Source organism: Brassica napus, chromosome C8 (assembly GCF_020379485.1).
Source record: "Brassica napus cultivar Da-Ae chromosome C8, Da-Ae, whole genome shotgun sequence".
Classification (NCBI taxonomy): Eukaryota; Viridiplantae; Streptophyta; class Magnoliopsida; order Brassicales; family Brassicaceae; genus Brassica; species Brassica napus.
The window spans coordinates 32,245,759-32,368,830 of NC_063451.1; the positions used below are offsets into that span (position 1 = coordinate 32,245,759).

The 123,072-nt window shown below is 33.8% G+C and overlaps 10 protein-coding genes, 2 long non-coding RNA genes and 1 pseudogene across 15 annotated transcripts; 8 read left to right on the plus strand and 5 right to left on the minus strand.

Moving 5' to 3' along the window:
• The first annotated feature begins 13,795 nt into the window (after positions 1-13,795).
• On the plus strand, positions 13,796-14,832 carry LOC111201282. Its single transcript, XR_002654521.2, has 3 exons — positions 13,796-14,367; positions 14,498-14,553; positions 14,646-14,832. It is a non-coding gene; the product is annotated as an uncharacterized LOC111201282 (long non-coding RNA).
• A 3,941-nt stretch (positions 14,833-18,773) lies between these two features.
• LOC125591972 lies at positions 18,774-19,175 on the plus strand. Its single transcript, XM_048766922.1, has one exon. The coding sequence runs from the start codon at positions 18,774-18,776 to the stop codon at positions 19,173-19,175; it is 402 nt and encodes a 133-aa protein (XP_048622879.1).
• A 7,893-nt stretch (positions 19,176-27,068) lies between these two features.
• LOC111198512 (serine/threonine-protein kinase ATM) lies at positions 27,069-30,527 on the plus strand. 3 transcript variants are annotated; one of them, XM_048764512.1, is made up of 2 exons: positions 27,069-27,522; positions 27,678-30,527. In XM_048764512.1, the coding sequence occupies exon 2, from the start codon at positions 27,693-27,695 to the stop codon at positions 30,285-30,287; it is 2,595 nt and encodes an 864-aa protein (XP_048620469.1). In that variant the 5' UTR covers positions 27,069-27,522; positions 27,678-27,692; the 3' UTR covers positions 30,288-30,527. The 3 variants fall into 3 exon arrangements, with proteins under 3 accessions (XP_048620469.1, XP_022566014.1, XP_022566013.1); XM_022710293.2 differs by having other exon boundaries at positions 27,070-27,522; positions 27,674-30,527; XM_022710292.2 differs by having other exon boundaries at positions 27,072-27,522; positions 27,693-30,527.
• Positions 30,528-30,588: 61 nt separating this feature from the next.
• On the minus strand, positions 30,589-35,510 carry LOC111201385. 2 transcript variants are annotated; one of them, XM_022693127.2, is made up of 13 exons: positions 35,058-35,510; positions 34,664-34,799; positions 34,356-34,492; positions 34,058-34,259; positions 33,751-33,989; positions 33,551-33,662; positions 33,316-33,460; positions 33,075-33,217; positions 32,827-32,996; positions 32,442-32,732; positions 32,305-32,360; positions 31,992-32,206; positions 30,589-31,914 (listed from the first exon to the last, which is right to left on the minus strand). In XM_022693127.2, the coding sequence occupies exons 1-13, from the start codon at positions 35,268-35,270 to the stop codon at positions 30,692-30,694; spliced, it is 3,282 nt and encodes a 1,093-aa protein (XP_022548848.1). In that variant the 5' UTR covers positions 35,271-35,510; the 3' UTR covers positions 30,589-30,691. The 2 variants fall into 2 exon arrangements, with proteins under 2 accessions (XP_022548848.1, XP_048620467.1); XM_048764510.1 differs by lacking the exon at positions 35,058-35,510 and having other exon boundaries at positions 34,352-34,492; positions 34,664-34,681.
• Positions 35,511-41,007: 5,497 nt separating this feature from the next.
• Positions 41,008-42,719, plus strand: LOC111209524 (annotated as a pseudogene).
• An 18,602-nt stretch (positions 42,720-61,321) lies between these two features.
• LOC111201386 (flavonol synthase/flavanone 3-hydroxylase) lies at positions 61,322-62,895 on the minus strand. Its single transcript, XM_022693129.2, has 3 exons — positions 62,276-62,895; positions 61,870-62,188; positions 61,322-61,777 (listed from the first exon to the last, which is right to left on the minus strand). The coding sequence occupies exons 1-3, from the start codon at positions 62,647-62,649 to the stop codon at positions 61,553-61,555; spliced, it is 918 nt and encodes a 305-aa protein (XP_022548850.1). The 5' UTR covers positions 62,650-62,895; the 3' UTR covers positions 61,322-61,552.
• A 15,650-nt stretch (positions 62,896-78,545) lies between these two features.
• Positions 78,546-79,395, plus strand: LOC106440586. Its single transcript, XR_001287728.2, has 2 exons — positions 78,546-78,725; positions 78,796-79,395. It is a non-coding gene; the product is annotated as an uncharacterized LOC106440586 (long non-coding RNA).
• Positions 79,396-82,023: 2,628 nt separating this feature from the next.
• Positions 82,024-83,149, plus strand: LOC111209522 (kinesin-like protein KIN-12F). The gene is made up of 2 exons (XM_022709470.2): positions 82,024-82,620; positions 82,720-83,149. The coding sequence occupies exons 1-2, from the start codon at positions 82,090-82,092 to the stop codon at positions 82,972-82,974; spliced, it is 786 nt and encodes a 261-aa protein (XP_022565191.2). The 5' UTR covers positions 82,024-82,089; the 3' UTR covers positions 82,975-83,149.
• A 661-nt stretch (positions 83,150-83,810) lies between these two features.
• LOC111209877 (histone deacetylase 7-like) lies at positions 83,811-86,772 on the minus strand. Its single transcript, XM_022709907.2, has 5 exons — positions 85,898-86,772; positions 85,298-85,732; positions 85,053-85,195; positions 84,862-84,952; positions 83,811-84,774 (listed from the first exon to the last, which is right to left on the minus strand). Exons 1-5 carry the CDS (start codon positions 86,429-86,431, stop codon positions 84,748-84,750), a joined length of 1,230 nt encoding a protein of 409 aa, XP_022565628.1. The 5' UTR covers positions 86,432-86,772; the 3' UTR covers positions 83,811-84,747.
• Positions 86,773-87,593: 821 nt separating this feature from the next.
• BNACNNG09400D lies at positions 87,594-88,500 on the plus strand. Its single transcript, XM_048765486.1, has 2 exons — positions 87,594-87,817; positions 87,902-88,500. The coding sequence occupies exons 1-2, from the start codon at positions 87,670-87,672 to the stop codon at positions 88,303-88,305; spliced, it is 552 nt and encodes a 183-aa protein (XP_048621443.1). The 5' UTR covers positions 87,594-87,669; the 3' UTR covers positions 88,306-88,500.
• A 2,539-nt stretch (positions 88,501-91,039) lies between these two features.
• Positions 91,040-93,196, minus strand: LOC111210106 (pentatricopeptide repeat-containing protein At3g48250, chloroplastic-like). The gene has a single exon (XM_022710463.2). The coding sequence runs from the start codon at positions 93,044-93,046 to the stop codon at positions 91,265-91,267; it is 1,782 nt and encodes a 593-aa protein (XP_022566184.1). The 5' UTR covers positions 93,047-93,196; the 3' UTR covers positions 91,040-91,264.
• A 12,651-nt stretch (positions 93,197-105,847) lies between these two features.
• On the plus strand, positions 105,848-106,565 carry LOC125591558. The gene has a single exon (XM_048765964.1). It carries the CDS (start codon positions 106,048-106,050, stop codon positions 106,432-106,434), a length of 387 nt encoding a protein of 128 aa, XP_048621921.1. The 5' UTR covers positions 105,848-106,047; the 3' UTR covers positions 106,435-106,565.
• A 2,775-nt stretch (positions 106,566-109,340) lies between these two features.
• On the minus strand, positions 109,341-110,106 carry LOC125591973 (uncharacterized mitochondrial protein AtMg00810-like). The gene is made up of 2 exons (XM_048766923.1): positions 110,001-110,106; positions 109,341-109,879 (listed from the first exon to the last, which is right to left on the minus strand). Exons 1-2 carry the CDS (start codon positions 110,104-110,106, stop codon positions 109,341-109,343), a joined length of 645 nt encoding a protein of 214 aa, XP_048622880.1.
• Positions 110,107-123,072: the final 12,966 nt, after the last annotated feature.

Consider the following 123,072-nt stretch of genomic DNA (forward strand, 5'->3'; position numbering starts at 1 on the left):
AGAGATGACGAGCCTGTGATGAGATAGCCTTCATTGCCAAGATCAATATGAAGACTTTACGAAGAAATTTTCGAACTTTGGAATCGATGGTCCATCCCTTCAACCACCAGGAGACTCGTCTCTCCTCGTCGACGCTATATCGCAAAGCCTTTCGCCGTCTATAGCTTGTTTGAACCGCGCTAACATCACTACAAGAAAACACATGCTTAACGAGGAAATTTAACGAGGAAAAACAATCATCGTAAATTTACGTCGATTTTATGAAGAACTTACGTGGAAAACTAAAATCATCGTTATTTCCTCGTAACGTAACGACAAAAGTGTTTCGTCGTAAAGTGGATGTAATTTGACGAGTATTTTACGAGGAAAAACTATTTCCTCGTAAATACGACGTAAACTTTGCGTGTTATTTACGAGGAAATAGTTTACGTGTATTTAGCGAGGAAATTTTGAATCCACCATCTTTGTAGGTGTTACACGTTTTTTTTTTGCCACCTAATTAATTTTCGTCGTAAATTCATAGGAAAATTACAACTACCAGATTTGAAATTTCCTATAAATATGGATGTTTGAACATCATTTTAAACACACCAACAACAAAAAACGTGAAAGAAAAAAAATGGCTGGCTCCGAGACTATTTACGAGTTGCGGAAGTGGATGTATATGCATAAAGATGTTAACGGGAGAGTGACGAAAGAATACCTTGCGGGTCTGGAGACATTTATGCATCAAGCAGATTCAACACCGCTCGCCCAAGAAAGTGGTAAGATGTTCTGTCCTTCTCGGAAATGAAACAATTCGAAACTGGCAAACCGTGAAAATGTTTGGAAGCATTTAATAAATAGAGGTTTCACGCCAAATTACTATATTTGGTTTCAACATGGAGAATGTTTTAATTATGATCAGAATGAAGCTAGTAGTAGTAATAGCAATTTTCAGGAAAAAGAACCAGTTGATCATCATTTGCATAATGAACATAGTTACCATCAGGAGGAGATGGTAGATTATGATAGGGTTCATGATATGGTAGTTGATGCATTCGTAGCTCATGATGAAGATGAAGAACCTAATATAGATGCAAAAAAGTTTTACGAAATGTTAAACGCGGCGAATCAACCACTTTACAGTGGTTGTAGAGAAGGTTTCTCTAAATTGTCTCTAGCTGCTAGAATGATGAATATTAAAACTGATCACAATCTACCTGAAAGTTGCATGAACGAATGGGCGGACTTGTTTAAAGAGTATTTGCCGGAAGACAATGTGTCTGCTGATTCTTATTATGAGATTCAGAAACTGGTTTATAGTCTTGGGTTGCCTTCGGAGATGATAGATGTTTGCATCGACAACTGCATGATCTATTGGGGAGATGATGAGAAGCTAGAAGAATGTCGATTCTGCAAGAAGCCACGATTCAAGCCGCAAGGACGGGGACGTAATAGGGTACCGTACCAAAGGATGTGGTACCTACCAATTACAGACAGATTGAAAAGATTGTATCAATCAGAGCAGACTGCTGGAAAGATGAGATGGCATGCCGAGCATACTCAGACGGATGGTGAGATGACTCATCCATCAGATGCAAGAGCCTGGAAACATTTCAACAAAGTACATCCGGATTTCGCTAGCAATATCCGGAATGTGTATCTCGGACTATGCACAGATGGATTTAGTCCGTTCGGAATGTCAGGGAGACAATATTCATTGTGGCCAGTCTTTCTTACACCATACAACCTGCCACCGGAGATGTGCATGCAACGGGAGTTGCTATTCTTGACCATATTAATACCTGGTCCGAACCATCCAAAAAGGTCCCTGGATGTTTTCCTACAACCACTGATAAAAGAGTTGAAGGATTTGTGGTCAACAGGGGTGAGGACGTATGACTGTTCAACGAAGACGAATTTTACGATGCGAGCGATGCTTTTGTGGACCATAAGTGATTTTCCTGCCTATGGGATGTTGTCTGGATGGACTACACATGGGAGATTAGCTTGTCCATATTGTAATGGAACGACAGATGCGTTTCAACTGAAGAATGGTAGGAAGACAAGTTGGTTTGATTGTCACAGTCAATTTCTTCCCATTGGCCATCCTTACCGAAGAAACAAGAATTGGTTTAGGCACAAAAGGGTTGTGAGAGACACTCCTCCTCCATATCTAACTGGAGAACAAATTGAAGCGCAAATCGACTACTACGGAGCTAACGAAACAGTTCGTTGGGGTGGTAATTGGCATGTCCCTCGTAATATGCCTGATTCTTACGGTGTTCATCACAACTGGCACAAGAAGAGTATATTTTGGGAGTTGCCATATTGGAAGGATCTTCTTCTGCGCCACAACCTTGATGTGATACATATAGAGAAGAATTTCTTTGAGAACATCATGAATACAATATTGAGTGTCCCAGGGAAGACAAAAGACAACATAAAATCGAGGTTGGACTTGCCGGATATTTGCTCAAGAAGCGAGTTACATATTAAAAGCAATGGACAAGTTCCCGTTCCGATATTCAGATTATCTTCAGAAAAAAAGTCGGTGTTGTTCAACTGGGTGGCATCAGAAGTGAAGTTCCCTGATGGGTATGTTTCGAATCTCTCTAGATGTGTTGAAAAGGGTCAAAAGTTTTCCGGGATGAAGAGTCATGATTGTCATGTCTTTATGCAACGACTACTGCCCTTTGCATTTGCGGAGCTACTTCCAACAAACGTACATGAAGCACTTGCATGTACGTAGTGTATTATATCACAATAATTTACAAAATAATATATGACTAACAATGTGTTTAATTTTTTTTGGAATATAAAAGGCATTGGAGCATTTTTCAGGCATCTGAGCACACGCACTCTTAAAGAGGAAGTTGTGGAACAGTTTCAGGAGAACATTTTCATCTTATTGTGCAACTTGGAGAAGATATTTCCTCCCGAATTTTTTGACGTCATGGAGCATCTAGCTGTCCACCTCCCATATGAGGCATTGCTTCGTGGACATGTACATTACGGATTGATACAATACAGATGGATGTATCAGTATGAGCGAGCCATGAAATATTTGAAGGGAAAAGCAAAGAATCTCGCCAAAGTTGAAGGTTCTATAATTGATGGAAGTTTGACGGAAGAAGTTTCTCACTTCACATCGTACTACTTTGCGTCAAAAGTATGTACCTGGAGAAGAGCTCCAAGAAGATATGATGATGGTGGTGTTGCGCCAACATATGCAGTTGCTGGTGTTCCAGACATCTTTAGCCAGATTGGGCGACTCGGTGGGAAGTCTAAAGAGGTTTGGTGGTCGAGTGAACAAGACGCTCATAGTGCACACACCTATATTCTACTCGATTGCAAAGATCCAGTGATGCGTTATTTTGAAAGGTAACATATATTGACACTTCGAAACACATATAAGTATAATTAATTGTATAATTGCGAGAGATTCATTCCTATAAAATGTGATTTTACAGCCTATTTGTTTCTCAAGTCGAAGAAACATTTCCTGGTATATCCACAAGTGACGTAGACAAAAGGAAAGATCAACACTTTATTAAGTGGTTGCGGAATCAGGTATTAACTCAAACTCTTTTTTCATACATGATCTGTATTTCATTAACATTCTCTTTATTTTTGCAGGTTGATTATGACGACGATGCAGATTATCCTAAGTGGTTACACGAAGTAATTCAATCTCCACTTGTAAAGGTCACCACATCATAGATGTATTTCACACGAGGCTATACTTTTCACACATATGAGTATGGTAGACAGCGGGCGACCAGTAAGTATGGAATATGTGTGAAAGGGGAAACAGATTTCTACGGGATCTTGACGGAGATTATTGAAGTCGAATTTCTAGGGATACTGAAGCTGAAATGCGTCCTCTTCAAATGTGAATGGTTCGACCCCGTCGTCAACAGAGTTGTTCGGTCTAACAAATTCGGTGTAGTTGATGTCAACGGTGGACGAATGTACAACAAATTCGAGCCTTTCATCTTAGCTTCATAAGCAGACTAAGTTAGCTTCCTTCCATACCCTCGGATGAGAGATCAGGTATAAATTGGTTAGCGGTGATCAAAGTTACACCTCAAGGACGAATCATCAGTGGAGAAGAACCGCCATTGCAAGAAAAACAGATAAATGAAGTCGAGGAACCTGAACAAGAAATTGATGACATCCTTCTCATTGATCCGCATAATCACGAGTACGAAGATCTTACCGATGATGCCAAAGACGAAGCTGTAGAAGACGAGTTTAATGAAAATGATGATGTTTCTAGTGATGACGAGAATGTCGATGTATCCGATTGATGTATTTGTTTTATGAATAAGATGAGGGAGTTTGTTTTATGAATAAGATAATGTGGGGTTTGTTTTATGAATAAGGTAATGTGGGAGTTTGTTTTATGAATAAGCAAATGTGGGAATTGTGGTTTGGAATGGAAATAAAGATGGGGTTTGGAATATATGAAGTAGAAAATAAGGAATATGGGGTTTGGGGTTTGGGGTTTCGGATTCTAGGGATTTAAACATAACACTCGTTAATTCCACGTAAGCACAAATCATCGTTAATGACTCGTAAGCCAACGAGGAAATAACGACGAAATATTAAAATAAAGAACGCGGGGCTCGTTAATTCCACGTAAGCACAAATCGTCGTAAAGACCACATATAAGAAATCATCGTAAACACTACGTAAGCAGAAATCGTCGTAAATACCTCGTAAGCCAACGAGGAAATAACGACGAAATTTAAAAATAAATATGGAGTTTGGAATATATGAAAATAAGGAATATGGAGTTTGGGGTTTGGGGTTTGGAATATGGGGTTTGGGGTTTGGGGTTTGGGGTTTGGGGTTTGGGGTTTGGGGTTTGGGGTTTGGGGTTTGGGGTTTGGGGTTTGGGGTTTAGAGGTTTCGGGGTTTGAGGTTTGGGGTTTGGGGTTTGGGGTTTGGGGTTTGGGGTTTGGGGTTTGGGGTTTAGAGGTTTCGGATTTTAGGGATTTAAACATAATACTCGTTAATTCCACGTAAGCAGAAATCGTCGTAAACACCACGTAAAAGGATTTAAACAGAACACTCGTTAATTCCACGTAAGCCCATATCGTCGTAAAGACCACGTTGGATGAAATCGTCGTAAATACCACGTAAGCATAAATCGTCGTAAATACCTCGTAGTGTAAAAACTAGAAAAAAAGGAAAATGAAAAAAATACCAGATTAACATGTGGCAAGATTTCCAGCAATTATAATACGTAAGTCTCGCCCACATGAATTCTAATATCTTCTCATTTTCCTATTTTTTTCAAATATTTATAATTTGAAACGGATTTTGCTGAGGAATGTGATTTGAGATAGGGTGTGATTTGAGAGTTTGTGTGTGGTTTCAGAATGAGAGTTGTGGGTATATTTATAGGAAAGCAAGACTCGTTAATTCCACGTAAGCAAAATCGTCGTTAATACCTCGTATATAAAAACACAGGCCTTTGTGATTCCTCGCAATTTCCTCGTATTGAAAAACACGGGCCTTTGTAACTGCTCGCTATTTCGTCGTAACCTTACGAAGAATTTGCGACGATATGTAATCTTATATATACCCCCGAGCGCTCACTCTTTCTTTCCTCTCTACTTCCTCTCCACTTCCTCTCCATTTCATAGCAATGGTAAGCCTCTCTAATTCCTCTCTAATTTGGTTAGTTTAGGATAGATTAGGTGGTTAGTATAGAGAATTTAGATAGGTTTACGGATTTTATGTTATTTAGTGTTCATTAGGTGGATAATGTTGGGAAATATACTGTTGATGTTAATTTTAAAAATTTAATTTTTTTCTCAGGTTCGAAAAGGAATAGTTACTGCCCATTACAGAGAGATCTTCGGTGAGCCGGGTAGTCGTTTAGACCCGGCCTCTTCTTCAGCCCCCGGTTCTTCGGGTCAGGAGAACTGTCCCCGAGACTCAGTACACTCAGAGAGTCTCTGGGTCTACTTCTTCTAGTGCACCATCGGCTCCTCATGTGCCTTCCCCGATGGCTCATCCGACGATGCCTCCTCCTGTGCCTCCTCCGATGGCACCTCCAATGGCCGCCGATATTCATCCCGATTTGATGGTGCCTCCGAGTGCTCCTTACTCGCAGTACACTGTAGAGGACATTCTCCGTCTGCCAGGCAGAGAAGGTTTACCAGTCATCGACCCCGACCGACCGGACGGAACTTTGTGGTATGTTGCATTAATTTTTTTTTTAATTCGTTTAAAATTCTTTTATAACATTAAAAAATAATTTATATTTTAAATTTGTATTTTCCAAGTGGGGGGTTGACGGATGTCTTGCATCGGACGTAACCGACACGATCAAAGGTTACTTCTCCATGGCACATCCGAACTGGAGTAAGACGCCTCACTACGTCAGAAAGACGTGGTTCAAAATTTACGCTGTAAGTTTCTATTAATTAATTATATATACTTTAATTTTTCATAATTTATATATATACTTTTTAAAAAACTAATTGTTAATTTATTTTTTCTAACAGCAAAAATATAATTGGGCCTTGGGGATCACTGAGAGGGTGAAGAAGAAGTTTAACGCGAAGGCGAAAGTTCACTTGTTGGACACGGTCTCCAACTGGAAGGGTGACTGGATCGTGAAGGGGTATGAGCGTGGCAAACCAGCTGAGCTCACCACGGATGTGTGGATGGTCTCATCCGTTATTGGCGCCTTCCTTATTTCATTAGAATCGCCCAGGCTTGCTATAACTCCCGTAACACGGTCGATGAGCACGGAAACGGGCCGATGGTTCACACTACGGGCCAAAAATCCCACGCCGGTGTCCGTTTGGAAATGGTAATTAAATATTTTATTAAATAAATTTTTTAATATATATATTTTATTCTAACTTTCTTAAATGTTTTTTAGGCCAAAGAGATGGGAGGACCCACAAGAACAAGGCGGGCGTATTTGTAGATGGCAAGTCCGAGCAAATCTACAACGACGTGGTTGCTCGGGTTGAAGACCGCCAGACTCAGCTGACCCAGCAGTCTACCGACGGATTACCCGTCACCTTATCCACACTTGAAGTGGATAAGATTTACGAGGAGGTAAATTTTCAAAAATTTTAATTTTTTATTATTCAATTAATATAACTTTAAATTTTTACTAACAATATTTATTTTTTGTTTTTAAGGTTGTCCCTAAAAAAATGGGACGGACGTTGGGGATTGGTTCCATCAACGATGTTCCGAGAGCGACATCGTCTTATGGTCAGCGACGGGATGATGAAGTCACTGAGCTGCGTAGAGAGTCCGCTCAGCTGCGTAACGAGTTGGCCGAGACAAAATCTCGTATGGGTGGAGTCGAGGGCTTCTTGGACGTTATAGCGGCCACAAATCCGGAATGGGAGTCCATGTTGAGGAACATGCGACAACAACATCCCATTCGAGGCGAGTTATCCGACGTACATAACGAGACGGATGTTACGTGGAGGAGTGATGAATTCTACCAGGCGATGAACGACCCTTAGTTTTTTTTTTCCGGTTGTTGTATTATAAATTCAAAACTTATTTATATATAAAATATTTTCATATTGATTTATTTTTATTTTAAATTTTAATTTTATTAATAAATTAAATAATTTTAATTATTTTTTAATTATATTTTTAAATTCTGTAAAAATAATAAAAATGAAGTAAATTCGTAGCTAATATACGACCTATTTACATGGAAACCTTACGAGGAAATGACGAGAAATAATAAACGAGTATTTTACGAGAAAACATTTACGAGGAAATAACGAGGAAAGATAAACGAGTATTTTACGAGGAAATCCTTTCGTGGTCGTTACGTGTATTTTGCGAGGAAACACTTTCAAGGTATTTACGTGTAGTTTACGAGAGACTCGTTTCGAGGTATTTACGAGAGACTCGTTTCGAGGTATTTACGAGGAAATATAGCTACCTCCTTACGTGAAATATTGACGTGGTCTTTATGACGAAATGATCTACTTCGTCTTTACGACGAAATATATTCCTCGCTAAGTTACGACGAATTAGCGAGGAAATATGTGTTATGACAGATGAGTAACGAGCAAACGTGGTTCCTCGCTAATTCGTCGTAAAGCCTCTTTTACGACGAACTCACGAGGAAAACCGCTCTCATTAAAATTATTTTTTCTTGTAGTGCATCGATCTTCTATGATGGGATTCTAGTCGCCGGACTGAAAGCTTGAGGTGAAGATGGATCTAGGATTCTCCCAAGTTTGATATGCTTTGAAGATAGTTCTCCATGCCTCCTTCTCCTAGCGCCAAATGTTTCACCAAAAAACGGTTCGTTTGCTGGTGGTGTTTATTGGAATCATACAATAAATTTCTATGGAGGTTTAGGAGAAATCATCATTAAGATCAAATGAGAAAAAGATCATCCAAGAGATTTTATTGATCTAACATTGCATTACAAATGATTCGAATAGTAAAGTGAATCCAAAAATCTATAAAATCCTTATAGGATATGTTCTAGATCTAAGAATGGAAAAAAAAATCATTTGCTAAGGAGAAGTATCTCTTTATCTAAACAAGAATAAAGTCTAGAGTTTCCTAGTAGAAATGCATAATTCATTGTTTCATGGGCCTAGATGAAGGATCAAGATCCATCCCCAGCATTAATGGGCTCATATTTTCATGTTTAGAATAATTGAATAATCCACATAATATTTATCAGTTATCTTCTTGATAAATTTCTTTTTATTAATTGAATCTATATTTTAACCCGCACATCCGTGCAGATATTTTTCATTTTAAAAATGATTTGATATTATTATAAATGTTTTAAATATATAAATTCCATTTTAGTGTTATTATTGTGTAACTCTATGATATTATTGTTTATATTTCTTATTTGGCATTATTAATATATAGTGTTTTACTTAATATATTTTACTTTGTTATTAATTTTTATTACTCACTAATATATTTTCAAATTAGGTACAGTAAAAAAACAATCTGAAATAATCAAACAAAAAACATCCTTCAAAATATGTTTTTCTTTAATTTATACATTTAGCATATAATACATTTTAAAAATTTATTTATTTATATTATAGAAAATAAATATGTTTAACATAATTTATATTTACAAGTTGTGTTTAAAAAAATATACTTTAACATATATCGTTTTAGTATTTACGGGATTTATTAGTGAACACACTGTTTTGTTTAAAAAATACAGCCCTATTATTTTAGTAAATTTTATACATGGTATCATGTATCATATTATTTTATTAAATTTTATTGATATAGGGTATTTTTGGATGTTAAGATATTATGTTTTATTTTTTAATAAATAATTCAAAATATTAGATTGCTTTTAATTTTTACAACATATATTTTTTTTGGTGTATTTCAAAAAGTTGTTATTTATTATCTATGATTTCGTACTTTGTAAACATTTTGAGTTTGAATATTTATTTTCAAAAAAATTATATTTTGTCAAGAAAACTTTGGAAAATTACACAACTATTTTTGGGTTTGGAAGAAGATTACATGAATTTTGATTTTTTTTGTTACTACATTAATATATTATTTTATAAAAAAATAATTAAAATTTCGGTAATATTTTTAAATTTTTCTAAACAGCTTTTGTTATAATTAAAATAAAATTCCTAAATTTATAATTAAAATTTGATTTGTCAATAATATTTTAAATGAATTACTAAAATTACATAATTTTCTAATAACATTTTTTTTGAATTGTATATGAAATAAAGGTCATTATATACTATTATATTTTTGTATATTAAACTTTGTAAACAATATATTGTTGAGAGTTTCAAAACAAATAAAAAGATAATATATAGTTGTAGATATAAAAGTTTAACCTATGTTAATAAATTTATTATTTTATAAAAATATTATATAGTTTAAGAATTTTAATCCATTTTAATGATGAGTGATAATATATTTAAATGAAACAATTTAAAAATATTAAATTTGTTAATTTGCCTATTTAATAAAATTTTGTCATATTTAATTCATATACCACTTCTATTGTCTGTATAATACAGAGTATATTTATAGAATTTATAAAAAATAGTATATAATTTTTATTTCGTTTTATAAAAAAATTCTAGTTAATATTGATTTATAATTATATTTTATTACTAGTCACGAAATTAATTAATGTGTTTTTTATAAAAATATTTATGGGAAATTTTATGTTTACCACTTTTATAGTATCACTTTTCATCTTTACTATCACGAAATGGACATTTTCAAAAAACATTCTCTATTAAGTGGCAAAAGACTATTATAGCTTTGGTATCTATATATATAATAAATCATTATTTAAATAAAAATAATATTTTTTTTTATGTTTTCAAATTATAATTTTTCAAATTCGAACTTTTTTATAATTTTTTTTTTGAATTTGTTTCGATTTTTTTTTTCAAAATTTCTTTTTGAAAATCAAAAATTAAGCTTAAAACTATTTTTTTAATTTTTTATATATATTTTAAGTATTTATTTATATATTTATTAGAATCCTAAATTTCACATTCCAAAAACCCTACCACACCCTTCAACTCTAAACCCAAAGTCTAGATTAGTTAACCCTAGGGGTATATGTGTATTTTACCCTTCATTAAAAGTGATAGTAAAAATGATTAGTGTAAACATGAAAAGTGGTATTATGAATGAAGTATTTGTGGCAATTTCTCATAATATAATTGTGATGTATAAACTTTTCTAATAAGAAAATGTTTTTTGCCACAACTTTTTAAATATGATAATTGTTAATACATCCTATAACACCATTAAGAGTAATTTTTCTATATAAATATTTATTTTGGAAAAACTTTTAAAATATATTAATAACTAATAACTTATATATTACCATTAAAATAAAAATAATATATATAACTTTAATAAAAATTAAACTAAATATAAATACATTCTAATTTTATTTATATATATATTATTAAAATTAATGTCCTTTTTTATATTTTTCTTTTTTCACATCAAAACTAATTATGACATGTATAATTTCCTTTATACAGATTTAAATTTCTGGCAAGATTTTTAAAGGAAATAAGAACTATTAATTCCTATATCACCATAATATATATATATATATATATATATTAAAAATGATATAATTTATATATCACCATTAAAGTAAAATTTATATAGAAAAAGTAATTTTTGAAATATGATATATATTAATAACTTATATATCATCAACAAAATAATATATAATGTTGATGTTAAAAGCACATCAAACTCATATATTTACAAAAAACTTTTAAAATGCTAATTTTGAAATTTAAGTTACTAACTTTTAGATAATATTATAAAATTTTGATTTTTTTTTGAATTTATTATTTTTAATGTTAAAACCCCTCAACTATGTTTTACATAATATAGAAACTCCTAATCTAAAGATTTACCGGTAGTAATGGTAATTATGACATGCTAGAGTTTAATTCATTAAATAAAATAAGTTTGAAGATTTTTTCGTTAAATACTTAGTTTGACGATTTTATCTAAAAAAACTTAGTTAAGGGGTTTTAACGTTAAAAATCCATAAATTTTTGTATAAAAAAGGATAATTTTTTCAAATCAATATACCCCTAAACAAACGGTTATATAATTAGAATGACTGGAAAATATAATATAGTTAGGTAATAGTTAATTTTTACCATTGATATAGTTTTGTTTAGAAACATGTAATTATGATTCAAAGTAATTTTAGTTATTAAACTAAGCAAGTAAATCTGTAACTAAGATAAAGTTGTAGATGTTTACTCATTTGACCATTATCTCTATTTTTTCAGTTTTTTTTCAACGTTGAAAGAACAAAATTATATTCTAAAAGTTCAATCATTTTTTTTCTATCAAACTCGAAACAAAAACCACAAATAGTTATATATGAACCAATGACTACAATTTGGATGAATACTAAATTCTATTAAATCTAGGTAAGCATATATTTAGAAAAAATATAATTTTCAGAGATCACTTTTGGTGATTAGTAACAAGCACAATGGAATTTTTAGAATTGGTTTAAACTATTTAGACGATTGACAGAAGACATTAAAGAAAAAAATATTTTATGGATTTTGTTAATTGGGCTGGACCTTTCGAATATATTATATCTTTTTCGGTTATAAATAGGGGGTTTAGTGATAAAAATTTCCAACTATTTTTAAATTGTAGAAAAAAGCCTCATTATTTTTTAGTGTTTTAATCCCTCAAGTTACAAACCGTTAACGTCTGTTACCCCCCTGTCTATATAATTCTGTAACCGAAAGTGATAGACATTAGCGGTTTGCAAGTTGACGGGTTGAACATTAAAAAATTCACTAAGGGGGTTTTTTCGATTGAAAAATAGTTAAAGATTTTAATCACTGAAACACATTTTTAAATGAATTGGTTAAATAAAGAATAAAGAAGTAGAATTTTCTCTAACCATCAAATGTTTACGGAAACACATTTTAAAATGAATTGGTTAAATAAAAAATAAAGAAGTAGAATTTTCTCTAACTATCAAATGTTTCTTGTTAATTAAGGGGGTGATATTCAATTCAGGAATTTGAAAGAATTCATAAGGAAATTTTTTTGCAGTATTTTCAAAGATTTGATGAGATTTTAATGCATTTATCTAATTCTTATGCTTACTTCTATTATTTATTTTAAAAGAATATACATAAATTTGATAGAATACTAATTCCTCTAAATTCTATGAAATTTCGAATCCTTTATATTTAAAAAGGTAACAAAAAATATTTTATTCTTAAAACTGAAAGAAAAATAGTAATTAGTACTACATAGTTTATGGATTGTAGCAATATTATTAAAATCATAATACTAATAAATAAAATATATGGATCATCTAAACCCATAGAATCCCTCCACATATCTTCTAAGTTCTGCCACAGTTTTTTTTCAAGTATGTGCATTTTCTTTATCTTGCTCTTGTGTTCATAATGCGAAAGTACACAATCGAAAGTTTCAGAAGGCATCTTGATTTGGTTAACAGACACTGGGTTTCTTCAGCAACAAGACAACATTGACTTTATATTTGTTAATTGTTGTTCTTTATATTTGCCGGTAACTCATTAATTATCATCCACAAAGGTCTCTTCATTCTTCATGTACTTCAAGAAAAATGAGAAGTAGAGAAATGCTATTGTTTGTGTTCCTATGATTCATTACAAATCTCTGCATAAGAGCAAAAAATTGACCTTTTACATTTATATATGACATTTTCCATTAAATTCTTATCAAATACCATTACTACAAAATCTATCAAATATTGAATAACAACAGAATTTAAACTAATTAAAAGAATGATTCCAAATGCTTAATCCAATAACAAAAAAAATTAAAAGAATTGGTGAAATCCACGATTGAATAACAGTGGAATTTAATGGAAAGTATAATTCCTTCTAATTCTATCAAATTTCTGAATCCAATACCCCAGAATACTTTGGCGTAGACAAAATGATTGTAAGCTCAGAGTGCGACGATTGTAGCCTAAGTACAGAAAAACGTGACTACAAAGTCAATAAAAGAAAGTTCATTTATCAGATAATGTGTGTTTTAAATAAGAAAAGTATCTTAATTGGCTTTGTTGTCACATTTAAAAGATAAGATCGGGTCTTCGGGAATCAATTAAGAAAAATATTATAGAGAATGATTTAAGCCCATTTGATGGTGATCTTTTGATTAAGACAAATAAGGAAATCTTCATTAATCCGGCTTAGTGAAAAAACTTAAAAAATCTTTATATATAAAGAAGACCCCTGAATCACTCCTATAGTGTCCGGCTCGGATGCCACATCATCAATTCGAGCCCTGAAGAACTAACACGTGTCACTCAGTAATGAAACTCACCGTTTCATTAAACAAAAAAAGGAGATTTGTGGGATTTTGTTCAGTTATTGGTCCGTAAAGTGTCTCTTCTTTGTAGTTGTGAAGCCGACCCTCATGTCTAGGGTTCATCGCCTACTGCGTTTTCCATCAACGGAGGTCCTGAGTCTTTAATGGAGGTTTATCACTTTCGTCAGTAATCGTTGCGTTTATGTTGGTTCGCGTCGTTTCGTTATCTATTCTTCTCCTCACATGAGTTACAAGTTGCATTGATTCAACTTCATTAACGAGATCTTAACTCTTACCACCATCTGCAACCAAGATCATTCATTCAATGATTCGTATCCCTCTTCCAATCGGTGGATATCCACCTATAATTTGAAATCCGGCCATTAATTGTTTCTTCCAACATGGGGGTGACGTTGCTCAGATTCTGGGAAACTAGGAACTTCAAACGATGTGGCTCTTTTCAGCTAGCATTACTCGCCTCAACAGCTTAAACAAGAGAACCCGTGATGTGATCGCTTCAAGTTTGTATGTTTACTATTCTTTGAGATATGAGATGACTGGTGATCTTGATGATATTCTCACTGGCGATTTGTTTTCAGTCTATTATATTTGACTCAACATCTAATTAACCGATGGCTTTTACTTCTACTTGCAGCATTCAAGCTACCCTTGCACCATTCTGCAACACTTTGTCATGATGCGTTGGGTCAGGTTCGTTTTGTGAAAAATGTTATAAAACCTCGAAACTCTCTGTTCAGCTTTTGTTTTGGCTATATATTCAATGTCTCATTTTGTGAATGCAGTAAACACTTCTGAATCTCTTGCTTCGCAATACAACCTTTATGACCAAGCAGAGAAGTTGAGATCAAAAGTACCAAGATTTGAAGCACGTTCTAACCAACATGTTTATCTTTTAGTAGTTATTTTTTCATACCAATTGGTTATTGTAGCTTTCTAGATTATAGTTTATATTATTTCTCTGATCTCTCACTTATGCAAGCCTTTCCACAGTCAATTGGTAAGTAAATAATATTGGAAACACAACTCCGTTCCGTTAGTCTCTCGATCAAGGCCATGAAGTCTTTAAAAAAAACGTTTTTAAAGCTTATAAGATGATATATTCCTCTGTACAAAGACTTTGATGGTGAAGCTTAAAGTGAAAAGAAAAGAAGGATAAGAAAAAAAATGGTTGTTACAGAGAGAGAAATACATAATCTTCATTGTTTTTTAGTGAGAGATGTGGAAATGGGTGAATTTAATATTTTAGTTCTACCATTAAAAAGGAAAGAGGAATTGGAAGTTCTAAGAGATACAGATTACAGAAAATCGAGAGCAAGCAACAGAAGCCTACGAAGATGGAAAAGTATTTATTAAATGGAACAGAAATACAAGTCACAAGCTGGCACTGGCTTGCCATGTTTTAATATTCTTCTGATTTTTGTTGTTATTATCAAAAAATTTAACTTTGTTATAATTTGTGGATGTCCATAACAGATCCGTCCATGAGAGGCCCATCCGCAGGAGAGAGAGATAGGTGGCCAGCTCTTTGTTTCCATTTATCTTATGTGTTTATGATTTGTACTCTTTCCTTTTTATCTATCTTATAATTCCCATATATAAGGGTACTTTATGTTATGATTAATAATACAGAAACATAAATTCCACTTTCTAGTTTCACAATACGTTATCATCACGATAGAATCTAAGAACCCTAAGCTAAAAAGCCAAATCGAGAAACCCTAAAACCCTAGCCGGCTTGAACCCTAATCTTCTCGGCGAACACACTTACCGATTACGAACCTTCCTGATCCAAGCTTCAACTTGTTCATCCTGATCTAAAAACGATCTCAGCTAGCTCGCGTTCCCAAAAGACAGATCACGTCCCCGACAGCAAGCAATCCGTTCGTGATCAGCTCGCGACAACATCAGCTCGCGTCCCGTTCAGTTCCAGCTCGCGGTTCATCTCTTTGGTGGTCCATTCAACTCATCTGAGGTTGAGGTAAAATCGAAACCTTAAAGAGAACCCATAATCGAATTTGATTGTTTGATAAAGAATTGAAACCATAAAACTATAAACCCTAATCGTATATGTGTTGAAATCAAAACCATATGGTAATATATCAAAACCCCAATGAGTAAATCGAAGCTCATAATCATAAGCTCGATACCCCAAATTCCTTTATCCTTAGCCGCATACATGCATAATGCATACTATGCAAGAAATCGATCAAACCCTAAAATCCTAAAACATGATCGATTTTGAACAAACCCTAAACTAATCGATTGATTGTTGGATTGCTTGAACCGATTATATGTTTTGATTGATTGAATATAATTACATAGGAATCGTTTGCTATAATGTGTGTAGCTTGTTCACAAGGGAAACTCATCGTTAGGCCATCACCAGCTAAAGTGACTAAGGAAACGATAAACTTTCTAGAAAGAATACTAGGAGACATATGTGGACCAATACACCCACCTTGTGGGACGTTTAGGTATTACATGGTCTTGATTGATGCGTCCACGAGATGGTCGCACGTCTGTCTCCTGTCGACCCGCAACTTGGCATTTGCAAGGTTGCTTGCTCAAATAATTCGATTACGAGCTCATTTTTCAGATTTTCCTTTAAAGACTATACGTCTTGATAATGCTGGTGAGTTCACGTCCCAAGCGTTTAATGATTACTGTATGTCCATGGGGGTAACTGTGGAATACTCTGTGGCACATGTACATACACAGAACGGCTTAGCCGAATCATTTATAAAATGCATACAGCTCATTGCTAGACCGTTGCTTATGAAATCAAAGCTGCCGGTTTCTGCCTGGGGACACGCCGTCCTTCACGCAGCCGAGCTCATACACATCAGATCATCTAGTGAACATAAATATTCCCCATTACAATTGCTTACGGGTCATGAGCCAGACATATCCAATCTTAAGACATTTGGTCGTGCCGTTTATGTTCCAATTGCTCCACCACATAGAACAAAGATGAGACCTCAAAGGAGGATGGGGATATATGTTGGATTTGATTCTCCCACGATTTTATAGTATCTTGAGCCAACTACGGGTGATTTATTTAAGGCCAGATACGCGGATTGTCATTTAGATGAATCCGAACATCCAACATTAGGGGGAGATAATAATAAGCTGGTAAAAGAAATTTCATGGAATCAAACATCCTTATCTTGGCAAGATCCTCGGACTCAAGAATGTGATTTAGAAATCCAAAAGATAATACATTTGCAAAAGCTAGCTAATCAATTGCCAGATTCCTTTGCTGACCCGAAAAGAGTGACTAAGTCATATATACCAGCTGCTAATGCACCAATAAGAATTGATGTTCAAGAGGGACACAATCAAGTTGCTACAGAGTCTAGACAACGTTTGAAACGTGGTAGACCAATAGGTTACAAAGATAAGAACCCTCGGAAAACAAAGAAAGGTGCTGAATCCGAGGTTGGAACCCCAGACATGGTCGCGACCGATCCTACCTGAGATGTGGCCGCGTCCGACCCTAAGGCTTTAGACATGGCCGACGGTCCTGATGTACCTAATACTGAGGCTTGGGATGCCAAGCTTCATGGTACTGAAGTTCCTGATAATAATGAGATCTCAATAAACTATGTCTTGTCTGGGATACAATAGAATAGAAAGAATGTCGACATTGATGATATATTTGCATACAAGGTAGCACTTGAACTTATGGATCTAAACGAGGATCAAGAATCCACTTCCATTTATGAGTGCACTCAACGATCAGATTGGTTCAAATGGAAAGAAGCTATAAACGTGGAGTTAAACTCTTTAAAGAAAAGATGTGGTTTCGGCCCTATAATCCGAACACCATATGATGTAAAACCAGTTGGATACAAATGGGTCTCTGTGAGGAAAATAAATGAACACGGCGAGTTCGTGAGATATAAAGCACGGCTTTTTGCACAAGAACTCACACAGAGACCAGAAATTGATTATGAGGAAACATATTCCCCTGTGGTGGATGCTACTACTTTTAGATTCCTGATAAGTCTGGCTATAAGAGAAAACTTAGACTTGCGGTTAATGGATGTAGTACCTGCATACTTATATGGTCCACTGGATAATAAAATTTATATGAAAGTCCCAGAGGGTATTGAATTGAAAAACAAAGAGAGTTCTCGAGAACAACATTGCATAAATTTAAATAAGTCACTTTATGTACTGAAACAATCAGGTCGAATGTGGTACAATAGATTAAGTGAGTACCTCGTGAAAGAGGGCTATAGAAACGACCCGATCAGTCCATGTAGTTTCATAAAGAAATTCGAAAATAAAGGATTTGTGATCATAGCAGTATATGTTGATAATCTGAATATCCTAGGAACCTCTGGAGAGATTTCCCAAACAGTTGAATATCTTAAGAAAGAATTCGAGATGAAAGATCTTCTAAAAACAAAGTTCTGGTTGGGATTACAGCTTGAGTACATTAATGATGGAATCCTTGTGCATCAAATGACATATACAGAAAAAGTACTCAAGAAATTTAATATGGCCGAGTCTCACCCACTGTCGAGCCCCATGGTCGTGAGGTCCCTCGGCCTGGCCACTGATCTGTTCCGTCCCAAGATGGACGATGAAGATGTCCTTGGTCCCGAAGTGCCATATCTCAGTGCCATATGAGCTTTAATGTATTTGGCAAGTCACACATGGCCTGATATATGCTTTGCCGTGAATTTATTGTCTAGATTTAGCTCTAGTCCGACCCAAAGGCACTGGAACGGGATTAAACATGTTCTTTGTTACCTGTAAGGAACGAAAGACTTGGGTCTATTTTATACTAACCATAACAAAGATGGTTTAGTTGGCTTTGCTGATGCAAGTTATCTATCAGATCCACACAATGCTCGATCACAGACATGTTATGTCTTTACACATGGAGGTACGACCATATCATGGCGTTCCATGAAACAGACGATCGCAGCTACATCATCCAACCACTCGGAAATATTGGCCATACACGAAGCCAGTCGCGATGTGTGTGGTTACAGTCCATGACCAACCACATACGAGTTGATTGTGGGATGACCGGGGGCGCAGACGCTCCGACCGTGATGTATGAGGAAAATGCTGCGTGCATTGATCAGCTCAAAGACGGCTACATCAAAGGAGACAGGACGAAGCACATATTGCCTAAGTTCTTCTTCACACACGATCTACAGAAAGCTGGTGAGGTCCAAGCGGTCCAAGTATGTTCCAGCGACAACTCAGCCGACCTGTTCACCAAATCACTTCCGACTTGCACATTCAGAAAGCTCACGCATCAGATTGGGATGCGTCGACTTAAATACCTTTAGTGAGGTTCACATCAGGGGGAGTAATACGTGTTGTACTCTTTTTCCTTGATCATGGTTTTGTCCCATTGGGTTTTCCTGATAAGGTTTTAATGAGGCAACATCCAAAGCGTATTACAAACTCTGAATGGTTATGACATCCAAGGGGGAGTGTTATAAATCATATTGTGGATGTCCATAAAAGGCCCGTCCATGAGAGGCCCATCCGCAGGAGAGAGAGAGAGAGAGAGATAGGCGGCCAGTTCCTTGTTTCCTTTTATCTTATGTGTTTATGATTTGTACTCTTTTCTTTTTATCTATCTTGTAATTTCCATATATAAGCGCACTTTATGTTGTGATTAATAATACAGAAACATAGATTCCACTTTTTAGTCTCACAATAAACTTCAATTTCTATAAGAGATACAAACAAATACAAAGAGATAGAAATTAATAAAATAATGACATCACAAAATTTTAAATCTGTAAACTTTTCTAATGAAATTTTAAAATAATAAGGTATTTGTCAAAACAGGAAAAATTTTGATACGTGAGATTAGGGATAGGGAATAATATGATCAAATCTTTCACAAGCTCATATTTCCCTTATTATTCCCATCATAAATTGATTTAAATGATTTTAACTATTATATTCAGTTACTTAGCTTGGTTCAAACTTAAGAAAAAACAAGTCCAATCTAATTTTTGATTTGGTGTTGGTTTCAGGATTTTAATATAAAATTATAAATACAAATTTTCACTTAAAATAATTATTTTAGACAAAATATATAAGAACAAATTAAACATATTGAAATATTTTTAAATCCAAAATAAATCACATCATATAGACATTAATAATCTGATTTTAACTACCAAATAAACAAAAAAATGAGATTCACATGAGAATGAAATTGTATTTTATTAAATAAACAACCACAATAAAAATGATAATAATTAAATTAAACAATGACCTAAAACATATTCCACAAAAAATTAAAAAAATCAAGACACATTAAAGATAAACATATCAGTTATTAATGTTTGAGAACAATAATTTGAAAATGTATTACGTTCAAGTCTGTCAACTGTCGACCAACCCAAGATTAATACTTTAAATTTTTATGTAAATGCTTAAATGCTTTTTAAAACTTTTATCTTCTTGAAATAAATTATATATTATTACACTTTCTGAATTATTTTTGCTAATTTTGTATTCTCTAACATAAAAAATAACGAAAGCTACTGTTATTTTAATTCAAACAAAAAATATTTATTAAATATAAAAATATGATCTCAATTTTTTTTGTCATTATTTATTTGTTTATAATATCGTTTCAATCTATAATGATTTAAAATATTTTATAAAATTAACATAAATTCATATAAAATAGTTCTTACTATAACTTCCCGCCCGTAGGACGGGCCGACCCTAGTCTTATATAAAGACTCCTTGAGCATGTTCAATGGTCTAACTCATTCTCTACAAGAAATTCTTTAACTAGTTCTCAGACATTGTCTTCTGTTACGGTTGCTAGTCGAACTTTCCTTACTTGGAATCCACATTATCCGATAACCAAACCTTTTTAATTGGATCTACAGTCCTACTATTTATGTACTTATGCTACTACTGCCTCATTCTCAGTTTATAATCATTTTGTCTAAGTTAAAATTTTCTTAGTTAACAAGAAACATTTGATACTCAGAGAAAAAATCAATTTCATTATTCGTTTTTCAAACCAATTTCTTTAAAAATGTGTGTTAGTGATTAAACCCGGCAACTATTTTTCAATTGGAAGAAAACCCATTAATTATTTTTAATGTTTTAATCCCTGAACTTACAAACCGTTAACTCATGTTATCTTCCGTTACAGAATTATAGACGGAGTGATACACCCTAAATTAGGGAAGGATCACTCAGCCGGACTTAAGGATATGAACTCGCCAAAAGGGAGAACTGATGGATTGAATGGTGACACAAGAGGGGCGGAAAGTCTCTTGATACTACCATACTTCAATTGTTGCTTGATATGACGCACAAGTCCAACAAAAGAAGGGTTTCTATCCGTTGCTTGATATGACACACAAGTCCAACGAAATAGAGAAGTTTGCTTGGAACTAACCACACCAAGAAACAAGAAGTGTTCTACAAAGAACAAAGGAGATAAACTCAATAAAAAGGAAAAAAGGTTGTTCTATTTCGTGGCTCATAAGCCCTATTTATATGATTACAAGTTATAGAAATCCAAAGAAGAATGTGCTAAAAACAATGCATTGAAAATAGAAACAAAGACTTGACTAAATAAAGTCTTTGACTGAAACTTGGACTGCGTCTTGATATAGCCAGGACTTTGAAAAGTAAGGAATATGCTCCTTATATGGGCCAAGACATGTTCCTTTGAGGCCTGGTCGAAATCTATCTTTTTTCCTTAGCCAATTTTTATCGGTTTCTCCATTTGGCCCAAACAAGTCTTTCTTTGAATCTTTTTGCAAACCATCAAGCCCAAGGCTTTCTTGGACATTTAGAACATGAATAATCACCTTCGGCATGATTGAATTGGTCGTTGGTTCATCAGAAAGAAGGTTAGCCATTTCCAGCTTCTCGGGTGGTCTGAATTCGCGAGAACTGACGATCACCTTATTTGTAAATGGCATAACTGTCACATATGAACTCCGTTTGATCTGATTCTTCTTCTAGGAGCTCCGTAACTTGGTTGAGAACATTCTCCAAGTGATTTCATGTATAGAAGCCTCGTGCTTTGGAAGATATGAATCAAACAATGAACATATATCTTTCCTGCTTCCCATGATCAAGCCATGCATGTCAGTTTTGCCTGGTGCACTACCCAAGGGTGCATCATTCCCTCCCTCTTGAAAAGGATTGGACCTCAAATCCATTTTACATGTATTAAAAGGAAATGAATCAGGTAAAAAGAATCTAAAGAACGTGTAAAATTTAGTGAAGGAAAATTTTGGAAAGAAACTTCCTTGGAGTTTTGAAGTTGTTTTCCTCAAGTACTTCCGTCTCCAAATCTTAGGCTGATAAGCACGGTTTTTGCTTTCACTTTTCTGAGGAACCTGTTTATCCTGGACACTCAAAACAAACATTAAAATACCAGGATCATATGTGCAAGATGTGTACTTATTCAAATCAGAAATTAAAGTCTCTTTCCCAAGAACATGTAGCACACGTTTCAGCCTTTCAAAATTCACATCAAATAAGTATTAATGACGAGAAGTTTTCAAGGCACGTGTTTGCATAGTTCCTAAAGAATAATTTCAAACATGCACGAGTTCCTCAGATTCATAATACAAAAGTTTTAGTTCAAGATCAGATTCAGAATAAGAATGGATAGGTTTCAAAACAGAATCACCACAAAAATCGGTTTCAGCTCTATATGGTCTCTGTCCCAGCAATGTGCTAACCATAAAATCGTCCAAAGCATATGTGGATGCAAACAAAATTCCAGTGAACAGTTCATGTCCATAAGAACTCAGACTAAAGCTATTTTCTTTGAAGACAAATGAATCAAACGATTTTCTAGCATAGAAAACAGGCTGTTGCAAATCAAGCTCAAACGACTTTTCAAGATGATCTAAACCTTTGCTATGTTCCAAAAACTGATCAGAACTCAAAACAAGATCAGAATGGATGTTATTGCCATTTTGAAAAAGTTTTTGATCAGAATGTTTATCAGGTTCAAACACTTGAAAATAGTTAATCATGTTTTCAAAAATAGAGTTTGAAACACAAAATTCTTTAACTTTGTCAAAACCAAAACGTTTCACATCTTCAGAACTGATCTTAACAAACATTTCAGGCAGAGAATCAATCAAATCAAGTTTCTCACAGAGCTCTTGAATGTCTGTGGACAAAGGCGTAAGAGTTGTGCCTGGATCAAAGAAAAGTTGATTCTCCATGATGATGGACGTGATGCTTAGTGCTTTCTCATCAAAGGTTGGACCAAGATCGTCGTCCAAGTGATCATCTTCCTCATCAAAGATGGGACATAGATCAGCGTCCATGGGTCTTCTGGTGCCAAGAAGCGGTCCTTGATGTGGGTAGTCAAATGGATCTTCTTCAAAATCCTGTGAAGACAAAACAAAACTACTCGGATGCTCCAGTTCAAAACAGGCTAGTCCATTAGTTTCTTCATCATCAAACATAAGATCAGATTCTGAAAAAGGAAGTTCACAATTATCCTCACAAGTCATCAAATTTTCTGTCAGCTCCTCATCATATTCATCAAAAATTGGCAAAGAATCTGAAAAATCTTTTTGATCTTCAAAGTTGTTTTCAGACTTACCTTTGGGCTTTTCACTGATGAATAAGGATGGTTCAGCTACATGTGCACGTGTGGTTGTGCTCTTTTTTTGGATCTTGCTGACGTCCTTGAGGGCTTTCACCACTCCCTCCACAAGGTTGTCACAAAACTCCCGGACTTCAAACAGACTGAAAAGCCTTCTTTGATCAGCTTCAAACATCTTAACCTGAAAATTCTCAAAACAAAAGGTTAACAGATAAAAATAATCCTCACACTTTCAAGTGTTTATCCTCAGCCAAACACGTGTTTCTCTCGGATTTTAGTGGTCACACAAGAGTTTCCTCTCAAAGTTCTAAGAGAAAAAATCAAAGTAACCCAATGAAATCTCCAAGCAAACAAGAGATGAGCACAAGATAAGAAGATAAGAGAATTGGTTTTGAAATCCGTATTAACCACTCCAAGGCTGGATTTCTCCTCAGTCAGCAGGATTTCTCTTCCACCACCTAGCCAAAATCAAACTTTGTTTCTTTTTTTTTTAGAAGAATGGCGATAGGTAAGGTAGTGGCCCGAATTTGAGATAGAAAGAAGAAGAAGTGTTTAGAAAATGAAAGATGAGAAGATGGATAGATAGTACCGGTTGAGTGGCTCTGATACCACTTGATACGCCCTAAATTAGGGAAGGATCACTCAGCCGGACTTAAGGATATGAACTCGCCAAAAGGGAGAACTGATGGATAGAATGATGACACAAGAGGGGCGGAAAGTCTCTTGATACTACCAGACTTCAATTGTTGCTTGATATGACGCACAAGTTCAACAAAAGAAGGATTTTTATTGTACATATTAAAACATGGACCTTCTTCTACACATAACATAATTTGATGTTTTCAAAACTTGTATTTTTATAGATTTTATACTAAATTACATAAACTCGTTTTTAAATATATACTAGACTCGAACCCGCACATCCGTGCGGGTGTTGTATCAATTTAGTAATAAATTAAATTTTTATGAAAATAAATAGCTGTCCTATCTAAACTAAAATTAATATTTAGATTTGAGTAACATAGAACCAAAAATTACTTTTCGAGCATTTTTATTTTAGCTTTATATTTGCATAAAATTTTATAAATATTTTCATGTTTTGTGATATATACTTATTAGTTGATATTAATATCAATTAAATATTATAATATTTAATATTGATATATATTTACAATGAAGTAAACATAGGGGTACAAAATATATGAAGTTAATGAGACTAAATAAAGTTTTAGAGATATTTATATTTCACTTTTATACATTTTAGTTTAAATAAATTTTAAAAATGTAGTATATGAATAAGTATATGAATCATATATGTATATATATATATATATGTATATATATATATATGTATAATAAATCAATTATCAAATCTGATTATCCTATTTTGAGTGTGTCTACAGGTAACAAATATAAAATCTTATCCTTTTTATATGTATTATATGATTTTAGGATAGTATTGGTTTAGCTTATATAAATTCAAAACAATAAATTTAAAATACAATAATTTTGGAAAATAATGATGATTCTTCTGATAAACCAGTAAAGTATCAATATTTTTTCATTCCGGACTCAGTGTAAATATTTAAACAGTCATATTTTATGTATATTAGTTTAGGATCATTATTTGGAAGAGAATGTTAAAGTTAGGATCTCTGAAAATATTTAAAATGCTTTAGTATATTCTGTAATATACCGTACCTTCTATTTAAATTTAAACAAAATGTGTTAACAATTTGAATAAATCTTTTTAATGAAAAATTTTGAATTTATATATACGAAAGTAGTTAAGATTATTAATGTATGTTGTTTAGTAGGTTATGTATACGAAGAATTGCACTTGGTTATGGTCTAAGAAAATGTGTTAAATCAATTGTGTTGTTCATGGATTTTTATTCTTTTTGTGATGAACATGGTGGCTACGAAGAGGATAAATATTTGTAATGATCAGTTTTTGAATTTTCTTATGTTTTGTAATCTCTCCTTTTGATGCCATGTAGATACTGTATTTCAATATGAGATGAAACCTAAAGGATATAATATATTATGTTCAAGAAACTTTCAAATTTTGCCTTATGTTTGATGAAATCAATCAAAATTACATGTTGTAGTTAATAACATAAAGAAGTTTCAAATGGTTATCACCATCGAAATTATATGTAGTAGTTAATACGTAAAGAGGTGTCTCTTTTTGTAAAATTTCAATAGTAAAAGTAATTTGATTACGTAGCCAAGAGTTTGATCCATAAGTAAAATAGATATATATGATTTTTAATATGTTATGTTAGTAAATGAAATGGTTAGTAAATAAAAGGGTTCTCTTATAGTTTAATTAGATGGACTTAGTAGACTTCTAAATAGTAGATAAAAATGGTACTTCTGTTTTAATAGAGAAGATTGTCTTGCACATGTATATAGTATAGTTTGATTTTTTTTCAAATGAGACAATATTTTGTTATGTTTTATTCTATTTAGAAACATATAATATAAACATCTCCCTCCCTCCCTCCCTCCCTCCCTCCATCTCTTTAATTTTTTTTATTATTTTATATAAGTACTTATTCGATACTATTTGTTAGTCAATATAGTATAGAAACCCGATGGATACTTTACAGAAAACAGAAACAGTATAATAACTATATGGAATGAGACTCAATTGACAAAGGTTATTTCAATAATTCAAGCAACAGTCACACAAGGTGGAACTGATGAGCCAACTATGTGGGGGATGGGGGAGGGGGCGTTGGTCTTTTACGGACAGATAATGGAAGGTAAAATGGAAGAATAAAGAGATATAGCACTCTCGAGGGTTTTGAAGGTTTAATGAGGATAAGAAATATAAGATGATGCCTTTCAGCATTATATTCGGAAATAGAAGCTCTCATTTGATAATGGAAAAAATGAAATTTCTGAGACAATTCCATGTCACTTTTGCAACTAGAAATTTTTTATAATTCAAGCAACAGTCACACAAGGTGGAACCGATGAGTCAACTCTGCGGGGGGGGGGGGGGGGGGGGGGGTGTTGGTCTTTTATGGATGAATCATAGAAGGTAAAATGGAAGAATAAAGAGATATAGCACTTTGGAGGATTTTGAAGGTTTAATGAGAATAAAAAATATAAGAGGATGTCTTTCAACATTACATTCAGAAATAGAAGCTCTCATTTGATAATGGAAAATCTGAAATTTCTCAGGCAATTCCATGTCACTTTTGCAACAGATAATTTTCAGAACTGGAAGAATGACATGCGTTTACACCATATTTAGAGGAAATACAAAAGATTGACGAAGAGTTTTAGTTCTATAGAGATCAAGTACGTCTCCAAAACTCAAAATGTAAATGCAGATAATTTAGCACGAGGTGCAAAGAATCAACCATCTTCTTTTATCTACATGAATACATAGTTTCCAGTTTAGCTACCAAAATCTAGATAATCTATTTATGCTGATAACAGAAAAAAAAAATAGTATCATTTGTTATATCTACACATTACATTGTCACGCGGAAAGAAGAAAGTAGTCACTTTGGTGTGAAATTGTCACATTTTTTCTTTACGAAACAGCACATGGGTTAGTTTCTTAAATTGTTTCTTCTCAAAATATATTTATGACAAATTCTCCCACTTTAAAACTCCTATTCTCTTTCTTTTAATTTGTTTAAAAGTTCAAAAGAAGAGGTAACTGAGGAAAGAAACATAAAAACAGATTCGAAGTCTTAAATGGAGAATCGAATCCCGAGCCAAAGGAAGGCCTCGTGCTTATCGGTAATTCCATTCCGGTTTACTGTTAGCACGGTTTTAGTAATAATTCCCGGTTTGATTCAGAAACCCCGATGGGACAAGAGTAGAGAGCAATTACGTAGAATTAGAAAAGAATCTCTCACAGACGACGACGAAGCCGAAGCCGAAGCCGAAGCCGAAGCCGAAGACAGTACAGTAGTTTTCTCTCTCTCTGTCTGTCTCATCTCAACGCTAGCTTTCACTCACACACATTCTCTGTTGCGGAATCACATTGCTTGACGTCACTCTGAGCCAAGTCAGGATTTTTCTGTTTCTCCTCGCAGGTAACTAACTTTCAATAGAAAAGTTTGATCTTTTCTTTTCTGGGATTTCAATCAAGAGTTTCCTTTTCCTACATTCGATTTCTCAATAGATTGTTTTTCTTTTTCTATTTTGGGATCAAATGTGAGAAATAATACAGTGTGGTTGATGCAGAAAGGTTGTTTCTTTGCAGATGAAGGCATCGATGGAAGAAGATGATGAGTGTTTAACCTTAGGAGGTGGTGGTGGTGGTGATAAAGTGAGGAAGATTGAAGTCTCTGGTGGGAATATATCACTTGTTGTTGACTTTAGCGGCTCTTTGACTGGGGCTAGTTCCCACAACGCCCTTGAATCTAATGGGAGTTGTCTGAAGGAGAACCAAACTCAGGAGTCTCTGGTTGGGAATCTTGTATGGGCGATGACCAAATCCAAGAAATGGTGGCCAGGGGAAGTCGTTGGTTACAAAGCTGACGCAAAGGAGAGTTCTTTCATGGTTAGGTATCTTGGCGAGGGGCAGCTTGAATCGTGGTGCGCACCTTCGAAGCTGAGGCCTTTCAAGGAGAGCTTTGAGAGATTGGCCAGTCAAAGAAACGATGTGGGGTTTTTCGTCGCGGTGGAGGAAGCTATGACCTTGTTGAGGAACTCGTTGAGACTTGAGATGACTTGTTCTTGCATGTCTGAAAGGAACGGGAAAAAGCCAGCTCGGAAGACAAAGCCTTTGATCCTGCGTGACTTCTCTCTAGATCGTTTGGAGCCGAAAGAGTTTGTGACTCGGCTGAAGAATCTGGCGGAATGTGTTTCGAGCGGTGGGATACTCGAGGCCACAGTCATGCAGAGTAGGCTATCAGCGTTTTATAGTTTCTGTGGGCATAAGCAGATACCGATGGATCAGCTAAACCAAAACGAGGCTAGGAGAAGTTTCAATGGATCTAAGATGGAAGAGAGTGAGTTCGTTGGTTCTCCATCGGTTGTTGCAGGTAGTCGCAGGAGGAAGTTTCGGAAAGAGTGGTTTAGAAAATTCGTTAGTGAGGTTGACAACGTGTCTGCGAGAGAGGATCTTGTTGACACGTCTCCTTCTGATTTGGTATCTAAACTCAAGCTGCTTGCTGTGGACTCCTCCACGTGTTCAGAGGAGGCTGAGAATGTCGGCCTCTTTGAGTGGTTCTTCTCCAAGTTCAGAATCTCCGTGTTTCACGATGAAAATTCTTACAGAATGCAGTTGGCTAACATGGCTGGTTTCAACGATTTGATGGTAGCTAAAGCTGCAAATCCAGGTACTGAGCTGAGAACCTCCAAGTCAAAAAATGTAGGCAAGTCAAAGATTGGGCCTTTCTGTGGGGTTTCAGTTGCTGGAGCCGAGCAGAAGACATTTGAGTCGCAGAAGATCCCAGAGAAGTCAAAGATTGAGGTTACTGGTGGTGTTTCAGTTGCTAACATTGAGCAGAAGAACTCAGAGAAGTCAAAAATCGAGCTTATTGGTTGTGTTTCAGTTTCTGATACTGAGCAGAAGATCTCTGAGTCGCACGAGAACTCAGAGAGGTCAAAGATGGAGGTTATTGGTGGTGTTTCAGTGGCTAATACTGAGCAGAAGACCTTTGAGTTGCAGAAGAACTCAGAGAAGTCGAAGATCGAGGTTGTTGGTGGTGTTTCAGTTGCTGATGCAGATCAGAAGGCAAATATCAGAGCTGAAAAGTACCGAACATATCATAGGGCCTCTAAGCCAAAGATGCCAGGGCTGAAAACGATCAAAGATACCATTAGTCGCTCAGATTTTTCTAGTTCTGTTGCAAATGAGCCGTCTCTACAAGGGAAAGCTTGTATGGCAGATACACTCAGCAGACCTGCTGCTACCCTTGTACCGGACTTAAACAGTGGAGGCAATGCTTTAGCTTCTGCAGAATCTGACCATTTACAAAAACCGGAGACTTTAGTTCCTCCCAGTCCCCTCCCACAAAAGGAGGAGAGACCATTTTCTGTGATGTTAAACTTTCAGGCGGCGGCAGCAGTAGCAGCAGCAGCTCCACGTTCAATCTACGGAGCCTCGGGAACGGGTTATGTTTCCAGCCTGACAGATTTGGAAAGAAGGTTCACGAGCGCAGATCTTTGCGCTAAAGTCACTGGTACAGAGAAGAAGAAGAGAGGAAGGAAGAGGAAGAATCCAGAAGCTGCACATGCCACTAATGGTATACCTGACTTAAACGGAACAACTAAAGAGCCAGCTTCGGTTCCGCCTCAAGCTGAGCCTACGCAGCGCAGGAAACGTAGGAAGAAAGAGGAGATGCCCAACAGATCAACCAGAGGAATCACAGTTCTCGTCTTGAAGTTTTCCTCAAAAGAGTCGATGCCTTCAAAGGACGACTTAACCTCCATATTCTCCGCGTTTGGCCCTTTGGATGCTTCTGAAATACATGTCTATGAAGAACTTAGTGGAGCAGAGGTTGCCTTTGTGAGTAGTGGCGACGCTGTAGAAGCTGTTAAAAGCTTAGACAAAGCTAACCCATTTGGTGAGAACTTGGTGAGTTTCAGATTACAGCCGAAACTGATAAACGTATACAGAAACATAGCCCCAAGTATGCCGGCAATCTCGCACGTTAGTCCATTACAGAAACCGAAGAATCCACCGATTAGCGTGGAATCCATGAAGCAGAATCTGTTGATGATGACTGCAATGCTGGATAAATCCGGGGATCATTTATCAAGAGAGACAAAGGCAAAACTGAAAAGCGATATCTCTGCTCTTCTGGAGAAGATAAGTTCTATGCCTAGCTCTTCTTCTTCATCTTCCTGAGCAGCCATTGACATATATATCAATGTGAGCTTCTCAGATTTTCCAATGTACCATGCGTTGTAACTGTTTGGACACTATCCGTTCTTGTGTTTCCTGTCTTTAGTTTGGGACCGTAGTTGTAGAATAAGGTTAGGTATTAGAAGATGTTGGTGCTGTTATTAAACAATTTTCACCTTTTTTTTACCATAGAGCTTGAAGCTCTGCAGTTAATTATCTAAACCCTTCAGGGGCAGTTTTCTATAAGTGATGTGAAAACTGTTTTGATGTCGGCTTCATTCTTGGTAATATCAACACCTACTAATAACACACAAAAATACAGTGAAACCTTAAATGTATCCAAGTAATACTCAATAGTACAATACAAATTATTTAAAACCAGAGAATATGACATTTAATATTTTTATTCACTTGGAAGCAAAAATGGCCTCTAAATCTTTGTAAAGTCCTTTAGGTCTTGATTTGTAGTCTGAAGATGAGTCTTTAGAAGAGCTTCCACTTGTCTTTGTTCCCCATATACTGCTGCTCCAACCACTCTTGCTCCCTGAAGGATCACTAGGAACCTTACTACTGCTCCTGTCTCTCGTGAAGCTAGCCTTTGCCATTTCTCTTATCTGTCTCAACCATGGCTTGTCCAAGCTACCCGAGCTTCGGCTTCCAGAAGAGTTTATATACCTGTTCTCTGGTGTTGAGAATGCAATCCCTCCATTGCTGCTGCTGCTTCTCCCTTCTAGTTGAGCCGCGGGTATCTTGCTCTTCATCAGTTTCTGAGGTAAGATTAACGCGGCAAGCCCAATGACAAACATCTTGAGACCGCTCAAGAATGATCTGTTGATCTGGTCTAACCTCTTTGTCTGTTTGTACAGTGAGTACCATTCGTTGCACATCTGTGTAATAAACCCAATCAAGAACAGTACGACCATGTATATCCCAAGCTTCTGTCCGCTTGCCTCTGGAAAGTCTTCGGCCAAGAGCACTAGGCATGAGGCGAATACACCGACTTGACATGCTATTGAAATGATCTCAACAAGCTGTACTTTTTTCTTGATGAAAGGCTTTTTCAGAACAAGGAAGAACAGCTGAAAGGAAGTGATGCACAACAAAACCACTACCGGAGTTTTCGAAGTCTCGTTGTCCAAGAAAGCACCAGCAATGATCCCTAAACACACCCTCTTCACGGTTTCGAGAAAGGTGTAGTAAATCCTAAGGATTCCAAAAAGTTTCTGTATGCAAGGAGCTTCAGCGTCTTCTGTTTCATCATCTGATGCAATGATGCGGTCATCACGTTGCTTGAGTGAGTTGCTCCCTGAAATCTGTGTTAGCATGTACTTTGGTGGACCCCTTAGATCTTCGAAGACCGGACCTAACCTGGTTAGATAGATAGATTTGTCTTCTTTTTTCCATGTCCATTGGCCTCTTTTACCAGGACCAAGTGTCACTCTGATGAGTTCTTGGTACCAATGGAAATTTTGGCCTTCTTGATGAATCTCTTTATACTGTAACAGCTTCCCGAAGGTTATCCCAACAGAGAGGAAGAGAAACAAAGCCAAGAGAAGAATAGCTACTATGCATAGCACAAGGATACCAACAATGACATTGGCTTCTGCAGCTCCATGCTGTTTAAAATAGCCTGAGAAAGATAAAATTTAGTGGTAAGTGTTAACAATGATTCTCCAAACTGAAAAGAGATTTGGTATCAACAAGTACCTTGTATGAGGCTCCTTGCAGCTTTGCAGATTGAAGGTAAAGAAAGAATGAGAAGAAAGAGTTCGAATCTTGGGAAGACAAACGCACCGAAGCTCCTCTTCTTCTCAGTGTGTGCTTTCTTGAACTTCAGTATCAGAGATAGGATTATATGAAGTAGAACTAAACTGCCTCCGATTATGGCTACCCAAAACATGATCCTATTAAAATCTCTCCACCTATAAGAAAGAAGAACAACGAAAATTCAAATATTAAATGGCTTCTTCTTAAAGCAAACGTAAAAGATCAATGCTGACTTGAAACGTGCATGACTTACACTGTTGGATGCGGTAGACCCAAAACGTGTTCTGCCTCTGGCTTAAGATTAGGGGTCTGTAATCACAAATACACGAACAAAAAGAGCTTCAAACACAAGAAGAAACTATGGGAGATAAGAGTGGATCCTTCTTTTACCTCAAAGAATAATCTATACTCCATTGCGGTAAGTGGCAATCCGAATACTGGCTCAGCCTTGGTTGATGTCTCAAGATTCATGTTGTTGTGATAAGTTTTAGAAATGAAGGAATGTGGACCAATGAAAGGGCTTGAGGCCACCATGATCTGTTCACTGTGCTTAGTTTCCCATGGGAGAGGAAAGTAAGGGATTATCCACTGAATGCGTCTCACAAACTCATAGTAATCAACAGGCAATGTCACCGGTAGCCATCTCGTGAGTGCGAAAAACTGAATGTAACATGCAGTTCTCTGCATTGGAAACCACCAAAGCACACAATACTACTGCTTAGTCGGTGTAATTTGGTTGAAACAAAAATGAAGTATAAAGTGATAAAACACATACAAAAAGATTCCTTGTGGGATCTGATATCAGATAAGGAGATGGTCTTGGAAATGCTCCAAGAGAATAGAGGCTTGTCGTTGAAAGAGTGAGGAGTCCCGCAACGAAACATGTCACCAAGAATATGTAAGTTGATATCCAAGAGATCACAGAAGACATCACAGACACAGAATCTGCAATTAAGTACAGACATTTGTAAGAGAAGCAGGAAAACAAACTACGTACAGATTCAAACTGGTTAACATGCTTACAATGTGTCACTTGTAGAATGTTGGATTCAAGATTTTTGTTTCCTGCTACATCCTGAGTAACATTTTCAGGAACCTTAACAGAGATTGTACTGGTGTTGGCTTTTACATATACAATGTATATGCTTCCACTCAGTTCCTCAAAGCTGACAGACATTTAAAGGAAAACAACAAAATTCACTTAGCATCAAATCTGAAGGAAGAAAAATAAAACAAGTTAGAAGAAAAAAAAAAGACCACTAACCTATCAAGATATCCACCGGAGATTGATACAAGTGAGGAGTTAAAACCAAACACTGGCTTCATGAACTTTATCCAGACAGGGATGGTGTGCTTTCTTGTCCTCATACCAGATGTTGTGTTCAGTACAACTTGGGGTCTCTCCGTATCTAAGATCATCATCATGAGCATGCATGTTTCTTTCAGTGAGAGAAGCAAAAACAAGATTCTAGAAACACAAATGTATCACTATCACTTACCGTAAAGAAAAGTCAGTGGTGCAGCTGGAGATGCAGGTGTTCCGTGTCTGCTTCTTATTGAATTTGAGTCAAGAGTCACCGTGACTATAGCACGCCTTGATGTATTTGTGACCTGAAAGAAAAAAAGAGTGTGAACGTTAAATAAAGAGATATGTCACACGAGTTAATTAACCTTGAGAAGAAGCAGTAGAAGCACAAACCATAAACGCAAAACGGCGATTGCCGTTTGTTTTTCCACCAATAGGAAGCAAATCACCATGGTTTGTGCTTAGTAGCTTAAGAATCTCAGCTGAAGAGTTCAGTACCGGTTCGGAGAAATACAAGTAGACATTAAGCTTGCAGTTATCATTGGTTGCCTGCACTGTTCTGGTTTGGTTGTTTAGTTTCAGTAACTTCTCCGGTACATGAGTTCGCAGGTTGACAAACACGTTTCTCCTATCTAGATCCCAAGAAAGTTCAACATCAGTATCCCTTATATCTCTTACTAAACAATACAAGATTGGTTACCGAAATGGACGAAGAAGCGCGACCCCAAAGCTCTTTTAAAACTGTTACCGGCTGTGTCAGAACAGACACTCTTGTCCATCACCAACACAAGCCTTCCATATTGAGCATCAGGTGATAATCCCACAAGAAGTGAGTATCTGAGATAGTTTTCAAGAACGGTGAGTGAAGATGGTATAACTTGGCCAGCACCGTAGACAAGAAGCTGTTTTACATCATTTAATAGAATGTTAGGAGTTTAGAACAAGAAGATGGAAGGTCAACATGTTAGTGATGAATGTAAACAAGGTTACGTACTCACGTCACAAGCATTCGCAGATGAACATCTGAAACCTCCTCCACCAACACATGGCTCAGTAAATGTAATATTAACAGACACGTTTTGTGCACTTGTGAATGGCATTGATGCAGTCACCGAGGCTGTAGGAGAAACCGTATCTGCATACATAATGTTACAGCTTAATAAAATAAGGGAAGACAAGTCTATAATCCTACACATTCAAGGACTCATAACTGGATCTGATACAAGAAACTGTGTACTCTGCAACAAAGAGAAGCTAAACAAATCAAACAACTCTGATCAGAGAGGTGCGAGGAGAGTTTCTTTACCGACAGTCCAGTTATAGACATTGCAGCCAAATCTAGGCATCCTATTTGCGCAGACCTCAAGTGTATGATTCCCATCCAGTAACTTCGAGTAGAAAACTCTTCTTCGATGGCAATCCACACTGAACTGGTCATCTAGCTGCAGAGAACACATTCATTTTTCAATCAACATGTGTGGCATGTTCATAAAAAATTACAACTCCAAATCTCTTACACAGAAACAATGTAATTGGCCATTCACAAAGCTAAACAGGTAGTAAAGCCAAACTACAAATAAGTTATTACAAGTATTGTTTGCAGGCTCAACACTCAGATCTCATCCAAAACATAGAATCTAGACTAACAGTCAAATTCAGAACTTGGGAAACCTTAAAAGAAAAGAAAAATTAAACTCAACCTTGCATTGGAATTTGCAGCTTGAACAAGTTCTGTTTCCATTCTCAAAAGCTTGAAAGGAAAATTTGGCAGAGTGAAATCTAGAAACAGTAGGAGGTGTTTTCAAGAACTTAACAGAGAGCTCTGAACCATAGCAGTAATGAAACCTGAAACAAAAGGAGGAAAAGACAAGCAAGAAAAGCAAAAGAATCCATGCACTTTTAAGCAGACCCATTTCTCCTTAAAGGAAAAAGATGCAGCTGTAAAATCTCAAGCCTGAAACTTCTTACGAAGCAATCATTTAAGACAGAGAAGAAATTTATGAGGGATATTAGAGGCTTCACTGGAATTATTCTGGACAAAGTAGAAGAAGACACTATAGAGATAATGTGTTGGTGAAGAGAAAAAGAGAGTGAGAGGCAGAGGATTAAAACAAAAATGGTTACATACTTCTGTGGTCGATGATGGCCGTAACGGATAGTGTATGCATGAGAGCGATAGGAGATACACTGATTGGAAGAGAAAGAGAGAGAAGACTAACTCCCAGAAACAGACAAACTCTTGAAGAATTTAATTTTATTGGAGGACTTGTCTATTACATATAATATACTATTTGTCTATTACACATATTTACAATTACTTCAAAAGTTTTGGAAGAAGGAGGTTTGTAATCTAATCTTCTCTTAATCTTTTTGTCACGTACACAGAAAAAAATAATAAGTTTCTTCAGCTAAGCTAAGAGTACACAAAGTCACAAACACACAACTACAAATAGCTGCTGCTAAAAATGGTAGAAGACACCAAACAAGAAGCATTAATTCCTACTTAAACATTCAATACACATGGGACCATGGTTTTTTCAGCTCAATGATGATGGGACTTTCAAATGAAAGAAGGAGAAATTCTGGGAGATTGCAATAGCTATTAAACAAATTCCATCTGATTCTACAGAATAGTGACAATATTACTTCAAAATCTTCAATGTTGTCGACTGCTTTTGCTTCTCTTTGAGTCTCCTACGTTTTAACCCAAAATGAAATTTTATGTCACTTTCAGCCAAGTTATCAATGAGGATGTTAGCTATAGCGACATAATTAATTATGGAGTTCCCTTGATTTGCAATGTTGGGTACTGTCATAGAAGATATGTTAAATAATATCTTGAATCATTAGAACTGAAGCAAATCACTCAAAGGTCATTTCACATCCATGAGAAGCTGGTCGTGACTCTTGCTTATCCAAACAAGACGAATGTAAAAGCAAAATGAATTATCTTCATAAGGGAAGTCCCCTACTCTATCACCAGTGAAAGACTGTGCGAGTCATTTGGATTATATATATATGCCACGATACGAATTTCTTTATGAGCTAAGAGATTGTATCTTATATTACGCTAAGACATCCAACCTAAGAGACCTGCAATAAACATGTTCTTAACTAAGGTGATGAGAATTATGCACTATGGAGCCGATTTGCACAAAAAGGAATTTAGCCAGGCAAGTCTAAGGCAAAGAAAATCACACATCTAGAAGTGATGTATATACATAAAGTTCTAGTTTAGTTGATTTTTGGCATGGATTATATCTTTTAGATTATATTTCATCCTTTGCAGTCTTAAACACAGAATCACAATTGTTGTAAAAATGTTTTTTAGCTAAATAAATAAAAAATATATTTTAAATAGATATGTTTGATCCTTATGGACCCATTTATCGAAAATCATGAGATGGTTAACCTTGCATATCTTCTATATAGAAGAATGGTTGATGTGAAACAAGATTTCACAAAAGAACTATAAGGATCACAAAGATGGTAAATGATTTCGAGGAACGATAGATTGTGGAGTTTAATTATATGAAGAAGAACTATTAATTTTTTACGTGAACAAGTTAGATCTTCAGACACTTAAAAAGTTGTTTCTTGGAGGATCGATTGAGGACTCGAAGCCACCTAACGGAGGAAAGAGTAGTATGTTCTTCTCCAAACAACTAGCTTCCAGCTTTAAGTGAAGGCAACACTTCTTTTGATCCTCCTAGACATAAGCTATTTAAGAGATGTCCTAGTGATTTATATGTTAGAGTTAGTCAATACTATATGAAGATGACACACCAAGAAAATCAAGAAAAGGTCACTGCACAGGTCCACCAAGTTTTTGTCCTCCCTTGATCCTATCCAAGAATTTGTGCATCAAGTCTACGAAGGATGAATGGTTACTCTACACAATTTCCAGTTATTGTGGAGAAATATTACAACTTTAAGAGAAAGTGCACAAGAAAAAAAGTGATTTAAAAGCTAGCCAAAGTAGTGAAGAAGCTGGTACCAAATTCTTCAAAAGATCTTCTCCAATCAGACATTATAGAAGCCACAATGTTGGCAGATTTTCACTTGTATTTGGTTTTGATAATGAGAACGTCCATGACCAGCATAATAACGTGACCAGCCAGACTCACCAGAAACATAGCCGTGCCAGCTCAGGATCACCCATCAGCAGAGATCTTAGGAGATTCAAATGACACAAAGATAATATGTATCTAATGATGCAGATTATGCACCTTCCATAAAATTTTGATCCAGGTCTTTTCACTATAATTTGTTCATCCATTTACTTTTGTTTTTGAGTCTTTTCACTCCTATTTCAGATTACTGTTGAAACAAGACGGTTCATGGTAATTTTGGGAGGATTTTCATCGTTTTTAACGCTAAATAATTTATTCTGATATAACTTTAGGTCGTACATATATAGTCCTAGGAAAATACGTACAGCAGTTGGTACTATTTAAAAATGAGAAAGTAATAGACCACAATCATTCCTAATTGACAGGATCTTAGTTGAGGTAAAAAACAACTGAACTGGAACCACTAGGGTGTTATCCTTGAAGCTTTTCCCATTCAGAACCCTACTTTATTAGGATTAACAATACAACCTTGACTCTTTATATTTTTATGAAGAACTAAGAAGCCAACGAGATCAAAAACTTAAAAATCAACCCATGAAAACGAAAAGAAAACAATTCAACCTTGCGAGTTAACATGATTTAAGTAAATATATATTTTATTTAAATTTTAACAATATTTTTTATTCAATTTTTAGTAGTTAGATTAAAATAAAATTAAAGAAAATTAATAAATAATTTATAATAAAATATTATGTATGTAATATAATTTAATAATGAATATTTAAAATTATGAGAAAAATTGATCTTTTTATTTGACTTAATTTCGAAAACCAGTTGTAAATTTTTAAAAGATTAATTTAATTTTTTTATAAAATTATAATATAAATTATTTTGTTATATTTTATTAATATTTAAATATTACTCCATGTTAAATTATTTTCTAAATTTGCGTGTGACCCCGGTTATTCATAAAATTCACGACCAAAAACACTATATTAGGTCTTTATTGGTTTTGATTACTAAGAGTTTTCAAAGAAGAAATCTCATTGTATCCAAGATTGGAAGATTTCTCAAACATATGTATCTTGTTATAAAATTTTCGTTTTGGTTTCTCAAACATATGTCACTTTTACCAAAACATTTGAATATGTCACTTTATTAGGTTGAAGTAAATTGATGGTTGCATAATAAATATTTGGTTTATGATTGTTTAATATAATGGCTTATCATATGATCTTCATTTTTTCTTATTATTATTGCATGAGTTATGTAGGCATGGATATTGGTTCTTTTGTTCGGTATGGTTCTTTTTGGTTGAAGATGTTTCAGGTATTCTTAAAATGTTTAAATTTTTCCAAAATCTAGAAACACATTAAACATTACAGACCTCTGAATCCGATTTAATTAATAGAAAATATCATCAGTTCATCACGGTCCAACAGTTCAACAAAGTCAAAATTGAAAAAGTTCAAATCTGTAAGAAAAAAATCTTATTTCATTAAATACTGTCAGATTTCAGCCATGTAAATTGCCCCCCCCCCCCCCCCCCCCCCAATTCGCACTTTTATGTTCTCTTTAATTTCATCCTCGCAAAAAAATGTATTAAAATATTATTCAAACGAATTACAAGACTTTCGCATTAATCTAGCATAAAAATGTTAAAACTAGATTCATGACAGTTCAAATTCTAAAAATAACAAAAATGAATAATATAAAAATGTTTAAACTAAACGATTTTTTTAAGAAAATGCGATTGATTGAAGAAATTATTTTTTTCGCCAGTTGAACGGATTTTTCTCGAAGAAAGTAGATAACTTCATGTAAAACATAAAAGGATTTCATAAACTAATATGGAAATTAGTTTAATAGATGCCCATACACAAAATTATCTAAAAATATGATAACTTATTGTTTCACTAAACTAATTTACTATTCTTTGATTAAAATGAATAAATAAGCATTGTGTATAAAATAAAATCGTATATTTTGTAACTTTTAGATAGATATTTCAATCAGAAATAACTGATTTAACTGTCTTAAATAAAAAATAATAAATCATATAAAATTGACTAAAATAAAATTTGATATTTTTTTGGAAAAGCTGATCCGAAGTTTCTTTCTAAAGTCTATTCTCTAATTTTTGCAAAATTAATTTTTTGAGATACGCAGAAAAGTATTTAAGATCAGATCTTGATTTTAAAGAAAATTTAAATAAGAACAGTGGACAAATGCCTTAATCTAACCAAAAATACTCTTTCTGTCAACAAAAAAAACATATTCAAAGCAACCCGAACATCATATGTTCTCCGTTGGTTACAACCCGATAGAAGAAAGAGTTGCAGATTCGAAGAAGTTACTCCAAATAGCGATGAAGGAGTACTTGTGAATGAAGACCATCAGAGCAACGATGGGGAGAACGAAGATGATGATCATCTTGACCAAGATCAGCCTGCATTGCAACGATCAACAAGAAATATCAGTAAGCCTGCGTACATTGACGACTACATTCTTGTTGCAGAGATTGAATGTGAACGACTTCTCTTGATAATCAATGACGAGCCATGGGATTTTAATGAAGCTAAAGAATTTAAGGTTTGGGCCAATGCCTGCAAAGAAGAGATTGGTGTTATTGAATTAGTGAATTCAACATAATTAATGGAATTTAAATATTAAATGAAATCCAATGTTATTGAATTGAGTATTTGTCAAATAGAATTAGAATTACCTGTTATTCAATATTTATTAGAATCTAATTTAAGTGAAATTTGTACCCCTTTTTTTTTGTATGAGAAATAAGCGTAAACAAAATGTAACACTTATTGCTTTGATTTTGAATTTCATCAAATATTTTTCTTTTCTTTACGATTCTCCTCCAACATTCGAAAGTGAATCTTCTTGAGTTAGGTTTTAATTCCAGCCCAGATAAAAGAAGACGTAGACAATTATAGTGGAATCATCGAATTCCATCGAAGTACAATCAAACTCTAACTCCATTACGTAATTCTATAATTCTCTATTCAATAACACCTACCTCCTAATAAGTGTCTAAATTTAAAACTATATGCAATTTATATTTTATATAAGGCTACGATAAAATTAAAATAATCAATCAAAATTCATATGCTCCTTATGGAACCTTACCAAACATAGATGTAAATTTGGAAACTTTGTCCTCATTCCTTTTCAGAAATAAGGAATGAGAGCGGGTATTACATAATAATTTTTATTTGAAGTTTCTTTTCGCTGTTGTTTATTAGAGTTATTGGAGAAGTTAGAGGCAGAGCCCAATAGATGTAGCAAGAAAGCCCAAACGTAGTATCAGAAAAGCCCAATAGATGTCCAAACGTTGTATCCGACGGCGAGGAGAGAGAAACGCCGGCCAATGATTTCGTCATATGATCGATCTTGTCTCTCTCGTCTAAGATCGTTCGTCCGTACTCCACTGGTAGGTTTTGTTTTTTCTTCTTCGATGCTGGACTTAGGAGAGATTGGTAGCTGTGATTCGGTCAGAAATGTGAAGTGGAACCTCAGTTGACTCTCGGTAAATGAATGGACTATTTGGTTTTAGAACAATTGATTATCATGGGGGTTAGGTACTGGTGGAGAAGAGGCTTCTTTGTTTGCTTCCGACATTTTCAGAATGTAAGTTCTTCCCTATACTACTGGAGGCAAAAGCTAGTTAGTATCTTTCCTTCCTACTTGAACTTTAGTTTGAAATGTTGATAGGTACGAAAGGTATTCACAGATAGAAGGGTTGCAAGTTTTGATAATTGTAGATTGAAATGTTTTTCTTCTCGCTCTTCCTTGTGTGGGTATATTATTAGTATTCCTCTATTGCTCTGTCATTATTGCCAGTGCTGCAATTTGTGTCAATGGAAAACTTAAATTCGAGAGTGGAATTCACAGGGTTCAGGTATCTTACATCCTGATATATTTCTTTACTCTCCATGGCATAGATGTTCATAGTTTTTAACTCTCATAACATCTTTCCACAGCGTATTCCTATCACTGAGAAATCTGGACGTATGCGCTGTATCTGTTGCCATCCTTCCCCAGGCTGATGAGGTGTACCAAAGTTTCTCCAATCTTACAAATATTACATTTTTCTTTTTTTATTATCTCTTCTTATCGATTCGTATTACATTCTTTGATTATTGTTGGCTGCGTACAGGTAGATGTTCAGCTAAGGAATGAAGATTTGAGGATTGATACATACAGGTCTGGTGGCTGCGGTGGTCAACATGCCAACACAACCAACAGCGCAGTCCGAATAATCAATCCATCATCCAACTGGGATCATGGTCTCCATCCAAGACGAAAGAACACAACATATGGTATAGTTAAACACTTCAAATTCCTCCTCAAACCCTCTACGTCCTACTTAATAAATATATTGCCACTCTTTTTATTTATAACAGAACAAAGCCAAAGCACTTAAAGTACTCTGCGCTAAACTTTATGAGATTGAAAGGTTGAGATTACAGAGCAGCCGGTCAAAGCTACGGTCAGAACAGGTGCATGTGGATTAACAATCTTTTTTTATCTTATATATTCAGTCAATTTTTACATCATTTTCTTTCTTAGCTGATCAATGTGTAACCCTGTTAACAGATTGGCAGTGGAGACCGATCTGGACGAATCCGTACGTACAATTTTCCATTGAAGATATGATGGAGGGAGAGAATCTGGACACCTTCATCGACGCCCTGCTCTTGCACCAAGAGATGGATGCCATAGCTTCTTTCAGCTCCACTTCATGAACTCAGAGGTAGACCAAATCAAGAACTCTTAGCTTCTCAAAAGGGTGTTAGCAGTAATAAAATAAAATAAAAATTCATTGAAAGGAGAAAAGAGAGAAGGGAGACAAAGAAAAAGGGAGCCAGGGAAGAGGCAGTGCATGGGAAGAGACCAAACATAGTCATTTGATGTTTTGGTAAAAACTCAATCCATGCTCTGCTTGTTCCCTGTCTCTCTCTCTGGTTACCACTTTTTGTCTTCTTTATTTTCATTGCTGCAAGACAGATTAAAGAAAGGCTTGCTTGCTTACCTTTGAACTTGGCAAGTTCCATGAGTTTATTTGCTGATGTTGTTTTGATGACATAGGTTTAAATAGATATTGGAACCGTGTGTTTGTCATGTACTACACGAGGCATCACAAGAGAAATATTTGTACTCCTTGTTATGGGAAACTCTTGTACTGCGATCTAGCTTAGCTAATAAAGAGTACACACAATTTAATAATTTATATGTTTGTATTGCAAAACCTCCAAGGGGGTTTGTACTTTATACGACCTTTTGTGCGTTTGGACATTGGCTAAATCGGAAGGTAGAGAATTATTAAGCTGCCACGTGGTAGGACCCAATCACATCGCCGCAAGTACACTTTTTTAAAGATCAGTACATTGCTCTTTTTCTGGTACTACTATACTACTACAAGAAACAGATAAATAATTACCCCTATTTTTTTGTTCAAAAAAAAGAAGAATAATTACCTTTTAATTAGTATACGGTAGAATTTCAATATTTTTATTTAATATGGTTAACCGCACCAAAATCTAATTCCAAACCGGGAAAATAAGAGAACAAACCGGTTTAGTCAATCAATTTAAATCACCTGGTAGAAGTAAAGCCTACTAGACAAAGCCTAACATAAACGAGGAACCATCCATGACGCTCTCTTCCTGATCCCACCAGGTCTGAAGCAATTCTAATATACAAAACGTTTCTGAATCATCCCATTCATAAAATACATTATTCTAAAGTGATTATGTATCTTGTGAGGGACTTCTTAAGACCATACTAAACCGAATCCTGATTCGGTTTATACTTAGCCACACATGCCTGGTGCTGCTATAATCTCATGAGTGTAATAGGAGGATTAAACCAAGGTTAGATTCAGTAGAACCGGAAATAACCGTTGTATTGAAAACCCTTAAGAACACTGAAACCAGATAAGAAAATACTGATATTTGTTTTCAGCCCATCAAAGACCAATAAATTCAGCAAGAACATACTTAGAAAGGGGCATTAGAACAAGTTTTGATAAAGTCCACAAACAAAAGTATAATATAAAAATAAGTTTTGATCGATCTCTTGTCAACGCTTCTTCCTAAATTCCTGGGAAAGATGTAGAAAGTGGATCCCTCTTGAATCTGTCTTTGTAATCATCCCTTGGTATTGATCTTTTGCCGTTTGGATCACCACCTTCCCAAAGTCCATACAACCTCTGAAGTTTGTTAGCCCCATTGGTGTTCCCACATACGAACATCAGTGTCAGCCTTAAAGTGCATCCTTGGTCTGGGTGTAATATCACTGTTGTCATATAGGTCTCTTGGAAAGAAATAAAAACAACAATACATGGGATTACTCAGTTCCAAAATGTCATACATCCCGAAAACATAAGAGAAAACTGCACTAAATCTGCATAGTCAGCAACTGATAATGAAAATTTTGTTTCTCCTTTGTCGTGATTATGTTGGTTCTTTCACATTCAATAATTCAATAAAGTTTTAAGTACCGTTTGGACATTAAAATCATTAAGAAATAGACCCTTAACCTAGACACTACTTCTTATTCTTCTTCTTATTTTTCTCATACTCGAGATAAGCAGCTTTCTCGGCACGCCAGTATCTTTCGTAGTTAACCATCTTTTGGCTTTTCTCAGCGTGTGCATGCGCTTTTTCTCCATCTTCATCTGCTAACTTATCATTCAATTCGGCATCCGCTGTATCGCCTCTTTCACGGGTCTCTCGTGCCTTGGCACGTCTTCCTCTGAGTTAGTTTCTCCACATCTACTTTTGCTGGTTAACTTCACCGTAGCAAGGATGGTAAGCTCTCAACTTCATGACGTAGTCTGTTACATCAGCGTAATCTTCCATGTCGAATATGGTGAACTCAGGTTTATCGGGTCTGTAAGAAAAGGTTATCTGATTATTTCTAAAGTTGGAGAACTCCGGTTTATCGGTTTGTAAGGACCTCTTCAAGAAAAAGTTCTCTGGTTATTTCCAAAGTGTGTATTTCTGCTCTACTTATAGGAATTGAACATATATATATCTTTGTCCTGAGGAACAATGTCATAAATCCTGAAAAATATAAAAGAAAATTGCACTAAATCTGCATAGTCAGCAACTGATATTGAAAATTTAGTTTTTCTTTTGTTGTGATTATTGGTTCTCTCACATTCAATAATTCAATAAAGTTTTAATTACCTTTTGGATATATCTGAGAATGGAGATGATCCAAATTTGTCAAGCCATCATTTGAAATTGGAGAACGATGATATCAGTCTAATTTTCAAATAAAGATAAGTAGATTGCATATGCCTCCTCGTTTCAGTATTGAGATACTTTTATGTGTTTATGTGAACCACTAGGACAACTTTATATAATCCAAGATGCTTTATGCAAGTCAAACCCATCACTAAACCAAATTTAACCAGTAAATCATTGGTTATAGTTCAGTAAGCATTGAATCAAATTGTAACTGATATCTTATGTATCTATTAAGATCTTTCTTTTCCTTTACAGACGCAAAGAATTCAGAAATTATTCCAAACTGGCTTATCTTATATGTTAGTATTAGTTTATGGTATAAATAATAATATTCTACAATACCCATTGGCTAAGAATCTATTGAAATAATTTTTTCGAAGTTGTTTATACTATAAATAGTCTCATTGTACAAGTGAGATTGTTATGACCTCCTATAATATTATTATAAGAACTAGATGCGATGTCCGCGCTTCGCGCGGAAAATGTTTGATGTTTAATGGTTTATGATGAAAAATGGTGAATATATATATATATTTTTTTTTTTTGGTCAGTTTAACTAATTTTTCATGGTGAGTCAAGAAAAAAAAACTAATTGTACATGGAAAACTTTTTTGTATCCATAACTAATTATATATTATTTAAAATTTATTTAAAGCTTTTCTTTGATTTTTGAACAATATATTTTATGTTATTAGAATACTTAGCAAATTATAAAGTTTAACAACATTCTGGCTCTACACACAACCAAAATCAGTCGGGTAAGGTACACACATAAATATATGAACATAAATATAGATACACACATTTTTTAATTAGAACAACATACAAATGCGAACAATACATATTTTAGTTAATAAATTATATTGTATGTTTTTTCTTAAGTTGGATTAATCTTTGTGAATACTAATACAAACGCGACGCCTATATACTACGAAAACTATGGTTTTATTTTCTCAACAATCGTAAACACAACCTTCATTTATCATACCAAAGCCCACCCCTTCGCTCTAATTCATTAGCTTCGTTCCCTCCATATATTGACTTAACGCTCCTTCTTTCTCACTCACTTCATCACATTTCTACTACAAATTTTCAGAAGCATAAAGCACAAAAAGAAACTCTCCATTTTATGTTATTTGGTGGAACTCTATTTAAAAAACTTTATGAGCTGTCTTTTTAAAAAATTATAATCGTAAAGGTTTGTGCAAATAAACAATACATAAACAACGACTAATATTTATACTTTATAAGGCCCTCTACATGTTTACATAAGCCTTTATAAGCATTGTTTATATTAAGTCTATGTTAATTTGCATGTAAATAAATAAAACATGGATCAGAGTCAATATCATGTAGTAATGATCAGTGATAAACATAATTTCAAAAATAAGCAAAAGGTAACTAAAACCAAAATAGTCCAGAGCCAAGATAGCTCAAATGTTGAAAGCCAAAGTATGAAAATGAAACACAACATAGTCTTTAAATAAAATGAAAACCAGTACTTAATCCGCAACATATTCTCCAACATGTGAAAGTATAAATGGAGATCTAATTACCAGACTTAGCACGTTTGGCTTCACCTGATTCAACCAGGTCAGAACCTCTCTTCACCCTCCCATCCACAGGTTCCTCAGAGACAGTTTCTACCAAAGCTTCTACAGGTTCAGGAGCATCAAGAGGGAGTACCTTTGTGACAGTCAAAGTGTGTATCTGGCCCTTAAGATTGCGGTCTGATACCTTGACAATGAACCTGTATGTCTGTCCGATGGTATCAACCAAGGTCTGTGGCACAGGGATTAAGTGATCATCGCCCATGCTCTCATTGATATACTAAGCTATCTTAAAATACTATTGTCAAGTGACATGAGCTGATCGTATTTCCGGAACCTGAAGCACTCCTTGGGATTCTCACTTGTATCTGCTACCCCAACAAAAACAGTATGCTCGGTGTCCAATAGACACCGGCGTCTCATCAAACTTGTAGGTCAGATTGCTTTTTGCAACATCGAAACCATTCAGCTCATACACATTGCTTTCTTCCAAGATATACCTGAAGGAGTTAAGACGGTAGACGCTGATTGACCCTTGCATTAGCCTGGCCTGCGAAAGTAATATATGAAAGAGAATTCGACGATCACCGAGTTAAAGAATCTGCTTAAAATATGTACAAACATTTGCAGTTACCTTGTAAAAATAAGGACTATATGAACGCCCATCAGTCTGTGACATCTATGTAGTCACATACACGCAAGTCCCATCAAGGGTCTTGTAGTTTGTTCCAATAATCTGGGGAAAAAAAATAAATAAACTACGAACAAAGATTGGTATGTAATGAATCTAATGACACAAAGCAAAGAGAGCCATAGTTAGACCGGGAATGATGCTTCATGCAACATTAAAGCCAGCATCAGAGATCCTTACATGCTCTCTGAGTTGATAGCGAGGCGATAAGATCAGCTGAGCCGCACTCTTCAACTCCATATATATAGGGTTTGAGGAAATTGAAGAAATGAGGGAAGCCGGAAGGATGAAGAAGTTGTCGATTTCTACCATTGAATGCCATCACTAACCTCTATCAATTAATCATGGAGAGTGGAGTCTTAAATTAACTTCATCGGTTACAAAATAACAGGAGGCAGCTTGGAATCGCTACGAAAGAGACGACGGTGCAAAGGGTTTTGGTGGTGGGTCTGGTAGCCTATTTTTGATGAACCATTAAAAAATTAAAATTAAAGTTTAATGTTACTAATCTCGCTCCTGGCCGGACCAAATAAAATGGAAAATTAATAGACCATTGAAATACTGCAGTCACCAGTGGTCCAGCCCAAGTAAACGACAGAAATAGTTTGGAAAAGTAGGTGCCAGGTGGCGCAAAACGCCCTCCTCTACCTTATCACGTGGACGCTTGTGGAGGACCAAAATCTACTTTATTTATTAAGATATATAATCCTTTTTTGAAACAAATATATAATCATTTATATATAAAAAAATGGAGCTAATCGAATGGGTTACAAATAGGATAATATTTGTATGTCCTTCCTAGTATCACATACTCCCCCCATTCCCGAAAGTAGGATTTTCTAGATTTATTTTTTGTTCCAAAATGATAGATTTTCTAAAATTTTAAAGTACTTTTAGTAATTAATGTTGAAAAGTTGTATACTTTTAAAAAACATTAATTAAAAATATTTGAACTGGTTAAATACTATTGGTTGATATTTATTGGAAAATCTATAGTAAAATAAATAATAAATTCAATTGTAAAAATATGCGTGAATACTCTAGAAAATCCTTCTTTCGGGAACAGAGGGAGTATCATATATGAAAAACGCAAAACTGGAACCTCCAGCTCTTGTGGTAAAGAGCTCACAGCTGTGAGTACCGCCACCTGGGTTCGACCATCCGCGACGACTTAAGTGGTAAAAAAAATTTAGATTTTACGGACCTCGTGATGGTTAGTCTTTGGACCTAGAAAGTCTTTCGATCACACCATGGTTATAAAAAAATATGGAGCATTTACTTTGCTGTCCAAACAATTCAATTCCCTTCTCGTTTACTTGTATTTACGACGTGAAAGCATCGCGTTTCTTGATACCGTGACAAATAAGTTACATTTAATTACAAGCGCTAGGAAAAAAAAAAATGCTTGAACAACTGATACACTAAAATGCTTGATCTTAATCTACTGTCAAATTAACAGTGTAGTTGTAATATGTTTAGATTCAATTCCAGAGGATCAGTTCACACTTTATCTTTTTGGGATCAGAATTAAGCTAAAACGAAGTGGGGTTTTTAAGAAGATGTAAATAACGTAAGGAACAAGTAACAAGATTAGGTTGTTTTCGAATTGATTAAAGGCGCTAGTCTAGGGTTTCTTTTCAGGCAAGGAGTTAGCGAACCAAGCAATTATTCAAGTTCAGTTTATAACAAGTCAAACTCGGATCACTCAAGTTAAATTAACCCACTCTCGTGGTATCGATTCCTTTGCAGGACGGTCTTGATGCCTAAACTCTCGTTTGGATCAAGACGCGCCAGCAAGCTTTAGAGATCAAGTCCGATATGTTCACAATACACCCTAATATATACTCTCGCTGATTAAGGATGCAAAGCTCATTCAAATCATATCAGGTTATCAATCAACGGTTAGCTAAATCGATTAATCCTAATTCATGCACTAAGTGATCGGTTCAATGCAAGGAATAAGAACTGATATGAATGTAGACAATCTTAAGATGACTTATCTATGCTCAGTTTACGAATCCAACACCCTAGAACCCTAAACTAACTCGGTGACTACTCAGACATAACACAAGAACGGAGAAGCATGATTTCTGAATAATACTGCATATAATAAATAATAGGAATCAGAGGGTTCATGATAATCTTCTCTAGGAGATAGATGGAGCTGTCTCTCTTACAAGTAGCAAATCGCAAATCACAAGCTCTCTGAGGTCTTTCTTGCGTAAAACTAAGGTAGGTCTAAAATAATAAATAGGAAACTATATATATAGGAGCCACAGGCGGCTAGAGGAAGGAAATAGGAAATCTATGGCAAATCCCGAAATATTTGGAAACTTTCTTTTTTTATCTCTGTCGCTGAAACAGGCACTCAGGCTGCTCCGGTTGGCTGTTCTACGCGAAAGACTCTAAATCATACTTTTCTCTCTCCTTTTCCTCTAGCTGGTCCATTTCCCATCTAATACAACTCTAGACCTGTTATGACTCAAAAGAGACTAAAAAAACTCGATAAAACAGACTCAAACTCTGACTATCCTAAATAACAAGGTGATCATACCAAACACATTTCACCCATACCCATCTTAATTTGGTCCCGAATCATCATGAATGAGCTGATGAGCATATACTGCTGCCATGTTCATAAATAGACATTTATTGGTATTATAAACATGTTAAGAGCTTCGTGCAGAAATACATAATTTTCTAGCATGATATGTATGTTTTTTAGCTCTAGATACAATTTACAAAGCTCCAAGGAGTTCTCTTGAATTCTTACTCAATTATTCATCTTGCTCGTCAGCTAAGAATATCTTTGTTGGATGAAAATCAATATATCATTTTCGTTAGTTTTTTTTGCCTACAATGAGCTAATTAAGGTTAGACCGATTATGTATAGACGTATAGTGGTGCCTAATAAATAAGTTGTAAGAATGTAAAATAGCATATAGTGAAGAGAATACACAAACAAAAGATAAAGGTTGCTCATTAGCCTTTTTAAAAGTTCACATTCTCTCTCTCTCTTCAAAACTATGCCTTCTCTCAAGCTTTGGCAAACTGATCTCATAGCTTCTCCGACTCCGGCTACTCCCTTAGAGCCAGAGTCGGGTTCAAGTGTTTCTTTGTTTTCTCTACTTTTGTTCTTTGGAGTTGATCTTTGTTTTGACTCTTTTTCTACTCGACGGATTGACTTATATCTAGATCTCGATCTAGCGTATGTTGTTTCCAGAGAAACAAAAGGGTTTGTTGATCATCCGTGTTTCCGGTGCGTGCATTAAATAGTCTACCTTGCTGTGGATTTTATTACACTCAGATCAGTTTTTGTTCTGAATCCAGCGACTAATTGAACTCTTGCATGTTGATTCCGAGCTCCCTTTGGTTTATCTCTGGTTTTTGATCTTCTTCCTTCTCGATATCTCGAGAGTGGCTTAATCTGTTGGTGTTTCTTTCACTCCTTGTCATCTACCATAAGATCTTATCGAGGTATTCCCTTTCATCATGCTTCCTTTAAGCGTTTCAAGTAGGCATGTGTGTTCGGGTACCTCTTCGGGATTGGTACGACACATATGGATATCAGTTTTTTCAAGTTTTGAAAAATGGTCCCATCTGGGTATTACGAAAAACCAGGCCGGATTAGAGTCGGATCCTCCCGGATCAGGGTGGGTTCGATTTTTAGCCGAACTAACCAAATTTTTCTATTTGACTCGGATATTTTATATCTAAACTACTCAAACTAATCCAAAATAACCAAAAACAAAACTCAATATATATAGTAAGAATTGGTTATTTTTGGTCCATAGTAACCATAGATGCAATATTATTTGAATATGTTGTATCCAAAACATCCATTTATATTTATAAATACCCAAAATAACTCAAATATTTGATTTATAATTTTAGTTTTAGGTATTAATATTAGTATAAGTACAATTATAAATATTATATATATATATATATATATATATATATATGTGTGTGTGTGTGTGTGTTTGGATACTCATTTGGTTCTCGGTGTGGGCCAGGTTCGGTTTTTTGGGTTTTGAAAAAAGGACCGTTTCAGATATTTAGGCAAGATCCGATTGGGTTCGGTACTCTGATTGTTGGATCGGTTCCGGGTCAGTACTTCAGGTACAAATATTATGTCCAGCCCTACTTTCAAGTCTCTCCTTATTTGACGTCGTCGTCTCCGGTTGAAGGTTCTGGAACGTAAAGTGGTTCCGACTTGCTGGTGTTTGAAGCTTTGGTCTTTAAATTGCTTGCGCTATTCGACGGTTGGCCAAGTTTGCTTTTTCGATTTTTCTTGGTTCAAAGGTTCTTCGTTGATGTCTCTTGCTTGTTTTTTGCTTGAGTTTATAGATTTCAATCAAATGTTTTAGGTTTGTACTAGTTATGGATGTTGTTTCATGTTTACATTTTGTCTCGCTTATGTGGGCTTATGTTTCTGGGGACATATGTGTTGTCCACTGGCTGTTGATCTCCAAAGTTGTATTCTCCTGTTCATGTATGTGTTTGATGTTATTATAATCCCTTATATATGAATCCCCTTATATATGAATTGAGAAATATTACAACTTTTTTTGTAGCCACGTGTTATCACTAAGATAATTTTTAGAATCATTAGAAAAATAGATTGGTCCATCTAATTATACAATAAGCTTTTTATTAAACTAACCATAAATTCATTATTAATGTTCTTTATTATTTCCTTAAATAAATATTATAGAATTGCCTAATGTGGCTAAGTATATATGACGATTAATGATTTTGAATAATAAAGATTTGATAAAATTTGTGTATCTTCTATCATATTTGTTTAATTTTAAACTATTAAAATAAGTTAAACAATTAACCATATAATAAAAATTTAAAATTTTCTGTATATTTTATATTTTTAATTTAAAAACGACTATAAATTACTAAAAGTGTTAAAAGTCTTACATTCAAATTTTGTGATCCATGGTTTAAATTTTTTTTATGACAAGATACAAATGATTACAAAACCATATAGGTAAAAAGTCTAATTTAATTAATTAGTAAGATTAAAAGATAATATACCATATAAAATACATAAATATTTTAATTTATAAATTTACTTTGAACAATTTTTTTTGATAAAACTTTTGAACAAAAATTTACAACTTAATTTTTAAAAAATATAAATTACTAAAAATATTAATCACACAATAAAAATGTTGTTATCAATAATTTAAAGTTTTTGATATAAAATATACATATGATCAAAAAACGTACGAGTAGAAAGCATCATTTAGGGTATGACTGGTTTCCCCGCTACCACCCGCAAACGAAGTTTTTGCGGTTGGTAGCGATTGTTGGCGTTTTGCAACAATCACTCAAAACACTCTAAACCTCATAAATTCAAAAGTTGATTTGAGCTAGCGTTTGCGGTTGCGGGAGGATAATTTTTTTTTTTAACAATATAAATATAAATACAAAAATAAAAATATTCAATAAAAAAACTAAATTGAAATTATAAAATACTAAAAATATATCTATTATACTTTAATTAATATTATAAAAATTGAAAATAAAAATATTTTCTATAATTTTTAAAAATATAAAACCAGAACTTTCTAAATATATTTTTTATATTTAGTATAGTATTATGATTTTTGATATTTTTATAATTATATAAAATATAAATATTGTTAATTTATTATTTAACTGTTGCTGCATTTGGTAGTTAACCAGTCATAAGTTTCCTGCAAACGCACAAATTTCTAGCCGCAGACCCAGTCGTACAAATCTCTTAAAACCGCTAGAAACCGCAACCATCTACATCCGCAAACTCCCGCAACCGCAACCGTAGCCGCTGCGTTTGAACCAGTCAGGCCCTTAATAGTCATTAAAATTACAAAATATACTCTATATGTTAATATAATTTAAATTCAATTATATATCCTATCAAATAAAATAAATTATTTTTTAGATTAATAAAATTTATTTATATGTTCGCACCAATTTAATTATATATGTAAGAGTTACAGAATTTTAAATTATTCATTATATATTTATTATTTCATAATATGTACAAACATATAATATATAAAATAATTTTATATATAATTTTCATCCTGAGCAATGCGCAGATTTTAACCTAGTTGTTAAAAAAGAAGATAAAGGTTGGTGATGGTAGACATATATAAGCAAATGTTTTATTCTTCTTATCATGACCAAGTGATAAAAATTATGTCCAACTAATTATTCAAGTATAGCTGAATCTAAAATATAATTATAAGTGACTGCAGTTACGACGGCAGTTACGTAATTTTTCTATAGAAAACAGACGAGTTGCATTTTATTTGTAACTCGCAAGACCCACTTCACTCTAATACTTTTCTTTTATTGATGTAACTGAACCATTTAACTCACTAAAAAATTTTATAGTTATTTATTGAGTTTTTTTAAAGATTTATACACATATATGATTACAAATATGAAATCTATACTTTTCAAAAAAAAAATTAAAACAAAAAATACACCTGTCCTTTGAAAGGCCGGATTAAAATCCAATATCTTATTAAAATAGAAATATAGAATTTACTTTATTGTGGAATACTACCATTTTTTCTGTTGACTTTACAAACATATTTTTAAGAGAAATTGCAATGTATTGCACAAAAAATTATAATTAAACAAAAAACAATAGTAAACAAATGGGTAGGATGTGGTCTATATATTATGTATTAATTAACATAGTACCCTTATGTATATTAATTATTTTTTTCTTCTAAAATGTTTTCTTCTCTTTACTTTAATTTTTTTCTAGTATCTTAAAAACAATTATTCAAATTTACAAATTACCCATAAAACATAAATTTTGTTTCTGTTTATAATGTGCTTTGAAAATTTAAAATAAATATATATATATATATATATATATTTTTTTTTGATTTATCATGTTAGATCAAGAAGATGAAGTTATAAATTATATACTACTATTATAAATTCATATAGTATAAATTAACTTATATTTCAAATAAGATATCATACTTGAACATATAGATTAACGAAACTCTATAGGAATTGATTATTTCAAGTTTTTGACCAAAATTCTAGATCTCATCTCATATTTTATATATATTTTCGTTTTGGTTTCTTCAAAGAACCAATATGTAATTGGTTATAGTATATTGTAAACAATATATACTATTCTATTTTATTTGACATCTAAATTATTCTATTTTAGTGACACTAATATAATATGTTACAATATTTTAATTTCCTCTTTCTTCTTCACCATTTTCCCTTCTTCTTTCTCTCTTTATTCTTCTTCATATCTTATTTTTATTTTTCATTTTCACCATTTTCCTTTCTTTTCCTCTTTATCAGGTCTTTGGTGTTTCTCATCACTCACCTCTTTTTCCTATTTCTCACCATGTTCGTCTTATTCCTTTACTTCTATTTTAAAAGCATAATATAGTATGTGACAATATTTTCTATGTTTCCTTTTATTTGTTTTATTCATCTTCTTCCAACATTTGTTTTTATCCATGTTCGAAAACGCGGCTGCCTAGGCGCTGTTTGGAGGTTGACCGCGGCGATTATGCCCAATCGGTGTAGCCAGGCATTGATCCGCACTGATCCGCGTAAGACCGCCTAATTTTCGCGTTGACCGCCTAATTCCCGCCTAATCCCGCGTTGACTGCCTAAGTTTTTTTCTTTTTCGCCCGTGTAAGTTAAAAAACGGTTGATTATTTTTTACTCATTATTGACAGATTTTGTGTAATTATTCATTATTAAGTAATTATAATTAGCTATCAAACCCAAAACAAACACATACATACTACATTTAGGGATTTTTTTCGTACCAAATCCACCATTTACAAATCAAAAAGAGACTGTTTAAAATTATATATAAAAAATTATATAATTATGTCTAAGAACTTTTATCATCATGTTTAAAATTAGCTAAATATATTATAAATATATTAAATTGTATTTAAAACTAGGTCCCGTGTAATCCTCGAATACTTTTCGATTTTTCGATAACTCGCCAGGCCCGGGATTACCGCCCGACTAGCGCCTAGCGTAGCATAGTTCGGAACAGGAGTTTTTACTCAGTTCTCTTTCTCTCGTCACTCATTTTCTTTTCCTTTTTTTTTCCTTTTTCACGTTCCTCGCTTCTCTTCCTCTATCTTACTATTTACTTCACCTTTTTCTACCACGTTCTTACATTCTCTTATTTTTTTTCATTCTTCACTTTTCACTCTTGACTCTACTTCTTCTCCTCTTCTTTCCTCCTTCCTTCTATTTCTCAACTTATTCTTCTTCATCTTTCTCATTCACTCTTCATTTCTCATTCTTCATTCCCATGTACAATTATTATTTGTTATAATACCAAATAAATTATTTGTTTCTATAGTTACATTTCTGTTTAAATAACATATTCAATATAGAAATTATAAATAGAACGATTTTTTAGTGTTTTGGCCCTATAAGTACTGTAATGTCCATTTGTATAGTAAATTGACACAATTTCAAGAGATGACAATTTTGTCAACATTTTTCTATATAATGATTATTCTACTAATTAATCTTATTTTAACTCTTCATTAAAGGTATATTAGAAGTTTTTATGCATCACGTGCAGCAATATAAATTTTATTTAATATTTTGGATTTTATTAACTTTACCAATATTTTAAGGGCAGTTTTTTTCATAAAAAGAGCACTCTATGAAGAAAATGACCAAAATATGTTCTAGTAAAAAGGTAAAACACTCTTATACCTTCGATATATAAATATATAAAAAAAATTTATAGATTATAATTTGAAATTTTTATAAAAAAAATTCTTTCGAAAATTACTTTTTTCAAAACTGTTTTTATTTTTTTCAAATTTTTTTTTTGAAATTCGAAAATTATTTTTGAAACTACTCCCTCCGTTTCTAAATAGATGATGTTTTAGGGAGTTTTTGATGTTTCAAAATTGATGATGTTTTCATATTCCAATGTATTTTTTAACTTTATCAAAAACTGTGTAGCCAATACGATTTTGTAATCTGTTTTGTGATTGGTTAAATAACTTATATATATATTTTAATAATATTTTTAAGATAAAAAACAAGTTTTTTAATAGTTGTGCATAATATTTTGAAACAGAAGGAGTATTTTTATAAAAAAAAAATTTAAGCTTTTAATATTTATTCAAATAAAAATAAACTCCACCCCTTAACTCTAAATCCTAAGAGTATAAGTGTATTTTTACCTATTTGATAAAATATTTTGGTATTTTTGATTCATAGAAATCTCTTGTCTGTTGATATAAAAGAATGCGCTTTCTGGCGAACTAAGGCCGATGTGTCTCGAGACTTCTAGGCGGAAATTTCAAGCACCGAAGCTTCGATCTTCTTTTCTCCAATTAGTCACCTCAGAAAAGATGTTAATAAGCCCAATGTATCCAACCGTAGAGCTGGCCACTTTCTAGGGGATCGTACCGCAGAAGCGACACTCTAACCGCTGAGTCAAGTAGGTCAAGCTGAGTCAAGTCAGAGAAAATATAACCCTATAAGAGAAATCCGCACAACCAGAGTCCCTTACTAGACAAGGGTGCATAGCGCTAAGAGGCTGGTGTTAGTCTAAAAGAAGAATCCGAACAGAGGCTATATTTGTGACAAAACATTTTTAGGGTTATCTAAGACTATTTATTATATTTTAATATAAAATTTTATTTAATTAAAAATAAAAATTAACATAAAAACGTCTATTTTAAATTTTGTATTTAAAACTAGATATCTATAGATTTAAAATTATAGTCTTAGATATATTTTTTGTTTATTCTTTTAGTTAAAATATATTAAATCAACTTATATAAAAATTAAGATAAAAATTTTGATAACAAATTTTTAAAATTATCAAAAAAGTAAAACTAAAGAGTATTTAAAAAAAAAATCGCTAACAGTGTTTTTTTTAGGGCTTTTTGCAAAATTGACCTACAAGTTAAAGTCAAACACAAAACTAACCTCCTTTTTTTTTGAAAATTGGTTTTGTCCTATTCACCCCACAAGTTCATATAATTTACGAAAATGCCATCAATTTTTTTTTTTTTTTTTCGAAAATGACATCTTTACTCTCTAACCCTCATCATCTTCAAGTAGTTACAAGATTGCCATTGTCATCAATACCACAACCACCATGAACAACCAATTTGAAGCTCTTAATGCTCCCAAAATCGATTTACCCTTCTTCTTTTTTCATTCTTGTTAACTAAACACAACATATCTCTCACTTTCTCTCCACAATGAGCTAAAAAAACCCAAGATTTTGATTCTAAAATTTTTATGGTTCATAGAGTCATAGAAGCTAACGATTCTGGGTGGGTGATTTTCGTTTGTGATTTTGTGTGCTTAGAGAAGCCTTATGTATGCTAAGGAACTTATCTCACCAATTTAAGGTATGACATCGAGTTTTTTTCCAGATCTGTTCGTTAGACGACTTACTTGGGAAGTCGTCTGGCTGTAGACGACTTATCTGGAAGTCGTCTGGCTGTGGACGACTTACCTGGAAGTCGTCTGGTCAACAAAAAGGTTATTTTTGCAATTGACTTTGAAATCTGTAACCTGAGACGACTGAAAGTTAAGTCGTCTACTATTGTTTGGTTTCAAAAAAATTTCCAAAGAACCTAGACGACTTACATTTCAGTCGTCATAGGTTAGTTTTGCATTTGACTGGATAATTACAGAAGTTTGACTTCCCCAGACGACTTACATTTCAGTTGTCTGTCAAAAATTAAAATAATAATATTTTTTTAAAAGTAAACGACTTACAATTATGTAGTCATAGGTTAGTTTTGCAATTGAAAAAAAAAACTTCAAGATTTAATCATACACAGACGACTTATAATTCAGTCGTCCACCAGACGACTTACTTGTAAGTCGTCGAGGATTTTTTTCCGAGATTCTGGTCAAACCTCGTAAATTCTGGACGACTTACATTTCAGTCGTCTCGTGGACGACTGAATTATAAGTCGTCTGTATATAATTAAATCTTGAAGTTTTTTTTTCAATTGCAAAACAAACCTATGACGACTTAACTGTAAGTCGTCTACTTTTAAAAAAATATTATTATTTTAATTTTCACTAAACGACTGAAATGTAAGTCGTCCAGAAAAGACAAACTTCTGAAATAATCCAGTCAAATGCAAAACTAACATATGACGATTGAAATGTAAGTCGTCTAACTTTTTTGGAGTTTTTTTTAACCAAACAATAGTAGACGACTTATTTTTCAGTCGTGTGAAATAACAGATTTCAAAGTCAATTGCAAAAATAACCTCTGCGTTGACCAGACGACGTATAGTTTAGTCGTCTAGACAACTTAGATTGAAGTCGTCCGCGTCTTCTCCGCTAGTTTTTAAGTCTTCTACGTTAGTTTTTGAATAACTTGTATTTTTAAGAGTGAAAAGTAACTTCAAGATATGTAAAACTCATATTTACAAAATATGTTCTCTCTCTTGGTTTTACTAAATTTGACTAAGTTTTTCAACGCAAACTTATTAAAAAATATGATATGCTTTGACTAGTTACTATTGTTTATTTCCATCTCTTAAGTATTATTGTTATAGACAATAATGATGACTATTGTTATGAGTTGGAAGAAGGGTTAAATGCTTCTTAAAATGTTGTATCAATATGAAGCTACCAACATTCTTGTTTATTAAGATGAGAAAAGGCCATTGGAGTTTATTATTGCATATGAGAGATCCAAATATAAGAAAAAGGCTACTGAAGTCTATTATTTCATTGATTTATAAATGTGTAAACACATTGTTAGCACATTTAATACATCTTGGAAAACATTATTACTGATTTTACAAAAAATTCACAACTAAAAGAGTAGACATGCAATTCAGAAAACAGACCACAAACAAAACTATTATGGATCATTCCTCTACAAAGACAAGCTTGGATTCCACTTGAGTAGACAAGACCAGACGACTTTTCAGAAGTCCAAACGACTTCTAAGAAGTCCAGACGACTTCCAGGAAGTTCAGACGACTTTGTCAGAAGACTTTTAGGAAGTTCAGACGACTTCCAGACGACTTTACAGGAAGTCCAGATGACTTTTAGGAAGTCCAAACGACTTTCAGACGACTTCCAGATGACTTCCAGACGACTAACAAGTAAGTCGTCCCAGAAGTCTTCCAGATCTGAAAAACCTGCATATTAAATCCAGATCTGAAAAACCTGCATATTCAAAAATGTTCAAATGACTTAAAAACAGAATAAATGAGTGGAAGATTAAATAAATCTACCTTTACAGAACACACAAAAATACATATCTAAAAATAAAAGATCTACTTTTAAATTAGTGGAAGATGAGTACCATCTAATTAAAAACCTGCAAAAAAGATAAATTAGTAAGAAAGACATGAGACAAACTGAAAAATTCATATAAAGTTTGGTGTTTTCAAGTCAAAGAGATTAGAGTGGGTTTGGAGAGTTTTAGTTTGGGAAAAAAGTAAGAACTTTATACAACAAGAAGTTACCAAATGAAGAAAAATCAGACATAAGAACTTACCAAAACGCTCAGAAAAATCCAGACGACTTTGTCAGAAGACTTCCAAGAAGTCCAAACGACTTCCAGACGACTTCCAGATGACTAACAAGTAAGTCGTCTCAGAAGTCTTCCAGATCTGAAAAACCTGCATATCAAATCCAGATCTGAAAAACCTGCATATCCAAAAACGTTCAAATGACTTAAAAATAGAGAAAATGAGTGGAAGATTAGATAAATCTACATTTATAGAACACACAAAAATACATATCTAAAATTAATAGATCTACCTTTAAATTAGTGGAAGTTGAGTACCATTTGATTAAAAACGTGCAAAAGAGATAGATTAGTAAGAAATACATGAGACAAAACTGAAAAATTCATATAAAGTTTGGTGTTTTCAAGTCAAAGAGATTAGAGAGAGGTTGGAGAGTTTTAGAATGATGAACATTACATTTTTGTTGCAGCCATTTGAGAGGAGGAGAGAGAATGTGTAAATTTTTCTTTATATAGGGAGACAAAAAATCCAATTAGGTTAAATATTTTTGACTCAGACGACTTCCTAGAGGACTTACATTTCAGTCGTCTGTTGAAGAAATTAAAACAGACGACTTACATGTAAGTCGTCCAGAAGAGTTTAATATTTTTAGTGGGAAATTAAATATTTTTAGCGGGAAACTAAAATATAAGACTTTCCAGACGACTTGTAAGTCGTCTGGTTTAAATTATTTAAGCGGGAAAATAATTTTTTTAAAAAAATTTAGGCGGGAATATTTGGACGACTTACATGTAAGTCGTCTGTTTTAATTTCTTCACCAGACGACTGAAATGTAAGTCGTCCGAGTAAAATAATCTGGTTAGGTTAAAACGTACATTGGTAAAATTAAAGGTTCGGTACGATGTGGACGACTGAAATATACGTCGTCCGGGTAAATTATTCAACAGACGACTGAAATATAAGTCGTCCACACCCTAAACATAACCCCTAAACTTAATTATCTAGTTAAACACTTCATAAAACCAAATCAAACTTGAAAAGTGTTTACTATACACAGAAATAAATACATATAGGTGAAAACTAATTTTTGAAAAAAACATTTTAGTTTTCTAAAATCTAACCCTAACAATACATACAATACTACAACATATGTTTGCCAAACTCCTAAACCAAAGTATTTTATGATTCACTACTTCCACTCATCTATCTTCAAAACAAATCAATTTTATCATATCTTATTTTATATCACTTAAAACTGTTTACAATTACTTGATTTTTATTTTTCACGCATCAAAATATTTTTTACAAGATTTATAAATTACTTTTAAAATAAACTGGTACCAGACGACTTACACTTCAGTCGTCCAGACGACTTCCAACATCTCAGACGACTCAGACGATTTACTGGGGCTATATTCGTAAAAATTGCTTCTGTTTTTTTGTTTGGTCACAAGGGGTTGAGCTGTAATTTCACTAGGCTTTTAGGTTAGTTTTGCATTTGATTCAAGTTTGAGAATATGTTTGGGATTAAAATATGAGTTAGTTTTGGCAAAAACCCTTTTTTTTAATTCTTTTGAAAAATGATTTATCACATGTTTTTTAAAATAACATTTTTACTTATGTTACGACATCATCATCAAATCAGGTTTTATATCTACACAAGGCATACGTAGTGTTCAATTCGATGCTGGGTTCGTCTTCATTAAGATGTGCTAAAATATTTAAAAGCTTTGATTGAATAAGTAGTTCAATAAAATATTTGTTAAAGATTAATTATTAAAATATACCAATTATTTGAAAATAAAAGAAATTTACTAAAATAAAATCACATATATATCATTTATAATTGTTTATTTTTTCTTAAGAGTTAAGACTGCAATATTTAAACAAGAGTTTTTCTTTTCAAAAAAAAAAAAAAACAAGAGTTTTTAAATATTACAAATTGAGATTTGAGAAACAATAAGCACTAAAAACCATAAAACACCATATCACACCAACTACAACGACCACGTGTAAAGTAAACACGAAGTTATTAGAAAAGGACACAAGTAGTTGTGGACAAAAAAAAAAACACACAAGTAATTCACCGGATTTTTGACTTTAATCATGAGTCGAGATCAACGAACGGTAAGTTTCGGACCTTGCGGTATATGTAGTCCTTGTAGACCATGGACTTAAACTTGGGAGGATCGTCGCCGATAAGCTCGGTAAAAGGTCCCACGACCATATCGTTGGTAGGCCTAACCAGAACCGCCCAAGACATTCTTGTTTTCTCCTTATCCACGGTCGTTTTATGCAACACACTCTTGTACTTTCCGTTGCTAATCCTCTGCGCAGATTCGTTACCATATTAAAAATATAGCACTAAACACAATATTAGAAAGTTAATGAAAATTTTAAACACGTCAGATTACAACATACTAGAATCTGATCGCTGATGTTGACTATAACAGCAAATGGGATGTACTCCACGTCGATCCATTGATCGTCCTTGAACACTTGAAGTCCGGGAATCTCATTGGTTAGGAGGAGTGTGAGCCCACTAATATCGGTGTGTGCATCCAATCCCTCGATAACATCCGGATGTGGACACGGCGGATAGTAGTTGACATTCAACAGATACTCACCGCCAACAACTTCGTTAATAGCCTCACGACGTAAACCTAACCCCTCTGACAACCATTCCATAATCTTCTCTGATAGCATCTTTACCTGCCTTGTGTACTCCTCGTTCACTTCCCTGAATATATAACATGTGATGAATATTTAGATTTGGACTCAAAACCAGTTAACAAAATCAAATTTTAATTTTGAGTAGTTTTCATACCTGTAATCTTGAGGATTCTTAGGCCAATATGAGTAATTCACAGCCGAAGGTGGCCAGACATTGTGGAAGAGTTGATCAACCGTACCTATTCTCTTTTCTAGGTCTAATGTGTACCTCCTCGCGTATCCTTCACGGGAGTCATCTAGTTTCGCCACGTCTTTCTTTTCTGCTTCAGAAAGCTCGAAGAATCGCCTCCCGACATCCTGCAAACGTTGAATCAGCTCCGTGGTGATCCCATGATTTATCAGCTGAAAAACACCCCACTCTTCGCTCGCCTTCACCACCGCACGCGCCACTAGCTCTTGATCGGGATTGCTTAGGTCAATTATGGGCACGCGCGAAGACGGTATGTCTTGGTCTCTCTCAACCACCATATTGCTGGTAGCTAGTAGTGGTGGATTTGTTGATGGATGTTTGGACGGAAAGACAAGAGGTCTATGCGCTTTTTTATAATGGGATTCTATCAAATGACTAGTTTGAGTGGTAGGTGAGGATGGGGGAAGATATAAAATCAGCAATTGCAGCAATGCTACTTTGTATTGTAGTTCTTCTATTCATAATAGTTTTAATATGCTTGGGTGGTTGGTAAACAATGGTAGTTGATCATTTTACAAATTTGATCAAATAATTGATCCATGGTGGAGTGAGTTATAGAGCTTTTTTCCTTCAGTTTTATATTTGTGCATAACCACGTTTCGATGTTTTCTTTTGCTTCTCTCCGATGGTCATGTATTTAGTCTTTTCGTGATTATGTATTATCGGTTTCAGTTTGGATATCTGAGGTTTCCATGGGAGATTCAAATTCTAGGATCAAGTTTTAGATACAAGATCATCAAGTTAAAACATGGATGATTTTTTTTCATCCATGTTATAGAGTTAAAAAAACAAAAAAAAAATGTTATGGAGTCTATGGGCTATGTTAATAAATTTATGTACCATTTACGTGAGTTTAGTTGAATCATTAGTTGGTTTGTTAACTATTAAAAGTTTTAGTTCGAGTTCATACTGAGGTACATGCGAGGAAAGAAGTAAGCAATGGCCACTTTATTTGACTAACGCTTTTCACACCGTTGACCTGATTCCACAGCAGAAACTCGTTTGTTTTATATTGAAATTCTATGAATCTATCATCATGGATGGTCCCAACAACTTGAAGACATGAAAGAGATCCAGTCAGACTTTTCTCATACATCTTAAAAACAATAAGAATCACGTGGTATAATCTTGAAAAAGATTAGATACTGTATACCTCCTCTGTGTTCTTCGACATCTGCTCAATTAGTCTGTCTGAATTTTTTATTTTTAAAGGTTGAGAGTGTCTCCCACCGGGACAGTCTAAGGAGCTTTCTCTATAAATCTGAAGACCTCGAGAAAAAATTCCTCACAAAAGCTATAAAATCATACTGCGAACTACAGGTGTTACCTTATGGAACAAACAAGACGGTTGTATTCTAATGAAACAAGTAAGGACTAAGATTCTCATCTGATATTTTGCTGTATGAACAACTCAAAAGAAGGTTATAACAATTCTCTGGAAGAGTATTTGTGAACTCTGAACAAGTATTTACAGGATTCTCTATGGCATACGATCACTGAAGCTCAATGATTCGACAGAGCATTTGTCAGCTTCAAGACAAGTTACTTTGGAGACAGTAGAATGAATCCCAGCAATCCATCTCTGCTTCTGAATCTTACTCTTGCACTTGAACTCCAAAAGACCCTGTCCAGTTTTCAGACCAAAATAGAATTCTTCTGAGTTTTCTTCATCTTTCATGCAAGGCCATGAAGATATCTCGTCGCAGACTCCATAAACAACGCCTTCAGAAGGAACAAGAAGCTTCAGACTTCCATGTTTCAAGTAATTTTCCTAACTCTTGGAAAAGCAGAACATGCCTACATTTGATCTTCTTGGAGAATGCCCTCCAATGTGTTTGCTTTCGAGTTTGATCATAACCTGAGAAATTCAGAGAGCTCCCTAGTTAAGCACCTTTTATACAACATGAAGAAAATTAATCTGTGGCTCTGAAAGAAAATTTTCTTTTATACAACCAACACTCAATGTAAGTGTTGAAGAAAGCATGGTTATGTTTCTACAGATATGTGGGCATAATGAATTTCAAAGAGATGTTGGTTTGATATTTGGCCGAAATCGAGAGACAATTCAAAGAAAATTTATGGAAGTCCTTACGGCGACATAACTATTGGCACATGATTATATTAGAACTACAACAAGACAAGAGCTAATGTGAATTCCTGAAAGACTTCACTCAGATCGAAGATATTATCCCTTCTTCAGTGGATTCGTTGGAGCTATGGATGAGACTCATGTATGCGTAAAAATGGAGCCTGAGTAACAAGGAATGTATTGGAATCGACATGATAATGCATTTTTAAACATCATGGAAATATGTGATTTGAATATATATTCACATATATATGGAATGGAGCACCAGGATGGCAATGGCACAACAAAACGATTCTGAGTTCCCTTTGCCTACGTGAGACAAATATTATCTTGTTGATTCAGGCTATCCGAACAAGCAAGAATTTTTAGCTCCATATAGATCATCACGAAATGGAGTTGTGAGATATCATATGTCTCAATTTAACTCTGGTCCTGCTCCTAGAAATAAACAAGAATTATTCAACTGCGTCTTTACATTCAGTTATTGAGAGAACATTTGGATTTTGGAAGAAAAAATGGCGGATTGTATCTGATTTTCCAAGATACAAAATACATGTACAAAGAAGAGTGGTAATGACTACCCTGAGATTACATAACTTTATCAAAATATCAAACTACGCAGATGAAGATTTTGCAAATACAATGCCAGATACGAGACTGAACAACATAGATTCAGAATCTGCCTTTGTTGATACATAAGAACTTGATGCGGCACACGGAGAACAAATGACACAAATAAGAGACAATATTGCAAATATGTCACGGGAAAATCAAAATTGTCGAGAATGTTTTTATTGTATTTTACTTAATTTTTATTTTATATATGTAATTTAAATTTTTAATTCATATGAATTTTGGTATTTAAATTTCAAAAACAAATTACACCAATAACACACTAAATAGAAAATTTCAATTTTAAATTATATTGATTGTATTGATATATAACATTTTTACAATTTTTTTTTTTTTTAAACACTGTTTGACTGTTCCATTCCGCAAACAACATATTTTCACCGATCAACACAATTCCGCACTGCTAATTTTTACCAAAACTGTACTTATCCTGCAAACCGCACGAACCGCAGTTAAATCGTACCACACTTCAGTTCCGTACCGCTTATTTTATCAAGACCGCGGTTACCATTCGGACCATATGTATATCTATATAAGAATTAAAGCTTTTTAAAATTACCTTGCTAAGTTTCCATTAATTTTTTGATCAAAAAAAAAAAAGTTTCCATTAATTCTTAAATTCAATTTTCAGCATTTTACATAGAAGTAAGCTTATGCAAAACTGTAAAATAGAAGAAAACAGAAATCATAAACCTACACATGGGTATAAAAGCTGTAATCCAAAATCCGAACCGAACCCAAACCGAAAAACCTGATATGTATCCGATCCGAAATGTAAAAAATATCTGAATGGGTCTTGTATAGTATTATAACACATATCCAAACCCGGAGTGTTATTAAACAAACTCGAAAAACTCGAAAAACCGAAAAAACCTAAAATATTATCCGAAGAAATCAATCTGAATGTACAAATCAGTAGGTAATATAAATATTTGAAACATAAATATGTACTATAAATATTTAATTTCATATTCATTGTGATATGATATCTAAAGTAAGTATATATAATTTAAATAAGTACCTTATATATAAATAAGTATGCATTTTTTTATGTTTTGCTTTTAAATTTTAGATTTTACTGTGGGGTATTTGAACCGATCCGATAAAACCTGAATCCGAACGGTATATAGTTATTTTATGGGTTCTAGGATGTGACAGAATTTAGAACCAAAAGTGATGTATTATAACCGAACCTGACCCATACTTAAAAATTTACTAGAATGCTACTTAGATGTGTTACAAATTAATTAAAACCGAAATCCAAAATATCGGAGCCGAACATCAACGGATACCGAACGCCCCATGTAGCTTTTCTAAACTCAAATCAAATGGCTGGTTATAGAATCTCCAAGATTCTTTCTCTAGGTAATGGAACAGCTTAAATATATCAGGGGTGGTGATACAACGAAGAAGACTGGTGCCTCTGGGACTCATGCGTGAGAAAGATATTGATGAACAGCGGCTTAAAATCAATTCCTGCATAGCTTCTCCGTTCCAGAAGATCGATCGACTCTGTACTGGATCGAGCTAAGGCCACTGCACAAAGCAAACGTTAGATTAAAAGTTCGACTCAGTTTCGTACGACCCAAGTCATTAATTTTAACAACACATTTTCTAGGTTTCGGTTCTGTCTCTGTGAAATTAGGGTTGTCATGTGTGATATTTGTCTTTGGTTTTGCAGTGGAACTAGCGAATATGAAATCGAATCTTAGAGAAGCAGAGGACGAGCTCGTTAAGTGTTGGCAGGTACTCAGCTTCACTTCCATCAAACCATATTGCTTAAACTTTGAAGTCTAAATGTGGAAATAATTACACAAAAGCTTATGATTACACTAAAAAGTTTATAACTTTGAGGATGAGATTGCTTAAACAAAACATTCTCATTATTGTTAGCTTTGTCTGAGTACATTGTAGTTTTCACGAGTCAGCTACAAGCTCATACGAGACTTTATAAAGTGGTGATCTTTAAAAATATACCCAGCTTGTTTCACTCACATTTTTCACTGAAAGACCAAGCGAACATTTTTCTACTTCGTTCTTCCAATAAAGACTTCGCAGTATCTAAGGACACTGCTGGTAATGTTACCGAAGACAACATCAAAGACGCTATCTCTTGGTATAAACAGGCTCTAGGTTTTCATGTTGAAGCAGGGCATGGTAATAAGAGAAACTTTGAGTTTGTTAATCAGTATTAGTTCTTTATTATTAAAGTTTCTTAAGTTTACCATAGAGGATCTTGTTGTTTTACTTCTCTTTCAGGAGTTAAGTTTACATTCACCAACATTGATGCAGAAAGGCCTACACGCGAGTTTTCATTCACAGTTCACTATGGAAATGACATCTACACACGTGAGTATACACATTTCTTACTGAAGCCAAACATCGACTACATTTTAGTGTTTACAAAGAGTCTAGTTACAAGAAGTGTGTTCAATCTGTCTTCGTTGATCATCAGTAGTGGATTGCAACTCGCAATTGGATGACTTGGTTCAAGAATTGAATAAAACTAATGACCACTTCGGATTTGTTCGTCAGATGAGGGATAAGTTTCAGAAAGCTACCTTATCTGGTAAATATACTGACTATGACTCTTAGCTTCAGACCCTTTTATCTCTAAAAGTCAGACATCTAGTATTGGATTTAAACAAGACTTGTGTTGTTTTTATTTGACTTATCAGAGCTGCCAACACATTCAGAAAATTTGCCACAGGAAATTTCCAACAGATAACTCATATACTGATCCTAACATGTTACAGGCCAAGAAATGAACGTAGAGCATTCACCAGGAATAACAAGGAATAAACTAAAGCTGAGATGTCATGGTGTTCTAGAGACAACAATCTGTTGTTTGAACTTCATTTAATATCTCACTAATATTGTAATCACGCTTATTTACAATGTTGATATATGTACTAACAATGGTGCTATGTTTATACACCCTATTGTTCTATATGTACATGTTGGTAAAACTATTCACAAGGAGGTGAAGTATGAAGGCCTTAACCGAGAAAAAAACTTGTCCTTGTCAGAGTCTGATTCGCAACTTGCACTACAAGTCAATATACGTTGATTTTATCTCGTCTCCATGTCCTCTTCCGCCTGCAGATATGAAATTAGAATCTTAAGGGTCTCATATTTAAAAAGAACAAACTCGGAACTGAGAAAATATGTAACATCAATGCATAAATTATTCTTACTTCTTCTGTAACTTGACTGATTGGTGGAGTGTCTTGAAACTGCACACTAGGTGCGTGTATCACTTGCGAAAGTTGCTTTAGTAGTGTCTTCCTACAATTGAAGAAGTCACAAGCAAATTTTCATAAACAATGATTGGCACCATGATACATCTTTAGAACTACCTAGGCATTGAAGTGAAGAGGTATTAGAAGATTACTTTATTTTTGCAATATCTCCGTCTGTGTTTAAATTCTCCATGGGATTTGGCTCGATATGAAGTTTATAAGCTGGGGCAAAACAATCGTCGTCCGCAATCATAGGGCAATCGTCGTTGAGATCTTTTCCAACCGCAACACCTGTCTGCGCCAAGGGAACCAGAAAAAAAGCACCATTCAAGAACAGGACTACGAATATAATTGGAAAACACACATAGTTGAAGTTAGTAAAGAGACCTCATAGCACCAGCAACGTGCAACATTTCCAAGAGTGTGACCTTGACCACCCAAGAGCATGAGAGGAACATTAAATGATCTTAGGTACCCGAGACAAGCACCATGACCCTTGACAGTCAAGTTGAATTTACCCAACGCATCACCAGATAATGAATCAGGGCCGCACAGAAGAACAATTGCTTCTGGTTGATAAACCTCCATAGCCTTGTGGATAATAGGTACAAATAAAGTGGCGAAACTTGCATCGTCCAGACCATTCTTCAGTGGTGCATTTAGAGAATAGTATTCTCCCTTTCCTACCCCGTAGTCTGTTATGTCCCCTCTTCTTTGGTCGACCCCAGACTTGTGGAAAGAAACAGTCATAACTCTATCAGTTTTGTGGAATGCTTCTTGTACTGCTTCCCCATGGCAGTAGCCAATATCTATGTAGAGTACTCGCTGTCAAAACCAAAGTCATGTTGAAAAGTGTAGTTACTAACTCATGTATAAGCATCTCTATATTCCTAGAAACATCTTGCAAACCAAGATTCAATAATCAACGCTTAATCAAAATTCAAGAAACCATTCAGAGGCAAAGTTACTAACTCTGGTAGAAGGTTCTCTATACCTCAAGAATCAACGGTTAATCAAATACAACACAGGCAAAGTTACTAAGTCAGCTAGAAGGTTCTCTATAGCTCAAGAATAAAGAATCAACGCTTAATCAAAGAAGTAGTTTACCTTGAAGACCTTAAGCAACTCGAGGATCCCAAGAACAACGTCGTTGACGTAGCCAAAGCCACGAGCCTCATCTCTCTTGGCACGGTGCATCCCGCCGGACCAATTGATGGCGATATCAGCTTCGTGTCGGTTCAGTTTGGCGGCGGCGGAAATAGAAGCACCGGCGTAGAGACGGCAATATTCGAAGAGGCCACTGAAGACAGGGGAGTCCCACGCGTCTAAGTTGAAGCGCTTGAGGGAAGGATCCGTCACGGTTTTCGACCTAGCGTACTCCGGCGTGACTAAGCGGAGGAATGATATGTACTCCGGCGAGTGGAATTTAGTGAAATCTGAATGTTGGGCAGGGCGAGGGCGGATGATATCCATGTAGCGAGGGAGGTAATAGCTGCAGATGAGGTTGTGAGTCGTACTGATCTGTTGGGATTCTCGTCCGTTTCCGTTGCCGTTCGCTGGCTCGTAGTAGTAGCTCACGCGCCGTTTCCTTCCGTCGGGAACCCAAGCCAAGTTCGCCGCATTCTCCATCTTCTTTCTCTCTTTCCCCCAACAAACCCGTTTGATCTTTTTTTATTGGGGGGAATTTTCTTGTATTTCTGTATTTATATTAGTAAATGTTTTAAAACATTTTTGTATTTATTATAAAATATTAAAAGCTTACATTTGTATCTCTTTCTGCTATGCTTTATATACCGAATTACAAATCACTTCGAGTAATCAGATTTTAACAAATGTAATTATTTTACAAAATTTAAAAAAAATTAAAGATTAAGAAAATCCAGATTAAAACACCTTCTATTGGTTTCCAATATTTTTCAAACTGTAAAAGAAAAAAACAAGTTCCCATATTTTCTCAGAGCATCAAAAGTACACATGAACACATTCGATTATAAAGATCAATAACTCCCAATATCAACCGCTGCATCTCCTATATAACATTCAATCAACTATATTTTTTTTTCTAATATTTTGTTTTTGTCTTCTTCTTCTCTCAATTGTTTCGTTTTTAGTTTAGTTTTGTTTTGTTTTGTTTTGATTGTGCTAACGAGTTATTCTACTATTGCTTTTAGCACTTTTTTATATTCTCCAAATTAATTTTCACAAAAAGATGGAACACCAGACTTCTCTTTACAAAATTACCATTAGAAAAAACACCCGTTTTTTCAAAAAAAAAAGTTACCATCAGAAACTTGAAGTTATTCTCAACATGAAAGAACTTTTTGTGGGAAAAGATAAACACATTTAAATTTGAAATAATGGTATCTAAAATCTGTTAGAAAAATGAAAGTTAGCTTTGTCGCCATTTCTTATATAACAAAGAGGTAAAATTCAAGCTTATGTAAAATATAACTTAATTTTTTCATGGTGATTTTAATAAAGCTATTTGCCTTTTATATTTATGTTGATATTTATTTTTAATTAAATTGTAGTTTTTCAGAAATTATCATAATTTTATTGTTTCATTGTCAATAGTTCTATTATTTTATGTTTATTATGTTATACATGAAGGGACTTATATTTAAATAAGTATTATTTACAAAATTTAAAGCAAATATATTAAATATAATAGTTATACCATATTTTGTGTGTTGGTAACTTGGTATATAACTTGGTATATATCTTAAACTTTTAACAAAAACAAGCTTTCCAACATGCATGAGGTATTTCTTTTTCAAAACAAAATCACAAAAACTGAATGCATGAATTTTTGTATCAATGTGTTGTCCATATTTAGAAAATATGTGACTAAACAATAATTTATTTTAATAATCATTATAATTTTATGATCAAATAATTTAGACGATAGGAATGTACCTGTGCATAGCAGGGGAATTAATACTAGTATATTATAAAATATAAGAAACCATTCACAGGTAAAGTTACCCAAACCAAAATTGGACCAAAACCCTTAGATATTTGAATGGTTCATATATTTATATATTCGAATAACCGAACCCAGACCAGAACCAAATGAAAACTGAACGGATATCCGAATATCCGAAAAAATAAATTTGAGTCTTTTGATATAAGGTAAAATGTCATTAATAGTAGTTAGACAAGAAAACCGAGGACATTGTTACCACCAGATCGTATTATCTTTATGTACTCTCTAAGTGTATAGCACAAACGCTTTTACATCGTCTTGCATTATTATGGCATACAAGTGGATTCAAAGTTCGAACATATGTTTCTTCTATGGAGCATAGTTTTAATAAATAACTACTGCCCATGATCTTTGTTTTTGTTAAGATCCTCTCAAACCATACAATCAAAAGACCCATGATTTAATCAGTCCTTTAGCCCAAATTTTCTTAAGTTACTTGTATCTGAAGCAACGAAATATCACAGAAACCCTTTGATTTATGACTAATGTTGATTTATGTACTGCTATGTTTATACACCTATATATTTCTCTATATGTACCTGTTGGTAAAACTATTCACAATGAGGTGAAATTGAAGTGAAGAATCGTCTTACTGTCACACTACACCATTGGCCTTAACCGAGAAAAATCTTGTCCTCGTCAGAGTCTGATTCATAACTTGCACTACCAGTCAATATAAGTTGATTTTTATTTCGTCTCCATGTCCTCTTCCGCCTGCAGAGATATGAAATGAGAATCTTATGGGCCTCACTAACCCGGAACTGAGAAAAGATGTAACATCAATGCATAAATTATTCTTACTTCTTCTGTAACTCTACTGATTGGTGGAGTCTCTTGAAACTGTACACTGGGTGTGTAAATCACTTGCGAAAGTTGCTTTAGTAAAAGCACAAACAATTTTAAGACTTACAGGTCCATGATTTTGAACTAACTAGGCAATGAAGTAAAAAGGAGTGAGAAGATTACTTTATTTTTGCAATATCGACGTCTGTGTTTAAATTCTTCATGGGGTTCTCTATATGAAGTTGATAATCTGGGGCAAAACACGCATCGCACACATTGATATCGAGATCGTCGTCAATTTCTTTTCCAACCGCAACACCTGTCTGCACCAAGGGAACCAGAAAAAAAGCACCATTCAAAAACAGGACTTGTACGAATATAATTGAAAAAACACACATAGTTGAAGTCACTAAAGACACCCTCATAGCACCAAGAACGCCCCAACATTTCCAAGAAGATACCCCGGTATAATTCAAAAAAAAAAAATTATTTTGATGACAAAAAAAAAGAAAGAATATAGCATTTGTATAAATCTTATCAAATCTCTGTATTGGAAAATATGATTTACACTTCAAACTCAACAGAATTACCTTTCAAATTGTTGTGACGGATGTGAGAAGATATAAATTAACAGATGGATAAACAATAAAAAAAAACACAGAGACTTAACGTGGATCACCCCTAACGGCTACGTCCACGGGCAAAGAGAGATTTTATTGATGGAAGAATTACAGAGATCTGTCTACAAGAAGATCAGATCTAGTTTCTCTACGGCTGCTAACTAGGTTTAGAGGAGGCACAATATATATATAGTTGTGTCTCGGAAAACCCTATCACTAGTGGGCCTCAAAAGACTAAGGCCCAACAGATTCAATGCATTATTCAACAAATCTCCACCTTGACTTGAATCCTCCATAATCAGATATACCAGAATGCACTTCTTCGTGCACAGAATACAGATGTACCAGACTCTCTCTTTGCTCAGATGTTCCGTCGAACTCAGATGTCAGATGTCCCGTCGGACCAGATGCTCCTCAGAGCCAGATGCCCTCACTTGGGCCAGATGCCCCTCAGGGCCAAACGCCCATCAGGGCCAGATTTAACAGCTTGAGATGTTTAGCAAATCAAGACAATGCTTGAACTTGCTATGAGGAACCGGCTTAGTTAACATATCCGCAGGATTATCAGCTGTTCCTACCTTCTTCACTTCAATCCTCTTCTCATCTCTCAGAAAATGATATCTTACATCGATATGCTTGGTTCTCTCATGATGAACCTGATCCTTGGCTAAGCAGATAGCACTTAAGCTATCACAAAACACAGTAGCCTGATCATGATGAAGACCAAGATCACTGACCAATCATCTCAACCATATTGCCTCCTTAGCAGCTTATGTCAATGTCATATACTCTGCCTCAGTTGTAGACAAAGTCACTGTCGACTGCAAAGTTGCCTTCAAGCTCACAACAGAACCACCCAAAGTAAATACGTAACCAGTCATAGATCTCATGTTGTTCACATCTCCTGCATAATCCGAATCAGAATACACAGTAACCAGTCTCGGATCCTTATCTCCATAGACAAGACCAATATCAGATGTACCCTTAAGGTACCAGAAAATCCTCTTCACAGCGATCCAGTGCTCCTTTCGCTGTTGAATCATGAACCTACTCACAACACTGACTGCATGTGCAAGATCTAGTCTTGTACAAACCATAGCATACATCAAAGTTCCTACAGCACTAGCATAAGGAACACGTGACATATAATCGATTTTCCCTTCAGACATTTCATCACTCATGGTAGGATGAAAATTTGCAGCACATGGAGTATCGATAGGCTTAACATTAAGCATCATGAATCTTGTCAAGACCTTTTCAATGTAGGCCTTTTGTGACAAGAACAGCTTCTTCTTTGTCCTATCCCTGAAGATCTCCATTCCTAGAATCTTCCTCGCAGCACCCAAATCTTTCATCTCAAACTCAGAACTCGGCAGTTCTTTCAGCTTCTGAACATAACACTTCTTCTTGGCAGCTATCAGCATGTCATCTACATACAGCACCAGGTAGATATACGACTCATCCTCCACCTTGCTCATGTAGACACAACAGTCATAAGGACTCCTGTCGTAGCCCAACTTGACCATATAGCTGTCAAACCTCTTGTACCACTGCCTAGGAGACTGCTTAAGGCCGTACAGCGACTTCCTCAACTTGCACACATGATCTTCTTTACCAGGAAATAGAAAACCCTCAGGCTGAGTCATATAGATCTCCTCCTCAAGCTCTCCATGAAGAAAAACAGTCTTCACATCAAGTTGCTCCAACTCCAGATCCTGACGTGCTACTATCGCCAATAGCACTCTGATAGAGGTGTGTATGACCACGGATGAGAATATCTCATTGTAGTCCATGCCTTCTCTTTGACTGAAACCTCTAGCAACAACTCGAGATTTATACTTGACTCCCTCTTCTGGTGACTGACCTTCTTTTAGCTTATAAATCCACTTGCAAGCCACAACTTTTCTCCCAGGTGGTAGTGTGACCAGATCCCATGTGTGATTCTTTTCATGAGATTTCATCTCATCTCCCATTGAAGCAAACCATTTCTCAGATGCATAACTTAAAATGGCTTCTCTGTAAGTAGACAGCTCGTAAGTGTCCACTTCCTCTGCAACATGTAGTGCATAACCCACCATATCTTCAAACTGATATCTCTCTGGTGGCCTAACATCAACTCTCCTTGGTCTGTCTTTAGCAATACTGCATTTTTCAAACCCAATACGTTGATTTCCAGAGTTGGAAGATTGAGGCTGCTCATCAGACGTCGATCGCTTGCTCTCTTCCTGAGGATCGATCGATCTCGTGTTGTCGGACATTGATCAGAGATCTCTGCCATCGCCCAATCCTGTGTCTGGCGTAGATCGATCGCTCCCTGACACTGGATTGGTCGATCCTGGGTAGTCTGACTGCACTTCCTGCAGCTCCACCTGCTTGTCAACATCCTCCTGCTCTGCTTCTGAAATGGACTCAGCTGAAACTTTGAACATATAACTCTCATCAAACACAGCGTTCCTGTTCATAACAATCCGTTTCTCAGATGGAGGCCAAACTCTGTATCCCTTTACACCATCTCCATAGCCCATAAACACTCCCTTATTCGCTCTTGGTTCCAGCTTTCCTTCATTAACATGATAGTAAACCGTGCAACCAAAGCCTCTCAGAATAGAATAATCAGCAGATCTGCCTGACCAGACCTGATTAGGTATTCGACACTCGATCCTTGTATGCGGTCCAAGATTGATCAAATAACAAGTCGTGTTCACTGCCTCAGCCCAAAACCTCTTCTCTAAATAGAGCTGGGAATTTGGGTCATTACCCGCGGGTCCCGCCCCGTTTGACCCGCCGCGGGGCGGGTGCGGGTCGATCGATTTACAAATTTCAGCATGCGGGTGCGGGTGCGGGTTGAGTCGATTTTTAGCGGGGCGGGTGCGGGTCAACCAAATTTGAGTCGCGGATATCCGCCGACCCGCAAAATAAAAAAAAATTATTTTTTTCTAAAAATTTTTAAAATAAATAAAAATAAAAAATAAAAATATGTAAAAAAATATATAAATTAATGAAAATTATATAATTTAAATTATAAATGTATAATTTTTATTATAAAAAGTAATTAATTGATAAAAAAATAATTATTTATTAAATTTAATATTATATGCGGGCCCCGCGGGTTACCCGCAATCTTAGCGGGGCGGGTGCGGGTTTACGATTTTTCTTTCGCGGGTTATGCGGGTCGGAATTTTGAGTTTAAAAAATAGAGTCGATCCGCGGGTTGGCGGGTCATGCGGGGCGGGTTGACCCGCGAACCCAGCCCTATCTCTAAACCAGCATTAGAAAGCATGCACCTCGCTCTCTCCAGCAATGTCTGGTTCATTCTCTCTGCTACACCATTCTGCTGTGGTGTATACCTGATTGTATGATGCCTAGCAATCCCTGTATCCTTACAAAACTGATTGAACTCTGTTGAACAGAATTCCAGACCATTATCAGTACGAAGCCTCTTAATCTTCTTCTCAGTTTGATTCTCCGCCATTATTTTCCACTCCTTGAAGTTGTTGAAAACTTCACTTTTGTGTTTCATAAATGTTATCCAAGTCTTCCTCGAATAGTCATCAATCATCGACACAAAATACATGTGACCCTTAAGCGACTCCACCTTGGAGGGACCCCAACAATCTGAATGGATGTAATCCAGCGTGCCTTTTGTTTTATGAACAACCTTAGGAAACTTCTTTCTGTGCAGCTTCCCAAACACATAGTGCTCACAGAACTCAAGGCTCTTGGTCTTATGACCACAAAAAAGATCCTGCTTCGACAGAATCTGCATCCCACGCTCGCCCATATGTCTAAGCCTCATATGCCACAACTTGTCCATATCTTCCTTGCGAACCTCTGGAGATGCAACATTTTGCTGAACTTGAAACCGTAGAACCTTCCAGCAAATACAAAGTACCATGAATGAAACCTCTGAGAATCACATCTGAACCCATGTTGACACTCAGAACTCCATCTCCACATGAATACTTGAAACCTCTGCTATCCAAAAGACTAACTGAGATCAAGTTCTTGGACATAGATGGAACATGTCTAACTCCAGTCAACGTGCAGACTCTATCATCATGTGTCTTGAGCTTAATAGAACCGATTCCTGCAATATCGCAAGCAAAGTCATTCGCCATCTTGATCTTACCATCAGTCACTGCCTCATACTCTTAGAACCATTCTCTCCTTGGACACATATGATAAGATGCGCCTGTGTCCAGGACCCACACATCTCTAGGATGTGTTTTTCCATGAGAAACCAGCGCAATATTCTTCTTCTTAGGACAATCAGATTTCCAATGTCCTTTCTCTTTGCAGTAATTGCAAATATCAGCTGGTTTAGGACCCTTTGAAAATGACCTTTTGTCTTTCGACTTCTTGCCTTTTCCAAAGTTCTTTCCACCACATACAAACAACCCAGAAGCTTGGTCGTTTGTACCAGAACCAGATGCCTTGTGTCGCAACTCCCTGCTATGAAGTGTTGACCTGACTTCCTCCAAACTCACTGTATCCTTACTCCCTATGAATGACTGAACAAAGTTCTCATAGGAGTTTGGTAGTGATACCAACAAAATCAGTGCTGCATCCTCATCTTCCACCTTAACATCAATATTCCTCAGATCCAACAAGATGGAATTTAGATTATCAAGATGATCTTGGAGTTGTGTACCTTCTTGCATCCTCAGAGCGAAAAGACGTTGTTTCAGAAGTAGCTTCTTAGTAAGAGACTTCGTCATGTATAGACTCTCTAACTTCGACCACAAATCAGCTGCAGCATCAACACCAGAAACTGTGATGATGATCTCATCTGCCAGACACAACAAAATTGTTGAATACGCCTTCTCTTCAGTAACCTCCATCTCAGTAGTAACAGGTTCAACCTTCTTCCCTGACAACGGTGCCCAAAGACCTTGTTGCTTCAGCAACGCCTTCATCTTGATTTGCCAGAGACTGAAACTGTTCCTTCCAGTAAACTTGTCGATCTTCATATTCATCCCAGACGTCTTCTCACCAGATTAAACCCGAAGCTCTGATACCAGTTTGTTGTGACGGATGTGAGAAGAATCAGATTAAGAGATTGATAAACTATAAAGAAAGACACAGAGATTTAACGTGGTTCACCCCTAACGGCTACGTCCACGGGGAAAGAGAGATTTTATTGATAGAGGAATTATAGAGATCTGTCTACAAGAAGATCAGATCTAGTTTCTCTACGGCTGCTAGCTAGGTTTAGAGGAGACACAAAATATATATAGCTGTGTCCCGGAAAACCCTAGCACTAGTGAGCCTCAAAAGACTAAGGCCCAACAGATTCAAGGCATTATTCAACACAAATATTCTCTCTCCTACTACGTTGCCCAATTTCCCAATTCAAACTCAAAGTGGCCCAACTAACTAATTACAAATTCAAACTTGCTCTATTTGCTAATTTTCCCTAGAAAGAAATCTATATATATAAAGGAGAATTGTCTCTCTCCTTAGGCTATCCAGCTCAGCAAAGAGGGAGGGGCGTTTTCCGCCACATGGCATTACAATATTTAACATGGAAATTTATTACACTGAACTTTTGTTACGCTGGCCCGAAACTTGAAACCTTGCAGTCAATTGGGCCACCCTTTGCAATTTATTGACCTAAAAGGAGCCGCTGCGACTGTTGGTTTATACAACATCGACGGCCTTAGGCTATCATTCAATCGCCCAATAATGATCGCATTTACGTCATCTCCCCACTTCCTCCACTCCCTCACATTCAATAGCCCTCTCACTCCTCTATAGTAACGGAGGAGTCCTTCTATAAATAACATTGCAGGGATGAAACTCATCACTCGCACCGAAGCAATAGCATTCTCTTCAAAACCCAGATTCTAACGATGGAGCTTCTCACCTATTGCTCTTCGATTTGAAAGTTCGTCGTTCTACTAAGACTGTGGAGGTGTTACTGCTTAGGTTCTGGGAGGCACCTAATGTGACGAAAGGAGGAGAGCTCCAGGGAATGGACATGATCATCCTCGATGAACAGGTAACTCCGGAGAACATATGATAAATTGCTCCTGCCAAGCTCTTGATTTTACGTTTCTCTTTTCCAACAGGTAAAGCTTGGTCAACGCCCCACCGATTGAACACTTTTAGACACCTACTAAGGAAGGTTCAATCTACTCGATAACTGGGATAATTGGGTTGGCGTTACATGAACAAACCATAACTTCAAACTCTCCAACTCCCCGATCTACATACACTTCGATGAGCAACCCGCGTTCAAAAATATTCAGTTGCGGGTGCTGCCAAGCTGCTCCCAGGAACTTAGGCCCTGCCAATTCACATGAACCATGTATAAAGGCAGTGAAATTCAATATTTTGAGATGTCTAAACACAAAACAATCAGGGTACAGTTGGAACCTAAAGTGAAACATGAGTATAAACTGACAGATACATTTGAAAAGTGGTCTGCATATGGAAAATTAGACTAGACAGTAAGTATATTACTCCACCGAAAGTGTAATGTTTATAGTCCTAGAACGTGCATTATGAGTGTAATATAACTGGACATCCATTAACATCATATGAACATCTATACAACATCGACAATTTGACATCTAAGTTTGTTGGACATAGTAGTCAAGAATTTACAAATCATAAATTATGCTTTCTTGGCAACACATGCAACCTCAAAACAATAATGACCTGTATACGAAAGCATCAGATCAAGTCTCGCTATTCACATTGTGAACTAAATTTTGTGGTGAAGCAGCAGTTAATCGGAGAATAAGTACATCACTTGATGACCACAGCGTTTGAAAGAACATAACCATAATTGTCACAAATGCAATGACAACAACCAAAGATTGGCCTACCCTGTAACTACATTCACGAAACAGCATGTGCACTCTTGGAAATGATCAAACTCTATCAGGTTCCAATTGTATTTGACCATGACCCCTCGAGCGTATTTGATTTTAAAAACAGCATTAACGGCAGGTAGCTAAAAGAGCTTTTATCTATCTCATAACCAAACTAACAGCAAACAATCATCCCAAACATATCAACCATTGTTATATTTCTCGCTTAACTTTGATTAGACATTCAACAGAGTCCACATGAAGAGATATAACATAATAATTATCAAAATTCAATAAGAAACCAACCTTGAGGAACCGATGTTGATGTTCATGTGAAACCCTGACACAATCAGCACAACTACCAACAATCAGCCTCTCAGACCCAAAATATCCACCTCCTCCTCCTTCTCTTACTTCTTCTCCTTATCTACACCGCTACTAGGAAACTTCACCGGCAACCTTCCAAGTAATTACCAAAGATATACTCAGGCGTGTACCTATTTTCTTCATCAAAAAGCATAATAGTAGGTTCACCGTCACACACTGGCCCGAAATCCGGTTTAAGTAGGTCAATTCGACCAGAGACTATGACACATACTAGCTCGTTCTCCAGCCTGGCTTCTTCTCTTCGAGGTTGGTCTGAAAATCTCTGTCTTCAAATGGGAATTAGGGGGACGGATTCGGAGGCGCCCGAGTAGGATTTGGAATTTGTGTATCTGTTGAAAGAGCTCATGGTTATTCGCGATTCCATCTTCTTTTTCTTTTTCCCTTCCCCTTCTCTTCGTTGTCCTTAAGAAATCAGATTTTAGAAGAAAAAAATCCCAAAAAAGTATCAGTTTTAGATGTAAACGTGGGTTAGTCTAAATGGTAAATATCAACTTTTAGGCATCGTATTTCAAGTTTCGTAAATGGTGTTTTTGGTTTCTTAACTTTTGTAATCCAAAATAATCTTTAAAAATATATAAACTTAGTAATACAGTAACTATAATATTTTATTTCTATATAATCCCCTATATATTATCTGAGAAGCATTACGACTTCTTTTTGTAGCCACATGTCATTACTAGGATGATTCTTAAAATCATTAGAGAAATATGTTGGTCCTTCTAATTATGTAATAAGCTTTTTATTAAACTAACAATAAATTCATCATTAATGTACTTTATTATTTCCTTAAATAAAATTTATGGAATTGCCTAATGTGGCTAAAGTATATATGACAATTAATGATTTTGAATAATAAAGATTTGATAAAAAAATAGTGTATCTTCTATCATATTTGTTTAATTTTAAACTATTAAATAAATTAAACAACCACAATAACCATATAATAAAAATTTAGATTTTTATGTATATGTTATATTTTGAATTTTTACAAACGGCTATAAATTACTAAAACTGTTAAGAGTCTCACATTCAAATTTTATGATCCATGGTTTAAAAATTTTGCTATGACAAAATACAAATGACTACAACAATTATATAAGTAAAAATTCTAATTTAATTAATTATTAAGATTAATATATATATCGTTTTAAATTAAACTATAAACCATATAAAATACAATATTTTAGTTTCAAAATTTACTTTGAACAATTTTTTTGATAAAAGTTTTGAACGATCATTGACAACTTATTTTTTTAAATTATAAATTAGTAAAACTATTAATCCCACAATGAAAATTTTGTTATCAGTAATTTAGATTTTTTTCTATAAAAGATATAAATGATCGAAAAAACTATATGAGTAGAAATCATCATTTAATAGACATTAATATTAAAAGAATACTAAAATATATTATCTATGTTAGTATCATTTAAATTTAATTACATATCCTATCAAAAATAAAAAAATATATTTTTTGGATTAATAAAATTAATTTATATGTTTGCACCAATTTAATTATATATTTAATAGTTACTGAACTTTAATTATTTAATATATATTAATTATTTTATAATATATAAAAATATTTAATACATAAAATAATTTATATATATAATGTTGATTCCGCGCAAGGCGCGGATCTTAACCTAGTTATTAACTACTTCTAGATTAGTATCAAAAATTCTGATCTAATGTATTGGTATAAAAAGTTATTAGAATTTGTAAATTAAATTGCGGAATGAAATTCAGTATAATCTGCAACAACTTATTTTTTATAAAACATCAGTAAATATTAAATAAAAAAGAATATATACTAATTATTATTTACTATAGTAAGACAAGTATATATTTACATAGAATTTTGTATTTTGTTATTTTATCATTTTATAGAATTGTATTGTATTCTGAGTTGATACAACTTAGAACTCAAAACGGAATACTAATTTATAGTTTTCATTATAAGTATAAATGGAGTATCATGCTAATAAGAAGAATATAGAAATAGAGTCTACCACTAATTCTCAGAGACCTAATAGATGAAAAGCACTACAAAGACGCGTTCACATGAAAATTGCATTGAAGTTTTCTTTTTCTTTTCAAAATCACTTTCTATAAACTAAGTTAAGTTTGTTCAGCTAATCTATTACCATTCGGTTATCAATGCCAAACAACAGTGATGATCTGGAGGAGGAACGTGAAAGGTGGACAGAAATGGAGAGTGAGTGGATATCTTTAACAGATGATCTACGAATGGATATTGATAACCACCGTAGACACGCAGAGGATCTGGAGATAAAACTCAGAAAAGAGAAAACGGCTTCGGAGGAGCTAAACGACGCTCTTGGTAGAGCCATGCTTGGTCACAGTAGATTCATTGAGCAGTACACTGAGCTCCAGGAGAAGTATGATGAGTTAGTTGAGAGGCATAACGTGACGTTGGCGGGAATAGTTGATGTGAAGAAAGCAGCGGCTAAAGCTGCAGTGAAAGGTCGTCATGGGAAGAGTTTTGCCAAAGCCTTTTCAGCTGAGCTTACTGCTATTAGAGCTGAGAAGGAGAAAGAAAGAGAGTTCTTGAAGAAGGAGAACAAGGGACTTAAGATTCAGCTGAGAGATACCGCTGAAGCTGTTCAAGCTGCTGGAGAGATACTGATCAGACTCAGAGAAGCTGAGCAATATGTACAATCCTCTGAGGTAACTCTTACTTTCATCAATCTTTTGCTTGTGGGTTGGCTCTCACTATTGAATTTTAATGTTTGGTTTGTTTTGGATTCAAAAACCATATAATTGCAGGAACGTTTCAGCTTACTTGAAGAAGAGAATGCAAAGTTAAAGATGCAGATGGAGAAGTTAAAGGGCAAGCACCAGACAGAAATGAGTACAATGAAGCAATATCTTGCGGAAAGCAAATTGCCAGGGTCTGCATTACAGCCATGGTTCACGGGGAATGAGGAACATTTATCAGAAGACAGAACCGGTTTGGTCAAGGAGAATGAAGAACAAACATATAAAAGGAATAGGCTTATATCATATAAATCAACGGTTTAAATAACAATATATAAAATAAAAGGTAAACAAACATATAAAAGGAAAAATAATATAAGCTAACAAAATCGATTACAATTGCTTTTTAAATATTATTCATATTATCATAGTCAAATTAGAAAAATACATTAGAACAAATTAATCAAAAGTTTGTTGAACTTTAAATAATATTATATGATTTGCTCATTTGCTCACCCGCCCGTAGATACTATTTGGTACTTAAATAAAATAAAATTTCAAATACCGTTCATAGTACTTAACATTTTAAAAATGTAATCTAAATAAAATATCGACTTTATTTTATGTTTAAATTTCAACTAAATTAACTTGGTTACGATTATCAGCTTTTTATTCTACTTTTATAAATCGATTAGTCACAATCACTTATGCTATTTCACTTTGAACTAGACAACTTCAAAATAAAGTAATATCTTATAGTCGCTACCCACAATCAAATGGGTCGAAAAAAATATCATTCTTTTTGAACATATTTTATTTTTATGTTTTTGAATATATTCTATTTACTAAGACCATAAAATAAATTGTAAATTCATGTAAGAATAAAACATACGAACCCGGTGCGTAGCGCCGAAATACCACTAGTACCATGTAAAGAGATGTAATTTGAATAAAAAAAACAAGATTTCCCTATTTTATATCCTCTCTTTAAACTTTCAAACCGAAAAAAAAGAAGATCAAATCAGTTGAAAACCAGAGAAATGGGTTTGTTGCTCTGATATGTTCGTAAACTGAGAGAGATGTAGGGATCAAATCAAATCAAAGAGTGCCTTTCAAAACAAGAAAACCTTTGTTCTCTGGAACTTCTCCTTCACAACAGATCAGCAACGTTGAAAGGCAGCTCCTCAACAACCATGATATATAACTTTTGAATATCAAACATCGCCTTCTCATCATCACACGTTATGAAATAGATCGACACTTCCATTTCTTCCCATTCGGACATTGTTACCAAGTGCCACGAAATCAGTGGTGCTGTCTCTTGTGTTCTGGTCCATGTCGACGTGAGTAGTCGAGACAGTCTGGTCCCAGCCTCTCATTTTTCAGCGAGCCATTCCATCTTCAAATACATCAAGTATTGCAGAGTTTGTGACAAAATGCATGGACCATTTTGATCATCACTGCAGGGTATTGTAAGAATTTTTGTGAAGTGTTGCTGAGTTTTGTACCCTTTACTTTTATTTACATTTCTTATCTTTGTATGCTTATGGACTTATGTCTTGTTATGTATCACCACTCCAATCTCCTGCACTCACGTCTTCTACTCGCCGTTCTTCTCGCCTTAAGGTACCAGATCGACACAAAATTGTGTTCTTAATGTTGCACCAAACCAAACTCAAATCTTTCTGAGAGACTATACTTTCCACAAGTAGGATTCTGGAACCTATCTTCAGAACTCCTGGACATATCTTTTTTAACTGATCACGTGTAAGCCTATGTAGTTTCCCACAGATGACTCATATACTGATTCTAACATGTTAAAGGCTCAGAAATAAAGGTAGTGCTTTCACCAGGATCAAGGAATAAACTAAAGCTGAGATGTGATGGTGTTCTAGAGACAGCACAGCAGACAAAAATCTGTTGTTTGAACTTCATATAATATCTGATGTGATTATGCTTATTTACAATGTTGGTAAAACTATTCACGAGGAGGTGAAGTATGAAAGAATCCTTGTACTATGACACTACACCGAGAAAAAACTTGTCCTCGTCAGAGCCTGATTCATAACTTGCACTAGCAGTCAATATACGTTGATTTTATCTCGTCTCCATGTCCTCTTCCGCCTGCGGAGATATGAAATGAGAATTTTAAGGGCCTCATATGTAAAAAGAACAAACCCGGAACTAAATCAATGCATGAATTATTCTTACTGCTTCTGTAACTTGACTGATTGGTGGAGTGTCTTGAAACTGCACACTAGGTGCGTGTATCACTTGCGAAAGTTGGTTTAGTAATGTCTTCCTACAATTGAAGTCACAAGCAAATTTTAAGTCTTAGAGGTCCATGATATACGCCTTTTCAACTTAAGTAGGCAATGAGTAAAGAGGTATTAGAAGATTACTTTATTTTTGCAATATATCCGTCTGTGTTTAAATTCTTCATGCGGTTCGGCTCAATATGAAGTTGATAACTTGGGGCAAAACACGCATCGAACACATTGGTTTCGAGATCGTCGTCAATTTCTTTTCCAACCGCAACAGCTGTCTGCACCAAGGAAACCACACAAAAAAAGCACCATTCAAGAACAAGACTTTTACGAATATAATTGAAAAAACAAACACACATAGTTGAAGTTACTAAAGACACCTCATAGCACCAGCAACGTGCAACATTTCCAAGAGTGTGACCTTGACCACCCAAGAGCATGAGAGGAACGTTAAATGATCTTATGTACTGGAGACATGCAGCGTGACCCTTGATAGTCAAGTTGAATTTACCCAACGCGTCACCAGCTAGTGAATCAGGCCCACACTGAAGAACAATTGCTTCCGGCTGATAAACCTCCATAGCCTTGTGGATAACAGGTACCAATAAATTGACGAAACTTGCATCGTTCAAACCATTCTTTAGTGGAGCATTTAGAGAATAGTATTCTCCCTTTTCTACCCCGTTGTCTGTTATGTCTCCTCTGCTTTGGACCACAGACTCGTGGAAAGAAACAGTCATAACTCTATCAGTTTTGTAGAACGCTTCTTGTACTGCATCCCCATGGTAATACCCAATATCTATGTAGAGAACTCGCTGTCAAAATCAAAATTTAGAGCCAAAGTCATGTACAAGCATCAACGCTTAATCAAATTCAAGAAACCATTCAGAGGCAAAGTTACTAACTCAAGTAGAAGCTTCTCTTTACTTGCGAACCAAGAAACATCAAGATTCAAGAGTTAACGCTAAAGAAGCAGTTACCTTGAAGACTTTGAGCAACTCGAGGATCCCAAGAACAACGTCATTGACGTAGCCAAAGCCACGAGCCTCATCTCTCTTGGCACGGTGCATCCCGCCGGACCAATTGATGGTGATATCAGCTTCGCGTCGGTTCAGCTTGGCGGCGGCGCAAATAGAACCACCAGCGTAGAGACGGCAATAATCGATGAGGCCAGGGAAGAAAGGGGTGTCCCACTCGTCTAAGTCGAAGAGCTCCAAGGAAGTTTCGGCTACGTTTTCTGACTTATTAGCCATGTCGACATACTCCGGCGTGAGAGTAGCGAGGCATGTTATGTACTCCGGCGAGTGAAACCGAACGAAATCTGAATCTTTGGCAAGGCTAGGGCGGATGATATCCATGTCGTTGTGGAGGTTATAGCTGCGGATGAGGTTGTGAGTAGTAGTGATCTGTTGGGATACCCGTTGACTGCCGTCGCCGATGTATGGCTCGTAGTAGTAGGTCACGCGCCGTTTCTTTCCGTCGGTACCTGAAGCCAAGCTCGCCGCATTCTCCATCTTCTTTCTCTTTCTTTTTCTCTGCTTTTTTTTTGTTTTTCCGCCAAGAAGCGAGAAAGATCGATTTTATTTTGAACTATTTCTGTTTTTTTCTTTCTTTTAGAATAATAAAAAATATTAAAATTTAAAACTTTATTATTCTACTTTAATCCCTCAGTTTCTTTGGTCAATGTTGGGGAAAGAAGCAGTCATAACTCTTATCATTGTCGTCTTGTACTTCATTCCCCATGGTGAAAACCACTGACTGCCATGTGACCCTGTCAGATACAAGTAATATAGAAAACGAAGTTGAGTAACATCTTCAGAAACAAAATTTTTTTTTTTTTTTTTGTAAACTTACAAAATCTTGTTTTGAACAAGGAACTCTTCTATTTCTATCTAATCTACCCTTTAAATATTTAATAGCAAACAGACAAAAATACGAGAGTACTGATAATAATAAAGTATGAGATGGTCAAGTAAATGTTGAACCAAAAGCAAACTTCTATAACAAATGGCTTTCTAATGAAAATATTTGGATATTTACGTTCAGATAGTTTCAGTGACTCGCACTATGGACGTCTCAGATATAAAACAAACCCGGAACTTTTGCATATGTTCATGAGATTAATTTAGACTTGTTCAAAATCTTTTAATTATATAAAAAAATAACTTTCTGTTATATATCATAATCATATTTGGACTCAGAAAAATCAGGTAGCGAATCATACAGTACAGTTTTTATTGAACTGCTGAAACTAAATTATTGGAGCAATCTGAAGTTAAGCTTCTTACTTATATTGTTGGGCATTGCAAAAGAAGAAGATTCTATGAAAGTATAAAAAAATTGATTAGAGGCAGTCGATTGCTGAAATTAAATCTCTATTCCATAACTAAAAACACAATGAAATTAAATATTTATTCCGTAACTAAAACACACAAATGATTCATTCACATGGAAAGATTTGAGTTTGAAGGAAAGGTGTCGGACATTAATTAATAATAAAAGCCATTTTAAAATTACACCAAATCGATATATTTGCTTAATACAATGAAAGGAAACAAAAACAAGAATATTCGATCAGAGAATTGTCCAAAACAACCCCTGTGATGAACGAATATTTCTTCTTGGGGTCCCACAGTGACGTCAATTCCTTCTTATAAATAGACTCCCTTCGACCCACACAAATCTCGGTTTAAGGATACAACACCACTCCCAAATCTCCTCCCCTCCAAAATAATACTCTCAGACCCTAAGAATGGTGACAACGAAGAAGAGCGAAAGCAGCCTCAAGTTTCTCTGTAGTTACGGCGGTAGAATACTTCCTCGCTCTATCGACGGGAAGCTCCGTTACGTCGGCGGTTTCACCAGAGTCCTCTCCGTTGTTGATTCCATCTCTTTCTCAGGTCCGTTAAAAAAAAATTCCCGATTTCAATTTTTCTAAGAAGAAAGTGAAATTGATTTGTGTTTTTTTTTTTTGTTTTTCTCAGAGCTAATGGTGAAATTGGAGGAGTTCTGTGGATACGCCGTTGATCTAAAGTGCCAGTTACCAGACGGAGATCTCGAGACACTGATCTCCGTTAAGTCAGACGAAGATCTCACGAACATAGTAGAGGAATACAATCGCGTCTACGGAGGCAAGATTCGAGCGGTTTTATCTACTCCTAAGCATGTATCGCCACCATCGAGCGGCGGCGGCGGCGATGTGTCACCGATATCTCCTTTCTCCGTCGTCGCTTCTCCTTCGCCTCCGCCGGCGTATAGAAGGTTTCCACTATCTCGTTATCAGATGGAGAATCTCCAGAGCGGAATATTCCGTAAGCGAGCGGAGGAATATTCGCGTTGCTGTAAATGCCGTGTGCAGAACATAGACTCCAATCTCATTTGGCATTGACGCTGACGGTCGTCAAATCGAATAGACTAAATAATAAATAATTTTGGAAAAAAAAACAGAAGTTTATATGGTCGTTGATGTGATGGTTGTTATGAGAAATTAAGGAATAACTAAAGTTTGTAGTCGGAAACATCATTCGGGTGAACCGGAGAAGAAGACGGGAGTTTTTTAATCTTCCGTTAGCTTTCTTGTTAAGATATCTGGGAAACGTACAACGTTAGTTTTTTTTTTCAATACGTGGTACGTTGCGACCGTTCTAGTTGTGAAACGTGTCAATCTCGGACGCGAGTAAATGTGTGTGTTTTGTGGATCAGTGGATGTCTTTCTTCACACGTGTATGTATGCCTGTTAGACTGTGACTCAGTGACACTGAGGTTTGTTCTTTCTCTCTGCATAGTTTTCTTTGTTTTTTGTTTATAAGTTAATGTTCTTTTGTAAATTAATTTGGTATTTGTCATGTTTCATCCATGTCTAGTCAGAATGGCGTAGGATAATTAATTTTCTTGTCAATTCCGTTACACTTTTTTCAAAGGCAAAACTATTAGGGGATACATCCAAATATCAATTGCAGAACTTATAAACAAACTAGCCGCTATTTAAGGAAAAAAGGAACTGAGAATTAGTTACTTAGCTTTTTCTAACTTTTTTTTGTTTGAACACCCGAATTCGGATGACCAAAACCAATGAATCTCATTGTTGAGGTATTTCCAACCCTATTCTATTTTAATGTTGTTCTATTTTGGAATTAAAATAGAATAATATATTGGAGATGCTTTTAAACAATTTGACCAACAATTTGAGAGTTTGACATACACAATTCAAACTTGAGCTGAATTGAATCCAAGGATACCCAAAGTAATTTTTTTAAAATACTAATGTGAAACAGTCTTTTTTTTGTCAGCAAATTGTAACAGTCCTTTATTTCACCAAAAAAAAACTAGTTACTGTATTTTTCCAATCAAGCCCTCTTGTTTTTTAAAGTCAGTCTCTTTACTTGACTAAATGAACTAGATGTTGTACTATCTACGGAATAAAATTTTGACGGACCAAAACGTAGGAATTGTTGTTGACCAACTTGCACATGTTCGTAATATAATGTTAGTTAGTACACAATAAGTGAAAAGAATAACGCATACAATACGTGAAAAGAATTACGCAAAGTTTTGGTCAAAAATAGAATAATGCGAATTGCCAAGTTGCAAACAATTTGTGGGAACAAAAAAAATAAACCACAAACATTACTGTAAACTGAGGCTACAAAAGAAGAACAATCTTGTCCTTGTTATTAATTTTTAAAGTTTGGATTTCTAATTAATGATCTTTCTACACTTTGAATCGTTTCTTAATAACAAATAGGAATGCAATCTTCTTCATGGCAATGCATTTTTTTTTTTTTTAAGAGAACAATTTATTTTTTTAGTGTTGTGTATAAAGTTTGATTGGACCATTTCTTGACGAATTCGTTTTACCCGAAATCGTGATCTAATTAACAGACAAAAGTCATAATCACTAAGCTATTCATCTAATCCTTTTCATGTAATTTTTTTCTTAGGGGAAAAGAAAATGGTAAGGCCAAAGTGGACCGTGGACACACATCTAACTTTGGTGCGAATAAACTGGTGAAGCGTCAGCATCACGGTCGCTATAACATACAAGATTAGATACGTACCTGAAAATGCCGTCATCATCAAATAAGCTGCTTCCATGTCAAAAGTTGCTTCTTTTGCATCATTTTCTGAATCTTCATTTGCTTATTTTCTTCTTCCGGAGTCTTCATTCTCTCGTGTTAGTTTGCCGTAAAAATGGTGCATAAGTGCTGGATTGTCTGTTTAGTATAATGTTAAAAATAAATATGATTTTTTTTTCCAGTTTTGTTTGTAGCATCAGATGTTTTGATTATCGTGGCCACCACAACTGGATCCTAATCCATCAAAGGTTAAACACTTTCACTTGATCCGGCCACCTGAAAACATAGAGTGGTGGCCGATTATTAAGATCAGGATTGCTTCAAATACATTATTGATAATGTGTTTGCTTACATAAAAAGATCACACATAATGTGTATATGGAAAACATTTTTTCACAAAATGTATTTCTTTTTTCCAATGTGCTAATGCAACCGCAGAAAAATATTGGGAAAGAGACCAAAACTCTTGTCTGATAAATAAAGTGAATATTAGTATAATGATGTCTCTGTGTGAGCTTTCTTCTGTCAGCTATTAATCAGACAGACAGTCCCATGTGTGAGGAAGATACACGTAATCTTATCATATATCAGCAACAAACCTCACATGGCCCGTTTCCAATCCAGACAGGTGGGGAAGTTTAGTCTTCGGATAATAGTTTTTTTTTTTAATTTTTCCTGTCCTCTAAAATTCACTTTTGTATTTGAGAAAAATATAATTTTTTCTCAATAATCTATGTGAATTTCCATTCTATATCAAGAAACAAAATCTCCAACTATAAAACATCAGAGAGACAATACACAGAGATCATCCTTTTCAAAAATTGTTCTCGATCCATATAGCTTAGTAGCAATCAAAAACTTATATCAGTGATCCTGGATAGAGATGAAAGAAAAGAGAAAACTGCTCATTTGCTCTCAAGTACTTACCATATGTCCTGGATTTAATACTTATAATTAAATATATTAGGTCCTAATTATCAACCAGGATTTGAGCAAAACTTTGTATTCAGCACATCTATTATAGATGAATTAAGAAAATAATACATGTGAGGTGAAGAAATTCTCATAACTGCATTCTCAAAGTGAAATTTGTAAATTTATTTCGGGAATGAAAAAAATAAACAAGAAAGAGAATTGTTTGAAAAAATGCAAACTGCTTATGAACAATCCACAACATCCTTCATTCCCATAGACAAAGCCTGTGGCCAGTGCAGCAGGAAGAAGAGAGGAATTGGACATAAAATCTAGAAGAAACTGTTAACGAATCTTCTTTCACTGGGGAGAGGTTTGAATATCTACCTCAAACATCACCGAGACGTCTTTTCGAGTCTGTTTCACAATGGTGAGGACAAGATGCTTCAAACCAGGAAGTCCCCAGAAAGCATCAATAAGATCAGACATTGAAGGAGAATAATTCTCTGACCTTCGCACTTCCATCTTAGCAACATTCACAGCAGTCCCATCAAAAGGCTTTTTTGCACGAGCATGGTGATTTTGCTTCTTCATCATCTGTACAAGATCTAACGCCTCTTCACCCTTGTTGATTTCATGCAGCTTGTCTATAACACCCTTGTAAGTAGTTCTCCAAGGCTTCACATTAGCATTTTTCACCTTCTCCTTTAGGAACTTGCACGCCTCCTCGATCCTGTTTTGGCTAAGAAACATACCTACCATGACATCAAGCAATCCAGAGTCGATAACCAACCCTTTCTCCAGAATATTCTCGAAACACGCAAAAGCCTTATCAACCTCATTGTTCTTGAAGTACCCTTGGATCAGAACAGTCCAAGTTTTTACATCGGGAAACAATCCATCCGCTTCCATCTGATCCAGGATACCACACGCTTCTTCTAATCTCTTAGCTTTACAAAGACCAAACACGAGTTGGCTGTAAGTGATGTTATCCGGCTCATAACCAGCATCTCTCATAGCCTTCATGGTATCTCCCGCTTCGTCAAACCTAGATACACTGGTTAAGTACCTGTGGATTCCATCATAAACAGCCTTCGAGAGAGGCTTCCCAGTTGATTCATACTTCCTCGAAACCCGATACACCAGATCCAAATCCGGACTGGGACCAGCTGATAAAGACTTCAAGAAAAGACTACAATCTTCAACGGATGGCTTGAACGGACCATCCGTCATAAACTCGTAAAGCTTCACCGCCTCAATCATCATTCTAGACTTCTGAAACTGTCTTGATACTTTTATGTAAGTGTCGAAATCAACCTCGTGCCCTGCCTCCTTCATCTCATCGACAACACTCCAAAACTCTGCGACCGAGCTAGGCCTTGCCAGAACCCTCAAGGCTGCGTTATAAGTAACGGTACTGTGTTTGTAACAACCACCGACCCAACGGAGAAATGAAAAAGCTTTCAGAGGATGTTCCTTTAGTCCGTTCAACACTCGGATAACGAAGTTATGATCAGACAAAGGGAGTTTCATACCCTGAAGCTGCCTCTCAACTTCACAACCCCAATCCTGTTTCGAAACAGAAGCAGAAACATTGTCTGCAACAACATACATTGCGTTATCATTATAGAACCAAGCTAAAGCCTTAGCGTCTTTGTAGCTCTCTCTGTTAAGCAAAGTATAGATAGTCTTGTACGTTTCCTCGTCCAGACAAAACCCTCCTTGTTTCATATCCGTAAGAGTCGTCCGAAACCTTTCCATGGGTCTCTGCTGCACTAGTATCATCCTCAGCATCGTGCTGTAAAGTGGAGAACTTGGAGTAAGATCTGATTCTCTGATGACCCAGTCGAGAAAGGAATAAGCTTTCTCTGGGTGCTTAGCTAGTTTCCTTAGAACGTAGATTGCAGTCTCGTGGGTTAGACGCGTGTCTGGTTTTCTCAGTCCTTCCACTACTTCTTTAGACCAATCGCTTTCGAGGACTAACTGAAGCATAGACTCTGGTTTTGAGGAAAAGGAGCGGAATTGCCACGGAGAATTGATGGACGAAGAAAAACCCACCTGAACTCGGCTTAGATAGGAACGGTTCGAAGTCTTTGAGTAAGCGTTTCGAAGAGAAGACAGGACTGCCTTTGATTTGTACATGGCTACTATGTCTGAACAAGAGGAAGACGAAAACGTGCAGTAGGGTTTAAGTAATAATACATTTTCACGGGGGTTTAACAGCCTCCTAAACTCTGCGTTTTATCTGAAGATATTTTAAGTCAAAAGCCCATTTGTTCCGTCTTCTCTAGGATTCGCTTACTAACAAGATGGCCAAGAGGCCGAGTTTATTTGTATATATTACTGATAATGTTTTTATATATTTGATCATTTTATTTATGCATATATACTGTTTTTTTATTGTTATTATATAATTTTTTTCCGATGGACCAGATCAATTTTTATCAAAAATTGTGAACCTAAACTATAATTAATATATTATGGGTTGATCGGATTGGACATTAAACAAATTATAACACAAAATTTTTATTTTTTTCCACCGAACACATTCTTGAAAACAGTGAATGTATTGTTTCCACAGTTGAATTATTTTGACACTTATCTTCCATATAGTTTTGAAAGGTTTCAGATCAACCATCGAACTGATACAAGTCATTTTAGTGCTTTTAGTCGTATTCTTAAGGAAAAGTTATATTTTGTAATTTAAATTTGTTTTAAAAAACTCAAAATATAACATATAAGAAAAAATCTAACATATACGAAAAATATAAAATATAATATTTCCTCATTTTCTGTAATTTAAATTCGTTTTAAAAAATTTAAAATATATCATATACGGTTTCTTTATTTTTTTGTAATTTAAAGTCATTTTAAATAACTCAAAATATAACATATAAGAAAAAAACTAATTTTTTTATTATATGGTTAATGTGATTGTTTAATTTTTTTAATAATATAAAATTAAACAAAAATGAAGAATGATGCAAAAATTGTTATCAAATCTTTATTATTCATAGTCATTAATTGTCATATATATGTTAATCATATTAGGTATTTTTGTAGCTTTTATTTAAGGAAATAATACACGATTCTTATATTTTGGGTTAATATAATGTTCCCTAATAATTAGATTTGGACTAATATTTTTTCAATTGATTCTAAAACTGCCACGTAAGCTAAATTGTCATCATAATTAAGTGGGGGTTATTGGTTTAAGAATTTTTAAAGAATTATAAAATTTTAAGAATTGATGGTTATTGGTTTATGGATTTTAAAAGTCTTTCCAAAATCCATTGTTATTGGTTTAAAGACTTTTAAATTTTATTCAAATCCTTTGTTATTCAAAATGTTTAGTTTTTATTGATTTTGCTATTGTATTAAGTTCTATGGTTATTGGGAACTAAATTCTTTATATTTTTACTCATAAGCTAGACTTTGAAAATAACATGCCTACTCATAAGATTTCTGAAATCTGTGTACTAATAAATACATTCCCACACTTTATGATATTTTTCTTGTCTGACATGTGATTTTCAGAAGATCTCTTTGTCGGTAAGTTTCGTATTTGGTGTTTTCTAGCATAATTTTTCGTTTGTAAGAGTGGTGTCTCAAAAAAAATGTCAATGAAAACAAGACTGTTAAAAATATGTCATCTAGTATGAAGATAAAAAATGATTATTTTCACAACATAATTAAGAACAAACTATGCATAACACAAATAACCAATACCATAAAACGCAATTGTCTATGTAAACACACCAAACGATAATATAATAGTGTCTCATCGAAATTCATTGTTGAAAATTTCAACAACTTTTTTTGTACCTCAGAAGAAAAAACTTTTTGAAAAACTATATTGTGCAAATTCTTAATAATCAATAATAATCTATAGAAATCAATACAAAATATTTGATAGAAATTAGGAAACATTTGTGAAATCTACTAAACTTTTAAAAATCTGTCAACTTCTAAAATCACTAAACTCTTTCCAAATTCTGGTTCCAATAAACCCCCCTAAATGACAATTAAACAAAGTCTATTTTTAACTAGTATAAACTTAAGGTTGCAACTTTTTAAATGACCCTCGATTAATATATACAAGACTGGAGAGTGAAGGTACAAGAAAGAAAATCATAACTAGACATTTTGTGAAATAATTCAAAATTTTCATGTCATAGAATAAATGTTAAAATACTAAATTAATATAAACTGAAATCATCTTTTATCTCTGTCACTCTGTGGTTAACGAAACAAAACAGCTAATTTTATATATAATTGTAATAGTTTTATAAATACTAGAATTATATAAATGAAATTCATTTTATGGTCGATAAAACAAATTAAGCAGATAATTTCCTATGATAATTGTAACAATTTCATAATTTGCACCAGACATTAGAGAACCTACATTCATAATACATTTTAAATAACAACTACAAGTAAATGGATATGTAATAAAAGTATAACATAATCACAGTTTCACACGTGACGACAAATTAACTTCTTCTTTTTTGAGAAATATTACAAGACGATTCTACAGCCGGCAATTCTACCTGTCTTATGAGGATTTACATCTGACTGCATCATTCTCAGCCGTCCTATGAGATCCATGTCTGACGGTACTCATTGCGCCATGCCGAAGATTTCCTATATGTTTTTTCTCCATAAATCTGCATAATTCGCCTTTGCTGGGATTCGAAACCAAGACCTCCTGGTGTAGAAGCATTAATGAACCCTTAGTCAAACCACTTGACTACGGAGGCTTCCAACTACAAATTAACTTAGTTGGTAGATTAGTCCAGCAATATCATTTGCAGCAGTGTTGAATGAGTTTGTTTTGGCTAACTTAGTGCATCAACTTAATTGGAGATTACCGGCTGAATCTACAGAAGTTAAAACCAATGTCGCTGAATCAACCGGTACTGTGATTCATCGCATGTTCCCTCTTTACGCCATTGCATCATCTACTACGTGACCAAGTCATTATATATAGCAACTTTATTATGTTTTATGTGTAATAAACATGTTTACTCTTTTGAAAGTTGAAACTATATACTAGCAAAGAGATGTTTGTGATTTGAGTTCTTGAGTAAGTAGGCTAATTTAGAAAGTCAAGTGATGAGCTCATAAAATTCATTGTTTGTAGAACAAGCTTACAAGCATATTCAGTAACAAGCATATTCAGTTCCCTCTCACTTTATATTGATACTCATGTTTTAGAATTAGAAGCATTCGTACTCCAAAACACAGAAAATCATCCCAATAACATCCACGTACAGTAGAAACTATATAAATTAATACTCAATAAATTAATAAACACTATAAATTAATAAAATTCTTCGGTTCCAAATTGGACTTGTTCAAAATATGACACAAACCGATAAAATAATAAGATAATAATCTTTTACAAAATTATATGATCTCATTAAAATCATAAATTAATCACTTATATATTTATATATTTTATATATAGAATTTAGATCTCATATACACACACAAAAACCATAATTAAGAAAATATCATTTCACTGTTTTTGGTATTCTGGACAATTTTATAATCCAGTTTTACCTTTCATCCACGTTCTATTTCCTCTCTCTCCCATTTTCTCTTCTCCTACGATTCCCCTTAAATTCTCAGCATCATTTCACTTTTTTTTCCTCTAATGAATTCATCTTCATCTTTCTTAACCATAAGCAAAATTTAATCCACCATTGCCTCGTGTCTCCTCTCTTTTGCTATTGTCGTTGTCTCTTATAGCTTCTCCAGAACCGCAGCTGAAAAAAAAATCATCATTATCGAAACAGTAGGCAAGCCTCACGATACCGTGACAACGATCATCACCAGACATTTCACCGCCGTGAATCTTTTTTTGCTAGATATGCTCCATCCAACTCAGTGTATAGCTCTAGTGTGTACGTCTCTCTCAACGTGTTCATTTATTTAATCGCTCCAGCGGTCTGCTAAAATTTGAGAACAACATGGAGGTTCAAAGCGATTAATTTGCATACCAGAGAGACTGATACGACAACATGAATCTCACAAATTTCAACTAAAGTTAGTTGTAGCTATTATGTAACAAATTATGTTGTTGTTAGCTGATAAACACTACAAGAAAACATAGTAATTCCTGACTGAATTTTTGACGGAAAAGATATTCATCGGAAATTTCTGAAGAATTTCCGAGAAATATACAATTTTACCATTCGTCGGAAATATCCTAGGACTTTCTGATAAATATTCTTTCGTTGGAAATAATCGACGAAATACCAACGATTGCCGAGGAAAATTAAACGATTTAGGGTATAGATTTGGGGTTTAGGTTTTTGTTAGAAATTTGTCGGAAATTTCTGATGAAATTTTGAAGGAAATTCGTCTGAAATTTCAGAAGAACTACCGACGAATTTATTCCTAGGATATTTTCGACGAAATTTTGACGAATGGTAAAATTTTAGTAGCTAATTCGTCAGATTATATTTGAGTTTTAGATATGAAATATTTAAAATAAATGTTAAAACCGGATACCTACAAGATCACCTTGACATATATTAAGTGATAAATATGATGTGGATTAATAATACCTCAATTATTTAAAGCTATATATATATATTCTCGCGATGGATGCATCGACGGATACATAACTTTTCTCATTAACACTTATATACTTAAGAAAATAGTTTACGGTGACCCATCATAAAATCTTGAATTTGTGTGTGTTTCAAGTGTATTCAAACATTTTGAAGATAATAAACCTTTAAAAATCATCAAATTTGTTTCAATGGCTATTATCGGTCTATTTTTGCTATGTTTCGAAACCCTAATACGTATTTTATCGAATCATAGGAAACTTCTGACGAATTTTTGACTAATAACTTCCAACGAATATGACGAAAATGGTATATTCCGACGAATTTCCGACGAAAATTATATATTCTGACGAATTTCCGAAAAATGGTATATTCGTCGGAAATTGAACCGCCTAATTTTTCGTGAAGCACCAAAATAAAAAAAGTTCGACGGATTTTCGACGACATCAATTCGTCAAAATGCTTTAATCATAAAAAAAAGAAAACAAATGGGGAAATTTAATGTTTACCACTTTCATGGTACCACTTTTCATCTTTACCATCACTAAAGGGACATTTTCAAAAATATATTTTTCATTAAGTGGCAAAAGACTCTTATACTCTTGTTCTTTATATATATAATAAATAATTATTTAAATTAGAAAATAATAATTTTTTTATGTTTTCATATTATACTTTTTCAAATTCGAACTTTTCGAATTATGTTTGAATTTTTTTTTTTCAAATTTTCTTTTGAAAATCGAAAATTATGTTTGAAACTATTTATTAATTTTTTTTTTAATTTCTTCAGTATATATTTATATATTTATTAGAAACTTAAATTTCATATTTCAAAAACCCTACACACCCCTCAACTCTAAACCCTAAGTGTAGATTACTTAACCCTAGGGGTATAAGTGTCTTTTATCCTTCATTAAAAGTGAAGGTAAAAGTGATTAGTGTAAACATAAAAGGAGGTACTATGAATGTGGTATTTGTGGCAATTTCTCTTATGTTTTTTAAATTTTTTTTTAAACAATTTCACTTTTAAAAAATGTTTTCAATTTATGAAACATTTTTCTGTTTTTAGATTTAATTGAAACCCTTTTTTTTCAATTTTTAGAAAAAGGTTTCAATTACAAATTTTTAAAAAATATATATTAACGTTTTCATTTTTTTCTATTTATTTTTAGATTTAATTAAAACCTTTTTTCAGTTTTTAGAAAACGGTTTCAATTACAAAAAGTTTTTAAAATATATAAAAACGTTTTCACTTTTTCTAAAAATAATTTTAATTTATTAAACGTTTTATGTTTTTAAAATTTTATAAAAATTCTATAATAAACGATTTTAAAAATAATTATATTAGAAAAAAAAAATTCTAGTTTTAAATTTTATTTTATCTATATAGAGAACTAAAATATTTATTTTAATTGATTTCGTCTAAAATTACTCTGGCGGAGTTTCGTCGAAAATTTATCCGTCGGAAATTCGTTAGAAATCCCGACGAAAAGTTTTTTCCCGAGGAGATAGAACCGACAATTTTTTTCGTCGGAAATAGCTTATTCTGGCTGATTTCCAACGAAATCGACCATAGGAAACAAGTTGTTTTCTTGTAGTGAAATATTTGGTTAGTTAATATACATTAGGTATTGTGAGGTGATACATGTGTTTGCTTATATGTTATCAAACTGTTGTAGCCGCTAAATGATATAAATTGGGTAGATGTTACAAAAAAAAAAAGTTGATACATGTTTGATTAGTTGTTATAAAGCATGTTACCAAATTTTAAAAATGATTGGTAAGAATTTATAAATAGCTTTCGTTAGATGATACATGATATGTTATATCATCTTCATTGGTGATATATTAGAAATTGTTATTGTCAAGGATGATATGATATATTTTTTAAAAAAAATCTAAATTTTATGAATTAATATTCTGTTTTTGTTTATTTTAATTTAATCTTAGTTAATTTTTTTCAATTTTTAGTTATTTTTATTTAATTTTCTAAATTTTTATATAATTTTCTGGTTTTTATTTAATATATAATTTTTTTGGTTTTTTATTTAATTTTATGAATTTTCATTTAATTTTCTAATTTTTATTTAATTTTCTGAATTTATTTTATTTTATTTTATTGATTAAATAATTATTTTTTGAGAAAAGAACCTGAAACGTCGTCTTTTTACCTATACAACCGGTCAACTTTTTACTTTGAAAGTTAAAAGTATTAGCGAAAAAACTTCAAAGTTTAAAGTGTCAATAAGTGACACTTTCTGAATTTTTATGTGATTTTCCTATTTTAAAATCTAGGTTGATTTATTTGAAATCAGACGTGTCATGAGTTTCCTAACTTTATATTTTACTAGGGTTTTATCCTCGATGAATAAACAATTAAGTGAACATAGAAGGCATTTAGAAATTTAGAATTTAGAAATATTTAAATTAGAGTTTAGAAAATTTTAGACTACTCTTATTTAACATTAGCATTACTGTTTGTTATTTAAATATTTTCATTATTTTTTTATTTTATTTTTTTAAACTGCAACTTTTATTAAGTTTGATTAGAATTTATTAAGTTTGATTAGAAATTACAAACTCATTGTGAAGTTCATTAGTAATACATGGGGGAATAAAATTATGAAAATTAAAGAAGCTTGATTTGTTCATTTTTTTTGTTTTGTTATTTATTATTAAAGATAATATGATTGTTTTACCATTAAAATTTGACATGAATATATAATTGTTTTATTTATTTATCAAGTTTGGTTCTATCTTATTATGATAATAAGTAGACGAAACTTTTTGAGAATACAAATCATAAATTATTTCTTGCTTTTGAATGTTTGTTTCTTGAATTATTTACTACTGCCTTTTCCCTATACATCTCATATATATTAATTGGGAAGCATTTGAAAAATTAGAACTTTAATTTTGTATTAATTAAAAAAAACCTCAAATCCTAGGTGGCACTTTAAATGCTTTCTAAATTCCATTTTAAAGAATTCTAAAGCATCTAATATAAAGTATAGTTTAATCTAATGGTGTCACATTATTTCATAATTATATAACAGTATAGAACATTATATTAACCTAAAATATAAGAAATTTTTATTATTTCCTTAAATAAAAGCTACAGAATTACCTAATATGATTTACATTTATATGGTAATTAATGGTTATAAATAATAAAGATTTGATAACAATTTTTGCATCCTTCTTCATTTTTGTTTATATTTATATTATTAAAAAAAAATTAAACAATCACATTAACCATATAATAAAAAAATTAGATTTTTTCTTATATGTTATATTTTGAATTTTTTTAAATGACTTTAAATTACAAAAATGAGGAAACCTTATAGGTTATATATATATTTTTTTTAAACGACTTTAAAATACAAAAATGAGGACACCTTATATGTTATATTTTTCTTATATATTAGAATTTTCTTATATGTTATATTTTAAAATTTTTTAAAACGACTTAAATTACAAAAATGTAAGTTTTCCTTAAGTATACGACTAAAAACATTAAAATGACATGTATCAATTCGATGGTTGATTTGAAAGTTTTCAAAACCATATGGAAGATAAAAGTCAAAATAATTTAACTGTGGAAACAATACTGTTCACATTTTTCAAGAATGTGTTGGAAGAAAAAAAATAAGGTTTTTATGTCATAATTTGTTTAAGGTCCACTAGAGAACATTATATTAACCTAAAATATAAGAAGTGTGTATTTTTTCCTTAAATAAAAGCTACGGAATTACCTAATATGATTTACATATATATGACAATTAATGATTATTAATAATAAAGATTTGATAACAATTTCTGCATCCTTCTTCATTTTTGTTTAATTTTATATTATTAAAAAAAATAAATAATCACATTAACCATATAATAAAAAATTAGATTTTTTCTTCTATGTTATATTTTGAATTTTTAAAATGCCTTTAAATTACAAAAATGAGGAAATCTTATAAGTTATATATTTTTTTTAAAACGACTTTAAAAAACAAAAATGAGGACACCTTATATGTTATATTTTTCTTATGTGTTAGTTTTTTTCTTATATGTTATATTTTGAATTTTTTAAAACGACTTTAAATTACAAAAATGTAAGTTTTCCTTAAGTATACGACTAAAAATATTAAAATGACATGTATCAGTTTGATGGTTTATTTGAAAGCTTTCAAAACCATATGTAAGATAAAAGTGAAAATAATTTAACTGTGAAAACAATATTGTTCACTTTTTCAAGAATGTATTCGAGGGAAAAAATAAGATTTTTATGTCATAATTTGTTTAATGTCCACTAGAGAACATTATATTAATCTAAAATATAAGAAGTGTGTATTCGTTCCCTAAATAAAAGCTACGAAATTACCTAATATGATTTACATATATATGGCAATTAATGATTATGAATAATAAAGATTTGATAACAATTTTTGCATCCTTCTTCATTTTGTTTAATTTTATATTATTAAAAAAAATAAACAATCACATTAACCATATAACAAAAAAATAGATTTTTTCTTACATGTTATATTTAGAATTTTTAAAATGACATTAAATTACAAAAATGAAGAAACCTTATATGTTATATTTTTTTTAAAAAAACGACTTTAAAATACAAAAATGAGTACACCTTATATGTTATATTTTTCTTATAAGTTATATTTTTTCTTATATGTTATATTTTGAATTTTTTAAAACGAATTTAAATTACAAAAATGTAAGTTTATGCGACTAAAAACATTAAAATGACATGTATCAGTTCGATGGTTGATTTGAAAGCTTTCAAAACCATATGGAAGATAAAAGTCAAAATAATTGAACTGTGAAAACAATACTGTTCACTTTTTCAAGAATGTGTTCGAGGAAAAAAATAAGGTTTTTATATCATAATTTGTTTAATGTCTACTAGAGAACATTATATTAACCTAAAATATAAGAAGTGTGTATTCTATCCCTAAATAAAAGCTACGAAATTACCTAATATGATTTACATATATATTGCAATTAATGATTATGAATAATAAAGATTTGATAACAATTTTTGCATCCTTCTTCATTTTGTTTAATTTTATATTATTAAAAAAATAAAAAATCACGTTAACCATATAATAAAAAAATATATTTTTTTCTTATATTTTATATTTGGAATTTTTTTAAATGACATTAAATTACAAAAATGAGGAAACCTAATATGTTATATTATTTTTTTAAAACGATTTTAAAATACAAAAATGAGGACACCTTATATGTTATATTTTTCTTATATGTTATATTTTTTCTTATATGTTATATTTTGAATTTTTTAAAACGACTTTAAATTACAAAAATGTAAGTTTTCCTTAAGTATACGACTAAAAACATTAAAATGACATGTATCAGTTCGATGGTTGATTTAAAAGCTTTCAAAACCATATGGAAGATAAAAGTCAAAATAATCCAACTGTGAAAACAATACTGTTCACTTTTTCAAGAATGTGTTCGAGGAAAAAAATAAGGTTCTTATGTCATAATTTGTTTAATGTCCACTAGAGAACATTATATTAACCTAAAATATAAGAAGTGTATATTCTTTTCCTAAATAAAAACTACGAAATTACCTAATATGATTTACATATATATGAAAATTAATGATTATGATTAATAAAGATTTGATAACAATTTTTGCATCCTTCTTCATTTTGTTTAATTTTATATTATTAAAAAAATAAACAATCACATGAACCATATAATAAAAAAAATAGATTCTTTCTTATATGTTCTATTTGGAATTTTTTAAAATGACATTAAATTACAAAAATGAGGAAACCTTATATGTTATATATTTTTTTTAAAACGACTTTAAAATACAAAAATGAGGACATCTTATATGTTATATATTTCTTATATGTTATATTTTTTCTTATATGTTATATTTTGATTTTTTTAAAACGACTTTAAATTACAAAAATGTAAGTTTTCCTTAAGTATACGACTAAAAACATTAAAATGACATGTATCAGTTCGATGGTTGATTTGAAAGCTTTCAAAACCATATGGAAGATAAAAGTCAAAATAATTCAACTGTGAAAACAATACTGCTCACTTTTTCAAGAATGTGTTCGAGAGAAAAAATACGGTTTTTATGTCATAATTTGTTTAATATCCTCTAGAGAACATTATATTAACCTAAAATATAAGAAGTGTATATTCTTTTCCTAAATAAAAGCTACGAAATTACCTAATATGATTTACATATATATGACAATTAATGATTATGAATAATTAAGATTTGATAACAATTTTTGCATCCTTCTTCATTTTGTTTAATTTTATATTATTAAAAAAATAAACAATCACATTAACCATATAATAAAAAAAATAGATTTTTTCTTATATGTTATATTTGGAATTTTTTAAAATGACATTAAATTACAAAAATGAGGAAACCTTATAAGTTATATTTTTATTTAAAAAAAATGACTTTAAATACAAAAATGAGGACACCTTACATGTTATATTTTTCTTATATGTTATATTTTGAATTTTTTTAAACGATTTTAAATTACAAAAATGTAAGTTTTCCTTAAGTATACGACTAAAAACATTAAAATGACATGTATCAATTCGATGGTTGATTTGAAAGCTTTCAAAACCATATGGAAGATAAAAGTTAAATTAATTCAACTGTGAAAACAATACTGTTCACTTTTTTCAAGAATGTGTTCAATGAAAAAAATAAGTTTTTTATGTCATAATTTGTTTAATGTCCAATCCGATCAACCCATGATGTATTAATTATAGTTTTGATCCATCATTTTTAATAAAAATTGATCTGATCCATCGAAAAGAAATTATATAATAACAACAAAAAATATTGTATATATATTAATAAAATTATCAAATATATAAAAAAATTATCGATAATATATAGAAATAAACTCGCGCAGATCTTATCCTAGTTTAACTTAAAACTAAGCTAAGATGGTTACTATTTAAAAATATATTTGTTTTTCAATGATACTATGTTTGATGATCAAATAAACAATGTCATCAAAATAACAGATTAGAGTTTTTGAAATATATACACTTTTCTCATATATGTCATTACCACCATTGAGCAATACTTCTTTGCCTCTGAAGTACGAAGAACGTGAAGGATTTTATGAGTAATAAGGACGTCGTCTTTAATCGCATGCCTTGCTACAAAAGCTTACTGAGTTTTAGAAACAAGGGACGGTAGGAGTGGTCTCAGTCGACATGTCAGGATCTTGGGAATTATTTTGTAGTGGGTATTGTAAAGTGCAATAGGGCGGTAATCAGCTACATTCCGAGTGTCTCATTTTGTTAAGGATGCAAGTTGCGAATATTTCGTATGACATCTGGTCCTATGATGTGCTAACACACATGATAAAATTTTGCTGAAAACCCTTCCGGGCCTGTTGCCTTTCCACTGTTAATCGAGAAAGAACTTCTTTTATTTTTGAATCAATCGGTATGAGAATAAGTTTGTGATTCATCTCCTCAGAGACCTTGCAGGATAGTAGTAAAATTTGGTGTTGCAAAATTGGTTTAGAATTTTTGTTTTGTTGTTTTTTTGTTTATATAATTGATTTGAACTTATGTTTGTTATAAATTTTTATTGGCTTGGCTATGAATAACTCATTATCCATTACAATCCAAACTATTTTACTTAAACCCAGTAATTCATTTTGTACCTTGGACAAAAAAAAATTCATTTTGTACCTAATTTTTTATCCAATAAAATTTATGGTTTGGTCTGGACTCGATTTGCCCACTTTTTTAATCCATTTTGATACTTCTAGTCGTGGAGGGTAAGCACATAGGGCTATCCAAAATATTTATAAATTTTGATTTGATTCGTCATTCGTTTTGATTTGAACCAAAAAATTTGGATATCAGTAACTCTACGAAGCAAAACAAATACTGACATACACTATCCATAAGAAACGAAGCACATCACAAATAATAATATTTTTAAAAGCGAAGCTGATCCGTTATATGCATACATATACGTATATTACAAGAAGTATATATAAGTTTTACAGTGTATGTATGTACTAAATTGTTATAATAATTAATAGAATTTAAAAAGTAAATATCTCATTGTAATAAGATATTATTACTTTATACAATTTTTAGATTTTTATTTATTTTTATAGATCGAATCGGATATTCGATTAATAACCAAAAAAAATCACATATCCAAGACACCAAATATCCAGATTGTTACAGATCAAATCTATCGGATAATTAATTATTTGTACGAAACTAATCGGATCACGAATGACAAAAAAAAAAACCGGATCACGAATACCTCAAAAAAATCCAGATATCCGATTCTTGCTATCGGTTGTAAAATAACACCTTGCAATCAGCCATTTTTAACTTTTTTTGAAGATTTGCCTCTATTATTTTATGATTTTTTTATAAAAGGTACATTTAATTTTAGAGAATAGGTTTTGGGAGAGGAGGGAGCCACTGATCCGACGGCAAGTACGAACGACAATCGACGGCCGCCTCCCTCATCATTTCTAGGGTTTCTAATCTCCAATGGCGAATCTCATGCAAAGATTCATCAGGAACCAATCCTGTTTAAGAGCAATCCCGAAGCTTACCCCCAATCTCATACCACATCAGAAGCCTTGCATCATCATCAACAACAACGTCGAGTCTCCATTTCCTCTCACTAATCCCGTGATTGCCTTCTCCGGGTCCGGAATCAAACCCGATGAAGCTCTGCGCTTTTACCCTAGCTTCCCAATCGGATACGGGCTTAACCCGAGCGTGGTTCATGGTTCGGGTCTAACCGATACGGTGGTGGAGGAGAAAGAGAAGGAGGTGGTGATTCACGCGGATAGTGTGAAGAAGAAGAGGAAGAAGAAGATGAACAAGCACAAGTACCGCAAACTCAGGAAGAAACAAGGTCGCAAATCTTAAGAGCCTTCTTTTGATTAATCTATTGCAATGTTATTTTTGGCTTCAATAATTGAATCTTTATGGTATTCAAACTTCTCAAGAAACGATTTGTTTTGATTAAGATGATGGGATTAGCCAAGTGAGTTTGTGTCTTTTCTTTCTTGGAATGTCCCTCCCCAGTGTTGGTCTCTTCTCAGAGTCAGAGGTCGTTACTTGATCAGACAAAGCTGAGAATTTTTATAGGCTCCTTAAGTTCTGTATCCTAGTGACTTTTCTTTGTTGCTTTGATTCGTTAGTATGTTGATCTTGGAAGGATAAGTGTGTTGCATGAGTCATGAGTGGCCTATAAAATTTGTTGGCTCAAGTCAAGTCTGAATGTTCTCAGGTAACTCTATTTGGATGATATCATTTTAAAAAGTGGCATTTGCCATTTTTGTTCTTGTTGAAAATACTGTATTGATAGAGATGGAAAATTGTGCTGAAATATCCGTTTAGCTTTTTTGTTCTGGCAGAACTAGTTATCGTGTTTAATAACATTCATCAAGTTTCTTTAACTAGGAACATAGTAATTAGTAGTTAAATTTTAAATTCTTCAACGAGGTTGATTTGCCATTGACCATCTAAGGTTTAACTGCCATCCATATAGAGTCGATTGCTTATACCACTGAGATTACTTGTTTCAGCTCTATTGAGTGGTTTACTAATTTGCGGGTTTAATCCACCCAGTTCCAACCATTATCCTTAAACCCTGTTTTTTTTTTGAGAATGATGCTTCTTCTGCTTTCTCAAATTCTGTTTGTTCGTTTAGATATGATTAGGGGGTTTACTTGTGAAAAGAGCGGTTTGTGAATGTCAATACAGTTTTGGTTTTAGGTTATCAAATTAAAAACCGAAATACACAATATTTTTAATCGACTTTGAACTTATTTAAATGACCCATAACATAAAATATAGTCAACAACGATCGATTTCAAAACACAGAACTCAATTAACAAGATCAAGAATTCAGCATCACAACAGAAGAAGCGTCACAACGATCAAGATTGCATCCACATATGATAGTAATCACAATTCGATTCTTTGAAATCTGAAACGCACCTTTTGTTAGTCATACAAATAGACAGGCCTATGATACAAATTCTGTGTTGCGAAGCCCAACCGATACCTATCACAATTGTTTTAACAACACTTGTTCAAACTCTGTCCTTTTTTTGGAATATATAACTCTTTGTCTGTTTGCAAAGCATCCAATAAAGTATAGCTTCGTACAGGAAAGGTGGACGAGTTTATTAATCCTCTCTTACGAATGCATTCTGCTGAGATATTCTGTTTTGGTTCGTGAAGTGCTACAGAAGGTAGTATAGACATGCGTCGTGAAGATAGAGCTGAATGGAAATTTGGGTTTTGTAATTGCGTGAGCTTGCTGAGCTTGGAAAAAGAAAGATGATATGTGTTTGAATACATATGGACGTTTTCCATAAAGCATAAAAGAGTTACTTGAAGATGAAGTTTTTCATTAAAGAAAACGGAAAGTTGTCTTAAATGTATTTGGAAGACTTGGAGAGCAAGTTGAAGACGTGGAGAGAAAGTTCTGGTTAGCTATATAAGTAGGGGCGTGCCTTATGAGACAGATGGACCTCAGAGGAGAGAGAGAGAGGTTTCCTTGGTGTGTGGTACTGCTTGGTGTCGAAGGACATTCTGACGCATTGTCTGATGGAGTCCGATGTGGACTTAGTTTGGTGGCGTTTGAGTTGGCGCTTTGTGTGGTGGAGTTAGCCATCATGTGTAGCTCGTGTGAGCTTTGTGTGTGCTTGGGTGATCAAGCGTTTTGGTTTCACTGGTGTGCGTTGGATGCTGACATACTTGGTGAAGTACTTCCGAGAAGTGGAAGATTGAAGCCTAGACTTAAGGGGAGTTTAGCAAAGGCCGTTTCATTGAAGAGATCTGTGAAGATTGCAGCTGTAGAAGACAGTGTGCTCCGGTGAGCCGGATGGTGATCTATGCATGCATGCTTGATTCCTAATCTTTGTAGATTGCTACTTAGAAAAGAGTGGTAAACACTAGTATGTGTGTTGTATCATATAGCAATTGTAGGTTGCTTCTTGTTCTAAATCAATGAAATCTGGACGAGGTCCCTGGGATGTAGGAAACGAACCCCATTAACAAATTTTGGATGTTTTACTTTCTGCACTTGTTTTTCATCGCCTTTATCATTATCTCTTAAAAACTCTTTTTTCAATAAATTCTCACATGTTATCTGAGACATTCTAGTTTTAGTAGGTGTAGTGTTATATCTGTTAAATCATTACCGGTTTTTGAAAAATGTTCATGTCTTCGAGCTTTGTTACCTTGGAGCTCAATGATAATAACTATTTGTTTTTGTTGGAAAACTCAGTTTGAGTCTCTATTATAAAATCAGAAACTTCTTGATTTTGTCAATGACACTATACTCCAAATAGCAAATATCTTTCCCAAAAAGAACATTTGTTCATCTTCAAAGCAAACATGGTGTGAAAGCTTCTCCCAGCATAAGTTTGAGGGGAAATGTTAGACTGGTGAAGGATACAAATCAGTCTGCTATTGCTTTAACATTTCCCCTCAAACAGAGTTTGTATCTTGGACCAGTCTATTTGTATGACTAACATTTCCCCTCAAACTTATGCTGGGAGAAGCTTTCACACCATGTTTGCTTTGAAGATGAACAAATGTTCTCACTTTGCTGGCCGGTTATCTCACTCAACAAATCTCGCAGCCATATAGCTTGTCGTTCAGCCTCAGTTCCAGCCATGAATTCTGCTTCACAACTTGACAAAGCCACCACTTCTTGTTTATGTGAACACCATAAGATGGGACTATTGTCGATGTAGAATATGTGACCAGTTGTGCTCTTTCCATCATTCGGGTCTACAATATAGCTACTATAGCTACTATCCAATGAGTCTCGATATCTTCATTGTAGACCGCTCGAACACGAGTCCATACGCCACGCTTCCTTGCAGATATCTCAATACTTGCTTCATAGCAACACCATGTGAGGCTCTCGGGCTTTGCATATAGCGGCTGAGCACTCCAACACTGAAAGGTAGATTCGTTCTTGTGTGTAAAAGGTATCGTAAACACCCAATGTTCTTCTGATACATTGTTGCATCAACCTCTCTCTCATCCTCTGCTTTCGACAGCTTCAAGTCGAGCTCCATTGGTGTTTGTATCGGATTACACTTGACCATTCCCGCATTCTCTAGGATCTTAGATGCATAGCGCCTTTGATTTAAAGTAATTCCACCTCCATGTTGACACACCTCAATCCCGAGATAGTATGACAATGTGCCTAGATCACTCATCTCAAATTTGCTTGACATGTTCTCCTTGAACTTGTCAATGTTTTTCTTGTTTGTTCCAGTGACGAAAAAATCATCCACGTACACGGCAACCACGGGAAGCTCTCCATTGACTACTTTGCGGTATACTGAAGGTTCCTTGGCTCACTTGATGAACTGAAGCTCGCACAAGATCTGGTTTAGCTTATGATTCCATGCCCTCAGGGCTTGTCAGCCCATATAACGCCTTGTTCAGCTTATAGACTTTACCTTCACTTTCTTTCTTCTCAAAGCCTTCTGGTTGTGAAACATAGACAACTTCCTTTATTCTCCATGGAGGAATGGTGTCTTTGCATCGAGATGATGCACTTCCCATCCATTTGCTGCAGCAAGACTCACCAGAAGATGTATGGTTTTGATCCTTGCTACTGGTGTGAAAACCTCATCGAAATCGATCCCATGGAGTTGCACATACCCTTTTGCAATGAGCCAAGCTTTGTATTTGCTAATACTTCCATCAGAGTTGCGCTTTATTTTGAAAACTCACTTTAGACCGATAGGTTTGGCTATATATGGTAGGTCTAATAGAATCCATGTTTTGTTCTTTATTATGGATTTTATTTCTTCTTCGCAGGCTCTCGTCCAATACCTTGACTCCTTTGCTTATCCAAAATTTCTTGGCTCGTTGTTAAGATACATCAGTACCTCTTCTCCTAATTCTTCGGCTAAAAGGATGTAATCATCAAGGTACGTCGGTATCGTTGTTTGTCTCTCTGATCTTCTGAGATTTTGAGGTTGCACTTCTGTTTCTTCTTCTCCAAGGTTCTCTGTTTCAGTATCATGTTCGACTTCTCCAGCAAAGTCGTGATCATCTTCACTTGTGTACTCTGTTTCTTCAAATCCACTTATTTCGTGGTTCCCAAATCTTCCAATTTGTACCGCAAAGCTTTCATTATTGCGTATTTCAATGCCTTCCTTGTTCCATCCCCAGCTTCTTGATTCATCAAAAAGAACATCTCTACTCACAACTACCCTTTTTGTGCGTGGATCATACAATATGTACGCCTTAGACCCTGGTTTTGTCCCCAAGTGCACCAACATTCGTGATCTATCATCGAGTTTCTTCAGATATATGCCTTCTATCTTTGCATATCCAATGCAGCCAAAGACTCCCAGGTGACTTACATTGGGTTTCTTGCCTCGAAACAGCTCGTATGGTGTTTTATCATTCAGTGATCTCGTTGCCAACCTGTTGAGTAGATAGGTAACGTGTCGTATAGCTTCTCCCCACAAGTAGTTTGGTAGACTCATATGTTTCATAATGCTCCTTGCCATCTCCATCATTGTTCGATTCCTACGCTCCACCACACCGTTTTGTTGTGGTGTATACGGTGCGGTGAGGTGAGATGTCGCTTTATTCATGCATTGTCACAGTAAGAATTAAACTCTTGTGATACGAACTCTCCTCCTCCATCAGTTGTCAAATTTTGTATCTTCTGCTTTGTCTCCTGCTCAACAATGTTCCTTAGCTTCTTAAACTTCTCAAAAGCTTTTGATTTTTCCCTTCATAACATCGTCCACATGTATCTTCTGTGATCATCAATCACAACGAACACATATTTGTTTCCAGCTTGTGTACTTGGTATTACAGGTCCAAAAAGTCTCCGTGTAGTAGCTCCAATGTCGAAGCAGCTCAGTATAATGTTGCCTTTGGAAAGACTTGGCGACTCTTTTTCCCAAGAAGACACGATCCACATACTTTTTTTCTCAATGTTAACAGTTGGTAGTCCAAGGACTAGCTCTTTCTGCATCATGCTTCGTATGGTCTCATAGTTTATGTGTCCTAAACGAGCACGCCACTTACATGATTCGCTGTCTGCAGTGAGATAGAGACGCTATGTATTCTTCAACCCCATTATCACTTTGTATAACCTGTTTCTTGATCTCATGGCTGTAACTAGTAGTTTGCCGTGTTGATCATGCATCGTGAGCGTCTCTCCTCTCATTCTTACATCGCATCCTGCCTCAGTAGCTTGGCCCAAGCTAATAATATTGCTTTTAAGATCAGGAATAAATTAGACATCCGTCATCTTTCGAGAATCTCCATTCGTGTCTGTGAAAGAGATTGTACCTTTCCCTCTGATATCTATTCTAGAATCATCTCCAAATCAAACTTTTCTAGTGATTGTGGTGTCGATCTTTGAGAAGCATCTTTGGTCTCCGCTCATATGGTTGCTAGCACCGTTATCAAGGTACCATATGTTGTCGTCTCCACTGTTCGTCTCATACTTCTTTGTCGTTCTTTCCGTTCAAAAAGACTACTTCATGCATCATAACTTCATCTGCCTCTTGTGTCTCGGTGTTGTCGGCTTCTTGAGCTTCTTGCAATTTGAGCTTCAGGTCTGAACAGTGAGCAACAAAGTGACCTACTTTTTCACAACGGTAGCAAGTGATGTGAGATGCATGCCTTCCTGCGTTTGGATCTCTTTCGCCATTATAATCTCCTCTTCCTCCATTATAACGTCCTCATCCTCTTCCTCCATTATAACGTCCTCATCCTCTTCCTCTATGGAAGCGTCCTCCACGACCTCTGCTTCTATAGAAATCGTTGTTGTAATCACGATTTGCTTGTTCATAGCCTCGAGTAGGTTGGTCTTGTTGGGAACGGCTTTTTGTATTTGAGTACATTAGCTTTCCTGATCCTCCTCTTTCTCTTCTTCTTCGCAAATACGTTCTTCATACGCTTTCAAATCGCCCTAATATATCCTTAAAGCTTGTTGTATTAAGATCGAGCACTTGCTCGAGTGAAGCAACGATATGTATGTACTTCTTTCGAGGAAGGTTCATAAGGAACTTCTTGACAAGCTTTGTTTCTTCAATGGTGGCACCGAGAGCAGCCGATTTTGAGGCTAACTCTGATAGCTTCCTGCCGAAGTCATCAATGCTCTCGCTATCTTTCATCGTTAACTGCTCAAATTCTGTTATTAAAGTCTGTAGTCTCGCCTCTTTTACTCGTTCTGCTCCTACGTGACGAGTTTTTATTGCTTCCCAAACTTGTTTAGCCGTCTCTAGTTCTCCTACTTGCAGAGTAAGATTCTCCGGTATTGACTGAAACAATAAGGCCAGCGCCATATCATTCTTCTCGTTATTACTCATCTTTGTTTCTACAGCTTCCCAGACTTTATGAACCCGCAAGGTAATCTTCATTCTCATCGCCCACACAGTATAATTTGTTGCACTCAGTATTGGGCATTGTATGAATGAAGGTCCTCCGCCTTCTTTTATCTTACCGGTTGTAGCAACGATATCACTCATGATCGATCGAAGCTCTGATACCACCTGTAGATTTGAATAACACGAACACTCTTGTAGTAAATCTCAAGATAAGAACACTTCTTATTAATCTCTCTTAAGGAAACTATCACAAAACCTTAAGCTCTTAACTCTCAAACTCATAAGTTATATCACAAGCTGATATCTCTTTATATAACACTTTAGTTATCCTAAAATTATTAGGATAAACACAACACAATATTTCCTAAACTCATTAGGATAAACATTAGTTATAACTCAAGTAATCTTCAAGCTTATCTAACATGAATTAGTTCATAAACGGATCTCTGTGACTGCATGTTCTATTTCTATACTCATGCAACAAAGATTTAGCAATGATTTCCAAAGTCAATGTTTCTATTTTCTGCTTCATCATTTTAAGCATACTATAAAATGTATTTTCTAAAGAATCAGAGGTCGAAAGCCCATCCCAGTCCAAACTTGGTCCACGAGTCCGGTTCAACATCATTAAGTTCCAATAAAAAGACAATAGATTTACATAGGTCGAAAGCCCATGCCAAGCTGACCAGACCAAACTGAAGCGTAATGAAGGTCAAGACTTTAAAAGATGAGCATAAAGCCACATGATACTCGTGGGAGATTGCGTGACCGTTACAATTCATTTCTCAAAACCAATTAAATAAGGACCAAAAACAAGGGAGATCCGAACTCTTGAATAGCAAACTTATAGTCTCAATATTTTTGTACTATACCTTTTAGTTCTTTACGGTTGTATCTTTTCATGTAACAATAAAACATATACTTTTCACATTTAATAGAGAAATATATAATATAATGAGGCAGTTGCCTCATTCTTGAGCCGCCACGTCAGTAGGTAAGTGGGTCTCACTTTTAAAAAGTGTGAAAAAGTGTCAAGCCTGTGGCTCGAACCCGGGTTATTGAGTTTTAAACACCAACATTTATACCACTAAACTAAAGGATAATTTGTACATTGATGGCCGAAACTAATATATATTTATGAAATTCGGAAACTTTTGCTTCTTCGGTTTTCTCTGTGGGACCCACACTTAAATTTTTTTATCTAATGATTTAATAAATACTTTATAACTCACGTTTTGAAATGAGATTCGTTAAAAAAAGGCCCAATAGACCTCTTTGGTCTGTAAGCGTTCTCTTCAATGGAAGTTTAAGGCTTTCAATTTTTAATCATCGGTTCATGACTCATCTAAGAAACACAGATTGGCTCTTTGAGTTCCATGAATCAGTTTATCTTCTTTAGTCTCTACATCTCCCCATCTTTAATAAATTCATCATCGGTTCTTTTATTTTGCCTGATAAATCATGATTGTGTGGTTTTAATTTTCTTTGGTCATCCTTAGCTTGCACCCTTTGATCTAACCAAGAAGAAGAAGAAGACATTTGTCGTTCAGGATGCCATCGAGGACTCAGCTGAGTCACACGGGAGACATACTATCCGTTGCCTGATTGTTCAAGAAGAGTTTATGTGCTGTGAAACATATCTGTTTCTTTTCATCAGTTGCTTTGTTTAATCTTTTTTCCAGCAGATAATGATGGTTTTGACAGTTCATTTACGGGAGCCAAGAAGTAAAAGAAGAAGAGGCTAGTGAGTGTTTGACATTTTCTGTCTTCCTGAGTTTTTTTTTCCATTCATTAAACTTGGATTTTGAATATTATGTGCCTCACATTCTTTTTATTTTGATGGTTGTTAGGTTGAATGAAGATCATTGAATAAAGAAAATGTCGATGCTCTAGAAAATTTGGAGGGTACTTTATATTTCTTTCTCTGATAATTCTAGCGACATAAATTTGAACCTTACAGAGGGTATATTGCAGAGCATCCTAATGACGAGGAAGAGGTGGAGGGAATTGATCTGCACCAGCAATGTTACCCGTGGGAGGGAAGTGACATGGATTACTTATACGACGAAGTAAGCATATCATTAGATGGTTTGCGGTCCATCTTTGAGAGCCGTCGATTGTAAGTGTCTATCGTTTTGAAGTTAAACGGCACTAAGATGTAAAGAATTACTAATCACGATTTCCTTACTAGCAGAGTTCTTTTGCACAGCTATTGTCAATGGAATTAATACTTGAAATTGATGGTGCTATATTTCATGTTCTAAATGCTAACGCAAGCTCCAATGTTGATTCTCAGATTTAACATGCCAAAATCACAATGAAGTGGGTGTTGTAAGGTAATTCAGTAGGCACAAATGTTCAGTTGAAAAAAATTATAAACTGTATTTATGCATCAAACTTATCATCCGTAACATAATAATATGCTTTCTCTGTGCTAGGAACCGTTTGTAAATAAATGTCTCGAATGTATATGACTGCTGAGTTTGTTGCTTTTGACAGTGAAATCACTAAGCTTGCAATGTGTCAGGACATCAAAAGCATCTCAGCTGATGGTTAGGTTTACAATTTCGTTGGTTTGTTTTTCCTATTATGTTGGATGAATTATTTTAGCTAACAAATATCGCAACAGAGCGCTGGCAATAACTCTAATAGATTTATATATACATTTAGAATTGGAAGTTTGGTGAGAACAGGAACAAGTGCTTCTGTCACGCTATTGGATAGTTATACGCCATTTCAAGAGAATTGATTTCTTATATTTCCCATAATCAGTAAAATTTTAACTGTTTTGTCTACTTTACATTCATACCTCATTCTCCATCTAACTTCTCGGTGCTACTATATAATGATCAAGTCATTTTCTGCACAAATAGGCAAGTGGGGATGTTACGTTGGGTGCTTGGTTTATTGGGCTTGGCTATACAAAGTCTGTTGTGACTCTAAATTTTTTACCTCATTTAACATTGATTTTGGTTCTTGGGAGAATTGCAGATTGTGAATGAAAGGCACAAGAAGGGAACATCGGTGTAGCTGCGTTCGACTCGACATGTAACGGTATCTGCAGATCCGTTGATACCATTGTGGAGGTTAACATGCAATGTGTTGACCTGGAAATCATTATTTGGAAGCTACATTTCGAGGCATTTCCTCAACATATAAATAGACCATAGACAGAGTTTGATATTTATAATACTCAGTGATCATGGAGTCTGCAGAAAACAGTCCTTTTGCATGTTCTATATGGAACCAAGAGATATATCCTTTGTATGATGATTGTATTATGATAGCTACTAACATAGGAGATGACTAGAGAAAGAGAAATGAGTATGAATCTCTTATATGAGTAGCTTTTGTAAACACATTTGGGTTTATTAACAGTTGTGACAAACAATTATGTTTTATAGTAAAGGAAACCCGTCGCAGCGTCAATAACGAATGCGCCTGTTTTTTTGTTGTTTGTGATTGAAATAGCTTATGGGTTTTCTAAATCAATATAATTGATTTGACTAAAGGTATCTTGGATGACAAAAAGAAGGATTGCAAGTTTCATAACTTCTACTTTAGACTTTAATTTCAACTAAATTATAATCAGTCTTTTATCCATATCATCTTAATTATAAACGTAAGGATTTATTAGAATAAATAAACAGTTTCAACAATATTTAATATGTGATTTAATAAATAAAAGAACACGTAGGATTTTTAGGATTTAAAGAGATTGAAGACAATAGTTAATGAATATGAAAAGAATACGAAGCAGATGATGAAAAATGATTCGAACAAATTAGTGGCAACACAGAGCTAAGCGAGATAAAAATATCAATCAATAAAGAATGAAAGAAGAATGAGCAGGGTTAAGTTATTACACAAGCCAAAACTAAGACAAATCAAACGACATAACGTGAAAACAAATGTAAACAAGACAAAAGGAGAGAGTGAAGATAAAATGCATTGAAAAACTGAATGATAGATTAGTAAGCAAGAGGCAAAAAGAGATTAAAATGCAAAAACTCCGCGCCTTGACGCGGGTAAGGATCCTTAGTTACTTAGAATGACTCTAATCATTTCCCTAAATACTATAATGACTCTTATAATTTTGTAATTACTAGAATAAATGGCAAAACAACCAAAATTACTAAAAAATCCACCATTCTAAACATTAACCACAAATTTACTATTATAATTTATTAATAAAATACATTTTACAAGCAGGAAATGTTTTAATATATGGTCTATACATTTTTCTGGAAATTACTTTTTATACACGCAGCCAAAATTCTATACCATATTCCGAATAAATTTTGAGATCCATCAAATATAATACAAAAATTATTAGACAATCAATATATTTATATATGTGAATATAACATTAAACAATGGACCATCATTATTCTTTGTTAAACAAAAAGTTAGAATATGTCGAAAGTGTATTAATTGACTTTTTATGTGACTACAAACTTTTGGTTCGCCTGATTACTTCCATGTACTAGAATTATGTAATGTTAGATAACACAAAAAATATAGTTGTATTTTAAAATAAAATTTTGGTTATGATTTAGTTAATATATAGTATTATACTAAATTTTTAATATTAGTTATATATTTAAATTATATAACTAAATTATATAATTAAATTTAAATATTATGCTCTAATTAAAAAAAATTAATATCCACCACTGGATTGATTGCTTCAAATACAGTCACCGCACTCCTAGAGTTAAAGAAGGAATATATATTAAAAATAAGAAAATATTTTATCTATAATTTAAAAATTAAAAAGTTTCTTCAGACAAAATTTTCTTAAATATGAATAAACATTTTATTCAGTTTTATGTTAAATTTACATAGTTTAATAATGAAATACAAATTTGAAAATATTGTTATTATTATTATTATGTATATAGCTGATAAATATACTAAAGATAAAAATATTTTATTTTACTGTATAATATTTTAAAATAACACTGATAAATCTTAAGAAATACATTTCAATTTATCCCTATAATTGTTTTAAAAATATTTAAATATATAACTAATATTTAATTTTAAGTTATAACCCAACAAATAATACTAGAACCAACTTGGTGCATCTTAGGTTTAGTTCCATAAAATATTTATTTTTTAAGTGTCGTTTTATATTTGTGCATATAGATTAGAAAAATATCTAATTTTTTATATTCTAAAAATAACCATCATTCCTTATACACCTAATCACATTTCAATTAATAGAAAAATAAATATGAAATTAGTGTTAATAAGTTTTCCATTGAAATTCTAAGATAAACTTATTTTGTAACAAATATTAAGTTTTTCATATATGTATTCGGTCTATTTCATCTGTATAATATTATGCTTTTTGAATTTAGGTGACAAAATCTATTGCATTTATATTTAATTTTCCTCCCAAGAACTTCATATTAGTCACTAAACATAAAAATATTAAACTCTAAGCCATATTCACTAAACCTTTAATCCAAATGTTAAGGTAATATGATTGAGTATATTTTTTAAAAGTGGTAACCAACTTAGAATATTTTAAACAATTACTAGAATTTCAGTTTTACCACAATTTGATATCACTTTTCAAATTTACTTTTTAAGTTATCTATAAATATTTAAAAATAATTTATACTATAACAGAAGTTTGTAAACTCAACCTCACCTACTACTAAACTCTTAACCATAGTTACTAAACTCTAAACCCAAATGTTATAGTAGTTTTGACTGAAAGTATTTTAAAAAGTGATAACTTACTTAAAATATTTTAAAACAATTTATTTTTATAGTACTATATAGTTTAAACGCTTTATTTTGAGATTCCTCCTCCATTATTTGAAGCTTTCAAAATATTTGGAATCTTAACGTTTTGGATAATAGTATCAAATTGGATATCACATAGATAAGAAGCACGTCGGAACACGTTACATATAACTAAATTATTGTGTTTGAACTTTGAACATGTCCCTAATATTTATAACCAATACACTAATAAAGTCATTTGTACGATACTAGGAAACAATTAACCACGTCGTTGCATTTTCGGGACCTTATGAAATAAACAACTTATATCAAAGGAAAGTTGAGTATATTACTTAAATAGATTCCAAAAACCAAAATTCAGTCTGTATTTGTAGAAAATGATGAAAAGTATAAATCGTCATATTACACACTAGTTTCACGTATTTTAGATATTTTATTTTTGGTTATAAAACGTATTTTAGATCTTAAAACAAGAGTACTTCTTATGAGAAAAAATATATATTTTGATTTATACGGAAGGATATGTGTTCCATTTAAGTACTCCATAATAGTCTATTAGGGCATCTCTAACCCCACTTTGTATTTTATTATAAAATAGAGTGTTAAATGAAATAATGAGCAAAAATAAAATATTATTCCATTTATAAAATAATGGTTTTAATTTTTATTCAAATTTTTATTTCTTATTCCATTTTGCAATAAAATATATAATGGTGTTGGAAATGTCGTTAGAACTAGTTAATTAGAGGAAAACAACTGGTAATCCATTTAGTGACACAAGGAAAAGGTATAATTATTTAAGAAAATTAATCTGAATCTTTTTCTTCTACTTTCTTTTGGTCAAAATTTGAATCTTTTTTGTTTTTACATATGAATGATGACGAGATCAAATTAAATGATTAATAACAAACAAAGATTAAATATGTTTCCTGACATTAGGAAGCATCCATGATCCAACCACGATAATTAATGGGTATTAAGCCAAAGATGAAAGAACTCGTGATCGATAAGAATTATTCGTTCATATCCACTAAATCAAACCACTTAACTTTAAAAAGTTTTCTTAACCCACGATTAGTTTAAAAGTGTTATTTTGATTTAGTTTCATATTTGATCTAACCTGAAACACTGACCGTTTGACTACCTTAGAGAAAAAAGTAAAACTGAATGACATTTTCGTCATTATAGTAATTCAAAATGTATAAAGCTCTTTGCACATATATAGTGTTGCTGTGTATGTGTGTATTTTTTTTGTTATTATAGAAACTATAACTTTCGTAGGCTGCGTCAAAAGTTCACTCATTGGCATTTAAGCTTCAGAATACTGAAACAGTTAGAAGCCCTTTCTCAAAAACAAAAAAAAACAAAAAACGATATGTTATAATTTGTATTAGTAAACGGGGCGGACTGTTTCTTTCTGGATCAGTCGAGTGGCTTAAATCAGTTGAAGTCGCGATATGTTATAATTTGAATCTTCAATCCGATCACCCAAAGTTATTAAAAACAAAACGTTATGAAAGTTATAACTAAATGTTGTCTATGAGTTCTAATCCTAAACCCCCAATCCAGATTGCTAAACTTCTTCCAAAAACAATGGTACGTAAGTAATATATATACAATCGCCACGAGGTCCTCCCTGGAAGAACACATGACGTTCCCACGATCCATGGAAGAAAAATAATTTTCATTAGACCATATAGTACATTAACAAATAAGTGGTTATGATAAGATGTACAGAGGTAGATAGACTTCGTATGGTTGTAGTCATATTTAAGTTGGAATTTTCTTATAAATTGCATGTAATAAACTTTGGCAAAAAGAAAAATTACATGTAAATAGTAATACATGAAAAGCCTCTTGTATCTTTCACGTAATGTACTATGACCCTATTATTTTATAAAAATAGAAGATTATCATGGTGTTCTCAGTAAACACGATCGTACCATTTGTATTTTTTCAAAAAAAAAAAAATCATTTGCAAAAAGAAAGACTTTTTATTGTATAAGTCAACAACGCCATGGTGTGAACAGCTAATCTAACTATTGCTTTCATTATTTGCCTAAGCGACTTGTTGCGTAATCTTAATTTCTCCAGCCTACCTATTAATTAGAACTTACCTTTCCAATTAAACTAAAGCTCAAAACGATATCAACCATGGCAAATATCAATACTCATTATCATCTTGTTGAAATGTGACTCATTTCAGTTATTTCCTTATCTGTCAGCTTAAACAGCCAAATCAAAAATTGAAAAAAGAAAAGAAAAAGATATATAGGACGAGAATTAAAATTCATGATTAATCTACTTTATTAAAATAGAAATACAAATAAGAAATAACCCTAACACTTACAACTTAATTACAATACAATGTCATTGAAGTAATTAATAAACTTAAATCTAAATTAATATTTTTCTTTTATCTATTCCACAACAAATTCATGATAAATATTACATTTAATGCACATTAATACTATAAACTTTATTAGTCAAAAAAAAAAAAAAAAAAAAAAAAACTATAAACTTTAATATGTAAAGTAAAAAACATCTTTCCATAAATTCGTGGATATTATCTTCTATTAAATAATGTTTATTACATTTTTAAAATTTTTATTGTTAATGAAATCAATTAACAATATTTAAAAAATTTAAAGGATATGCCGTATTTGGCAATAAAAATTTAATAATGAGAACATATTTAAAAATATCCATTTTACTTGATAATTCTAAATTTGTACATAATTAAATTTTAAAATAACAAATTTGACTAATCTATTTAATTGACGATATTTTTAGATATATATAACTAAAATGCTATTAGAAAATTATTTTTAAATTATGTATGATATTACATATGTTCAATGTGAATTTTGGGCCCCTTGTATTTTACCTTAAATTATTATTCTTTAGTAAGGATTTGAAATATTAGATTTTGTAATAACATGTACATTTAAGTATTAGTATTAAAAAAATTAAAAACACCTAAGATTTTTCTTAGGAGAAAATTGTAATAGGGAAAGTTTCAAAAGAATATTTTTCAAGTTTTGTATGTAAAGAAAAACATTTATAAAAGATAACAATGTTCTAAAAAAAGAAAAAAAGTTCATATAAAATAAAAATCCTACATATAATAAAATGTTAAAGTCAATAAATTAACTTGATAATAATATAAATACAAGCTAGAAATGCAATTACTCATTCTAACAAATTACTCATTTTAATAAGTATAATATAAATATTTTACTAAAAATGCATGACGAATATTTATATATCGGGTTGAGAAATTAAAAATTAAGACAACTTATATAACGGGTTGGAAATTTAAATATAGTTATCATTTATGACCAAAACCCTATCAAAACATCTCAAATATTATTTTCGCATATATATGTTAGTTTATGGAAAACACACACATAAACTAAAAATAAACTAAAAATATATATTTTAATAACTATGCGTAATGTCATAATAAAAAATACATAATACGTGAAAAAATAAATATATATTATATTATTTATAGAAAACAAAAGTGTATTCCTAAAAAATGAAAAGTGGTTTATCTTTTTTACTCAGAACCTAAATGTTGTAAATAGTTCTTTCCAACGCGTATCAAACCCGTTCAATGAAAGGCAACTAGTATTTCCTTTACCACTAGCCAACTCGATATCGGGTAAATAAAAATGATATCGGTTAAATAAAAACATATATTCGCGTGATATTTGCATTTACAGAGTTATAAATCATTTTACTTTTACTATTAGTGGAATTATATAACATCAATATATATATTATGTGATGTATTTTAGTCACCATTTTATTATAATTTTTATAAATTATATAATGGTGTAAAAATATTTAGTACATTACGTAAACAAAAAAACACCCGCCCGGTCCAGCTCTAGTGTATCTTAAAAGAAGTTACACCTAAGATTAGGCCTGGGACGGATCGGGTATCCGGACAATTTTAAGGTATCCGGATCCGGATCCTTATCCGGCGGATCCATAATTTTATTATCCTTATCTGGATCCGGGGTTCTCGGATATCCGGGTGTTGGATATCTTTCTAAAAATTATAATATCCGGCGGATATCCGGATCCGGATTTGGATCCTTAAAATAAATAAAAAATAATATTAATATATATATAAAATATTAACAATAATTTTAAAAAAAGTATATATATATAATGTCTTTAATTATTTCTATGTATAATATTACAAAATTTACATAAAATATTAAAATATAAAAATGAAAATATATTAAATAAAATTAATTTTATATATATATTACTATTTTGAAATATTTTTTAATAAAACTTACGGATCCGGATATCCGGACTTAAATTAAGATATCCGGATCCGGTTTTGACGGATCCAACATTTTACTATCCAGATCCGGATTCGGTCCCTCCG

Bases quoted from the DNA above. Each gene is read 5' to 3' on its own strand.
- LOC125591972 (XM_048766922.1), top strand. From the start codon at position 18,774: ATGGCGTTCCATGAAACAGACGATCGCAGCTACATCATCCAACCACTC.
- LOC111201386 (XM_022693129.2), bottom strand. From the start codon at position 62,649: ATGGTGGTTGAGAGAGACCAAGACATACCGTCTTCGCGCGTGCCCATA. The intron at 62,189-62,275 runs GTATGAAAACTA...TTATATATTCAG, and splicing joins AAGAATCCTCAAGATTACAG to GGAAGTGAACGAGGAGTACA. The intron at 61,778-61,869 runs GTATGTTGTAAT...GAATCTGCGCAG, and splicing joins ACATCAGCGATCAGATTCTA to AGGATTAGCAACGGAAAGTA.
- LOC111210106 (XM_022710463.2), bottom strand. From the start codon at position 93,046: ATGTACAAATCAAAGGCAGTCCTGTCTTCTCTTCGAAACGCTTACTCA.
- LOC111198512 (XM_048764512.1), top strand. From the start codon at position 27,693: ATGAAGGCATCGATGGAAGAAGATGATGAGTGTTTAACCTTAGGAGGT.
- LOC111209877 (XM_022709907.2), bottom strand. From the start codon at position 86,431: ATGGAGAATGCGGCGAGCTTGGCTTCAGGTACCGACGGAAAGAAACGG. The intron at 85,196-85,297 runs GTGTCTTTAGTA...TCCTTGGTGCAG, and splicing joins CACGTTGCTGGTGCTATGAG to ACAGCTGTTGCGGTTGGAAA. The intron at 84,953-85,052 runs GTAATCTTCTAA...CTTCAATTGTAG, and splicing joins GGATATATTGCAAAAATAAA to GAAGACATTACTAAACCAAC.
- BNACNNG09400D (XM_048765486.1), top strand. From the start codon at position 87,670: ATGGTGACAACGAAGAAGAGCGAAAGCAGCCTCAAGTTTCTCTGTAGT. The intron at 87,818-87,901 runs GTCCGTTAAAAA...TGTTTTTCTCAG, and splicing joins TGATTCCATCTCTTTCTCAG to AGCTAATGGTGAAATTGGAG.
- LOC125591973 (XM_048766923.1), bottom strand. From the start codon at position 110,106: ATGGGAAGTGCATCATCTCGATGCAAAGACACCATTCCTCCATGGAGA. The intron at 109,880-110,000 runs GTAAAGTCTATA...AGGAACCTTCAG, and splicing joins TGAGAAGAAAGAAAGTGAAG to TATACCGCAAAGTAGTCAAT.
- LOC111209522 (XM_022709470.2), top strand. From the start codon at position 82,090: ATGCCAAACAACAGTGATGATCTGGAGGAGGAACGTGAAAGGTGGACA. The intron at 82,621-82,719 runs GTAACTCTTACT...ATATAATTGCAG, and splicing joins AATATGTACAATCCTCTGAG to GAACGTTTCAGCTTACTTGA.
- LOC125591558 (XM_048765964.1), top strand. From the start codon at position 106,048: ATGGCGAATCTCATGCAAAGATTCATCAGGAACCAATCCTGTTTAAGA.
- LOC111201385 (XM_022693127.2), bottom strand. From the start codon at position 35,270: ATGGGTCTGCTTAAAAGTGCATGGATTCTTTTGCTTTTCTTGCTTGTC. The intron at 34,800-35,057 runs GTTGAGTTTAAT...TGTTCTCTGCAG, and splicing joins GCTGCAAATTCCAATGCAAG to CTAGATGACCAGTTCAGTGT. The intron at 32,997-33,074 runs GTAAGCATGTTA...ACTTAATTGCAG, and splicing joins CATTCTACAAGTGACACATT to ATTCTGTGTCTGTGATGTCT.